Source organism: Podarcis raffonei, chromosome 4 (assembly GCF_027172205.1).
Source record: "Podarcis raffonei isolate rPodRaf1 chromosome 4, rPodRaf1.pri, whole genome shotgun sequence".
In the NCBI taxonomy this organism is placed as follows: Eukaryota; Metazoa; Chordata; class Lepidosauria; order Squamata; family Lacertidae; genus Podarcis; species Podarcis raffonei.
Genome location: NC_070605.1, coordinates 73,642,552 through 73,754,611, shown reverse-complemented (window position 1 = coordinate 73,754,611; position 112,060 = coordinate 73,642,552). Strand labels below are relative to the sequence as shown.

General features: G+C 42.8%; 3 protein-coding genes and 2 long non-coding RNA genes across 7 annotated transcripts; 1 reads left to right on the top strand and 4 right to left on the bottom strand.

Moving 5' to 3' along the window:
* Positions 1–768: 768 nt before the first annotated feature.
* Positions 769–20,064, bottom strand: TUBGCP5 (tubulin gamma complex associated protein 5). The gene is given in 24 exon segments (XM_053384092.1): positions 769–2,015; positions 2,305–2,405; positions 3,343–3,431; positions 4,183–4,308; positions 4,739–4,917; positions 6,407–6,527; positions 6,640–6,724; positions 7,166–7,348; positions 7,870–8,058; positions 9,309–9,507; positions 10,325–10,593; positions 11,472–11,587; positions 11,947–12,149; positions 12,267–12,513; positions 12,677–12,770; positions 13,668–13,757; positions 14,317–14,431; positions 15,150–15,282; positions 15,887–15,963; positions 16,963–17,059; positions 17,639–17,747; positions 17,832–17,885; positions 19,668–19,900; positions 19,903–20,064. Coding segments are annotated over 24 exon segments (3,303 nt in total). The 5' UTR covers positions 20,050–20,064; the 3' UTR covers positions 769–1,968.
* Positions 20,065–25,409: 5,345 nt separating this feature from the next.
* LOC128411738 (uncharacterized) lies at positions 25,410–28,021 on the bottom strand. Its single transcript, XR_008329899.1, has 2 exons — positions 27,810–28,021; positions 25,410–27,253 (listed from the first exon to the last, which is right to left on the bottom strand). It is a non-coding gene; the product is annotated as an uncharacterized LOC128411738 (long non-coding RNA).
* Positions 28,022–37,025: 9,004 nt separating this feature from the next.
* On the bottom strand, positions 37,026–39,525 carry LOC128411736 (uncharacterized). Its single transcript, XR_008329898.1, has 2 exons — positions 37,959–39,525; positions 37,026–37,303 (listed from the first exon to the last, which is right to left on the bottom strand). It is a non-coding gene; the product is annotated as an uncharacterized LOC128411736 (long non-coding RNA).
* A 1,623-nt stretch (positions 39,526–41,148) lies between these two features.
* Positions 41,149–72,051, top strand: CHST7 (carbohydrate sulfotransferase 7). 2 transcript variants are annotated; one of them, XM_053384099.1, is made up of 2 exons: positions 41,149–43,238; positions 71,709–72,051. In XM_053384099.1, exons 1-2 carry the CDS (start codon positions 41,738–41,740, stop codon positions 71,711–71,713), a joined length of 1,506 nt encoding a protein of 501 aa, XP_053240074.1. In that variant the 5' UTR covers positions 41,149–41,737; the 3' UTR covers positions 71,714–72,051. The 2 variants fall into 2 exon arrangements, with proteins under 2 accessions (XP_053240074.1, XP_053240073.1); XM_053384098.1 differs by lacking the exon at positions 71,709–72,051 and adding an exon at positions 54,581–56,310 and having other exon boundaries at positions 41,151–43,238.
* On the bottom strand, positions 61,086–111,106 carry SLC9A7 (solute carrier family 9 member A7). 2 transcript variants are annotated; one of them, XM_053384096.1, is made up of 17 exons: positions 110,469–111,106; positions 92,157–92,356; positions 90,780–90,857; positions 87,173–87,249; positions 86,143–86,255; positions 83,971–84,076; positions 83,576–83,722; positions 82,552–82,652; positions 80,945–81,033; positions 80,086–80,199; positions 78,088–78,199; positions 76,824–76,977; positions 71,907–71,966; positions 68,632–68,695; positions 67,612–67,694; positions 66,179–66,284; positions 61,086–62,920 (listed from the first exon to the last, which is right to left on the bottom strand). In XM_053384096.1, exons 1-17 carry the CDS (start codon positions 110,725–110,727, stop codon positions 62,678–62,680), a joined length of 2,106 nt encoding a protein of 701 aa, XP_053240071.1. In that variant the 5' UTR covers positions 110,728–111,106; the 3' UTR covers positions 61,086–62,677. The 2 variants fall into 2 exon arrangements, with proteins under 2 accessions (XP_053240071.1, XP_053240072.1); XM_053384097.1 differs by lacking the exon at positions 71,907–71,966 and having other exon boundaries at positions 110,469–111,104.
* Positions 111,107–112,060: the final 954 nt, after the last annotated feature.

Sequence of the window (112,060 nt, the reverse complement as noted above, 5' to 3'; positions counted from 1 at the left end):
ATAGTACAGTACTCTTCCCACCTCCAGACAACCTCATGCTTGTCACGGGAAGTCACCTATGCCTTGCTGCTCCTAATTATGCAGATCACATAATATTAATTCCTACCCAGACAATACTGTTACTGTCTAATAGTAAGAGAGAAATCCCCAGTACCACAAAAAATATTCAAGTGATTCAAACCACACTTCTCTCACACACACACTCATACACTTCTCACATTCAAGCCACACATACATATTTCACTCTCTCTGCCCAGGTGTATCTCTGTCACAGACCACAAATACAAACAGACCAGAAATCTTTCTCTCTGTTTGTGTGTGTTTCAACATGCATCTCTGTCTGTCTGTCTGTCTGTCTGTCTGTCTGTCTGTCTGTCTGTCTCTCTCTCTCTCTCTCTCTCTCTCCCTCCCTCTCTCTCACACACACAAATACTTGAGCATCCCCCTCCTCAAAGTTTTTTTTAAAAAAGCCTTTCCACAGGTGAAGGGCATGGTTGCCATTAAAAAAATTTTTTTTAAAGAAAATATACAAGAGCCACTGCGGGCAATCCCTGTAGCACATAAATAAAATAAACAGCACTTACTAAAGTTGGTAAAGAGTTGTGTTCTCAACTATAGTAAGAGGCACAGTGTCGATTTTTTCAATTTATTTTTTTTAGCAAGCTTGGTATTGCCTTAATAAGGAATTAACCAAAAGCTTCACACACACACCCCACAATATAAAAGGGAAACTACCGGTACCTTATAAAAGCAGCAAGTTACAACAGCCAGTTTTCAGACAGTAATATATTTATGGTCATGTGAAGGTCGAGTTACACAATCTTCTACAATCTTCATGATATATTTCCCATGAAATTCCTTCCAGAATCAAATCACTTGCTATCAGGTTTCATAAAAGGCAGTTACACTAGAAATGCATTAGCAGTATAGAGAAGGAAGTATTATCCTTACACATTATGTAAGCAGATAATGCAAACATAGTCCATCCTAATGCACCAGTAATGTTGATCGCAGTTAAGATTACAAAGCTTAAAAATGAACATTTTGAAGCTGCTAGGAATGCCAAAACAAATGTTAGAATGTTGTAATGTGCGGTAAGTTAATGGTGGCATAAAGTGCCTTACCTGTGCTATTCATTTCCATGAAAAAAACAATTCAACAAAATAGTACCATTTGCCATAGCACTACAGCTGCTGGGATTTCAGTTGCATGTGACATATTTTGAGAGCATGTGACAATTTATCTTGGGAAAAGGGAAAAGGAAGGCATCTAATGGCTCCCTGTTTGTGGAATGCTCTTCCCAGGAAGGCTCGCCTCATGCCTTCATCACATATCTTTAGGCACCAGGTGAAGATGTTTCTCTATAACCAGGCCTTTGGTTGATGAAACATTCTATGGCCTTTCATATGAGTTTGTGGGAGGGGGTTATTGGTTTGTTTTTGTTTTATTATGTATTTTGCATTCTCATTTTGCCTTATGTTGTGAACCACTCTGTGATCTTCAGATGAAGGGTGGTATGCTTATTAAATAAATAAATGTTTCTGAATAAAACATTTCTGCCACTGCATTCAGGGACAGCCTGCAAGCTATGCACAGGAGCAAAGTTCACAGAAATTCTTTAAAAATGTTTGCTATACAGTATGCATTTTGGTAACTGTTCCTCACAGAGGAAAACAAAAGAATGACCTGATCTGATTAAATATTTCCTAATATATAAAATAAATGGTATTCTGTATAAATAATTTCATTCAATGTTTTATTTACAGATGAACGTGTTGTTGTTTTTACAGTTTCAAGCACAAATATGTACATCCTAAAAATAATACTGCAGTCCTGGGATCACTCAAAATGAAAACCCTGCCACACAGTTCAAAATATACTTCATGCAATCAATCAGCATTGGATGACTACAATGTTACACAGAAGATGTTGCAGGCGTTTGAGTAGTTTTACTACATCTGCATTTTACTAACTTTGTTCCATTCCAGCCATGAGTGACAAGGCTAAAGATTCCACTGTGAACCAAAACACAAAGTGAAATATATTAATGTCTGGCATTTGCATTTTGCACTGTTTCAGGAGAGAAGAAAAATAGCATGTTGAACAAACTGGTTATGAATTACATAGATTTCTAAAGAATCCTTGTTAATACACACCAAAACCTCCCCCTATAATTATCAGCAGATAACTATGCTTTAAAATTATTAGAAACTGAAAGCGCTAAGAAAGCAGCACAATGCACTCTGCAGTAAACGCCTAATGGTATGAAAAATCATATTTTACCTTCATTTTCTAAATACTTACAATGTGGGAAGGAACCTCTGCAGACTGCTTTATTCAGTACTGTCACAAGAAACATGTGGCAGTTTTTAAAGTCAGATTCCATCTTCGTTATTGATTCCATCCTGAGAACAGGACAGAACATTTTAAGTAGACAAAAATAAAGTGGTAGTAAAAAATATAATAAAATTACTTTTGAGAACAAAAAGGGTTCCTCTTTTTGGTAGGCTATTTTCACTTCTACCTGCACCCATCATACCGCCTTCCATGCTATTCGGGGGGGGGGGCGGGTTCCCCACCTACTGGAGCTATTTTTCAGGGGCTTTTGGTGGAAATCAGCAAAAATCAAACTGGATTAAACCCAAATCATTTTGACATTAGAAGGTCCTAGCAAACATTTTTATTGTAAATGCACAGGTACCTAGCAAACGGAAGGGTTTGTTCTTGGATGTGGCCTCTATACTAGTATTTCCTCATTATTGTTCTTTACTCTAAAGGAGATGCATGGATATGCAGAAAATATATCCAGATATCAAGCTGTTTGAAATAAAAAAAAAGATATAGGGGTCTACACAACACAACTGTTGTAACCCTTTTTAAAAATAGCTTTGCATCTTCAAAAGATCAAACTAAGTCACTAGCTGAGAAACTCCTGATTTTCACACCATAAAAGCACTTCAAATAAAACTTCAGTGCATTCAATATTTCCTAGTAGCAGCAATCAAAGAAAAATTATTCAGACCATACTGATCCTGTTTGGTACTTATACCAAGTTAAGGCCAAGTTAACTTAATACTTTCTACTGTTAAGCATCTAAAAGTTATAATTTATTTTATGAATGTATGATTTACAACCTTATCTTTAAAAAGCATGCTGATTTCAAGGCAACATGTGCCCAGAGCTGATAAGATCTATCTTAAATCCATTTCATTCTTGGTCACGTGATTAGTCTCTTGCCTGTTCCACTGCATCCTAGCCAATGTTTCAAGTAAGGGATTAATGCCATTTAAAAGCCTAATGCAGTGAAATTAATACAATCCAAATTATTTTGTGTGTGCTTACTTCCAAGCTCCCAAACCAGCTTGCCAACGGTCTGCAAACATCAGTACTAGGTTCAGCACTTTCATTATAGCTTCTTTCACAAAACTAACCTGTAAATGACATTTTAAAAGTAGCAGCTGTGATCATAGTTTCATACTAAGGTTCAAGGCAGTTCCACTTCCCTAGTGCATTTTCCATTTTTTCCAGCTCTGCCAAGTGGTTCCACTGCTCTACCCAATGTAAAAGCTATCCACCCAAAACTAGCGTGGGCTGAGGGTTGTGCATGTGTCCTGTCCCCATGACTCTCTGGCAGCAAAATAGGAGGATGTAAGTGCTAACTCCTAGTCAGGCAAGGCTATGAGTTTGAGTGGTTTAGAAGGAGTAACTGCTTCCATTCAGCTTAGCACATGGCTCCACATGTTTAAGCCCTTCCCCCAGGCTTTGATCCTGACATCCACAGCAGTATTGCACTGCAGAATCATTATAGTCCTTCCTCTTCTACCTACTGATAGAGAACATATACCCTCTATCAATTTTGAATGAACGAAGCTTTCTCAACGTTTCGAAACAGTTGTTTTGAGAGCTTTTGGAAATATAATAAAGGCTCATTCAGATAAGGGTTTAAACAATTTATGCAAACAAATCAAAATATTGGGCAAATAAAATATTCTAAAGTCTCCTGGACAAACAATGAAAATGCTATTTTAAGAATGTTAAGGAGCTCTGCTAACCCTCACAATGACCCAACAGATAATTTTTTTCTATAGCAGTTATATATGATATAAAACCCCTGAATAGAGTGCAAGTGTTATAGGTATTTGGTGTAAACTAAATACACCATAGTAGTCTAACTTGATGTACCTTTTCTCTCAGCAGGCAGCGATCATGGATTGTAGAAAGGTATCTGTAATGAATTTTAATCAGCTGGTCTAAATCTTTGGCTTCTTCTACTTGATGTTGAAATTCTAAACCTGTACTATGAAGAATCTTTAGAAAAACAGATAGTGATTAAACTTTATGCTTAAATGTTGTCTTTAGCACACTTCTATGACAAATGTTTTACACCTCTAATTTTTCTCCAAGATCACAAGCTGAGCTGGCTATTAAACATTTTATGTTCTACAAAGGGCTTCTGTGTGCAGTACATGGAATTAAGAGTTCTGGCAAGAATACTGTAATACGGAAGGATCTATCACGTGTTCCAAAAGCATTGTGACTTAGTAGAATTGGGTTATTCAGCATCTGAACAGCCACTGCTATTTTAAGCATATTCCAGATATTAGCTAAAACCTAAATGAACGAAATGTACTTCTGCCATACAAAGTGAAGGTCAAACTACCTGCACATATGTCATAAGTCATCCTGGACTGTTAAGGAAAGTAGTATATTATTAATGAAATTATAATGCATCACATACTCTAGTCATGATGTAGTTATGCAGGCTGTTAACAAAATGCATTAGTTTCATCCTCAAAAGAAACATCCGATGAGTTTGTTGCTTAATGGGCTCCAATTGTGATCCAAAGTGAAGAAATGTCTCTTGTTCAAGTACAGCTCCTCCTTTGTTCTGGGGCTTTTCTGCAGCCCTGACTAGTTCTTAAAAGAGTTAAAGACAACAGAATAAGATATTACAGGAAATGGCACGACCGCAACTACAATTCTGCCATCATCAGCATCTGAACAGTTCAGGTGCCCTTAAATTCTTCAGTAGAAAAAAAAAATCTACTGATGCCAATAAACTGTTCAAACAGCAGAGGGCAGGGTTTCTTTGATGTAAAGACAACAAACATCAATCAGGACATCAATCAAATGCACAGGATCCACATTTTAGTAAAATCACTATAAACAGGGAAGAGTTAAAACCAAGTATTAAGATACATTTTTATTATAAGTAAGCTATACATTTTATAAAATCAAGAAATGCAAAAATAAAGCATTAAGCTTTATAGGATTTCATGAAGAAAAGAGGTAGGGAGTTTCCTACGGCTTGAATTTTTGTTTGAGTTGAAAAAAACCAAAGAACTTTAGTGCCCTGCCTGCTAGTTCCTATGACTATACAGAATAAACTACAGAAGGTACACAAAAAGGCAAACTTGCATAACCTAACAGAACCAGCCCTGACACTAACAGTCTGTTGAAGTAAAAATGAATGAAGGGTCTTGTGGTACGTTTTTGTAAAAAAGTGCCACAATATTCTTTTTGCACAAAGAACAATTTGGGTACCGAGTCAAGTGACAAAATTCAGTTTTTCTCAGTACAGACTATTTTTGGCAGAGCACACACAGCTCTGTATTGCAGATAAACAGCTAACCACATCTACTCCAGATCAGTTATAGTTCAAAGCAATCTGCTTGCTCTTTTTATAAACAAACAGTGAAGAATTCACAGTTGGAGAATGATTTATGTAAGCAAAATGACAACATTCACACACAAGAGAAGGGTGAAAGGAGGCTCAAGGAGATATCAGCAACTCCACAGTACACCAAGTTTTGCAGGAGTACAAAAAACTTTAGCGGAAAACCGTAAAAGTGGCAATTTCCCCACCTACCCCCCACAATAAGTCGAATGAGAAGTGAGAATGTTCAGTGGGCATGGAGTGCTCACTGACTGTTGGAGAGTGAGAATGAAATGGAGTCTTCTCAAAAAGGTCATGGCTGACATGAATCCTAAACAGGTACATGGTACACTGCAACATCTTGTGACAGCTCCCACTTGTCCTTCTGATAACCAGCCACTATCTACTTATACTTTGCCACAATACCTTCATTTCCATAATTCCTTCCCTTTACATGCTCTGGTTTGCCAGAAGCGGCTTAGTCATGCTGGCCACATGACCTGGAAGCTGTACGCCGGCTCCCTCAGCCAGTAAAGCGAGATGAGCGCTGCAACCCCAGAGTCATCCGCAACTGGACCTAACGGTCAGGGGTTCCTTTACCTTTTACATTCTTTTTTGTCCTTTGCCCTATCTTCCCAGAAAGTATTGTGCTCTTCCAGAAGCTGGAAGCAGTGTAACTACAGTTCACCAATTATTAGTGTTATAGTTTCAGTTATACAGAATAAAAGAAGTGTCCATGAATTACCTTACCATGAAATCGTAATACATCCAGACTATATTTGGCCCACTTTATTTGTAACAATAGAAGAAACACTTGGTTATAGATTTTTTGACACTCCACACTTATAACTATATCCACGGGCCAGGGGACCTAAGGAGGGAAAACATTATTGAAAACATTATTTCATTTCCCCCCCGTCTATATATTACCTTATAATTAAACCATTATTGTATTTCAGTTCTTTAATTTAAACTAGTATTACCTTGTAGCTCAATATTAAGCCATCCAAGGTATGAACAGGAAGCTTCTTCTTTGCTATATCTATATTTTCACACAATATAGACAACCTGCATACAGAAACATATACTCGTTACCACTGTTTTGCTCTGGGAGCTAGGCAACTACTAGGCAAACGAAACAAATGCAAAATCAGATAAAATCAACACAGCTACAATTACTTCCGCTGCAAACTTTGTAAAAGGATATTAGGTATCTATGCTGACAGAAATAGCTACAGTCTAAATAAGACAGACAAACCTTAATACTCTCAAACTGGGTAGAATGCAAATGCAGCAATAAAAATGTATGTCTTTTAAACAGCCTTGGCTTTTCCAAATTATGAGGGGAAAGGCTATATTTCAAGTGCTATGGTTAGCAAGATGTGCAAGGTATCATTTACTCTCCAAATACAGCCAAATAAACGCGTTTTCTTAATCTTTTCCTAGTCATACCAGGCTCTCCCCTCCCACCTAAATGTATATTGTACATATATTTTGCATGCTTATTACCTTAAACTATCCTCTGGATAACGCTGTCCAACTGCCTCTTGGAGCTGGACATTAAGGAATGGTTCGCTCTGCCATGTGTCTTTCTCTCTTATTTTATCAAAAATGGATGTATAGAAGTCATACATAGTATCACCAGCCTCAAGCAAGAAAAAGTTTCTCATGGCCTGCAAGTACTCTACCAGCCTAAGAAACAAAAACACACATTTATTCAAATTTCACTTCATCATACTTTTAATACTTCAGCTATGCTAGGAAACCTTCCAAACGTGAACCATTAAGGACACTGAGCTCAAAAAAAATTACTTTTTTATTATTATATACAAATACTAGTAAACTTCATGGCTCAGAAGACCCAACTCCTGTAGTAAGAAAGCTGCATCTTGCCTTAAACTCTATTTTCACTGTATCACTGTGCTTGCCAACATTCTTCTGTCAGAGCATTACGGTAACTTTTTCTGTCAACCATGTACCCACCCTTTCTACTGTTGAATTCTGTGATACTTTTGCCTCACTCTGCTGTCGCCCCTTTTGCAACAAGAGTGACCCAGATGCTTCCTCCATAAGAAAGACTGGGTCCCTAAGCTGAGTGAGTGAAGTAGTATCAATCACTAATGACTGGAAATCCGATCCAGGTCTCTACTACTGCCTTAAGCATATTACAAGAACTAATAAAGTCATCAGTGCATAAGTATTTTAATTCTTACCTATAATCTTTCTTCAACGTTTGCATTAAGTTTCCACAGCACTCCAGATACTGTTTGTCTATGTGAGGATAAAGACATGACCTCAATGTCAGTTCAAATGTCTGGCACGTAACTGATTCGGATGATCTATCCACGCAAACATCATCACCAGTAAGCGTCTCATGAAAACTGCCTTGTTCCAAATACAACCTACAAAATAAAATATAATAATAATAATAATAATAATAATAATAATAATAATAATACTTGACATGAAATGTCTTAAGAATCTTCTTTTAATACTAGAGCTGTTTGCGATGAGCAAAATCTGCTGTAGAAATCCCATGAAGTTCCACTCCAAAGCTGGGAGACAGTTTGCCACAGGGTTTCTAGCTCTATAGCAGGATTCTGTCTGGAATACTGTGAATTGTGAGGAGGAGAGAGACAAAATGTATTTGGCATATTTTCTAGCTTCTGTGGGCCTTGCAACTTTTACAGCAACACATGCTGGCATCTAGAAACCTGTCACCAGCACCTACTAGTACAAAATTTCGGTGTAGGATGAAACCCGCATTTGCAGATTGGGCCCTCTTACCAATCTCACAGCCCTCTGGACAGACCTTAACAATCTGTAGGTGCTACATGACCTTCTGGAACTTATCAGAATTTTCCCCTCCCCCAGTTAAAAAAACCAGCCCAATTCTAATACAGTGGTACCTTGGTTCTCGAACTTAATCCATTCCAGGAGTCCATTTGATTCCTGAAATGGTTTGACAACCAAGGCTGACTGCAGGAGCTTTCTGCACTCAATCGAAAGCCGCGGAAGCCACATCAAACGTTTGGCTTCTGAAAAAAGTTTGCAAACCGGAACACTCACTTCCGGGTTTGTGGTGTTCAGGATCCGATTTGTTCAGGAGCCAAGCTGTTCAAGAACCAAGGTACCACAGTAGTTTATTTCTATGAACAGTAATCTTTGGGTTCATGATAAGCAAAACATATCATGAAAAACAAGCTACAAGGTGCAACATTATAACTGGGCTTTGACAGATTCATATTTTTCAGGAATTTGTGACTATTTCCCCTCTTCCTCACCCCCAGACTCTCATGATTCTCTCACAAACCGGAGAACAGACACACAATCTAACCAACTCGTCCTGTACTTCCTCAGACACAGCATATCTCTAAGAGGAAACATACCTACCTAAAATCAGCAACAGGTTTTGCTGCTGTGTTTTTACACTATAGATCCTGACAACTGCTGTGGCCAGTGCCTAAGGCAATAAAGAGTAATGATGTATGGCTTCTGAAGGCTATACTGTAGTGTGACAAACCGCCTCTCAGCAACTTGGATTCCACCAGCTGCCTGAACAGCAGGAATTCCCCAATATGTGCTTGGTAGAATCTGACTTTGGACAGTGACACAGTAGGGAGAATCAATTATTTTGAATCTCTTCTATTACCTTGCAAAATTAATAGCCAGCAAGGGATCGTGGACATCATCCAGCTCTAAGTGTCTTGCTGCAATAGACTGCATCTTTATTAGACTTTGCTTGGTGGCCTGCTGTTCTGTAATGATATCTTGAACAGGTTCCTCCCCATGCCGTAGGCGTGACTGCACAGACTCCAGAAATAATGTGTACAAGCTCTTCCTCTCTGCATCTGAATAGGACAGAGATACGTACGGTAGGTTATTACTTCTCAGAAATAGCTGTTTGTTGTAAGCCACAATAAAAAAGAAAGAAAAAGAAAAAATGAACCATTTTTATCTCTCAACTGAGTTCAGAAAAAAAAATTAGGAGGTGCTTTAAGGTAGGATTCTCAAACACTGTAAACCTATTTAACACATAACACTTGCGCTCCTTATTGCTTCTAATGCTCCAGTAATGTTCAATTAAGAAACAATAGTCCATCTGTCAGAGGAGACCCGTTGGTGCATGTTTGATAGCACACTTGAGTCTTATGATTACAAACCACAGAAGTTTGACTGCGCAATGCATACTGGGATATTTTCACAAGATAAGAGTTTCACAGCAAAACAATCATGTGGTGATGGCAATTTAAACAAACATTTGCCTCCACAAAATGGAAAAGTTAGGTTTGTAAAACATCCTTTAAGGAAAAAAGAAAACGGATACCAGAAAATAGCATTTATCTTTGTATTTTACACTGTTATGATACTATTTTCTGGTCTGGCTAAAAATTAACAATAATGAAAAATCATTTAAATTCAAATATAATCTATCAGTAGTCTAATAATTGATTTTTAAGATTTTTAACAATTAAAGGAGTAAAATTCAGTGGGAAATAGAGGGACCTATATCTGAAATGCTAAATACCTACCAATATGCCAAAACTATTTTTTCATTGCTATTTCATTACTATGTGGGCTGCATTTTCACATGCAATATGAAGTGCTGCATGCCACTAAAGCCAGGAATAATAATAACATTTACACAGTAAAATAGGGTTTTATCACCTCTTGATGCAGCCTGCTGTGGAGAACCATCTGTGCATTGCAAGTTCTTCAACAACTGCATGGACTTTCCAGCCATAATGATCTGTTTTAGTACAGGTTTCAGAAAAGAGACCATGGTATGCTGTCTACTTGAGGGTGCCTGATCGCTGCCGGAACTGGCACTAGCATTGTCACTCATTTTTTCTTCATTCTCTGTCTTTTCCGACACACTATACAAAGTGTAGGTAGCATACCAGAAATCCCTATGGTTAACTGGAACATTTTTGTTTCTGCAAAGACAGACATGCGATCATTAGTTGTTCCTTAGGAAACTATAACACTTCCTAATTCTTTATATCATGACAATTATTGAAAATAGCCTGAAGCAGGTGATCAAGATAAAGAAAAACATTCAACCACAAGATTAAATATTTGGGGGGTCTTGTTAAGGTTCAGAATCCACAGAAACAGCTTTGAACTCTCAGAACGGTAATACAAACATTCTGATTGAGAAAATACTAAGTTTTTAGAACTAGGATTTACAGATCAACAGTCACAATGGATAAGGCTCTTAGATATCGCAACACATATCTGTGCCAAGGCTTTACTGAACACGTAACAGTAGTTAAATGATGTTATAAAGCACAAACTGGCCATGGCATTACAAATGTCTTAAGCAGGAACACTGAACAAAAGGAACTGCAAGCATAAGCACCTGTAGCAAACATGCCTTTGAGTTTCCTTCAACCCACATATTCATGATTTAAAAATCCCGAGCTCACTTTCTACAATTAACATTCAGTGAATAATATTCTCACAAAATTCAATACAAGGTGCATATCACAGCCCAGCTGCACTGCTACAATATTTTTCATTAAAACATTGCTTGTCATTTTATTAATTACAATCACCCAGGTTAACTCAATTGTCCTGGTCTGTCTCAGCCTTGCAGAAGATGAAGATTACAAGTCAGCTGCATTTATACATGTGGTCTCTTATCGTCAAGGGAGACGAAACCCTATGACTGTACAGGAAGCTGGTAGTTAGAAAGGAAAAAAAGTCTCTTACATGTGCACTACTGCTTTTGGGTTCAGATACTGCCATATAGGAAGTGTTCTCTGCCCTAAGAAACACCAGTATATCCAAAAGACAAGTTCATTATCCCTACCTCTGAATAATAAATTCTTTTGCTGGATCAAATAAGTTACCATGGACAATCCATTCGTCCACTGTCTGTAAATATGGCCTCACTGTTTCAACCCAGAGAGAAAACAAGAGGGATACCTGCAATGAAATTTTAAACAGGATTATTGGGTGATTTATAAATATTTCATGGATTCACGAGTAAAGCATATATAGCCTCTCCAATGTGTTTACAGTATAGAGTCAAGGAAAACGATATGCACACATAGAAAGGATTTTATCTTTTTTGCAAATGGCATACAGTGAATTTCGAATCCTAACTATCACAATCAGCTGTACAAACATTTATAGTTTTGCAGAACATATTGTTTGAGCGTAGGAAGACACTACAACTGCCACTTGTATATTAAAGCATTTATAATTTACGTCTAGTCATCAGTTGACTGATGTAATAACTTATTTTTCTCCTAAAGAAATCATGATGAACAGCTTCTACATACCGTTTGTTCAGAGGCTTCCCCAACATTATCATAGTCAAGAATTGCTTTGTACAGGGTATTGAGCAAATGAGATGCTCTTACAACATTGCGAGTGTCAGGAGGTACTTCTGCTACTCCAGTGCTAAAAACCTTATGAAGTATATTGAGCTGAGCTAATCGATGTGATAACTTATCCATGACTATGGAAAGAGTGATTGTTGCATCTGTAGAACAGAAATACAGTCATGTTTCATAATGTGTGGTTATTAGTTCACATCTTATACTTTCACAACAGATTAAGACTTACGGAAACTCTTCTACTATAATCCAAAGTATACTACCTTTGTTGATTATGCTCCTCTCAATTTCGGTAAGTTCCTCTTTGAAACTTATGAAATATTTATAGAGGGCTCTCATGAAAGCTTGATAGGTTCTAAATGGGGCTTCTGCCGATTTCTTGGGAGTAGAAATGATTCCATGTATTCCACTTTCTGAGCTGTGACCCATTATTTCATCAATAAACTTCTGCAGCCTAAATACAACTTGCCCATATGCTGCTATCCGCTCCAACATTGATCTTAATGAGTTCTGCAAAACAAATGTGGTTTCGTTTTGTCTTTAGTATTAACACACCAATATAGAAAACTCAGAGGGTAAGATATCATCTTTTGCAAGCAATCCTTCTTCCATGCGCCAACACCAGGCTTTCTTTGCACCTTGATTACTGATCTAGGCTGATCACTGAACTTACGTGGGTCAAATGAGTCACCATGATGTCATTTCTCACAGTAATCTTTCCATCATTCAGTTGAAATATAAACAGATTTTTTACGCCTGAAAGCAGCCTGTAAAAGTAAGAAGAACTGACTTAGCATGTACAAAACACAGTACAACATACAGAACAATTTTTAGGACTGCAGAAACATCATTATATATACAAAATATAGGATATATTCAAAAGGACCCCAGACAAATATTAGGTCTTACAAGTTTGACTGATTTGGACATACCTTTGGATTACATCTATGTGTTGGTGAAATGGTGGCATGGATAAGTAGTTTTGTAATAATAATAATAATAATAATAATAATAATAATAATAATAATAATAATTTATTTATACCCCGCCCATCTGGCTGGGTTTCCCCTGCCACTCTGGGTGGCTTCCAACTGAATATTAAAAACAGTACAGCATCAAACATTAAAAACTTCCCTAAAGAGGGCTGCCTTCAGATGACTTTTAAAAGTAATAGCCCACAATTAAGTTTGGGGAAATTGTGGTCATTTTCTCCATCAACTTTTCATGAAGCGGGCTCAACTTTACAGAGTACACCACAAGAAAATGATTTGCAGACTGCATTAAGAAGGTGCTTATTTTTCAAAGTTGTGTTATTAATATTGTTAATGCTTGAGGGGGGAAACAGCTTGATTTTGAGTAACACAATTTTAATTATATCTCTCACAAATAAGAGGCATGCTAAAATGAATTAAATTTACACAAGAAAGGTAGCAAGGTCTTTTAAGATAACATTTAGAATTATTGTATTTCAAGAGCAATGCAAAGCATTAAATTCCTTCTAAAGCTGCTCCTTCTAAAGCTATTGCAATACCAGAATTGTCATTAGGAGTGATGGCATTGAAGTAAAGGAATAGCATAACCACATGAGTCTGAATGTTGAGAGTATTCCATGAAAGAACATTAAACAGATTTCAAGTGGTAATTTCTTTAGTCCTGCTACTTACCAAATTGTTTCACGAATGACTTGTGTTTCAGTAACAATAATTTTCTCTTCCGGCATGTACAAGGGATCACTAGTATATAAGTGCTGCTCCCTAGAAGGAAAAATCATCATTATTTTTTTACAACCAAAATTGCTGGTAACCAATATCAAATATTATTCCTTTTATTTGCTCCTCTCCTGCAGATCCAATGTACTTAGGGAATCAAATTAATCATTTCTGCTTTATTTATTTTTTTAATGCATATGAACTACTCTGTTTCTAGCTTGAAAAGCTCTTTGAATATTTTAAATGCATCACTTCCTTTCAAGAGTTGCATGCTATGCTTAAATTGCAAACTGCATACATCATTTCTGACACCATTATGACATAAGAATAACACAGTCCCAAGACGTTTTGTAATCCTTCAGAGATATTCATGACAGTTTCAGGAATCTAAGCATTTCTTCATACATATTAAATTCCGTTTTATCATTAGTACACATATATACAAAATAACCAGAGAGGGGAGTGTAGGGCAGGAATCAACCCAATATAGCATTTCATAGCATGCAATAGCATCTGCAATAGGGTTTTTAGAAATTATCGTAAAGTAGTAGTCAGCTGATCATAAATTATATCCTCCCAACACAAAATTAACTTAACTACTTACCATACAGCCGCTAAATTGGAATGAAAATGCAAACTATGGGGAAAACGAACTCCTCTGCCAGTCCAGTATTGAGCAACTACATGTTGCTCTAGCCAGGTACGTGCATCAGGTTCACCTGCATACAAGATATTTCACTCCAGTTTCCATTTACATAGAAGAGAAAACTTTATAATGTAAATAACAAGAGCAATCCTAACATGTCTATGGGGAAGAATGCCCCACTGAGTTTAACAGGGTTTCATCTCAGGTAAGTTTAGAGGATCCTAAATCTCAGGAGCAATAAGGCAAACTGAAATAGGTGTCAATTTGAAAATTCACAAACCAGAAACAGATGTTTCCAGAAGCAGGAAAACAATTTAGACCCATGGTCACTAAGATTATTGGTTGACCAGGAAGCTGGAGTCAAAAACGGCATCTCTTCTCTACTGAGTAAGAGCCTAACAACTCTCCTACTATGAAATTGCCTGAAAACAAAATACAAGCATGTAGTGGTAAGAGCATATTAGAGGGGGAAGTGTCCAATGGTAGGCTGGACCCTACCTCATAGTGCCTTGGTGTCTAGCAACTCTCTCAAAAGGGAATTTGGCAATAGCTTAACTGAGGGCCCCTCCTACTATGGAGTTCAACCAAAGAAAGGCCACCAAACATCATGGTTTGTTACCAAAACACATACTCTAGTTTTCCTGCTTTGTGGAGTATTGAGACTTGCCAGCTCAAGTTTCAATATTAAGTATACAAACTTTCATAAAGTTCAAAGCAATTAGCCACATGACAGCAATATGCTTCACAAAAGGTAAAAACTAGCCAAATTAAGCAAGTCTTGAAGAACAAACCTTTCCATGTGACATGTGATGACTTCTTGTTTTGATCCTGATCTTCTTGGGGTGTCCTGTCCACCTGAATGCCAGAGTCTTCTCTACTCAGTGGTTCAGTATCTTCATCATCATCACTTACGTCAGACCACTCCTGTAAAACATAAGCATACAAAGTATATTTTAATTCAAGACAGGTGGGAACCTTACAATGCATTTTTACAAAATAAAATGAACATTTTGTTGGACAAGAAACAAAATCAAGTTTAGAAAATGTATTACCGTATGTCTTAACAGATAAATCAGATCCCCCTTCAACCTATTAACAATGCCTTTCTTCACAAGTTCCATCACCAAACACCCTAAAAGCATAATCACTGCCTCATTAATTTAGATTAAAAAATCTATCTAGCTCGACACTCTTCTTCCAACACTGGCCAGTCAAATGCCACAGAAAAGCTTATGAGCAGAGCATAATAATGGAATGCTCTCTCCAGAGAGGCTCAACTGCACATTTGTTGTGTGCTTTAAGTGCCAAGCAAAAAAATTCCTCTTCTCCCAGACCTTTGGCTAATTAAACAATCCATGGTCTTTTAAAGGGGGGCGGGGAGTTGTTTTTGTTTCTTACTATGTAAGTAAGTCATAATAAAAATAATAAAAAGCAGATGGATTTACAGAAGTCTTTGGTCTGCAGAAATAGTTCCCCAGTTTTCCAATGTATCCTGTGACTTTATAATGCAGCTCTATGTATTACTCACTGGTGTTTCTAAATCAGGACCATAGTCAAATTCTTCACCTTCCATCAAGTATTTCCTCCAATCAAATTCTTCTTTTTCTAGATTAAAAAAAAAGCAGGTCTGTAGTTTTGGGATATTCCTGGATCCAACATTGTCATTGAAGGCTCAAGTGACCTCTTAGACTGGTTTGCCAGCTATGGCCTGTTTTAGACAATTAGCCACTGTTCTCCATGCTCTAGTACTTCAAGGCTGGATAGTTGCAAAGCACTGTACAGGGAGCTGCCCCTGAAGATGACTCAAAAACTTCAACATCTGGTCCAAAATTCAGCAGCCATATTATTGGCTCAGGTACCATTAAGAACTCATATAATCCCTGTTTCAAAACAGCTGCATGGGTGATCAGTTTGCAGATCCAGTTCAAGGTGCTCATAATTTAGGCCTCAAATATCTTGAAGACCACTTCCTTCCCTATAGACCCACCCAGGTGTTAAGATCAGCAGAGGGGGCCTCTTTGTAGTTCCACCGCCCTCAGACATTTGGGGAGTAGCAGGACAAGAGAGGGCTTTCTCTGTATAGTCCCTAACTTATGAAATTCCCTCTTCACAGGGGTCCGCTTGGCACCTTCAGTGTGTCATTTCCAATGAAGACACTTTACCCTCGTCTTTGACACCTGATACATACACACACACACACATATATATATATATGACCCACCCTATCACATTTGATTGTAATACTTTTAAATTGATTTTAATATTGTTTGAAATTGCTGGAACCTGCCCTGGAAATTTGTAGCGAAGGACAGGTAAGAAATCAAATCAATAAATAATCCCATTTCTTCCAAGAACATGACAATTATGTAAGTAGTCTGAACTACTACAGTGCAGAGAGATATGGAAAAGCTAAATAATAGTATACATTATTTATTATACGCTATTATATTTCAATATACATGGACAATCTAATACTAATAACTCACAAAATAAAAAGGAATTGGCATGAGATTAACAATCATGTTATATAAAGGTTTCAAAAGGGATGAAATGTCCAGTTTTCCCATTTGGTTCCTGAATTATGTGTAATATATTAAAACCTACCCACTTCTTTCTCTCTTGGTTTTTCTGCATAACTGGTGTTGGAAGGAGAATCAGATAAGCACAACAGAAGAGAGAGTATGGCATAATGGACATCTGTCTTAAACGGAAGACAAACAAATAATTCAGTGGAGGAAATGTATTTGTTAATAGTTATGGAAATGAATAGACTGGACTTCTAGTACAACGATATATTTAGAAATGCAAAATAAAAGCTTCAGTTTATCACACATCTCAATACAACAGTAAAAGGATCACGATGCAGAATCACATGAAAAACAAGACACTAGGCTACATAACAGTGCATTTCAATTAGCTGAAGTCTGTATTTCATAATTATAGCTTTTAATCTGCACAAATTGGTCAGAGAAACATTACTAAAACTGGAATTTACTGCCTTCATGGTAAACCTCCAACTGTTTGAACAATTCAAGTTCTGAGTACAGATATTTAAAATACTGCTAAGCACAAAATGTTTGCTGTGTTGATAAATTAATAAGTAAATTATATATATAAGAGCTAGGATATCTATTATGAAGCAGTTAATACAGTTAAGTTAGAAGAGGAAATTAGAACTATAAGAACTCTGTAAATAAAGACTACTTGTTCTCCATGGTAAATTCCTTATTTAAAAAGAAAGAATATAACACAACTGAAATCTGTTTTCTAAACTGCATACCTTTGTTCCTTCAGTGGTTGGAAGCGGAGAATTCAGAAACTCTTCTGTTAAACTCTTCCAGCTTGCAGCTTTAACAAGGTCTGAATGAACTATCAGCTTTTCATAAATCCTGTATCAAAAAGTTCAGTGCTTATAAGTAAATCTGTCAACAGAAAACAACTAGTCCAATGTCATAAAAATAGAAATGTCTTACCCCTCTATTATTTTGTCCACTTTGTGCTGGCTGACATCAAGAAATTGATGAAACCTAAAGAAAAAATAATAAAATATCTATTGCACCACATAGTTTCATTTTTCAAAAGTTTTGGTGTGGAGTATGCAAGTAAAACTTGCAACAAAATGTTGCAGTGTGGAGGACTCCTGTTGACTATGCCAGCCAGCCCCTTTTCTAGGATACTCCATTCTGCTGCTCATTCCACCCAGATTTTTCCTTTCTCCCCACCCCTGTCACCACCAGTGATCATGCCCAGTCCTCAATAGACTTATTTTTGGGGTTCCTCCTTAGTGCTTAATTTCTAATGATTTTTTATGTCTGCTAACTTTGTGTCTTTTCATACCCCTCTCTTGTAAGTGAGTGGTGGAGTTTTAGCTACAGAAGCAATGGCGTTCACAGCCTGAATATTTTATATCTCTCAAGCATGAATTGGAAGTGAAATGCCACTATTCCTAACCATTGACCATGATGGCTGCAGTTAATAGTTGTATTCTAAGAGTGCAGGAAGCTGCCTTATAAAAAGTCAGACCCCCGCATATCCAAGTCAGTATTGTCTACAATGACCAGAAGCAACTCCTCCAGGGTTTCAGAAAGGGACATTCCCATTCTTAGTTAGAGTTGCCAGGGCTTGTAACTAGGATCTTGTGCATAAAAATCTGATGTTCTACTACTAAGCTACATTCCACTTCTAGAAGAAAAGTAAAAATTCTATACGCACTTATACAGCAGCATAGGAAGCTGCCTTATGAAGTTAGAATATTGGTCTATTTAGCTCAGTATTGTCTCAGTATTGTGGTGCATGCTCTAGTTATCTCCCGCCTCGGACTACTGCAATGCTCTCTACGTGAGGCTACCTTCGAAGGTGACCTGGAAACTACAACTAATCCAGAATGCGGCAGCTAGACTGGTGACTGGAAGTGGCTACCGAGACCATATAACACCAGACCCTCCAAGTGTCCCTATTTTCCAGGCATAGTCCTGGATTTACAGAAGCCATCCCAGTTTTTTATTTGATCCATGAAGGTTCTGCTTTTCCTTAGGACGTCCCTATTTTCATTGGAGAAACGGAGGGTATGGAGTTACGCGAGCCAAGTAGATAAGTCACTATACAACCTTTAGAAGACACTCGAAGGCAGACCCATATAGGGATGTGTTTTTTTCAACGTTTCATGTTTTATTATGTTTTTATATATGTTGCAAGTTGCCCAGAGTGGCTGGGAAAACCTAATCAGTTGGGTGGGGTAAATAATAGTTTATTATTTTATTTTATTTATTTATTATTGAATGAATGAATGAATTTATATACCGCCCTATACCCTGATGGATTGAATGAATTTATATAGCCCTCTATACCTGGAGGTGTCAGGGAGGTTCACAGAACAAAATCAAAATATAAAACCACTATACAGTGGTACCTCGGGTTACATACGCTTCAGGTTACATACGCTTCAGGTTACAGACTCCCCTAACCCAGAAATATTACCTCGGGTTAAGAACTTTGCTTCAGGATGAGAACAGAAATCATGCTCCGGCTTAGCCAGACTTGGGGGACGGTAAACCCAATGAAACCAGTGGGCCTTCTTTGAAGCGTGACTAAGCCTGGATCCCACCCATCAACCTATTCCTCTACTGCGGTCACTGGCCAGGATGGGGCTCTCTTCCACCCCCTTCCTTAACCCAAGTGGCCAATGGGAGGCCAAGGCGGAGACTTCCAACAGGTAACAGGTGAAACTGGTCGCGCGCCTCTCCCGTCTCCCGCCCCTCCCCAACCGCCGCTCTGGGCACGAGCCACGCCACGCCCCCCAGATAACGGACCTGAAGTTGGACCAGGAGAAGTTCAGCGCCGCCTGGAAGTGGGCCGCCTCTTCCTTGCTTTGCCCGCTCAGGCCGGTTACCCTCCGGATCAGCTCCCGCAACGTCACGTCTTGCTCCTGCTCGAAGCGGCTCCAGTGCGCGGGGGGTGTCGTCGCTGCTGCCGCCGCCGCCGCCGCCATCGCCAAACAGGCTTCCTGAGCGAGGCAAGAAGCTGAGAGGATTTTTTTCCGCCCTCCCCGCCTCCTATGTGGTCACCTTTCGGCGCTTCCGTTTGTTTTCGGTCGCCATCGTCCACATAAGATCTCGCGGCAAGTGCCGCGAGGTTTCCGTTCCCGATTCTCCAGGAGGAGGGAGAGGGCGAAGGAGGCTCTTTCCTCTCCATCTTCTACGCATGTGCCTTTTGCTTGCTTATTAAAACTCTGGAGGTTCTCTAGAGGGCTGCGTTTTGGCAAGCAGCTTCTTGGATGTTAATTTGCTGCTTTTGATAAAAAAAGTAAAACTTTCAATGTACCCCCGTAATGTCTGCGTCAGAAAAGCTGTATCGGGATTTGAAATCCCTATTGAAAACACAAGGACTCAACATTCGTGTAAAGCATCGTGATTTATTCTTAGTTTTTTGGCTCGAGAAGATGAAGGAATCAAATCTCACTCTTCAGTTTCTGCAGCTGCAATCCTGTGTACTTATGTAGGAAACAGTCCCATCCACGCTGTGGAATTTACTTCTGTGTAGACATGCCTAAGATTACACTGCAAAACTTTGTTTTCCAGAGTAACAGCTATTTTCAACCAACAGCTTTTTCCCATTTATATAACTATGCTGAAGCCCTTAGTCGTGTTAATATTAGTAGCAGGAATAGTTTGGTGCCTGTGGTAGAAACTAGTACTAGTTTAGTGGTGTTGCCTTAATCATTGTCAACATCCACTGGCAGAATTCGGGCTCTCAAAATTTCAGCGACTCCCTGTATATCGCTAAAATTTTTGCCCTCCCCCTGCCTTTCATGCTCCATTCTACAGCACTGTTGTGGTGCTGCCTGCAATGGGTACCCAGTGTGGCCGCACTAATCACGCTACCCAAAAACCACTTCTGCAGCTTCTAAAGAGACATTGGGATCCTTTCAATGCAGAAGACATGAGAAAGCACACCTAAAGCAGATTCTTAGGTTTGTCTTCATCCACATCCCTTTCTCTTCTGAAGCATTTATTACTTTTGCCCCACCCCCACACTCCTTTATTACTTCAGTCAATGACAGAAGAGCACCTTTCCTGAAGTGGGAGGAGAGTCTCTTCAGAGCTTGTGGGACATAGACCTTTCCCCAACAGCAGGCCTGGGTTGACAGTGTACTGGCAAAAACAATTCTAGAAAACAAAACTTATTGGCAGCCCACTTTTGCTTGGGGTCGCTAGATGTTACTGTGTTACACTCCTGAGTTTTTGTGCACCTTAATCCGGTTTTGGAAACCAGATTTTCGTTTTGACTCAAATTATATTTTTTGTCTGTGTTTTTATACTGTGTGTGATCATTTTTCAGTTCAGGTGAACTTCAAAACATGAAATGTTGCTTGCTGCACCTAGTAAGTTATATAACACTATGCTTATAGTGTACTCCTATGCATGTTCCTTCATAAGTAAATCCCACTGTGTTCAATGGGGCGTACACTCAGGAAAATATGCATAGAATTGCAGTCTTAGAGTTGTATAGATGGGATTGTAGCTAGATGGTAGTTGAATGAAAATGATATAGCTGAGACTGGAAACACTTATTCTGCCCTTTTATTCTAATCAAATACGTTTTATGCAGTAACATATTTCCAAAGGGATATTGCTGCAAGACTCAGTTCCTTTTACCTGTTGAGGATTAAGTTGAGGAATAGTGCTTTTAATCCATGTTGGGAACCAGGCCTGACCTTTACAAATGCTAATGAGCATTCTCCTTGCATAGCCTGTCACATTCATTTATATTCATTTTGCTTTCATTGCTTTTTCCAATAGAGCTTTCAAGAATGTCTTGCTTCACTGAAAGTTTCCCAAGATTACTATATTAGTACTGTTTGCATGTTTCTTGTTAAATGTAAACGGTAATAACTGGAATTTTCTTAGATAAGTATCTTTCTCTCTAATAACACTGTGTCAAAAGTGTTCTTCTCCAGACATTCCTTTTTCTTCTAGATGTCTGTTGAGCTCTATTCCAAGAGATTAAAGTTATAAATTGTGCTACAAACATAGGCTTCCTCAAAAGTTTGACTGGTAGATTAGCCCAAGTTTGCGGGGAAGCTTAAGAAGGTGGGGTGAGGTTTTGATTTCATACTAAGACCCAGCACAACAGTAAGGTGTGGTTGAACCCTTGCCATTCCCCAGCTCACAGGAAGGGAGAGGAATGTGTGCTTTTCAGGGATATTCAATAAGCACCAAGAAGTCTCAACACTTCCAGAGGCCCAGTTTTCACCTAACACTCAAGCCAAACTGGGTGCTATTGTCCTATTACAGTGGTACCTCGGGTTACATACGCTTCAGGTTACATACACTTCAGGTTACAGACTCCGCTAACCCAGAAATATTACCTCGGGTTAAGGACTTTGCTTCAGGATGAGAACAGAAATCTTACAGCGGTGGCACGGCAGCAGCAGGAGGCCCCATTAGCTAAAGTGGTGCTTAAGGTTAAGAACAGTTTCGGGTTAAGAACGGACCTCTGGAACGAATTAAGTACTTAACCCGAGGTACCACTGTACTGCACTGGTGTACAAACCCCCTTTTAGCTTGGGACCAATACATACATACCTCAGAGATATTGTGGGTTTGGTTCCAAACTCCACAATAAAGCAAATACAGTATCAAAATAAAGCAAGTCACACAGTCTTTTAGGTTTCCCAGTGTATATAAAAGTTAAGTTTATACTATACTGTAGTCTATGAAGCCAGGCCCCCTGATTACAGTCTAAGAGTGTGGTCCTACTTCTACACAGATGTTAATGCCTGAGTGGGTTAGGATGCGAGTAAAAGCCCCTTTGCTAGCAGAGGTACACTGCTGGGGAAAAGGATTCCAGAACAGCAGAGGTCCCAGCTGTGCCCTAGCACACAGATAGCTTGCCAGCAGTAAGCCCTGAAACAGAGCAGGGCACCGTAGCTTAGCACAAACTGTGCTTAATCTCAGCTATGCTTTGTTTGAAACTAGCCAACTTCATGCCATGGGTTATGAAACTGGCTTGTTTCAACAACTGTATTTAAAATTAGTTACAGTTTAGGATTTGGACATCATTGAGCTCTGGTAAATAAAAAACAAAAGCACCAGCTCCTAGTCTTCTCCGCTTAGGTTCCCCAAGGCTCACTCCCATTGTGATAAGCCATGGTTTATCACAATCATGCGGGACTACAGTTCTCACCCTCCCTGAGCACTGGCCATGGTAGCTGAAGCTGATGGGGTCTGGAGTCCATGAACATCTGAAGGGCAAAAGGTTCACTGTCTCTGGTTTATCATATGTAAAAATGCATTAGATGAATATGTATGCTGTGTTTACAATACTTGGAATGTGCAGTAATGGTATCCCTTCAAAACATGAGGCCTTCCCCCCTCACTTGGGAATCACTGTGCTAGTTAATTGAAATCAGCACAACAAAAAATCCCTTAGAGAGTTTTAATGTTGTTCTGGTGGCCAGAAGCCCCACCTAGTTTAGTTCTATTTATATCTTAAGTAGGGTCTGTTGACTGCATTTGGCATGAAGAGACTGGATACTTCCTTATTTCTGAAATCTATTGTTCACACAAGATCAAGGATTTAACTATGGAAAAGGAAAGCCAGAGATTATTTACAAGTAAAATTAAAACTAACATTGAACTCTGGTAAGGAAAGCAAATGCTTCAGAATAACAAACAGCTGTCTCTATTCCTCATCCCCAGCTGTTGGTTTCATACAACTCTGCAATAACAACATCAGAAGTTTTTCATTCTTTTCCCATATGGTACTGTCTCAAAGGATATATCTTACAGCTCACAGGGGAAGCTGCACAGCTCTAAACCCCTCAGAAACTATGAGCAGAGAAATGCTTGTGCTATTTTCTCTTTGACACGTTGCCAGTTGACAAAAAATGAATCCCGTTCAGATACTATGCAAGTGTGAAAAAATGTATTGTCTATTGCTGTGGAGACATTTTTGATGCCAAGTTGTGACAGCAGAAAATTGTATGGCAAAATGTTTTTATTCTTGCTCAGCTGTGCTTAACGTTTAGCTGGAATTTCAGAGTTCCCATCCTCAATGCACATCCATTTCTATTGAAGAAATTGTTCCAGAATAAGGGGGTGTGTGTGTATGAATAACTATTTTAAATACAGGTTTGTTAAAATAAACTCATTTTCAGACACGAGCTCTACCCAATCTTTTTTTGTGCAGAAGATAAATAAATGGGATGCCTAAGGGTGTGGTCAATACAGATCAGGTATTACCTGCCATCCAGTCCATGCTTGGCTTAGGGCAGATGAACAGAATCAAAGTTCACAATCCACCAGTGGCATCCTATCCTAGAGAGGGAGGCAGAAGGAGAAAGAGGAGAGGAGGTCCTGGTTCTGCTGACAAGGTAGTGAAATTTCCTCCTACAGCAGGCACAGGAAACCTGTGGTGCTTTGAATGTGGTTGACTCCACCTCTCATTAGCCCCAGCCTGCATGGTCAAGAATGCTGGGAGTCATAGTCCCATTTGGAGAGCCACAGGTTCCCCATCCCTGCCCTACAGTTCCAAATTCTCCCACCAAGAAGTGCCTGCTGGGAGTGAGAAGGGAAGATGAGGACCATATTCAACAAAATTTTTGTGTCACAGGAATCCATCACAAAGATTCCCGCCAGTGCAGTGTGACTTCCGAATTTGCTGCCAAGGAGTGTGGTGGAGTCTCCTTCTTTGGAGGTCTTTAAGCAGAGGCTTGACAACCATATGTTGGTGTTTCCTGCTTGGCAGGGGGTTGGACTCGATGGCCCTTGTGGTCTCTTCCAACTCTATGATTCTATGATTCCCCCTCTCCTCCGCTGCATGCCTCACACCATTCCCAAATCTGCTTTGGAGGATTGGAGGAATAGATGGCGGGAGGATAAAAGGAAGGCGGTTCCATTGCACAAGGAAAATCCTATACTGATAGCTGAAACAGTTGTGGGATTATTTCCGAATTAAAATTGGAGAAACATTTTGCTCAAGCTCCCTAAGAAATTCCAGAATAATTATTGCAGAGAGGCAACAGGCAGCCTCCTAAATGGGGTGTCCTTTGGATTGCAGAAGCCTTTACTTCTCATGGCACACAGGACATTACTGTCCCACACTCTATCCTCTGCGCAGACAATGACTTAGAATGATCTTTAATGGATTGAAAACAACAACAGCAATGGTTGATCACTGTTTATATAGTTTAAAAAGTAATACAAACATAATACAAATATAAATATAAAACGTTGCTGGCTCTTAACATTGCTGTAATACCATTGGTTACAATTAATGGTTAATGAATTGCCTGGTCCATTTAGAAAAGAGATGTTTCTGAAATTATGTCACTAGAATCCATTCAGTCTGAATGCATTTTATCACTTCATTACTCAGAGAATGAAGTTTACTTATTTTTCTAATACTTGGATCTCATTGGAAATAGCATTACTGCTAAAGCAAGTAAATGAGAGTAGTGGCATCTGGCAAGGGACAGCATGGCCGTATTTGGCTAGAATTACACAACAAAATGCAAGATTTGCAAAGGAAATACACTCATCTGTGCTGAATGTCTTGCAATTGGCACAGTTTTTATTTTTCCATTTTATCATGTAGGGAACCTCATATCAGCTGTACCACCGAGCAGGGCTTTCTCTGACTAATTTTCCAACATTGTGGTTTACAAGTGTCTCCAGAATTAAGTGAAATAACAATCAGTTCGTCTTTGTTCATAATGATCTTTGTCCATAATGCTGCAACAATAATTCGTTTATTATATTTATATATTGCTTTACACATCCAGAAACTATTTGCAATACTAAAATACATAACAAATTCAAAAAAATAACACAAACACAAAATGCCAACCATGTTCCTTCAAAGAAAAAGTCATCTGAGACAGTACAAAATACTCCCTCCATTCACACAAGACCACCAAAAGCCTGATAATCAGTGCTGTCCAAATGTCTGGGAAAATGTCTTTGCTTGGCACCAGAAATACTGTATGACGAAGACAGCACTAAGTGAACTGCATTGGGGAGACATTCCACAGTCAAGAAACTACCACAGAAAAGGCCTACTCTCTTAATTAATAAAATAATCTTGAACGATAATAATAATAAATAAAGGCAACACATTTTAAATGACCCAAGTAAAATGCCACAAAGTAGTAAGCAATATTTTAGTAGGTCCTAATGAATGTATTGCCCTACTGTGAATTTATTAATTGTTTTCCAATCACTGTAGACTATTTTCTTCACAATAGGTAACACATAGAACTCTTTTTAAAAACATAGGTTGTTATTATTTAGTTTGGGGGGCTAATTTTATCCCTGCCACTAGCATTACACTGATACAGGGTGGAATGGAGAAGAAAACCAACAATGTACACACTGTACTAGGAAACCAACAAAAGGATGAAGAAAATTATCAGAGGCAAGCGGCAAAGTCTTTTCTCTGTAGAAAACAGTTGTGGAGCTCTTATCAGAAGCCGCAGCATGTTTACTGCTTCAATGATTGCCCCCCCCCCCTTGAGCTGATTCTCTGAAATGTTCCTGAATTGTTTGCAGTAATTACACCTGAAGATTTAAAGTAATGTTCCTGGGGGGAGGGGGAGAGAGGTAAAGGGCAATTAATAAATGGCCTGTTTTATTTTCCATTTACATGGCTGAGAAAACATTCCATTAAAAATAAAGGTAGTTCTTGATTACTGTACACTTGTTTGTTTTTTGTTGTTTTTTTGAGAAGTAGAACAATCAAATAAAAATAACTCTGCATTTTTACAGTTAGATATTTTGCTAGCTACAGAGGTAGGAGACTTTCCTGTCTAGGAGCCTTTGATACTGAAGTTGTCTAGCCTTTCTGAATACGCTGCCTACTGCAGCTGCTAGAGGACAATGCTACAAATATCTTTTTGCACAATAGAATGTGTTCTATAGAGCATGAAAACCCTCTTTGACAGCTGTGATGCGCAGTGGAAAACCTGGCAACAGATTTAGTAATTTTAATATCTCAGTTGCTATGAATAATAGTGTCAATGTGAACAAAAGCCGTATAAACGGTGAGTCAACTCTTCATTCCTCCGTGAGAAGTCATTTAACTCAGTTCCACATATAACACATTAAAATGATTCTCCCCTCCACACCCACAAAAATACAGCACACTGCTAGTCCCAAGGATGGTGTGGATACAAGTTAAATTGAATCACGTGGGGCTTATTTCCAAGTAGATGTTTAGGATTGAATTTCCTGGCAGAAATGCAATGCAATACAGCTACATCCTTGCCGACTGCTGCTGCTGAGTTTCCAGTCAGATGCGTCCTGTAATAAGAACAACCTTCCTAGGCTAGAACAATGATTAGTCTAGCTTCGTATTTTGCCTTTGACAGCCGCCCGGCCTGGATGTTTCAGAGAAACTACAATACAGAAGGGAAAAGGAGATACAAAGCATATATTCTACCACTGAGCCTCATTCCTTATTGCTAATTCCTCGTTTCCAACTTAGAAGTCCCCTAAAGACAAGAACAACATTATGAATATTCTAACATTGCTGAAAATAGGAAACATGTTAAAGATTAACAGGTGTGTCAAGAGTTAGATAGATTTAGGTTTATGCTCTGGACTACAGAGAGTGTGAAAAGTGAAAAGATCGCACTGACTTGCAAATGGGTTTCTGCATCACTTGGTGTATGGACCATTTGAGCGGTTTGTAAGATGTTGGCTTGACACAGGATACAGACTAGCTGTCGGAGACAATGCTTTCCTTCTGAACTGTTAGCGCTAACCTCTTTGTAAAAAGAGCGCTCAAGGTAATAAAAAGAAAATTGCCAGTAGCTGCCTGGGAATGTGTTTCTTGCAATTTCCTTGACATCTATCTTCCCCACCCCCATCAAACAACAAAGGCTGAGTATGGCAGATACAAAGTAGGTCACTCTTAGGAACGAGCAGTGGGGGTAGGGGACTGATGCTTACCTCTGAATCAGCAGGGAGCTAAATTCTCTAGCAATGTCCTTGTGAGTTGATTTGCAGGGACAATGTCTGAATAGCTTGCCTTCTAGCATCCCAAGCATTCCAAGCATCAAACTAGGTTAAAAATAAGTTATCAGTGCATTTGGAGAACTGAATAAACACTTCATTTATCTATTACTTTCAGGTTGTTCCTATGGTCCTGGTACTCCATGTTGCCACTAGGTAAAGGGACCCCTGACCATTAGGTCCAGTCTCGGATGACTCTGGGGTTGCGGCGCTCATCTCGCTTTATTGGCCGAGGGAGCCGGCATACAGCTTCCGGGTCATGTGGCCAGCATGACTAAGTCTTTCTGGCGAACCAGAGCAGCGCACGGAAACACCGTTTACCTTCCCGCCGGAGCGGTACCTATTTATCTACTTGCACTTTGACGTGCTTTCGAACTGCTAGGTTGGCAGGAGCAGGGACAGAGCAACGGGAGCTCACCCCGTTGCGGGGATTCGAACTGCCGACCTTCTGATCGGCAAGTCCTAGGCTCTGTGGTTTAACCCACAGCGCCACCCGCATCCCCACTACACCACTACACCAGGGCTAATGTCGCCACTACACCAGGGCTAATGCCAGCATGCTCATAGGTCAACCAGAAGCACAAGTTCAACCAGAAGCACAAGTTCCTTGTGTGATGTTTGGAAATATCCTTTTAAACGTAGAACCTCCATGATCTTGCAATGTCTGAAATATAGAAATTTCCAGAGCAGCTTCCATTATTTGATGTGTGCGTGTGTGTTTGTGTATGCATGTGTTATATTTGATGGCTTGGAGTTTTGTGTACAAATTGACCTGCAGAGCAAAGGGGAACTTTGAGGGGAAGATTTTAAGAGAACATATTAAAGGTACTTTGCTGCGTGTGTTGACTCCTAAAAATAAGCTGGCTAATACTGATAAGAATTTGTGAAAATATTTGTGAAGTAAGCGTTAGATAAGGTAGTTGTATCAGACAGTATTTGAAATAAACAAAAAAAATTATTCTGAAGGTATCTGAAGAAGTGTGCATGCACACGAAAGCTCATACCAAGAACTAACTTAGTTGGTCTTTAAGGTGCTACTGGAAGGAAAAAAAATTTTTGTTTTGACTATGGCAGACCAACACGGCTACCTATCTGTATTTGAAATAAGTCCAATGTCTGAGCAGTAGGCCTTTATCTTACCAGAAGCAGAGCATCATATGCAATACCAGATATAAGGCAAGTAGGATTATTTGTTTTATTTATTGTTTCTGTAATGTATTTATATCCCACCTTTCTGCCAAGCTGGGTCAATGGGTTAGATGGTTCTACAAGCTGAGAGTGTTTAAACACTTGTCTTCGTACACAAAGGAGGAAACATAGCCCAGAGGGAGGATGGCTCTCCATCCCATTTGTCCATCACTACCATGACTTTCTCCTGTGAGGCTTAATCACCCTCACAAAAAGGTGAGGGGTTTCTCTCCAGTTCAGTGCTAGCTAACCTCTGGGAGGCCATGCCAGCGGTGGATGAGGCCACTCCAGACTCATGAACATTCATGGGAAACAGCCACGCACATCAGCTGGGAGTGGGGGTAGTGGTGGATTTATAGGTATATGAAGTGTGCAAAAAATTAGGGCACCCTGCAGCGGAGGGGCCCTCAAGTTATTAGTATACATTGTTAACTGAGAGGATACTTTTGAAACATGACTATAAACAATGAATGGCTATTGCTGAATTCTAGAATCTTAGTTTGTTGCATTGTTTCCAACCTTTATTTCTCCTACTCCCCAATTAGAATCAGTGGAGGCTGGTCCGCTAGGGTGGGGAGTCACCAGCCTGGTGCCTATGAAGGCCTTCATTGGTGCCGCTGAACAGGTTGCAAAACTCTGAGCTATCAAAAAAAGAAAAGAAGGTGAGACAATCTAGCCCATCTAGAAATAAAGTTATGAAACCTCGGAAAGCCACTACATAAACAATACTGTTCTGAGCTAGACGGAAGTATAAGGCATCTGCCTATGTTTCCTTTGCTTTTCTTATTTCCAGACAACTGGTTGTCTGTTTTTTTTCACCATCATTCAGAATTTTGTGGCCACTGAGTCCTTGTTGGACATTTTGAGGTTTCTTCCATGCCTTAGGATTGTTTTCTGAAGATTTTTGTACCCATGCAAACCTCAGGATTACCCCAAGTCTGCTGATACCTCTGTCTTTCCTTGTACATGGGGCAGTGCACTTCCAGCTACATATAGGGGATGACCTGAATTGGAAACAGAGGAAATGGTATTGCTTGTGGATCACCTCATAAAAAGGCAAGTGAATGTGGACAAGTCCTTGGGCAAAGAGCTGGTATATTTCTTTGAATGATGGCTTTTGTCTCCAAGCTACCAAAAATGGGCTGAACTGGGCTAAGATGGCAACTGTCCCTGTCACTAGATTTATTGCTCACTTTTAACATCAAGGGAACACCCATACAATTTGAGTGCTCTGCAATGAACATTTAGACAAACAAAACCTGTCTCTCCAAATGGACAGCCCCTAATATTTATTCCTAATAGCAAAAGCATAAAGGAATAGAAAAGTGAACAAAGCTATTTATTCATTTTGAGATTTTAAAAGCCAACATTATATTGCAGCAGTCATATATCTTAAGCTGTGTCTTCCAAGTAATGTGCTATCTCTGCCTAGAGTTAAATTGCTTGCTTTGGAACTGGCAGAATACAGTTCAGCCAATATGTCTGTCCTGCCATGCAGAAAATCAGGAAAGCTGTGAGCAGGGTGAATGATAGCTACATGTTATGCAAGTGATTGACACCTTGGAGTAGAGACCTAGAAATTTACTGATCCAAACGTAATAAAGGTATTTGGACTGGAAACTTATATGGCGTGTTAAAGCATACACTGATTATGAGAAAGAGTTTATTTTAGATCTAAACTGCTTTTTATTCAAACCCAGCACTTTAAAACAGAGATGAGAACTCTGTATGTCCTCTTGAAGCTTCTGGACTCCAGCTCCCATCAGCTACAACCAGCATTGCAAATGATTAGGGATTGTGGAAAATGAACCCAAACATTTGGACAGCTGCAGGTTCCTTGACCCTGACTTTGTCACCTCTGTTTGCCTCAGTTCCTCAGATCCCCTTCTTGAGAAAGTTTAAAACACAGGATCTACATCTTCTGTGAAGAGGATCAAAAAGAATTATCTGCAACCTTATGTTCCTCATTTAGCACACCTTTGACTTCCTTGTCATACAAAGGTTTTAACTGCCCCTCTAGCCAGTCTCCTATATATGTGTGTGGTGGTACTGGTATTCAGCACTATTTTTCTATAAAAAGAGGTGCCGGAACTTAACACGAATGCCTCCCTTGTTCTCTTAGAATAGCAATGGTGCCCATTTGAGAGGAGCTGGAACTGAATTCTGGTGAGTTCTGGCTGCAAAAAAAAAAAGTCCTGTGGCATTTATCTTTTTAGCAGTGGGTTTTTGCATCTGTTATCATCTTCTTGCGTGTCTTTTGCCAAAGCGTGTGTTCCTTTTTTATTCTTTGGACAAGATTTCCATTTTCTGAAGGAACATGTCTTGCCTCTAATAGCATCTTTGACTTGCCTCATTAACCATGTTGGCATATTATTCTTTGACCTATATGTCCTCAATCACATCCAAATGTGTTACAGTGGTACCTCAGTTTAAGAACTTAATTCATTCCAGAGGTCCGTTCTTAACCTGAAACTGTTCTTAACCTGAGGTACCACTTTAGCTAATGGGGCTCCCACTGATGCTGCACAATTTCTGTTCTCATCCTGAAGCAAAGTTCTTAACCTGAGGTACTATTTCTGGGTTAGCGGAGTCTGTAACCTGAAGTGTCTGTAACCTGAGGTCCCACTGTACTTGCACTTTGGCTACTGATTCACTAGGGAACCTGCAAGCATCAACTGTCTCCACATCCATGCTTCTCCCTTGCTGAATCGGGACAGGTGTTTTTAGTGCAAAAGGAAAAGGATTGTGGCAAAGACAGCTTGATATGATGCGATAACAGACACAATAGAGAGCCAGTGTGGTGTAGTGGTTAAGAGCGGTAGTCTCGTAATCTGGTGAACTGGGTTCGATTCCCCGCTCCTCCACATGCAGCTGCTGGGTGACCTTGGGCCAGTCACACTTCTCTGAAGTCTCTCAGCCCCACTCACCTCACAGAGTGTTTGTTGTGGGGGAGGAAGGGAAAGGAGAATGTTAGCCGCTTTGAGACTCCTTAGGGTAGTGATAAAGCGGGATATCAAATCCAAACTCTTCTACAATAGACTGCAAACCTCAAAGCCAAAGGCACTCACTACTGAAACACAAGTAAGAACCACCCAACTAGCCTAGGGAAAGGAATGACAGTCAAAAACAGAAAAAGTGTAGCAGAAACGATCCAGTGTTGCACATTAAATTAATGAAATTGAGGACACCACCTCCAGTATGCCTTTCCCTGTTCTTCCTACAGAATTTGTATCCAGAGATAGCCATGCCCCACTGGTTCTCTCCCTTCCACCAGACTTCCATTACGCCAACAATATCTCTAAGACCAAGCAGTGCAGCTCACCCATCTTGGCTTGGAAACACCTTCAAATGGTCTTTCTCCCCAAGTGTCTTTAGCACGTGTGTTTAACTGTCTGGTGCTTTGGCCACTCTCCGTTACTATCATATGCCCTTGCACTCAATGTACTAGGTCTAAACCTCCTCCATTTGAACCATTATAAACACTGCATTTTAGATGATGTGCGAGCTTTTCAGAAACAGAGACAAATAATAGTTTCTCATGCCACATGTCCGAATTCAAGTGTTTCGTGTCTTTCCCGTTATGGTCTGTCTTGAAGTTACCAACTGTATAGCTATCTCAGATGTGTGTTACTGGGTCAGGAAACAAGGAAAGCAAACATAAACTGGGATCACAAGGAATATCTGTGTGCATGGACTTATCCATCTCCTGCAATACCTTTGTCCAGATTTTTTTAATATAACCAGACTGTATTTTAATTATGTATTTACAACCAGAATTTATTTTAATTGTATGCTGCTCTAAGCTTCCAAATGAGAGAAAGGACATTTAAAAATACGATGAATAATAAGATCCACACTGGAGATCTGCAACAAATCTTGGAATGTAATGGCAGCTAAAGTTATATAATCTATGTAAGTTTATATTGTAGACAGGACGGAAGGGTGTCCTGCTAAGTCCAGGCTCAAATTAAGGCCAAAAAAGCTTTGTCTGCATTAGTTTTCCATTAATTTAAGTCACATAAAACACAGATTTCACATGCATTGGCTGGGGGGAGCAGGAAGGGGCTGTTACATTATAGAAGATTACAGAGGGAATTTTCCCCCCAAACTGTAGCTTACTATGCTTTCTTTTCTGTCTGGAGCTTCTGCAGAGTGAGCAACCTATCATTTGAAGATTGCAGTTTTAACTGCCTGCAGGATTAACAGTTGTAGTGTTTGTTTTGAATGAGCTGCCATAATAACTCAACAGAAGCCGTTTGTGACAATTGAAGGAAAGAGAATAGGTATGAATGGTTCCTGCTGATAAAACTGATTTCTTCGCATGCCATTCAATGCCCAGGAAGAGAAATAAGGAGAATTAAGACCTTGAGTAGGCGATGGTGGAAACATCTGGTGAGGATGTACTTTATTTTGGTCACTACTTTCAGCACCAGCAGTATTGAAAACTTTTTTAAAAACCCACAATAATAGGTTAAGATACTATTACGTGTGTGTGTGTGTGTGAAGACAAATTCATAGAGGATAAGACTATCAGTGTCTAGGTAAAGGTAAATGGACCCCTGACCATTAGGTCCAGCCGTGGACAACTCTGGGGTTGCGTCGATCTTCTTGCTTTACTGACCAAGGGAGCTGGCGTACAGCTTCCAGGTCATGTAGCCAGCATGAGTAAGCCGCTTCTGGCGAACCAGAGCAGCACACGGAAACGCTGTATACCATCCCTCTGGAGCGGTACCTATTTATCTACTTGCACTTTGACGTGCTTTCGAACTGCTAGGTTGGCAGGAGCAGGGACCGAGCAACGGGAGCTCACCCCATCACGGGGATTTGAACCGCCGACCTTATGATCAGCAAGCCCTAGGCTCTGTGGTTTCACCCACAGTGTCTACTTGCTATCAAAGGCTATGATGGCTCTATGTTCTACCTCCACAACTGGATGCAATGCGTCTCTGTATACCAATTTCTGGGAATCGTAAGTGGGGAGAATGCTGCTGTTGCATTCAAGTCCTGCTTGTGGGCTTCCCATAGGCATCGTAAGACTCGGCCACCGTGAGAACAGGATGCTGGACTGGGTAGGCCTTTGGTCTAATGCAGCAAGGCTCTACATAATGCCAACTGTGAGTGATAGAAGTGCATAGAAGTACCACAATATGAGCCTGGATCAGAGAAGACCCTGCTTGCTTGCTGCTTGCTTGCTCATTTATTTACCGTATTTTTCGTTCTATAGGGCGCACCGGCCCATAGGACGCACCTCATTTTTTGGGGGGGGGGGAATGAATAAAGAAAAATTATTCCCCCCCACCAGCCGCGGCTGCTGCCCCAAGCCTTGCAAACACTCGCCCGAAGCACGGGGAGCCCTCTGGAGGGCTCCCCGTGCTTCGGGTGACAGGCTGCCGCCCCAAGCTTTGCGCGCCCGTCGGGACCTCCCGCCGGGCACGCAAGGCTTGCGGACACTCGCCCGAAGCACGGAGAGCCCTCCGGAGGGCTCCCCGTGCTTCGGGTGACAGGCTGCCGCCCCAAGCCTCGCGCGCCCGTCGGGAACTCCCGCCGGGCGCGCGAGGCTTGCGGACACTCGCCGGGGCTGCAGGCTTGCGGATAGCTTCCTGAAGCCTGGAGAGCGAGAGGGGTCGGTGCGCACCGATGCCTCTCGCTCTCCAGGCTTCAGCATAAGCCTGCATTCGCACCATAGGACGCACACACATTTCCCCTTCATTTTTGGAGGGGAAAAAGTGCGTCCTATGGTGCGAAAAATACGGTATTTAATACACTGGGTGTTTTATTTATTTATACACCACACTCTGCAAGGTCAGTCAACAGCACGTGTCTTGCAGGAGCAGACAAGAGGTGTCATTCTGCACTCAGAAACTAGCACTACCAGGCAAAGAGACACTCAGGGACAAGTACTACCAGCCAATGAGAGGTTTCCCAGAAGCAGTGAGGTGGGGTTAGAGTAAGGTTACCAGATTTTTTTCAATGAATCCAGGGACACTTTTCAACTTCAATGGATTTTGTATGGGGACTGATATGTAAATCTGGGGGCTGTCCCTGGGAAACGGGGACACCTGGTAGCCTTAGGTTAGAGGCAAGCAGCTCAGAAGGCCAGTGGCTGGGGGATAACATCAGTGGACAGTGAACTGCAAGAGGAATCAAAGAGAATAAAAAAGTATAGGGAGAGAGCTGAGGATCTTGTTTGGTGGGGTTGTAGAATTTGTTTCCTTCTTATTCTGTCATTCCTTGAAGGAATTCATGGGGGCATATATATTTCTCCCAGTACTTTTCATCCTCACGACTACCCTGCGAGACCTTTATGGCTTAGGACTAGATTCTCCACGTACGCCTGCTTGAAGACTCTTTTCTCCAGCCTGAGGTACCCAGCAAAGGGATTATTATTTTTCTCTCCAGTGCTGGCATCATGGATGTGGAATGCTCTCCCCAACCTTATTGTTTCCCCAAGCTTTTACACTTTTATTTTCCCTTTCCCTATTACTCTGGTTTGTATTTTATTTTTTTAAATGTAGCTTTTATGGATTTACTGTTTTTCAATTTCAGTTTTAATATTTCATGGTAATATTTCATTTTAAGATGGCCTAATAATTTGACTGAAGGGCAGGATGTAAACCTTGATATTAAATAAATAAATGAGGTGGTTAAGCTGAGAGGGAGGGACTGATAAAAGCTCAGCCAATGAGTACCCTTGCTTGGTGGATATTGGAACTTGGCTGTCTCCAACCCTAGTTCTTGATGCCAGCTGCTGTACCACAGCTCACTTTTGTGGGATTTAAGCAGCTTAGCAGTGTGCAGAGAGAGAATGGCAAAGTTTCTTTGTAGAAAGTGCCTTTGTCGTTTATGTGGAGGAAGAAAGCACAAAAAACTCTCTGTGTCCTCATTGGTAGCACTCAAGATGGAAAGGGATCATGAATGCAGTCAAGAAATGAGCAAAGAAACCCAAAGCAGACTTAAGAAGATAATGACCTTGTCATTGTGGCAGAAGGTCTGCAAAAAAAACAACAACCCATGGAAGTAAGAATTGATACTTCACTTGTGACATTTGAAGCTGCCCTCTTAGTATTAGTAACCGAAGCAAATTTAACATGCTTGTAATTGGTGTTTTCCAGGTTTTCCCTTTTTGAATGGCACACCCATAGGCTACATTACAAGCTGCTCCTGAAATTCCTCAAGCTTTCAGAAGAAGTTTGCTATATAGCCTGAGCAGGTGTTGTTCAAGACAGCCCAAGCCCCTTTGAGTTGTATAGTTTGTTGGACCCTCATCCAGGGCGATGTGACTTACATAGCTTTGGGTCAAGGTGAAAATGTCTACTCTTGGTTTTGAGCTTAAGAGGCGCAGCAAGTAAAAGGATGAGACTGCTGAAAACATTAGGTTTGGGGTAATTCAGCAAAAAATGAATATATATAATTCACTTCCAGGTAAAACATTGTTACCTTTGAGACAGATGCAGAATTACCGTATTTTTTGCACCATAACACTCACTTTTTTCCTCCTAAAAAGTAAGGGGAAATGTCTGTGCGTGTTATGGAGGGAATGCTTACTGGTGGCATGCCTACGGATTTTCCTCCTCTAAAAACTATGTGTGTGTTATGGTCGGGTGTGTGTTATAGAGCGAAAAATACGGTATTTACTGAAACATTGCATTATTCATAATATATAGTGATGGGTTGTATTAAATGCTAATCCTACTCAGTGAAAACCCAGTACAGTAAACCTAATGGACAAGACTCCCAGGCCTAACTTGGGTTAATTAATTTCAGTGCATCTACTCTGACTATGACTTTGTTGGATACAGTCCACTGTCAACAGAATTATTTTTGAAATGCACAATATTTTATGCATAGAGTTAATTAAATTAAAATTAATTTCTCCTGAACCAACCGTGGAGATAAATGGATGTTTACTGGTAACTAAAACAATTTTGTCTAGACTTTGGCAGTGGTTATATATTCATTTATTTCTCAGAGGCCTGGGAATTTTAGCAGTTGCAGCCCTGCCACTCACAAGGACAAGATGTCCATAACATTTCATCTCCGCAAGTCAGGAGAAATTATTTCTAGGTCACCGCCGAAAAAGATCATAAGCACAATTTCATTTCAAAGCTCCGCTCCGCAGTTTTGGTTTTCATGCATTATAATTTCAAAACCCATAGCTGGGCATTTATTTTTTTTATTAGGACCAGCCAAAACGTCACAAAAGAAGCGACCAGGCTTTTGAATTCACCAAACGCTTCATCAGACTGGATGGTGTGATAGGAATTTTATGGTCTTAGATATATGGCAACGTTCATAACCACACGTACATAGATCAGCACAGAAAAGCCAAGCTGGAACCATTTTGATTCCTAAACTGAGCAAATGTTTTTCTGCATGGTCAAAATGGAAAAGCCTCCCCATTGTCTCTTCCTTCACAAATCCTGTCTTAATCTGTGTTTGAATAAGGGTGTGAGTCTTATCATTACAAAAGACTGCCCAGGCTCCCCAAGAAATCCAATCAAGTAACCTGCCAGACAGGAAATATACAAAGCAACAGGAGAAAACAACATGCAAATGTTCTGTTTTAGACCGCCTTATCTGAGGGGTGGGGTCTTAGGTTACACCCCTTCTGTGATGAATGCATAATGTTTCTGGGGGTGGTCTGGATCTAGAGGATGGGAATTTCAAACGACTTTATAAGCCCTTGCACAGCATTTTTGGGGGTCCTCCTCCTCTCCTGCGTGTGAGGGGAGTACCCTGTTGCAACAGATCAATAAAGATCAAGCTTACTAGCTGCTTTGCTTCTCAATATTCTCTGGTTGACCTCTGTTATTTTCTCCTACCAATAGGGAACCTATGTAAGGACTCTATATGGGCTCTTGGATACCCCATAAGGGAAAAGGGCATATTTTTATTTACAACAATGGCGAACAAAATGGTGAAAGGAGAGGAAACTGTCTTGATACCAAGGCCACAAAGTCTGCATTTAGTCAGAGTCTTGAGATAAGAGCGGAGGAGGAGATGGCAGGCTTAATTGGATTAGACTGTACTATGGGGATCTCACGCCCACAGAGACCTTCCCTTGCGCCTGCAGGGGTCTCTCCTCCCCTTCCCTCTGCTGAAATGAGGAACTGAAAGAAGCATTCTATTATAGCCAACAGAATCAGTTGCACTGTATGTTTGGTTGTGGTATGTGTGGCTCCTATGGCAGTTTCTCTGGTTTAGAAACGTGCCCCACAAACCCCAAAAGGCTGGCAACCCCCCGCTATACTAGATGCTACGCAGGTCTCAGGTTGCCGCTACACGGGACAAAGAAACCACTCACATTTACCTCTGGTCACTCCCACTTTCCGTCTCTGGCCCTGCCCATCGCTGATGGACATGTGGTCCATGGAAGGTTACTGATGCAGGAATACCACCCTCAGGCTGAAAAACACCCCCCACTCCTACAATATGGGTTCTAGATCTCAAAAATCAAAATACGAGATGCTCATATAAGCCAGGCATAGGCAAAGTCAGCCCTCCAGATGGGTTGAGACTACAATTTCCATCATCCCTGACCACTGGTCCTGTTAGCTAGGGATGATGGGAGTTGTAGTCCCAAAACATCTGGAAGGCTGACTTTGCCTATGCCTGATATAAGCGTTCACACCCTGTTGGCTATGACACAAGAATGATATTCCACACACAAAATACTTATTATTCGAGAAAATTCACAATGCATGGGAGAAACTCGCTGTACAAAAAGCCCAGAATTAACGTATGATGTTAACTGTGCATACTCTTTTCATTTATACCTCTGATAGTCTTATTGGCTGAAAAACAGTTCAAAGAACCTCCAGAGTTGTTGGGTTTCTTTAAAACTGGAATTTAAGATGCTATTAGGTACGTGTTAGCTTTTTGGTTGACCCCTTGGGATGAGGCAGATCCAAAAGGGGCAAATCCAAGGGAATAAAATCTGCTCCTAGTTTAAAGAGAGACAGACTTCTACGTGTAAAACTGTTACATGCTGCTCGCACTGAGAGGTGCTTGCCAAAAACTCCCACGGATTTCAATAGGGCCAGGATTTCATCCCACACAACCTCAAAGCAATACAATAAACATATAAAACTGTTTTTCACCCATACCAAAATAAAAACGTTCGTATTTCTAGCTCAGTCCATGCTGAAGCTTTAGAAAGCAATCGTTTCCGGATAAATACGCGACTGTTGTGCTTATTAGTTATTACGTAACGAGATCTGACTTATGCTGACATATGGGAGAACCTGCATTCTCTTCCCCAAGGCATTTAAGGGATGTGTGTGCCCATTATTCCAACTAATTAGCACTCGCACATGGCCAGAGCCCTAAGAAGTCCTGGTAGATAAGTTATGCCGGGAATTGGGCAATATGAATGTACATTATTTTTTAGTTCTCCTGGACTTCTCAGCAGACTCAATACCACTCACTGACCATGGTATTCTTCGGGATTGTCTAGAGCAATGTTTCCTAAACTTGGGTCTCCAGTTGTTTTTGGACTACAGTTCCCATGTCTTACCCATAGAGGCTCGTGGTGCGGGGCGCCAAGTTCTGGAGGGCACCAGGGAAGAGGCAGAGGCTGGATGCAGCGCCTTCTGGCATCAGCTCGCCGCCCTCGCCCACCTCTGCCATGCCACGCCAAAGCAGTGCCGCACCCAGCGCCTCCGTCTGCCATGGCCACCGCAGCACAAAGCGTCCAGCTGAGCCGGGAGGCGCCGCGTCCAGCCTCAGCCTCTTCCCCCCAAGGGAAGCTGCCCTCCAGCCACTGCCCGCCTCCTCCAACCCCGCCGGCAGCACTGTCCTCCCTAAAAAACTCTGGGAAATGGGAGGGGCGTCAGAGGGGGCTTTGCATCATGGCACTGGATATGCTTAAGATGGCCCTGTCCCTGACCACTGGTCCTGCTAGCTGGGGATGGGAGTTGTAGTCCCAAAGCAGCTGGAGACCCAAGTTTGGGAAACATAGGTCTAGGCTTTGGGCTGCTAAGATCTAGTGTTAGTTCTGTCATAACTCCGAGACCCGCCAGCTAAGACGGCTTGGGGCAAAAGACACACGCTAACTAAGGAATTAGTAATTCTGAGCCTAGATAAATTTGTTCTGAGTCTCATAACTGAAAGGAGCTCAAAATTATTCTGTATAAAAAGGCCACTCTTGCTTACCCTGAGCTGTCCTCGTTTCAGCAGCTTATTTTAGGTCAGGGAAGAGTCATTTCGTTGCTGCTATTAATAATCAATTTCGGGCCATAAATTCTTGCTGATCTACTTCAGATCACCCTGCTAGCTACCTTCTGTCCACTCATGGTTTAGACTGGTGGCATTGAAGGTACTGTTTTATGGTGGTTCCGGTCCTTCCTACAGGTCAGATTTCTGTAGGAGTTGCTGGAGAACTCCTGCTTGATGCCTTTCACATCTCTCAGCATTTTCCTATTGTCAACTATGCTTCTCAACAGCCACAGGAAACTGTTGTGGAGGCTGCCAAAATATTTTGAGCTTTTTGTCATCACTAGGCAGACATCATGGTGAATCTCCCAATCTCTCTCTGTCTCTCTCTCTTTCACACACACACACACACACACACACACACTTCCATCTCAAACTAGGGACACTGGAGGTTTTGAACAGATTAGAGCAAGTAATAGGATAAATGTGACCAAACAAACTGAAACTTAATCCAGACAAGACAGAGGTACTCCTGGTCAGCAGAACACTGCAAAGGAAACATCTCATTGGTGTTTTTGCTCTTTGGGATGTACGGTATATATGTGAGTGTAGATCACAAGAGTAACCTGCATTTTGGGGCATTCCCTGGCACTGTGTCACGGCAAATTCCTACATTGCAAAACTTACCACTGCACCGCTGTCCATACAAAGTAGGAGGTCACCTTCAGAGAGTGTGAGGAGCCCAAAGTCACAACCACTGGCTCTTACCTGTTATGATTTTATATTGTTTTTAAACAACGGAATCTGCATTGAGCATTCCTTATGGGGCGGAAGGGAGGTTGAATGAATGAATGAGCACAACATGGGAGGAGACTGTGGCGACCATTCTCTCCAGGCGCTGCTCTAGGCACTTCCCTCCTTTTTCTGTTTTGTTTTGAATGGGCATATGGAGCCACAAAGGGAAAACGTGCGTACAAAATGTCAAAATCGCTCCTGCTGCTTTCCACTGCAGAGGTACCGCGACGGCTGACAGTTATTTTGCAAAAAAAATGTAGACGGGAGCCTCAATGTTAAATCACGAGGACTAGTTAAGGGCTCCGCCATTGAGTCTTCGAGTCCTCAGGAAGTGTCAACACTCACCCCGACCCTACGCGCCTTTGTCTAGGATCAAGTTTGGAAGCGCGCAGGCTTAGCAGCCTGCAGGTTCTCGGGAGCGAAAGCGCACATGCGCTCGGGAGGAAGAGTGTTTGGGCACCGACCCGCTTCCAGACCGACCCCATCAGTCTGGGCTCAGAGCGGCGGCGGGATCGACTTGAAAGCAAGGCTGGCTGCCGCTTTCTCCTCACACTCGCCGGCGTGTGGGCGTGTTTCTGGGCCGCCGCCTCCTTCGCTTTCCTCCGCCTCTCCAAGTTTGTGGCTGTTTTTCAAACAGGCAGCAGCCTCCTCGCTCGAGTCCCGCCTCAGCAGCAAGCGGCGGCGGCAGCGCCCTGGGTTGTTCCCCTCAGGCGCGGCCGGAGAGCGCCATGAAGAGCCGGCGGCGCTGGAGGTGGCGCTGGGAGCACCGCGGCTTCGCGCTGGGCTTGGCGCTCTACACGCTGCTGCTCCTGCTGCTGGTGTCTTACATGCTGGACTACGGCGCCAGGAGAGGGCGCGCGGGAAAGGAGCAGCAGCCGCCGCCGCCGCCCCACCGCTGCCCCGACCTCGAGGAGGCGCTCGGGGACTGGGCGTGGGAAGGGCAGCCGCCGCCGGCACCGCCGCCGGGAGAAGCCGCCGCTCCGCCCGCGAAGAAGAACGAGTCTGAGGACTCCGACGAAGCCGGCCCGGGGAGCCGGGCGGGCGGGAAGCGCCACATCTACTTGCACGCCACCTGGCGCACGGGCTCGTCGTTCCTGGGCGAGCTGTTCAACCAGCACCCGGACGTCTTCTACCTGTACGAGCCCATGTGGCACATGTGGCAGGCGCTGTACCCGGGCGACGCGCTGAGCCTGCAGGGCGCGCTGCGAGACATGGTGCGCTCGCTCTTCCGATGCGACTTCTCGGTCCTGCGCCTTTACGCCGCGCCGCCGGGGCCCCGAGACCCGCTGGCGCCCTTGTTGCCCGGCGGCGGCGGCTTCAACCTCAGCACGGCCAGCATCTTCGGCTGGAGGACCAACAAGGTGATCTGCTCCGCGCCGCTGTGCCCCGCGGCGCCCCGGGCCCGCTCCGACGTGGGCCTGGTGGACGGCGCCGCTTGCGAGCGCAGCTGCCCTCCGCGGGCGCTGCGGGACTTGGAGGCCGAGTGCCGAAAGTACCCCGTGATGGTGATCAAGGACGTGAGGCTGCTGGAGTTGGGCGCGCTGCTGCCGCTGCTGCGCGACCCGGAGCTGGACCTGCGCGTGGTGCAGCTCTTCCGCGACCCGCGCGCCGTCCACAACTCGCGCCTCAAGGCCAAGCAGGCGCTGCTGCGGGAGAGCATCCAGGTGCTGCGGAGCCGCCACCGCGCCGCCGAGCCCCGGGGACTCCCCCGCCGCCACCCTCTGCTGCCCCCCTTCGCCGGCGGCGCCGCGCCGGCTCTGGCCGGGGTCCACCCTCGCCAGCAGCACCGCGCCGAGTTCTTCCTGGGCGGCGCCCTCGAGGTGATCTGCCAGGCCTGGCTGCGCGACCTGCTCTTCTCCCGCCGCGCGCCGGCCTGGCTGCGCGCGCGCTACACGCAGCTGCGCTACGAGGACCTGGTGCTGGAGCCGCGCGCCCAGCTGCGCCGGCTGCTGCGCTTCGCCGACCTGCCGTCGCCGCCCGCGCTCGAGGACTTCGTGCTCAACATGACGCGCGGCGCCGCCTACTCCTCCGAGCGCCCCTTCCTCATCTCCGCCCGCGACGCGCGCGAAGCCATCCACGCCTGGCGGGAGCGCCTCAGCCGCGAGCAGGTGCGCGAGGTGGAGGCGGCCTGCTGGGAGCCCATGCGCCTGCTCGCCTACCCGCTCAGCGGCCAGGAGGACGGCGACCGGCAGGAGGCCTCCAGGGGGCGCCCCAGCCCTCCTCATCCAGGTAGCCTCCGACCCACCTCCGGTCCCTTTGACCCTCCCTTGGGCATCTTTCTCCCCAAGGGGCGAAGAGAGTGAGGCGGTTTGCTACTTGAGATTGTGGTTCTCTAGCAGGCAGGCATTAAGGCCTCAGGAGAATTGCCAGGGGGAAAGGATAGCTGCCCCTGTTGGGCCATGGGGCATAGGTGCCAACTCCCAGGGGACCTGGGTGCCCAAGCACCCACAAAATACCCCATGAAGGGGCCGGGCACCCACAAATTTCAGTGCCAGGGCCATGCACGCTGCATGTCACCCACGGTCACTGGCGCTCCTGGCATGGGGAGAGGGGTGTGTGATCTAGGGCGACCTGTGTGGTCCAGATTTTCATTGCTGATGTCTGGATTTGGTCCCATCTACTTAAGGAAGAGTGTTAATCCCACTCTGCAGAAAAAGGGAGGAACTGTGCCACTCCAAACATTTGTCTAAGTGCAGGAATATCGCCTTTCCTGTTAAAACTCTGTAACAGTAGTGTGCATCCAGGCCTCTTTACCTGCAGTAAGGTTCACTAAAAGGATTGGCATTGGTAGACTCTTAAAATGGATGAAATGCACAGCACTACCCTGGATCTCTGCTTTTTGTGAGCTGCCTTGTTCTTTTTCCGTTCGCACCAGAAGTTAAGTCCACTGAACACAGTTCCACTTAGGCTGCAAGGAAATTATACTGGCTATTAGGCAAGTCACGTGACCTGAGAGATAATTGGGCGGTGCTGTGCACCAGCCATTCATCACAGGTGGTCGCACCAGGAGCAGCCAATGTGATGTACGCCATACGTTGGATTTGCTGCTCTGTAACATGCTGGCTTTATTTCTTGTTTAAAGTATTTCCATACCATCGTTCAATAAAACTGATCTGAGAGCACCATTAAAATGTCACAGCAACACACAACAAAACAGTTGGAAGATGAAACATGACCATCAGCAAAATCTAAAAATGTATAGAGTTTAAGAGCCTGAGAATGAAAAGGGTGGGTTTTTAAAAACCTGATTCATGAAAGAAAGCAGTGCTGGTACCAGGCAAGCCTCCCTGTTGAGGCAATTCCACAGATGTGTGCAAAACATCACCTCTCTTTTTGGTTTGCAGCTGCTTTGCCACCAGCAAAGATGGAACAGAGAGGGAGCAGGAGAAAGAGAGAGAGATGAGCTAAAGGTATGGGTAGGATGGTTCAGTTAACTGGGTCGCAAGCTTTTTAAGGTTTTAAAAGTCAGGCTTTGAAATGAGCTTGGATGCAAACGAATGCAGCTCTATTGATGGTGGTGACACAAGATTCACATACACTTGCCAGAATTATATTCTGTAGTAAACGAAGCTTCAAGTCTGTCTTTAAAAGCCGACCCACATATAATTCATTTTACAGTAATCCAGGCAGAATTATATGCAAATCAGCATTCATTAGTGAGGGGGAAGCACTTTGCACCTACACAAAGGGGGAGACTGTTTATTATTGTATATACGTGTCAGAACTAACTGGGCAATCCTAGCCATGCCTACTCAGAAGCAAGTTGAGTTTTCCCAGGTAAATGGAGTTGGGATTACATCCTTAACTCTCAGACATGCCGCCCCAAGCCCAATCCTTATGCACGTTCACTTAGAAGTAAATACTCATCATTAGGATGCAGACTGAGCACAGTAAATGAGAAGATTGGGAGGAGCACAATATGCTCCTCAGTCTAATAGTTAAGGCAGAGGTTTGAGAAGAAAGATCAAAGGTTGTTTTAAGAGAAAAGGGCTTGTGTCCATAGCTCCATAACTGATTAGTGCAGTGTCTGAAACTAGTTCATGCTGTGCAGGGAAGTAAGTCCCACGGGTTTCAATGTGACTCATAAGTGTTCATGCATCATATTGCAGGCTGAATTCACTTGGGGAGGGGGGAATGCAGACCACACTTTGAAGTTTTGAGAACAATACAGCAAAAAGCAAACTAACGCGTATCTGTTTCCGAAAAGTTGAAAGCCATACTGCTGGATTGGTTGGTGCAACTGAGTAGGAGAGAAACAGTGTAAAGAAAAAGTCTATAAAAGGCAGATACGCTGATCCTATTGAAATGAGTAGTAAAGCTCACACTGAACTGATTGTTCCTTTTGGAAACAAATTTATGCTGCTGGTGACATTTGTAATGTGAAACTGGTGTTTTCACCTGTGACACTTTTTTCTACCCATTGGTGTAGGTGGTATAGCATAAGACAGTATAAAACTGTGTAGGTTATGAAACAGTCAGATAAGGGACAGGGAAACTTTTGCTTGTGTAGACCCTCAGTTAACATTTGGTTACATTGAGGTTTGGAAGGAACTTGGCAGTTAATAAAACATCTGTGGGATTTATGTTTTTGGTTATTGTTTTTTTAAAATAATTAGTTTCTTTGGAAAAGTAAAGATTGTAGGAGTTTCGTTTGTTTAATAGAGTCTTACCTAGTATGAATTTGTCAGAGAGAGCATATATTTTAATGTATAATTAAGTAAACTGCTTAGAGACGTTGGTGATTGGGTGGTATATAAGCCCCATTAAATAAATAAATATAAGTAAGTAACATCATATTGAATGAATTGTAAAGACTACTGAGAAACAGAGTATCAGTGAAGCTGGTGGCCATGATTCATTTCCTTCAGAATAGGCTTGCTTTCAGGGGATCCATGGACCCTCAAGGGGAAAGAGCTAACTTCCCCAGCTTCCTGACTGATGCAGAGATTTGCATCCTATTGCTACAACAACATCCTCTCAGATTTTAAATGCTGGCTGGCATACAAACAAATCCATATGCTTCCTAACAGTTTCAAATTAACCTTGGCAAGCTTGGTGAGAAAGCTTTTCCATTTGTGTAACTATTGCAGGCTAAAATTTGAATTGATGCCGTTTTTCTGGGTAAAACCCTAGGGTTTTTTGGGGGGACATTCTAATAAACCTGCAGAGGGTATTTAAGGTTACAAACCCATTTTATATAGCTGCTACTTTGCTACAGAAATGAGACCAGGAACCTCAAATAAGGGATTACCCCGGATCAAGAATCAGCCAATGCATTAAAATTGCTGGGAAGAAAAATAGCTGAGAAATCACTATTGCCACCATTGTAGAAGGAAGCTTTGGAACCTGACTGTAGTTTTTTATTATTATGGTATAGTATGTTACACTACAGAGAACATCACTAGATCCAGTTATGACTTTTGACGATCCAATTCTGCGCATGCTTATTTAGAAATCTGCAGTTACATGCGCACGTAGAAGTGAGCCACGTTAAACTCAGTGGGACTTGGTGATTAAACATGCCTAGGGTCAGCTCACCCGTCTCTTGATCTCTGTGGAGTTTGTCTCCGAGCTGGTGTACTGAGGCAGGATTGCAGTTAAGGGCTGCAAATTTCACAGTGCAATCCTCGATCAACATCTACTCGGAAGAAAGACCTCATCAAATTGAGTATCACGGATTCCCAGTAAGGTGTGTGTATAGGATTGCAACGTTAGTCAAGTTAGGCTAAAATCATAAACACAGCTGAAGAGCATCTCATATGATGAACTAAAAATCCTATAATTCACTGACAGATAGATAGATAGATAGATAGATAGATAGATAGATGATAGATAGATAGATAGATAGATAGATAGATAGATAGATAGATAGATGATAGATAGATAGATAGATAGATGATAGATAGATAGATGATAGATATAGATAGATAGATAGATAGATGATAGATAGATAGATAGATAGATAGATGATAGATAGATAGATAGATAGATAGATGATAGATAGATAGATAGATAGATAGATAGATAGATAGATAGATATAGACATCCTCGTCACAAATGCAGGCATTGTGGGTGAGGAATCTGTGTTGCCCCAGATGATGTTGGGACGACAGCTCCCACAATAAAACCTGAACATGGCCCTTGCTGGCTGGATCTGATGGGGCTTTTAATGAATAAATTAAAGTCCAACAGCATCTGGCATGCCAGGTACAAGAGTCTTAACAACAGCTGGAGGACCCCCCCCCCGGCCCTCACTTTGACAGATAGTAGAAGCATTAAGAAGGATAGAAACATCCCTATTATTTTTCACTTCGGTATGATATGAGAAGGGCAGGGCAGTATCTTTCCATCTTATAAATCGTTATAACATATTTGAAGCTGCTTCTGTTCTCCCTCATACAAAGCTCTTCTAGCTACTACCAGAGTGAGGAGAGGAGGATGAGGAGGAGGATAATTTTGCCCTTCAGGCAACATCTGCTTGAACACTTGCATATAGATGATCAGTAGCATTCTGGCTTCCTTCCTTCCTTTACTTTAATCTGATCCTGCTACAGTGTCACGCTTTCTGAAAACACTGGTGTGTAACTTAAGTTCCTCCAAAGAAGGCATCTGTGTTTGCCGTGGTATGGCAGCGAGAAGACATTTATTTATTTCATTGCAGTGGTGGTCAGACAAGTTGTTTATATCACCCGTAGCCATTTAATGTAATGCAAAAGGCTATGCTTGAAAGATGGGAGTTGCCATTCATAGTGGGAAACTTCCCTTTCCTTTCTTGGGTAGTATAATTATATTTTGGATCTCAGTCTTTCAATGTGTTTCCTGCAAGGCAAGCATATAATATATCTAGAATGATTGGGTATTAGTGATAGCCACTTTTTTTTCTGCAGAAGGAAGATTTCTACAAAATAATAATGAGAAGCTGGTGTATAAAGTGGCAATTATGCAAAGCACATTAAGGAGGGTTTTTTTTGGGGGGGGAGAAGCAATTACTGAAGAGGGATTATGGCAAGTAGCTGAAAGGGCCCTATTTACATGCTTGAAACAATAAATGCACTGTAAATCATTCAAGTGATAATTTTGGGGCTCTGAGAAAAGAGAAAGCTTTGCAGGGTTGTCACAATACAGCTATGTCCAAGCCAACAATGTTCCTGCCTTGGAATTTGCTAGGTTTCTTTTTTAATTGAAAAACAAAACACCCATAAACATAGAATGTTTCACATGCGGTCTCTACATTGGCATTAAAAAATCCCCGAGAAACTCAATTTCTTCATTTGCTAACAACAAATGAATGGTCCCAGTTTTTCCACATAAAGGCATTTTGCCATCAAGATTTTTTTGTTTATTTGCAGTATGCATTGTTTGGAGAGCAAACTCCTTTTGTTTTGTTTTTGGGAAGTGCCCAGAATGGTGGTGGTGTGGTGCCAAGAGACTATTGGGAGGTGGCCTACTGTGATGTGAGGGGCTAAGAATACATTTGCAGCTAGAACTTCTAATGACCCCAGAGCTTAAGCAAAAGCAGTCCCTTTGCAAGAGTGGGAAGTACAGAGTTTTAAGAACAGCTGCAGGAAAAAACCATAAAATCCCAGGGGCGTGACCCACAAAGCATGTATTTAAGGGTTGAGAGACAAAGGAGATTGCGCCATATAAATTGGGATTCAGGACACAAGCATCAACACCCCTGAGTCTTGAAACTATAGATTAGTGCCAAGAATCGGGCATATTTAGCTGCTTAGGCAGAAATTTGGCTCAACATGTTTCCATTGCCTCAAATGTCTTGAAATAATCACCAGGAAAAGCTTTCTGAAACCAAGAGAAATAAAATATTACTCCTCTTAAGGCAGACCCGTACAGAGAGATGGAGCAGCAGCAGCTGTCAGCAGAATGTGCTGCTTCCTACATTTTTGCTTCAGGTAATTGCTGTGATAACAATAATGATGAAAGATCTTAAACACAGGTGAGGCAGCTGCATGAAAAGAATCTCAAAAGCATATTAGCACATCCGCCTCTCATATGTGGGTGTAGTCCTACCAATATTAAAGGGAAAGGTAAAGGTACCCCTGCCTGTACGGGCCAGTCTTGACAGACTCTTGGGTTGTGCGCTCATCTCACTCTAGAGGCCAGGAGCCAGCGCTGTCCGCAGACACTTCCGGGTCACGTGGCCAGCGTGACGAAGCTGCTCTGGCGAACCGGCACCAGAGCAGCACACGGAAACGTCGTTTACCTTCCCGCTATAAAGTGGTACCTATTTATCTACTTGCACTTAAGGGTGCTTTCGAACTGCTAGGTGGGCAGGAGCTGGGACCGAACAACGGGAATATTACTCTTGTGCAAATGGTAATGTCAGGATGAGAGTGATTGAATCAGAGAGGTAAAATCTAGAAACAGATCTGTTCCTGTTCAACTTCAGATGATGTTACTGCATCCTGGACAGGGCTTGCTCACATAACCACCTTAGATCCGTAGGGCTGTCCTCAAAACATCCTAACTGTTTGAATGTACCTTTTGGTTTCCAGGGTTGAGCTTAATGTAGCTGTTCAGTCTTACTGGCCTTATTACTTATTAAATTCTGAGAAGTGGCTGGTGCGTTTCATAACAGTAAACAAAACAGGATGCTGTAATTTGGCACTGCATTACTAAAAGAATAATGCTTGCCCCAGTCTGTATATGAAAGCAAAGTTGTGTGCATGTTCTTCATATAGATGTTTGTCTGGATCTGCATGCTCCCCCTAACAACGTCACAGTATTGAACTGATTGGATGCACTTTTTGATGTGCCCAAGCATGCAGTTATGCAGAGAAAGTGACCTACTGCTAGTCATTATTCTGAAAGAGTCATATACTCATAAAGAGGGGGGTTAATAATGGTAATAGGTCTTTCCCATTAGTTTATTCCTTAATGTCCATTAATATTCTTTCCATTAAGTCTTTTAGTCACTGTAATGTAGTGCCATGTTTTCATTCTCCACTCCTTAAAGTAATGAGTGTTCTTAACATTTTCAATACTGCTCATGCTTTTGACTTGGCAATGTAATGATATTTCCCATATATCACCTTAAGCCATTTGGCTGCTGCCCATAGGCTACTTCACTTGATGATAGTTATCAATAACCTTAAAAAAAGAGAATATTATGTAGGCTCATGCTTAAACCTCTGCTGATGAAATAAATGAGACTTGGAAGTGCTTTAAGGTTTGCAGGATGGTCCCTGTTGGTCTTTTATAGATAAACTCCTCTCCCCGCTGCTCTGCTGCAGTAGCTGTCAGTGCTGCCGAACTTAAGAATGATGACAGATTAGTCCAACTAGGCTATTTCCTCTTCAGGCATTAATGTGGGTCAGCCTGTGCCCCTTGACACTCATGCAAATCCTTTGCCTTTAAAGGGTTTAACTAGGTGTAACTGAGCTGGATGGAGGAGGAGGAGGAAATCCCTTATCCAACACAAACATACACACAGAGGGAAAAATAATTAAACTCCTGGTGGCTAAGAAGAGCAAAATCTTAACCACCGTGCACACAAATTTACTAATGTTAAACAGCGTAAGTAAAGAGGCAAAGAGCATTCCTAGAGCTTCCCTTTTACTTAGCAGCTCAGCGGAGAAAGACTTAAGAGAGCAGAGTTGGGTTGGTTGGTCAGACTAGGACCTGGGAGATCAGGGTTCAAATCTCCGCTCAGCCAGTCATTGCCTCTCAGGATTGTGCGGAAAGGAGGGGGTGGGAATACCCATCTTGAACTCTGAGGGGGGAAAGGTGGGGTCTCAATAACTAAGAGTCCGCTTGTTCACAGTGCAACAGTCAGGAAGCATAGCAGGCTCTCTATCTCTGCTTTCAATTTTTAATTGTCCCACTTTAGAATTTGCTAGGCAGATGTGTTCATTAGGGGCTCTGCATTGGCTTTGTGGAAAGGAAAGCTAATGGGAAGAAAGTGCTTTCCTTATTGCAAACCATTGAAGTGGATTAATGCCCTCCAGCCCCGCAACACAAATTTTCAGCCACTTGATTATTGTGGAATTAGCTTAAGCACAGAGTGCAAAATGCCTTACAGCACAATCCTAACTATGCCTACTCAGGAATTCCTATTGAATTCAATAGGGCTTGCTGGCAGGTAGGCGGAATTAGGATTGTAAAACTTAAAACTGCAACCCTATACTCATTTACCTGAAAGTAAGCCCCACCTGACTTAAATGTAGGCTTTTATGATTGTGCGGTTAGGCTCTCGAAACACCAAACATATGATGAGCAAAATAAAATGAATAAATCAGATTTACTTAAATGCATGGTGGTTTAAATTCTGGTTTTTCATACAATCAGCTTCTGGATAATAATAATAATAATAATAAAGACTGAGAACAGGTGATAGTGAAAGGTGTGTGTGTGTGTATTTTAAGGAGGTGGGAATCAGTGCCACAGGAGCAAAAAACTGTAAAACTATATCTACCTTGAAATCACGAAGAAGAATAAAACCAAAACTTAAAATCCTTACTTATATTGCCAGAGCGCTCAAACGTTAATGTTTACCTTTCCTCCTATCATATAATTGCATGTGTGCTTTGGATAGTTCCTTGGCTGGTTTGGTGTGTCTGAAAGAAATTTCAAGCTGTGTCTTGTGCCCCTGGTTTCACAACAGGTCAGCCTGATTAACCTCATACTGTTGAGAGTGTCTAGCAAGGTATTTAGCGCCAGGAAACCACTGAAGTGTTAAGCTCTGACGGTGACCTATATTCACCCAGTCCCTGAGCAAGGCTGAGCATACCTTTCATCTGTTTCCTAGCTGAAAATAAATTGTCCAATCCTTTGGTTTCTGTGCACTGAATAAAAATACAGAATTTACATGTATGAGCAGAGGGCTATCTTCCGCCAATAAGAATTCAATACCAAGCAGATATCTAAGTTGGTTAATTTCCACAGGGTGTGTGTGCAGTATAGGCTTTAACATCCCTCTTCAGCAAGAGCACAGAGGCTGCATTTGTCCCACAGTGCTTGGCTTTTAAATTTATTTACATCCTCCCTTTAAGATCACGGGTTACACATCACCAAACACAGAGGACGAAAGATGATATAGCTTTGCACGAATTTGCATATGCTGATATATATATAGGCAGAAATGCAAATTTGGAAATCATTTCCATAATGCAAACAGGAATTCAGTGCATTTCACTGCAGTGGGGAAGACTGTGATGAGACACACGTGTTCCTGCTCAGTCTGATGTCAAGATGCTAACCATTGATGGGCAGTCCCAAAGGTCCTGGCTGCTGCTGCTGCTGCTGCTGCTGATGTTGTATCTTTAAAACTAGACAGGCTGTGTGGCTCTGACCTCCAATGGAAAGGAATGGCCAGGGAGGCTGCTGGCCATTGCCCTCTAGCATCGACTGCCTGAGATAGAGCAAAAGGGTCATACCTCAGTTCCAGAACGTCTGCCTGGCATGCAGAAGGCCCAGGTTCAATGCCTGGTATTTTCAGGTAGGGCTGAGAGACATTCCCAGCCTGAAGCCCAGGAGAGCTGCTGACAGACAGTGCAGGCAATGCTAGGTGGTCTGATTCAGTATAAAGCAGCTTCCTCTCTTTCTCACACTGCCTAAGGGTAGGGCTGGCCCAGCAGCTCAACAAGAAAAGTTATGGAAATGGTTCTTTCCCTTCTCCTTTTCGTCTCTGCATTCTTGCTGATTCTGCTGCTTTTGGAGAACTTAGATAAACTCACTCCTTACTGGAAGCTGCCAGAGCTAGCTGCACAGTGTGCAAAATTAATGTGGAAAAGTAGCCAAATGGACTGCCATAACATGAATTTTTAAAAGCTTTCTCTCTTTAATATAGTATATGACCTGGGGGAAAAGAAAATGAGGAGGGTTTACCTGTAACAACGCATTTAAAGAAGTCCATTGTGCCTCAGTAACCATAAACAAGAATCAGCTGTGTTTTGTCCAATATGGTTTCCATTTGAAATAACCTTACCAAACTAAGACGTTCCCTTCTTTCCTATGGATCAAACATCTTTGATAAAAATAAATATTTAAGTCTTTGGTGTTTGCTCAGCTTAATTCAATCTTCCTCAGTTCTTATTTTCGCAGTATCATCTTTCATGAAACGTAAGTCTAAGAAAAGTGTTACATTATCTGAACTAGCTTTGATGCTGGTTTCTCAGATAAAAAAGATAAGTTTGTTCAGGCTCTGTTTAACTCGGTGGTTGTGGTGGGAAATAGGTGAGCATGAGGTCATGAACATATGTATGATTTCACACAGGCAAACTCCTTGGTACCCCGACCTACCGTTAATTTTAATCTAAGCCTTCCCAGGGCCCTTTAATATTGCAATGAGAAGGCAAACAACTTTATTCTAAACAGTTTATGAGAATAGAAAAGATAATAGCTGGCAAAACCTAGGGTGGGGGAAAAAATCATTATTGGAAATAATTGTTTCTCTTGTTGAGCATTACTGTTTGATAAGTTATACAGTGGTACCTCAGGTTACAGATGCTTCAGGTTACAGACTCCGCTAACCCAGAAATAGTACCTCGGGTTAAGAACTTTACCTCAGGATGAGAACAGAAATCTTGCGGCGGCAGCAGGAGGCCTCGTTAGCTAAAGTGGTACCTCAGGTTAAGAACAGTTTCAGGTTAAGAACGGACCTCGAGAACGAATTAAGTTCTTAACCCGAGGTACCACTCTATTGATAATCTGATCATAGCTGTCTGCTTTGGGGAGTGATTTCACCTAAACCCAGTCTTGTACTAAAGCAGCAGTAGGGAGCTTTGAGTCTGCCCACCAGGCCTCTTAATCTCACCCCATCGCTCTTCCTAAGCCACCCTGCTTCCTGTTTCCTAACAATCTCTTCCGCCATGCCTTCAAAGTACTACCACTGCATTTCTTCTCTGTGCAATAACCTCCCGATGCCTCCCACCCCACAGTGAGGACACAAATGGAGTTGGGAGATACAGGGAGAGATTTTCCCCCCTTGTATGGCCAGCTTCTGCCTTTTCTTAAGTGCAGAGCAAGGGGGACGCCAAGGTGTGTGGGTGTTTGGCCCCATCCGCCACTGGTATGCAACCCATGAACAACCCCACTGTCACACAAGGGAATTGTGAGGGGTGGAGGCAAGGTTTTCCACCCCTCTTCTGGAGACAATACCTGACAAGCAATAGCACCTCATAAGTGATTCTTAGCTGACTGCAACTATATAAGGACTGACAAGTAGATTAAGTCTTTGCTAGTGTACAGCGTACGCACATTGAAATGAATTACCATGCCCAACTTAGGTCCATTAATTTCACTGGTTCTGCTCTAAGTAGAACTTACTAAATTGTAGTAACTCTGCCTATATTGTTGTCTGCTGCTATATTGTTGCCTTAAACCAATAAAAAAACAACAAAAATAGTTTTGCTGATGTTATTTAGCCCTGGTAGGCATTAGTTAAAGATGGAAAACCCATTTGCCTGTTGGGATATAATACAGGTTAGGCTCGGGAGAATGTAAGGAATTGAGTAGGTATGTGCTTGCACCGGTTTATTTAAAATTTATGCACTTTGTTGCTGAAGTTATCTTCTAACGCAAGTATTGGGGTTGTTTTTTTCTCAACTCCTCAGGCTAACTGGCCAGCGGTTGCCCCATGACAGAGGACATGGAAGAGCAGCTGTGTATTCCACGGACACTGGAAACTTCAGTGAAATGCAGCTTCTACTGTAGGTTCTGCCTGGCAGAATGAATACTGGCTAGCTTTAACGAAATGGACGTTATTGTGATGAGGACCTCCATACGGAAGGTTACATGGTGCAATATGAATAATTGTAGCCCTCCATTCGTGGAGTGCCTCAACTTCTTTCTTTCGTCTGCCCGTGTGTTGCCGATCGTAAGTGCTACTGTTTCCTCCAAGAGACCTTTTTTATTTTATTTTTTAACTGTCAGTACTTGGACTACTGTTTACCACGTGAAGTTAAAATACAAACAAGTGGTGTTTTGCTTAGGGTCTCTGGTACTGTTTTTAGAATTCTAAGTGTCCTGATCATTTCATAGAGGGAAAACTTTAGCTCAGTGGGTTGGATTCAGGTTTATTCATGTTTAGCGCAAACCTCTGAAATCAGTGTAACATGTTTGTCATGGGTGACCAACTTAGACCTTTCATTAGATCTACTTCAAGCATGATGAGTAAGCCTAAATCCAATCAAGTATATAGACCAACTTGGGTCTTCAGTTGTTGTTGTTGGACTACAGCTCCCATCATCCCTAGCTCGCAGGATCAGTGGTCAGGGATGATGGGAACTGTAGTCCAACAACAACTGAAGACCCACGTTTGGGAAACCCTGTTCTAGACTGAGGTTGACACTCAAGAGTCCTGCCTAGAGAAGGTATATGATAGACTGTTGAAATAAGGTAGTAGCTTTCGACCTATTCAGATGTGGAGGCCAATGTATCTACCACTCATTTTTTCTGACTCTCATGCTCTTTTTATTTGACTGTCTCATTTTGTTAAAAAGGTTTAACATAAAAAATGGGGCTGGTCACCCAGGAAGTGAAGATTGCCAGTGATCTGAAGAAACTACACACACATGCATTGTTTCATGCAGGCTATATATAAGATACAGGAACTTAATTTATTTTGAGAACAAAATATTAGGCTGTGATCGAACTGCCAAAACACACAATATTCCCCGACATGCTTATTTTTAACTTTAAGAAACATTAGAGGAACTTTGGGTGGTAGGAACTGAAACATTGTGGTGATTGTTCCTGGGCTGCGTGCCTATGATAGAATGCTATTACTACAAGTAATTGGAGATGAGAGATGTAGGTTGTGTTTGAACTGACCCATAAGTGAACTTTATAAATAGACTTCCAAGTTAGAGGGCCAACATTCTAATCCAATATTGAGAGACCTTTTTGTTTGAAGCATATATTTAGTGCTTGATTTGTGCAAACACAGGTATGCTGCTCAGAATATTAAGTACAGCTTTCTTCAGAAGATTAGTTTGCAGTATACTAACTTTGCCTCTCTGACTGTTCCGTTCTCGCCAAGGACCTTGGTTTGGGGTTGTAAGGTGCAAAAAGTAGTTTTTAATATGGAGGCGTAGAAGTGGGCATCTTTTCTCACTTTACTCAGCTTCATTCTAGAAGTGTTTTGAGCCAACTTGTACAAAACAGAGTCAGGATCAGGCCGCAGTAGATGTATGGCATCCACAACCTCATGACTAGCCTTTTCACTTTATTCACAACACTGTTTAAAAAGAGTGGTAACTACCAACCTTTTAACAGAGCAATATATACCTCTGTTATGGGAGAAGAATAGAATTGTAGAGCTGGAAGAGACCACAAGGGTCCTGCTGCAATGCAGGAATCTTGCACAATGTGGAGGCAAAATGAATTAGGATTTGGACTGGATAAAGGATAGCTTTAGCTGTGCGTCCTGCATATTTACACTTGCAGCTGTTCTTTATGGAAAGCACCACTTTGTTCAACAGAGCTTACTTCAAAGTAAGTGTGTTTACGATTGCAGCCATAGACTTGTACCATGTAAGGGTGCAACAGATATTAAGCAAACCCGTATTTCAAACCCATACATGGGGAATCTTAATCTATTTGACAGATCGGCTCAAGTGGTGCTTGTTCTCCAACTGGGAGCGCCTCATTTATAGCACATGCCACATATTACAACAACATAGTTTAGTTCCGTCTTACATTATAATGAGTTTTGAATGTGCTTTCAGTGCACATTAGCTTCTGACTTAAAACCAATGAGGGATAGTTCATGTGGCCCTCACCAGTAAAGCCTTGTTTGAATAGGAGTAAAACATATAAAGACAGATAAACATTCATTTAAGAACATGGCATTTAATTCTCTCTGCTAGAGTTAGGAGGACAGGGAAGGAAGGAAGGAAACTGGAGGCAATGAAGAACCTAAGGCTACAACACCATGTGGAGTTTCCGTTTCACTCAGCTGTAACTGTGGCCGTGTGGTGTTGCATGAGCCTTAGGACCATGGGAAGCCAAGTTTGAGGAAGGGTCATGGCCAAGTTGGAAGAGCATCTGCTTTGCACGCAGAAAGTCCCACATTCAGTCCAAGACAGACAAACCCTGGAGAGCAGCTGCCACTCAGTGTAGACAATACTGAACTAGATGGGGCAGAGGGCAGACTCCATATAAGACAAAATCCCTGTTCATCAGTACAACTTGCTGGGTAATCTACCTCACAGAGTTGTTGGGAGGGGTGGAAATTGGATGGGGAGAACCCAGAGCTGCCTGGCGCTAAGGGAGGGAAACAGTGCAAATACTTTGTGATTTTCTGCTAGTGTACGTAACATTGCAGGGACGTGGGTGGCGCTGTGGGTTAAACCACAGAGCCTAGGACTTGCCGATCAGAAGGTCGGTGGTTCGACTCCCCACGATGGGGTGAGCTCCCATTGCTCAGTGCCTGCTCCTGCCAACCTAGCAGTTCGAAAGCACGTCAAAGTGCAAGTAGATCAATAGGTACCGCTCTGGCGGGAAGGTAAACGGCGTTTCCGTGTGCTGCTCTGGTTCGCCAGAAGCGGCTTAGTCATGCTGGCCACATGACCCGGAAGCTGTATGCCGGCTCCCTCGGCCAATAAAGCAAGATGAGCGCCGCAACACCAGAGTCGGTCACGACTGGACCTAATGGTCAGGGGTCCCTTTACCTTTTTATGTAACATTGCATGCATTTCTTCACCCTCCCATGCTGCATCAGTAGCTACTAGAGGGTGGGGAGGGGAACTAACACCGCATGCCACAACATATGCATTTCCATTAATACACGGTACAGGGTATCGGAAGGGGAACTTGACGCAAGGTTGTTATTTGGTGCAGTAGCTGCACTTTGATTAGAGCGTCCAGTTTGGCCCTTATAGGCAGTGCTGCTAAATAAGCCAGTAGCAACACAATAACTTTTCCAAGGCGCTTACGGCTTCTAAAAATGCAAACGAACCTCTCACTGCACTATCTCACCGATGAACAAATTGCATGGGAACTCTTCTTTCACGTTCAAATATACGAAAAAAGGGTTCGTATATGGGGCTTTCTACACAGAGCACATTACAGGCAAGGCTTGGCTGGATGGGGAGAAACCGAGTTTGCGGGAAACCATTCAGATCTGAAAAAAAGCAGGCCAAGTGTTGTTGTTGTCCCCCCTCCCCCTTGAACACCTGATAGATGATTAAAAAGACACTTTGCAAAAGTCAAACTGCACATTAACAGAGCAGCTTTGTGACTACAGCCGTACCTTGGAATCTCCTGCAGCCAATCAGAAGCCACGAAGCCCCATCAGACGTTCAGGTTCCACAAGAACGTTTGCAAACCGGAATAATCACTTCTGGGTTTGCGGCGCTTGGGAGCCAAAACATCCGAGTTCCAGTGCGTTCGGGATCCGAGGTACGACTGTATTTACATGCAATGCAGTAAGTAAACTAGCTTTGGAACTGGCTTACTTGTTTTCTCCCCACTGCAACCAATTAGAAAGACAATCATAAAAAAATAAGCCAAAGAAAAACCAAAAAAGGAAAGAAAAACCACAGACCACCACCATCTTCTGCCTTGCCAGGACAAGCATGATAGGACTCTGAATTTGATGGTTCCTCTGCCTTTTCATTCTTCCACCCTCAACCCCTTTGGATTGCTCTGCCCATATTTCTGTAGGTAAATAGCACAGTGTAGTTTAAAGGGTCCATTTTTGTGAATTCTTGAACCACTTGATCTCTGGATTACCTTAAAAGAGGAACTGCGCGTTTCAGACTTGCACTATCACATGCAGGGAAACTCAACTTGTATTAAGACCCTTGTCTTGTTTGAAAGCAATGTTATGTGGCACAAAATGTACACTGAAATAGAATAAGCACGAATAAAGGGCTTGTACAGGGCTCTTGCCGTCAAATACGACACTTCTTGCCGCTAGCCTTGTAAGACATGACTGCTTTCTGTCTGTGGAGGCGTTTTGCTGCTATAGTCATAAAAATGTTTACAAGAGATAATTGGTTCAATTCCTGGCTTTCAGTGAACGTGCATCTTAGCATAAAGAACACAAGAGTGTATACGGGGGAGAGAGAGGAGAAAAACTACTTTAAAACTCATAGAATCAGAGTTGGAAGGGACCCCCCCCCCGAAGGTCATTTAGTCCAAACCCCTGCAATGCAGGAATCTCAGCTAAAGTATCCACGACAGATGGCCATCCAACCTCTGCTTAAAAACCTCCAAGGAAGGAGAGTCCACCTCCCCCCAAGCGAGACAGTTCCACTGTCGATCAGTTCTTACTGTCAGAAAGTTTTTACTGATGTTTAGTCGGAATCTCCTTTCTTGTAACTTGAAGCCAGTTACCCTCCAGAGCAGGAGAAAACAAGCTGGTTCCCTCCTTCCATGTGACAGCCCTTGAGGTATTTGAAGATGGCTATCATAATCTCATCTGTCTCTTCTTTTCCAGGCTAAACATAACGCAGCTCCTTCAGTCTTTCCTCATAAGGCCTGGTTTCCAGACCCTTGATCATTTTGGTTGCCCTCCTCTGCGCACGTTCTAGCTTGTCAACATCCTTCTTAAATTGTGGCTGCTAACTTTCTTGTAAGCACATGCCAAACCTAAAGTACATGAGATAGTGGGTTTTAAGGCTCGCTACAGCACATAGGGACACTGGTGGTGCTGTGGGTTAAACCACAGAGCCTAGGGCTTGCCGATCAGAAGGTTGGCGGTTTGAATCCCCGCGACGGGGTAAGCTCCCATTGCTTGGTCCCAACTCCTGCCCATCTAGCAGTTTGAAAGCATGAAGTGCAAGTAGATAAATAGGTACAGTGGTACCTCTGGTTACATACTTAATTCGTTCCGGAGGTCCGTTCTTAACCTGTTTAACAGTTTCGGGTTAAGAGCGGACCTCCAGAACAGATTAAGTTCTTAACCCGAGGTACCACTGGACAACAGACCAATATAGATGCCATTTTTGAAAGAAAATTGAATACTTTACTGGCTATGCACATGCATATATGACAGAAACCTACTTCCAGTTTTGCAAAACCATTCAATTTATTTTTATCAAACAGCTGAAGCTACAGGGAAAGAGAAAACATGCACTTAAAATCCGCAGCTTCAGAACCCCCGCTGGGGGCTACATAAAATGAACTGGAGGCCTTCAGGTTTCACACCTCTACTGTTAAAAAACAAACAAAACCAAAGCTGCTTTTTCAAATGAAAGGTATTAACTCATCTTAAAATCAGCACACGTTTAGGTGGGCACTGATTTCCATGACACCTGAGTTCCACATAGGATTGTGGCTAAAGTGTACAGCAGTTGCTGCAGCTGTTCACAGCTGGCAAGAGGGCTGCTGCCACAAACACAGTAATTGCTGAAGACCCATCACCAAGTTCTCACACCTTTTTCTCCATGTGCGACGATGGCCAGACTATGCACTAAAAGGGGTATAGCAGCCTCAAATATCAGCTCTTAAAAGAGTAACTGCACTTAAATGCATTTCTTGGGCAACTTTATCTTACTGAAACTTACAGTGAAATCCTAGGCATGTCTACTCAGACGTAACCAATGAGACTTGCTACCAGCTAATTGCGTTTAGGATTGCAGCGTTAAGTAACTTGAGATACGAAAACTAAGGAAAGGCTAGTTTTAAGGGCAAAGCAGTGCTATTTATGCAATAATGCTATTAAAAAAACCCCAACCCCTTTCCCCTTGTTCTGTAGGAACATCTGTTGCTTCAGCTTGTGGCTCATGGACCTGCTTTGAGAAAAGCACTGTGTTATTATTGGATCATTTTTTAAAGAGTGTTTGGGAAGGACCACATCCTTCTAAGGGTGAGAGACACATGCCATCACAGAAGGGATAAATGACATCTGGTTTTAAAGGTGTTTTTTATGCACTGACTTGGATCTGAGCCCCACTGAAGTCAGCAAAACTTGTCTTGAGTAAACATGCATCTCACCAGGCTACACTAGTTCACAGGGTGTAAATGAAAGCCTGAATGTACTGTAGTCCAGATTTCTTGTATGAACAGGTAGTGCCATTGATAGAAACGGAATAGCTTTCTTTAAAAACACCATGACGATCAACCTTCTTATCTGGAAATGAGTGTGCATAATCACAACAGAGAAGCAGAAGAGTTACAGACTTTTTATTACATAGACTGGGTTCAAATTTCATTTCTGCTTCACAAGCAGACTAAAAGAAAACAGCAAGTAAAAAATTGTCCTCATGGTAAGAAGAAAAGAACGAACATTTTCTTAAATTTTCCTAAGCATTTTTCTTATGTTTCAATTACCAGGGTAGTCAGTTAAAAAACAAAACAGCCTACCCATTAAGAGTCGAAACATTACATTATTATTTTTTAAAAACCTGTTTTAAGCTTCTTTTGAGGGAAGCAGCAAGGAACCACCTAATTGTGTCATGGGTGCCACTCATTCACAATTAGGACTGCCTGTGTTCTATTTGCAAATAAGCATCTCTGTGCCTTAAGCAAAGTCTTCCCTTTTCAGATTACAACATGATTTCTTTTTTACAGAAAAGGCACTGCACTGTTTTTAATAGATCAGGCTCATAGTGCAATATGCCACTAACACACACACACACACGCACATGAACGAATGGACTTCTAACAGAGAAAGAGAAACACTTTTTGTTCTGATGCAAGCATCACATGAAGAGCTTTCACTTATGGCAGGCTCATTCATCCTCCTTGGTTAAGAGAATCGTAGCTTAAATCCAGACACCATACAGCAAGGATGGAGCATCTGTGAGCTTGCAACACCTATCGCCCCTGACCACTGGCCATAATGTTTGGGGTTGATGGGCCCTGGAGGACAGGAACCCAAAACAGATTCCATCAATACTTCTGAATGTATAAGCTGCATTGCATTCATTCAACACTGTCTTCATAGTTAGAGGAATCTCACCACTGGTTGACTGATGCTTTCCTCCAAGTAAAGTCCAGGAGTTTATAGAACTAAGAGTTAAATTTTAAAAATTAGGTGGTGAACAGATCGGACTTTTTGCTTGTAATACAGCCAGAGGACTCTTAACAGAAATTCTCAATAAGAGATTAAGAGAAATGCACAGACTGCTTCTTTCCCCTTTTAGACACAGAATAATTTAATAGCAAACTTTACTTGCAAGGACGATTATAATTTTTTTCTTTCTTTTTAAATATCCCTTGAAATGTCACGGAGCTTTGTTTTTCAACAAGTCTCAGGAAATAAAACAACATTTGTGGGTGTGGTCACAACATAAAACATACACCTTTGCACCTACATTTCTTCAAGTATAAGTCAAACATTGCACCCTCTCTCAGTTATGACCGACCTCAACATCTCCTGCGCTTTCCAGGCTGAAAAGCTTTTAGTGGTTCTCAATTAGTTTAAATCACCATTACCATTAATTGCCTCTTCTCACGAGGTGTGGCTCAGTAGAACAAGGCTCTTAAAACGTGCTACTTTTCATTTCAAGTATTCTTTTTAACAATAACCTGACCACTTTTTCACTTGTCAGGTATCTTCTAGACATTTGCCGGCATCTTGAAAGAAATTAAAGAGAAGAGATGGGGGGGGGCAAGGGCATCTTCAGACCTTAATAAAACCACTTGGACAACAGGCATGAATTCAGTTTGATAAGCCTCTCTGCCAGCTCCGAGGCCTGCAGGCATCTTTGATCTTTGGGTGTTGGGGGTCTATTGCTGCATTTTTACCAAGCCAGTCATCATGCATCCAGTGGAAACACGAGCCTGGTGCCTCTGCTCATCACCTCAGGCGCTTCTGTTCCCAGATCACGTTCCAGGGCCTCCTCTGAGCTGCTTTTTGTCTTCCTGCCATCAAGGCTGGTAACAGCAGCATGTGAACCCGAGGACCCGTTAGCAGTTATTGTCGTGTCCCCGTACGTCAGCGTCAGGTCGCTATCATTAAGGATAAAGTCAGAGTCTTCGTCTCTAAGCTGCTCTTGGTTCTGCAGAAGAAAAACCACACAGATTTCCCAGTGTAAGTCGGTGCAAGTTACTAAAAAGCAAAACCAAAAATGCTGCGCACTTAAGACAAACAAGTTTGTGACTGAAATCTTGAGCACAACACACCAGTTATAAGCAATCAGCTGCATTCTTTTAGAAGTATCTTCACATTCAATAGCTCTAGAAAGAAGCGGTTTTAATGCAAAGATATTGGGGGGAGAGGGGTCACATGTGTCAGCCAGAAAGCTATAGACTGCCCATTTATCCTTTACTCTCATGCCTGCCACTGGTATGTAGAGTCTGACAACTTATCAACAATCTGATAATGCAGAGTGCATCCAGCTTTGCTGAATTGTAGAGTTGGAAGGGACCCTAAGGATCATCTAGTTCAACCCCCTATAATGCAGGAATACGCAGCTATCCCGTACAGGGATCAAACCTGCAGCCTTGGCGTTGATCAGCACCATGCTCTTAATAGCTAGCAAAGCCCAGTTTAAAATCAGCTGAAGCCAGAGCTCTTTGTCAACAGTGACAAACATGTCGGCAGCTCCAGCCTCTTTCCACACCTCAGGGCTTTCCCATGTTATCGAGTTTAAATGAAATTGTTTCTAGTGCCCACGCCAGAGTTTCTGACAGTGAGATGAAAGGGATCTAATGGCGTATAGAGCAAAGAGAAGGAGGAACCATTTGCAAAGGTAGCTTGCAGACTAGTGGCGCCAATGCAGTTCCAGGTAAAAAAAGGAGGCAAGTTAGGAGATAAGTGGTTTCCTGAACAATTCTTTCCTTTTCCGAAGAGAGATTTGGGGAGACTTTCACACATTTTGGCTTGCCAGATAAAATATTCCTCCCCCTGCATGCTATCGCCAGGGGTTCTCCTGACTGCCCCCCAGAGCCAATTTTTTTTTGGGGGGGGGAGGAGAGGGGGGGAAGTGCCACTGCACAAAGAGAAGTCCTAGTCCTTCTGCTGATGGGGCAGTTGCATTTTCCTGGACTAGACTAGATGATCCTCAGGGTCCCTTTCCAACTCCAAAACTCTATGAACACATGGTTCCTCCCCAGCAGGAGTACTTTGCAATAAACAGGACTTTACCTCAACCCATGTTCTTCACCAAACATTCACTTTGCTAAGTTTGGTTTATCCTAGAGCAAGCTATAAAACTGCAGCCAAGTGGGACAGAAATACCACTTACAAAAAACACACCCCCAGCTATCACCAATACACCATAACTGAGAGCGTTGCTCAGGATTATGCTGTCTTGAGTCGGAAGGGACAAGCGAATACTTCAGATGGAGCTCAAGTAATCTGAAACATTCTTTTGAAAGAGGCCAAAACATGGATCCCTGGGGACTTGAAAATCTTCCAAAAATAACCCTAAAACGGCCTCTCGATTCCTTACTTCTCAAGTGAGTTTAAGATATGCTATCTGCAAGAATGTGTTTGGGTTCAACTTTTACTCATCCTGTTAAATATATATTTAAATATATCCCCCCCCCCCCAGGATGGAGGCATTCCTGAAACTGGGCATGCTACAGTAGCCGCATGGACATTTTCCTTTATATTTTCATATGTTAACTCCTCAGGGTAAGCCCTCGGTGAAAGAGAAGTGTTTTAGCAGAACTGACACTTCAATGAAATCTTAATCTTCCTCATTAAAGAAGAAAAGCAGGGGCTGCAGTGCAAGTCAATATTATAGGAATCCCACAGCTAACGAAGGATTGAAAACCTGTGCCATTTTTGGGACTAATGAAATCGACTCATGCAACTCAGTTCCCAGTCTGTGGAACGCAGTCCAAGCTAAATACTACCTGTGCAATTTAAAGCTTGTGCAGAGTTTCCCCCAGCTTCCTGTTAGTTTTGTGCATGTACACAAACAAACCTCAGCACGAGACCACAGATTTTGGCTGGCCTTGGTAGCCAGCAATTTTTGGCTGCTATCTTCTCCTCTCCCCCAAGCCTCTCGCTTTGCATTCAGATCTGCAGGTGATCAGAATCCACCTTGCTGCTTGGGAAAGCTTTCAAAAGCACAGTTACAAAGGAGTTCGCCATGCCTTGAAGGCTTTCCAAGGCAGCAAGAAAGATTCTCATTGCTTTCAAGTGCCTTCAAATCCCGGCTGCCTCCCACCCACCGAAACATACCAGAGGACGGGTGGGAGGGGAAGAATCTGCCTCACTTGCCCTTCACAGAGCAAGTAGAGTCTCCTTCCCCAACTCTTGAGTTCTCAGCAAACTTTGAACCTCGCCTAGAACAGCTCACCAGTTAAGTCGCTTTTTAAAAGCTAAACACATAGCCATGGGTATGCTACATGGCTGAATCCCGATCACAAATATTTACACCGATTGTCTCTCAAATCCAACTGAGGACCTTAAAAACACCAAGACCACCTACACAGGGATGTTGTGGAACTCCTAAAGAGTTAACAGAGTTGTTGTCACTGTGCAAATTGCACAGAGCATCTGCTGAAAATGGTCCACTCTTAATAAGGAGGTGCCACAGAGGACCCAACTGTCAGGGCTGGAGTCGGGTGCAGGTCAGCAATAAAACAATAAAGCAACTGAGGCCTGTGCAGTTGACTCTTCATTCAAGGGAATGTCTCAGAAACGCTTTCCAGGAGATTTTGCCCCAATGAAGCAGTTCTAAGGACCAAAGGCTTTCTAACACTCCTTCCCCAGGAGCCTAAGGCTTTGCCTTCTTCCTCTCATTCTTCTGCCCTCATCATTCCTCTCAGTGTTCTGGGAGACCGGGGAGTGGGGAGCTGGTTGCAACAGGAGGGGGAGACTCCCCGTTTTCTTCCACAGCCTCTTGACCCCCCTCCTCTCCAGCCTCTTCCCGCTCACTAAACCCTGTGGCCTCTCCCGTTCCCGAGACCTCCCCCCTTCCTGTCTGCTCCTTCTCCCTCTGACCACTTGTCCCACCACCAGTCCCCTAGGTCTGAGCCTTCCTCCCTTGGGGCTGCCTCCCACCACTCCTCTTCATCCAGCCAGTCTTATGACGCCAGCATTCTGAATGGTTTCCATATCCACCCAAAAGAATGGAAATCCATGTTCTGATATCCTCTAAAAACCTACTGCACCCAGGTGTTCCTACGGTCACAAATATACCAACAGCAACATCTCATATAGCATTTATCGGAATGTATCAGAATACATGTTGCTTCTACTGCATTTCAGAAATGGAGGAGCACTGCAGTGTGCACCCAAGTTTTTTTTACTGTAGCTAAAGAAAACACTTTTGTTAACCGAACAGGGAAAACACACTGACCTCATAAACCTGGGGAGTCGTTAAGCAACGCGCTATCAAGCCGCACCAACTTGGAAGAGTCGTAACGAGCGGAGGGCCACTGTGTGTGAGAATGGGCTTGAGGTAACTTTTAATGCGTTGTTAAGGAAAAGAAACACGCTTAAGTAAAAACGATTAAAAAAAAATACTTCTACCCCGACTCATCACGGCCATATTCATTTTTTTAAATTGCTTTTGTAAACAAGTTTTTTTTAATTAAAGTTTTCTTGGTTTACAAAGGTAGCGCAATGTCTCTTTTTTCAAGTTACATTTTCCATAGGTCAGTTTCATTTGTTGAGACGTTAGGAAGAAAAGGGGGGAGAGGTGGAGGGGGAAAGGCGAGTTGGGTTGGGGTCAGGAGGCGATGTTTCTAATTTGCTTAATGTATGTGTGGGGTTTTGTGTCAGCGTTGTTTGTGTGGGTTCTCTGCTATTCGCTTGTGTTCCTTTGGTGGTAAGAGACATTGGGGTTGGCCTAGGGTGTGCTTGCTTGTTTGTGATTGGCTGTGGTGAACTTTGTTTTTGTGTGTGAGTGGGGTGGGTGGGTGTTTTTGAATTAGGTTAGCTATATTGATTCATATGCTGTTGGTGGATTCTTGTCGTTGTCTTGTTGGGCTGTGTATGTGATAAAAGGGAGCCATACCGGGGTGAAGCTATTTTCTTCTATTTGTCCCCATGTCGCATGCCATTATTTCAAAGCTGCCTGATCAGGGGGCTTAGAGTCAGCTGGCGTGTTCATGTAGAAAAAGCTGGACATGGCACCTGGGCCACAGCTTTTCCTCGCCACTGCTGCAACACACAGATCAGGGTGCCGGGTTGTGCAACGCTAGTCTGTTCCTGGCATTGGCTAGCATCAACCTCACCCTTCATATGCCCTGAAGAACGAGACAATGTGTCATACTCTGCGTTGCGACACTGGCTTCATGAAGCCATCAAAGGAAGGCTATTTCCAGATTTCGTTCCACATGTGAAGATGATCGTGTGACTGGGGAAGGTTAGGGAGAGAGGTAAAGGGTAAAAAGGTTGGGATCGGGAAAGCCACCTGGCTCTTCTGGTTACCCAAATTCTTCCTGGCTGACTGGCCTTCTGGGAAGTAATCTTTTTCTTGATGCTGGGCTCTGGCAACTTACCCCCTCCCTCCATTTCTTGGAGTTTCCTATTGCTGGGAACTGCTGCTGATTAGGCCATTTGTGAGTTAAGTGGTGCCTTCGTTTCATGGAATCATTGCGTTGGAAGGTACCCTGTGGGTCATCTAGTCCCAACTCAGCGCCACCCTCTAACCAACTGAGCTATTTGCCCATTGCTCTTGCTGGAGCACTCTCATCCTAGCTGTCCACTCTCATCCTAGAGACCAGCTATAAAGAGCCAGTGGCGACCTCTTGTTCTAAGCGCTTTCTAACAGCTCGAAAAGGATACTTGTGGTCAAAGCTGTACCACAGCCTGAAGATCCAAACACTTTCCTGTTTTGTCCGGTTCCTTCTTTCGGCATCTGGACCCTCCTGTCAAGAAGAAGAAGACCAGTTTTATATATAGAAATACAGAGAGGTGAACCCTTTGGCACAGCAGTTCTTGAGCTTCGCTGAGCAATTGCCAGTGAGTCAAGCAAGAACAGCTTCACCCCCAAGTGAAGATGGTAGTCTTCACTTTTGTTTGGCATGGAAAATGGAAGAGATGGTGACCATGGCCATATGGACCTATGCAAAGGAGGAACAGATATAGGACGTTTCTCTACTGGGCATTAGCTCTGTCCCTTATGCTCTCCTTCATGCTATGCTACCAAGCCTACACATGTCCCCGATCACATGTTATATGCCAACCTGCATTGTAACATATGTACCTAGAAGTGTGATATTTGTTATCTGCCTTGGGCCCGGAATCATGGTGCTCCAGGAGGATATTGCACTGCATTTTAACTATCAAGGGGGAAATTAGCAAAAAGATTACTGAGCATATTTTGAATGCAATAGAACTCTGTTTATTGTGATGATGAATAGAATGATGGAATGGACAAAAGCACCAGAATTGTTACAGAGAGGAATCCTTTAGCTCGATTTGCCTAAATCTGAAAGCCATACCTCCCCATTTGGTCTAGGCTTGCCCCTAATTGACCTGAGCATTGTTTCGTTTTCTTAAATACCCCCCAGGGTTGTCCAAAATCCTAGCAGTAGAAAAACCCCAAAGACTCCGCATCCTTTTTGCTGCTTTTGAATCTCTTCTATATAAGCATTTGCTATGCCCCTTTAGTAACCAAGAAGAAACTGGTTTGAATGAGCTCAGGTTTCCAGTAATTGCAACTTTTGCTCTGGTTTTCACGTGATAAAAGAAAGTAATAAGAGACCTTATGGACTTTGGGCTCTTGCATGCAATTAGCACTTGTGATTTGTCGAAGTACGATTCCAGCATCTCATTAACCTATGGAGAAAGGTAGCTACTCACTCCTTGAAGGACTTGAAAGCTGTCGTTAGTGGGTGGTGGGTCTTGATCTGGATCAACTCCAACTCTGCCAAAGAACAAAACGAAACAACATCAAGGGGAAGATGCAGAATACTGTGTGCTTAGGTGAACTTGAAATGCCCTTTAAACTGGGCTTGGCGCCATTGTAAAAGGGTGGCTGAACACTTTGTTTGCGGTGCAAGAAGTTTCAGAAAGATTATTGTAATCTACAGGATTCTATGCAGCCACTGTCAGGATAAGCCCCATCACACCAACTACTGCAAGTTGAACACTGCTGCCAGACTTCAAAACTCTGGGCAAGGAACCACTTTATAAAGCTGCAGCAGCATTTTATTTTGGAGAGAGAGAATGCCGATTGTCATGTCCAGTAGCTTGGAACATCACATCAGCTTGTTTTCCTTATATGATGTAATAGGTAGATTACAATTCCTCTGTTATGTTATGATGGGTTCACGACATATTTATTTTCTTATATTTATATCACATGTTTCTTCTGACATAAAACCATATCTATATCTATATATCTTTCTATCTCCCAGGTAGTCACCCATTCAGGTACTGACCAGACCCAGATCTGCTTAGTTTCAGCAAGATGTACTTAAGCTTCATCTGCCTTCTTTTTTTTTTGCCAGGGAGACAATGGGACATCATTATAAAATCAGGGTTTCCCAAACTTGGGTCTTCAGCTGTTTTTGGACTGCAACTCCCATCATCCCTAGCTAGCAGGGCAAGTGGTCAGGGATGATGGGAATTGTAGCCCCAAAACAGCTGGTTTGCGACAGTTTTGAAGGTTCAGATACTTTGGGTGAAAGGAGCCGGAGGGCAGAAGCAGAGAGTTAAGATCCCGTTGCTTAGAAACCCAAGAAGAGATCAGTTCGCAGAAGGTTACAAGAGAGCAGACCACGAGGAAGTTGTTTTTCAAAACAGCACACATTTTTAAAGCGTGGAAAGACAAAGCCATCAGTGACCAAGCAGAACACAGCAAATCCAAGTATAGGGCAATTATGGTGTCAGTTCCCCTGCTGGATAATGTTAAATCAACCACATGTCCCAGAAAGACAGAATAGGAACAGTTACAGTTCTTGATTTCTCCAGTTGAAGGTTCTCAAGCGGCAGGACCAAAAGAGAGTAGTTTTTTATATATAGAATACAAAGAGGTTAACCCTTTGGCACAGCAGTTCTTGAGCTTCGCTGAGCAATTGCCAGTGAGTCAAGCAAGAACATCTTCACCCCCTGCAAGTCCCAACTGAAGATGGTAGTCTTCACTTTCGTTTTCTTTAGTACTGTCAGTACTTGTCCATAGAGGACTGGATGCTCCCATACTGCATTTGAGGGAAAGAAGCAAGGGTACGCACTTGTTAAAATCACTATGGCAAGCTCCTCGTGTTGATGCTTTTTTTAGCGTACCCAATAGAGTAAAATCCCTTCAAACAACAGTTTGTATTTCCAAAAAGAAAAGGGGAAAGAAGCCCTCACTTTTGCACATGGTCACATCTCCAATTTCCCCCCTATTTCCCACAATTCTTTTGTTGCCTGAAAAAGTATCTTCTCAACTTACTTTCACATCCCTTTCCATTACGCAACTGCTATTTCTTGGAGGCACACAACTACCTTGTTACAACAGCTTCGCCGGCTACCAGTCTGTTTCTGCGGATAACTCAAAGTACTGATAAGGAACTACAAAGCCCTTCAAGACTTGGGACTAGTCTACTTGGTTATAAATATGGTCATCTCCCCACATCAGCCTGTCCAGGTTTTCAAGTGTTCGAGAGAAACCCCTCTTCCTGTCCCACCAAAGCTTGATGCAAACTTGGTGGATGCCAAATAAAGGTGCTTCTTGGTGTGGCAGCTTCCAAACTCTAGAACTGCTTCCCAAGCAAAACCTATCTAACCCCTTTTCAGATGACCTTCCGCTCACAAAAATCTGCTTTGGAAGGTTGAGGAAATCTTCAGAACAGCAGAGGAGGGCAGCAGAAGAGAAGCAGGGATTAGTAAAAATCACTTTATCTTATTCTTACAGCAGGAACCTCCACCTTCCACAAAAGGAAGGAGATTCTCCATTCATGGAAGGGGAACGCTGCAAACAAACACCTTTTACTTTTAGGTGCCTGGAAGTCCTTAATTAAATGCAAATTTAAATAACAATTCCCTCCCTATGTTTGTCCTTTGAAAATGGAAGTGGGTATTGCATCACATACCAGTTAAATCCCCCCTAACTAGATCTTCCAAAAACTTTTACAGTACAATCTTATGCACAGACTCCTCAGTGCGTAATGATTCAGGGCTGCGATACCTCAAAGACTGCCTCTCCTCATATGAACTGACCCAGACCCTGCAGTCATCATCTGAGGCCCTTCTTCATGTGCCTCCTCCAAGAGGTCCAGAGGGTGGCAACATGAGAACAGGCCTTTCCTGTGGTGGCTCCCCATTCGTGGAATGCTCTCCCCAGGGAGGCTCATCTGGCACCTTTGTTACATATCTTTAGGCACCATGCAAAAACATTCCTCATCTCCCTGGCCTTGGCTAATTAAACAACCTATGGCCTTTTAAGCTGGTGGGGGGTATTGTTTTTGTTTGGTACCATGTTATGATAATATTAATAATGATGACGATGATAATCATCATCATCATCATCATCATCATCATCGCCTTTTGTGTTCAATTTTAAGTAAAAAAACAAAACAAGCTGGTTGCACCCCAGTATAACGTTCATACAAAAAAGTCTCTTAATGCAAATATTTGCATTTGCTTAGAACTGATGTTCCGGAAGGATGTTATTAGGACAGTTACTAGGTAGTCAACCATTATGAGCATCTTTTGTGTACACTGTGCTTAAGAAACAAATGTCAATTTTCCAGATCAGACTGGCTTGCTTTAATACGCTATAATGAAGGATGAAATTCTTGGTGCTTCTCAAGAACAGCACAGCAAAAGCTCAGGTATTAATTCAGAAAGTTCTAATTTAGCCAAAGTACACGCCACGATTTCTATCTGAATTGCAAGACTTCCCTACAATGCATGTTTACATTCTAAATCTTTGCACTCCTTTTAACTTATAGGTTAAGAGACTGTAGATAACAGCTACTGCATTCTTTCAACCCACATGAAGCAAGGTTTGCGGAAAATCCAGGAATCCTGCAGCATTAAGAGGCAAGACATGCAATAGCAGACAGAGAGTGCATACACCTTAGGTTAGAAAGATGAAGAAAGCCAAGCGTCAGGTAAAGCTCATTACCAATGGAACTATTATTTGTCACCTGAAGTACAGCCAGCGGCTTTCATTCATCTCTTCCACCGATGGAACATGTTCGCCAACTCTAGTACAGCACAAGAATGGAATTTATTTAATTATAGATTTTTACCCTGCTTTCCACCCCACCCCTCCCAAAGTTTCTTAGGGCAGCTTTATGCACACACCCAACCATAATACTAAAATGTTTAAAAAAACAAAAAAACACCTCAATAAAAGAAGAGAAACGCTAATGTAATACCAATTCCATCATTCTTGCAGAAATAATAAATGTTTTAGGCATACGCAGCAGGCAACACTCCAGGGTGCAACAACAAATATGCGCGCTCTCTCTCTCTCGCTTGTTGCCACTCAAACAAGCCCCTCCCTAGGGCCTCAGCAAATTTGCAAACACAAACATAAAAAATACAAGTGTTATACACTTAAAAGGAAAGCCAGAAAATAAGGACAATGCAGCAAACCAGACGCCTATGGCTGCAATTCCTATATTCTACAGCAGGCATAGGCAAACTCCATCCCTCCAGATGTTTAGGACTACAATTCCCATCATCCCTGACCACTGGTCCTGTTAGATAGGGGTGATGGGAATTGTAGTCCCAAACATCTGGAGGGCCGGAGTTTGCCTATGCCTGTTCTACAGTCTTCTTAGGTTCCTCTTCACTCAAGCCCTCTGCTTGTAACTCCTTCCCTCCTGACTCTTCTCTCAGTGCTTCTCTGCCAATTTATGGGGAACACAATCTTCTCCTTCCACCCCCTCCTTATTTTCCTGGTTGCAATCTCCTTTCTTGACTCCTGGGCGTTCTCCGTCAGTTCTCTCAAATGCCCTTTGCTTCTTCCCCGTCCCCATTTTGTCTCTCCCATTCACCTCAAGGTCCTCTTTCTCAGGTTTTGGCTCCCTTCCTGTGCTTGTAAACCCCAACTCTGATTTTCCAGTTTAACTTCCCCGCTCCTGCTCAGTACTGCCACGTGACCATAACTTAATGGCAAAACAAGGTGGGGGAAAACAAACCACAAAGAAAACCCAATATATACAGACATGTGCCCTAACCTTCCTGCTGGTTAAACTGACACATTCAGAAACTAACGCTTCCTGGGGAAGAAAATTCAGCTAGATGGCTGAAGATTCTAAGAATGTTCTGATAAGCAGAACTAGATTCTGATCTAGCTGAACTAGATCTTCTTACATGCTAGGATCCCCATGCACATTATGGATGGACTAGATTTAGATGTGAACTGTTATGGCACAGACAGACTGTGGCAGCCAGGTCATATAGTTTCAAATGATGGTGTAAACTCAAACACAATAGGAGTTTCTTAGTAAATGATAACTAATAAGGACTCGAGAGTATAGCAGTGTCATCAGCAAAGACAAGAAAGGGTGCAACTGCCCTTCTATCGCATTCCTTGACCCCAAAGTGTCCTAATTGTATATTGTGCTGCAGCTCCCCTGACCTCTTATACATGAAGGGAACTATTTGGCTCACACAAAAATGCAGAGGAGAGACTGAAACCCTTGTGTTCATGGGACTTGGATTCAGTTAGTTGCACAAGCAGAAGCTTGGCATGTGCAATTGCCTCAAAACAGCAAAATGAACCAAGGCAAAACTTGGTTTAGAACAACTTGCCAGCTTCCCCCTCCAAGGGCTCAGCGCTCCAGTCTCCAGCGGCCTTCAGAGAAACAGTGCCCATGGCCAAGGAGCATATTCATAGAGAATCATAGAACTGTAGTCCAACCCCTGCAATGCAGAAGTCTTTTGCCCTATGTGGGGCTCCAGAGATTAAGGGTCTCATGCGCTACTCATTGGGCTGTTTTTGGAGTTCCCCAGCCTCTATGGGATTTTTTTTTCTCTTTTAAAAAACTGTACTTCTGCAAACCTTGGAGTTTCCTCAACATTACTGATACACCCTCCATGTGTGTATGTGTGGTGCTGTTTTGACTACATAAGCAATGGAATTCACAGTGTAAACATTGAAAATGGAGGAAATTACAGACACTTCAAATGTATCCATTTCGTTTCCATACCCCAATATGTCCCCCCACCCTCTAAAAAGACCAAACATATAATAGATGTTTAAGGCAACTGCTTGTTTCCAAAAGCAATCGTTTTAAAAATGAAAGTTCATTTTCGTTAGGTCATAATGAACACCAGAATTTAGCTGCAGTTTAGTTTAATTTCTTCTGAGAACTACCAGGAAAACTAGCTTAGTCAGCTGTTTTCTGCAGAAGAAAACGCTGCCAGCGGTTTTTTGGTTTCCTGGCTCAAGCCCCTTCTCTCTGAAGATGGGTGAACTGCAAAAGGTTTTGAAGACAACCGGATTTTAAGCTCTCCTATTCAGACATTACTTAAAATGTAACTGCACTCACTGCATACAGACTAGTGGGTCACAACAGACAGTTATAACCTCGTTACAGATAGCCATGTCACAATAGCCGCTTGATGTCATGCATTTATTTAGAAGCTGGGATAGTTCAGTCGGTAAAGCATGAGATTCTTAATCTCAGGGTCGTGGGTTTGAGCCCCATGTTGGGCAAAAGCTTCCTGCATCGCAGGGGGTTTGGACTAGATGACTTTCCTGGTCCTTTCCAACTTTACCATTCTAAGTCCCCCAGAGTTCCAACTGCTAAGTGTGGGTAGGACTGTAGCAGTGCATTGGCACTATGTCTCATGGGAGTGCTATCTGTAGTTTCCACATTTGTTCTTGCTAGTTTGAAACAGACACTGCACCTTCAGCCAGACATAATTCTTCCAGCAAACATTACAGTACCCCAGAGTTGGGGAACCTGCGTCTCTCCAGATGATGTTGCTGTCCAACTCCCATCAGTCTCAGCCAGCACACCCAATGGTCAGGGATGATAAGAGTTTAGTCCAACAGCATCTAAAGGGGTACAGGTTGCGTACCTCTGCAGCAAACTGCCAGACATGCGAAGTCAAGACCAACCTTCCAATTCCTACTGCGCAGAGTCCTGAGCATCTAATCCTCAGCTATCAGCCACTATCCCATTCTCTTGCAATGTACAGAGAGACATTTTCTGCAGCAGGATCTCGATGAACAACCAACTTGCTTTCGCATGGTATTCTAAGATTGCACATGACTGCCATCTCCTGGACTGAAGGTTTCATCTCATGCAGCCTCATCTGCACTTTGCAGGAAAGCATGGCTGTTTAAAAGTGGTATGATAATGCAGATGGGGGCTTGCAATTATTTTTTCTGCAGCTCTAAGGTCAAATTTAGCACAGGTTAGCAGACCTAATCAAAAGGAAGATATGTTACACTGAACTGCATCTAGAGTTCCAGAATGCTCGCCCAATATTGAAGTACATTCCCTTGCCTGTGGCACAAACGAAAGGACTGTGACACTTGTTTCCAGGAAGGGTACCAATATTAAGTTTGAAATCAGTGGCCCAGCCTCTCACTCCTTCAATTCAGCACAGCGATCAATCCTGACTTAAATATTTCCTATTCAGCATGCTAGGAGCAAATACAGCAACAAATAAGTGTCAGACCTGGTAAACCAGTCAATGTCAAAAAAGCCAACCTAGCACTCTCAAGGAAGAGCTCACATTCCAGTTTCCTACAGCATGGACAGACACATCCATATCTGTAACTGCAAAGCTAAGCCGTTTTTTCCACTAAGTGTTTTTTGTTTTTTCTTCTTCCCCTCCAGATGGGTGCTTGGGCACAACCTGGTGCATAACTAATGGTGAACTTGTAAGAGAGCCAGGAAACATTCAAAAACATTGCTGGGTTAGGCAAAGGAGTGAGGGAAGGACAGATGTGCAACAGAGGAAATGGCACTTTTGCAACATCTTTGTTTATGATACACTGGCAAGAATACAGAAAACCGAACAGTTCTATTTAGATAGCAGTAGGCTTGTAGGAGAGCCAGTGTGGTGTAGTGGTTAAGAGCGGTAGACTTGTAATCTGGTGAAACGGGTTCGCGTCCCCACTCCTCCACATGCAGCTGCTGAGTGACCTTGGGCTAGTCACACTTCTCTGAAGTCTCTCAGCCCCACTCACCTCACAGAGTGTTTGTTGTGGGGGAGGAAGGGAAAGGAGAATTTAGCCGCTTTGAGACTCCTTCGAGTAGTGATAAAGCGGGATATCAAATCCAGACTCTTCTTGTTATGAAAAGTCATAACTCACAGTACAGAACCAGAGTCCTCTTCTTGTCAATGGGCTTCCACAACCCCTATTAACCTCATTGGAAACTTACGAAAATGGGAAATTACTAGATGACAAATTAAGATCAAACAAGATCACAAGAAGTACACTACAAACTACAAGCAAATTTGCCAATTCCCCAGCATCTGACTACATATTGCTCCCACGCCAGAAGCTGTATGTCAGGAAAGTACAAAGCCTATAAATAATTAACTTGCAATAGAAGAGTAAAACAGACTCCGCCCCTTGTACAAATGTTCTGCTTGTATGTATCACCTTACAGAAACGTATCTGAACTGTGCCAGGCAAACAGGAAATAAATGTGTTGCTCTACTGATTGCAGAGGAAGGTTCTTAAATGCCCCACACCCCTTGCAGGATATATGAGCTTCTCATGTTACTTGATAGGCACCAGCATCCCACAAGTTATAACAGAGGATAGGGTTCTGCTATTTAACTGTGGCCACTTATTGTGAGCTACCACGATCTTGGTAACCTAACCCTGCAAAAACCCCACACAGACCTCAAACATGACTAGGTATTAAGAAGCAAGCAAAATGCTCAACCCCTGAATGAACAGCAAGATTTTGCTGTTATGCAATTCTGTTATAAGCAGTTATTCTCCTATGATGCAAAGCCAAACGTCGAATGCATACGGCACTGATTTTGTACTTATCAAGCGGTTCGCGTTATTTCCTTGTTATTTAAAAAATGTAAACGTGACGCTGAAAAAGGTACGAGTTTAGATTCAACATGGGCACCTTATATTTAGCCATGAGAGCATGGGCGTTGTGCCTCCGCCAATGATCCAAACAGTGAAGAAGACAATGAGGAGTGTGGTGGAGAACATCATCTGATGAGAATAAGTTGCGGTGTCTCGTATGGCTAGAGCAAATGCCATGGCTCCTCGAAGTCCTGTAGATAAACAAGTGAGAGGGATGTAAAACCTGACAATACAAGAGCTGTTTTGTATTATACTTCCCCCTCAAACATAGAGTTGGAATGCTAAGGTGTTTTCGTCCCAAGTCATATAGACTTGGGGGGTGCAGTAAACATAAGAAGCACATCTAGCCCAGTATGAATCACATGGACCAGCCGTCTCTCTCTCCAGGACTTCGTCAAGCAGAGAGACTTAGCTGCAGACGCTGGGACATTCTGCAAGCAACACAGATATTCTACCGCTGAACTATGGCCCTTCCCCAAGAGGATATGTCTCTTCAGCTAAGTGTTAAGGGCTGTTGGCATTCCATTCCAAAAATAAGCTGTCAGTTCCCTATTAAGATGCCCTAAAATATGCTCTCTGAGTAACTAATTATGTTATGCAAAGGAAGCAGGTTTCTGCTCAAGTCTCTTGAGAGAGGTTGTTAATCAGTGAAGCAACAAGACATGTGCAACTTAGTCTGCTTCCAGCTTTTTGCAGAGTTTGGAAACCTCGACAAAGAGCAGTTGATACAACATCACAAGAGCCACAGGGTAGGGAAACTCAAAACCCGCCCTCCCCATCCTGAGCCACTATAAGGCATTTATTTCTTTTTATTATTTTAGATATCCATCCAAGGTGGCAAGCAGCATTACAACTGTATTCAAGGCCTGCTCTGGCTCCCGCCCCCCCTTCAAACCTTTCTGCCCCTACAGCACTTCTCAAGAAGTGGGGGGTATAAATAAATCTGATGGACTTTACATGAAACACTGAAGTTATTTCTTGAAAAAATAGTCACCCTTTGTGAAGTTTGGTGTGTGTGTGTGTGTGTGTGTGTGAGTGTGTGTGTGAGAGAGAGAGAGAGAGAGAGAGAGAGAGAGAGAGAGAAGAGGAGGCCCTTGAGGGGCATGCTAGGTAGGAGGAGACAAGCCCAAATCAATAAAAATCAATAAAAATACACAGCAAACTGAGGTTCTCTCCCCCCCAAAAAATCCTGCCCCCCTCCCACAAAAACCCTGGCTATATATCTGTGATACCTGTATCTACAGATGGGAACTTTGTGTTGTTGATGAGATAAGATTACAAGCTTGATCTTATCATCTTACCTGAAAACATCAGCATGTGCTGGAAATTCCAGCTGATCTTGTGCCTTCTGCCCAGATTCAAGAAGAATGAAAGAGGGTAGATGTGTGCAGCTCGTCCCAGGAAAACAGCTATCTAACAGCACCTTTTGGTTAAGGATCCAATATTGTTATCTACGCCACACTATGATCAGGTAATTTCTTTAAACTTAAGTGTTCTCTTCCAACCCAGGAACCATTTTTCCTGTTCTTTCGAAACCTGCTGTTATGTGGCTCCGAACAGGTAAAGCCAGTATCTCTATACTGTAACTATTGCTCCCTTACAGCTGTTTTTGTGTGTGTTTTTTTAAGAAAGGGGGGGGGGAGGCAGCCCTTGCTTAACAACCCTCCAGTACAGAGAATCCTGTTTGCTGCTATTCTGTTTGAGGCACCCTAAAGAAAGAGTTAAGAGTGCACTTAACTCCCACGTGGCTTTCCCTCACTGCTGAGTCAAACACACTCAAGTGAAAGTCTGTGTCACGTCGTTCTTAACCTGAGGTACCACTTTAGCTAATGGGGCCTGCCGCACCGCCGCACAATTTCTGTTCTCATCCTGAGGTAAAGTTCTTAACCCGAGGTACTACTTCTGGGTTAGCGGAGTTTGTAACCCGAGGTGTTTGTAACCTGAGGTACCACTGTATTAGCATTGCATTCATACTGAACAGAGTCTGTGTCACATTAGCATTCATATGAGGGGTAGAATCGCTCACTCCTACAGGGCAAAATTTCTCATGTGGGCACTTTCCTCCTCTTAAACCTTCACACAGGCTTTTGAGTTGTTCCGTAAGGCCAAACAAACGGTGCTTAGAGGAGATAAAACGGAAGAGGAAGAACTGGATTGGTCTCTTCAAAAACAAGGAAAATTCTTGCTCATCCCGGATAGCTCAGTTAAGAGTGTGGTGCTGATAACGCCAAGGTTGCAGGTTTGATTCCCGTATGAGACAGCTGCTTTGCAGGGTCCCTTCTTCCAACTCTGCAATTCTATGATTCTTACTCATGAACTGTGCACATATGTGTGAACCGTACCAGGATCCTCTTCACTCCTTACCTTTGGAAGCTGCCTTATAGTGAGTCAGGCCCATTGCTCCATATAGTCCCAGCACGGCCTACAGTGGCTAGTTATAGCTCACCAGGATTTTAGACGTGGTTCTCTCCCAGTTCGTACCTGGAGAGGCCAGGGACTGAACTTGAGACCGCTTGCCCGTTTCACACACAGCACATGGATAAAGCTGCTTTCCATTTCTTAAGAATGCCAGCAAAAACAAACAAGAGCCTTGGCCGTTTGCTCAGGGAAAATGCAGTATGTTAGGATATTCCACTGTTATTAACATTCATTGTACAACTTAAAGGATTTTAAGTTATCATCGTACTGAGACGGTTTTTTGGAAAAAAAGCCTAACATAAGGTTTCCACATAATATTCTTGTAACGTTATAACACAGGGGCCAACAGAGAAGTCTCAGGTGTGCCACCAAATCAGTGGAAGGTTGGGTGGAAAGTACTGTCAAGAGGAATTAGGTTGCAGTTACCTCAGAGAGCAGAGCTTCGGGTTACAAGGAAGACATGGTTTCTGTGTATGTGTTTGTTCCTCAAGTGCAGCGAGAACTGGCTAATGGGAGGGTCTTACCTCTTCCCTCACCTTCCCATTTTCCTCTGTAAATGTCTAATTCTTACTTGTTATTTGCACCTCAGGATCCCTGGCTCTAAGCCCCAGAAGTCAGCCTAGTTGAGAGAGCGGTATTCTTACCATGGCATTTGCAGGAAAGTACTACTAGACACACAAGGTGCTAAAGGCCTGTTTTCTCCCTATAGGTGCACAGGTACCTGTTGGAGGAAACAAGACTTCCCCCTTTCTCATCCAGTTTTAGTTCCTTTAGCTCAGCTGCTGCAAAGATCCGCCCCCTCCCCTTTCAAGACTGGCTTCTCAGAAGTGCAACACCGCCGAGAAACATGTTATAATGCAGAAGAACCCAATAAAGGATACGAAAGCTCCAATGATGAAAATGGGGCTGAATATATGCTTCTGGAAAGTGAAGAGTGCTAAGCCCATATAAGAAAATATGAAGTTCTCAGCCAGGAAGTGCAGCACTTCAAAGAGCTGGAAAGGAAGTTAGGGAAGGGAGAAAAAACATGAAGTCTGCCAACTGAATTCAACGCAATATACATGTCTTATCAAGAGGAACACTTGCTTTTCAGAGCAGCCTATTCTGAACAAACCATCTAAAGCAGCATGCACAACATACATTGTAAAGCACATTTCACCCTCTTTGCCATAAAAGCATGGAAATGGTAGTTTGCTGAGGGTGCTGGGAATTGCAGCTTGGCACTAAACTACAGTTCCCAATTAAATACCAAAGGGGCATGCATGCAGATAGCTGTGGGCACACCTTGGGTTTTTTTAAAAAAACAATTTCTCTGCCCAAGAAATGTGCGAAAGCACAGAGACAGGCAACTGTAAATTTGCTTGTGTAGTTTTCTGGTTTGGGAGCAAATCTAAGGTACTAAAAGATTTTAAAGAAGAAGAAGCCACCACCAAGCTTTTAATGCACTCTTATTAGCATGGTGAAAAAGCAATGAAAGCAACTACCGTAATTTCTCGACACACACTTTTCATATTACTGTCCAAAATACTTTCTCTAGATTATACTAATCAGACTTGCAAGTGCAGGAGTACATAAGACCCTCCCAATTGTGCATTTCACCTAATCAAGCATTCATCAACTGTGAGATTAACCATTTCTACCAGGTATCAGCAGCCTTCATTCAAAATGAATGAAGAGGGGCATGCCTTATTATATATATATATAGAGAGAGAAAGCAAAACTAAGAAGACATTCTTTCACCTGCTTGGTTCGGCTTCTTGATTCAACAGACAGATTATTGTACGTATAGTGAGCTTGTGTGATTCCACAGAACAGGACAGATACCACGCCTGCCAAGAGAAACAGAACAAGAAGCAGCATTAGGTTAAATGCAGACATCATCTCTTTTCTGCCTTAGTATTCATATCAATCTTCTTTAAATCCTGAAGCATTACATTCTGATATATACTTGCTATCTTTGTGGGTTATCTTTTCCAGTGAGCCTGCCCTGTGTTCCAATGAGAAGTAACGGGGCTTAAATCTGCATCAACGCTTTGCCGTCTGTACTGGAAAGGTAGTCCCATAATTCCATGGGTGCAGGGACCAGGTTCTGTTAATTTTTAGGTGAGGAAAATCATTCTGCACTCTTTCAAAGGCAGGCAGGCAGATATATACTCCATGATTCAGTCCTGTTGCCAGGAACAAATCCCAGGGTTGTGCCTCATATTTCTTAAGGGTTTGCAAGATTAAAAGATTAATCTCTCTTGGGTGTGTTTATATGGAGAGATCAACCCAAAATGGGCTTGGCATGAACTTTATTAGCACTGGCCAAGAACTGGATGGCCAGCAAATCAGCTATTTATATTGGAGAAATGCGAGTAAAACCTGGAAGGCTCGGTTGGTTAGAGCATGGTCCGGAGAATGCCAAGGTTGCAGGTTTGATCCCTGTATGGGACTGCTGCATATTCCTGCATTGCAGGGGTTGGACTAGATGGTCCTCAGGGTCCCTTCCAAATCTACAATTCTATGAAAACACAAGTCTGTTTTCTGCTAGGCTTTCTGCTCCTTTCAACAACAATGAACACAAGGCATCCACTCCCTTGGCTCCTCTTAAGGTTTATGTGTTGTGAATCTCTCTGCTATAAAGGCAATGAGAATAAAATCTACAGCTGGGAATCCAAAAAGCTGTGGTATTGCTCTTTGCCACCCAGTGTTTTGTGAAAAGGAGGCCCCTGACTCCATACAACATTGCAATCCTTTTTTAAACTGATGGGGGGTATCAAAAGCAGACTGAAGAACAGATCCCCATGCCATACCACAAAGTCAAAAATCCACTGGATCCAAACCCGGTGTAGACCTATAAAAATCCTATATTAAATAAAAATAAATAAAGAGCACTCCAACCACCCAGTCATCTGTTGACATTGCAGCAATGAAGTCTTCACATTGCAAAATACATTAGAAAAGCCATTTGTGAAAAAAGAAGATCTGCAAAGAGGACATGTAACAGCTCCGGTCATTAAAAGGAGTTCCATGTCCAGTAAAAGCGCACGACTTCTACAAGGAGATATATGTCAGGACATCTACAATGTGAAGGCAATCTAGTTTCAAGGGCCAAAAGATACAGTACTAACTATCATATGTTCATCACTCGTTTCCATGTTACATTTTGCCAAATAGATTCCACCAGAAATGAGATTCATATTATGCATTTATATTATGCATATTATGCAACTTCGTAACATCAGCATAAGTGTAATTTGAAAGGTGACAACATGGGTACCCAATATGTTCCCAATAATACCAATTACTGTATAAGCACAAAATCTATTCCTTCCAGAGCCTGTTAATATATCAAAATATCTTACCTGTAAAGCCACAAGCTTCAGCCAGCAAGAATGTACTCCAAGACATCAGAAAAAAGAGTGCAGTCTCCAGTAAGGGGAAGCAATGCAGTTTTGTGAACTTTGTCACGTGATTATTGTGTTAAGGAATCGCAAAATTCACAGCATTAGATATTTTCTGCAGCTATTAGAACTCTTCCCAAGAGTTGAATGTGATGAGTTAGTACTCATGTGACAGTACTGTAGCTCCAGATGTAGACCACAGGTTCTCCCTGACCTGACCAAGTTATAAACATGTATAAAGTCAGAGCTGGGTATTCACCTAAGCTGGGCGTAAGGAACCTTTGGCTCTCTCCAAATGTTGCTACATGATACTACAACTCGTATCATCCCTGGTCCCTGGCTGTGCTTGCTGGGGATCCTGCAAGTTATAGTTCAGCAACAAATGGAAGGCCAATGGTTCCCCACACCTGATCTAGGCAGCAGCCAAATTCTGATCACATCAATTTGGCTTCCTTGTCTCCCTCTAGGGCAGTGATGGCCAAACTTTGCCCTCCAGCTGTTTTGGGACTACAATTCCCATCATCCCTGACCACTGGTCCTTTTAGCTAGGGATGATGGGAGTTCTAGTCCCAAAACAGCTGGAGGGCCAAGTTTGGCCATCACTGCTCTACTAGGGAGTCTCTGCTTGTCAACCTTCCTGGCTTCCGATCTCACGGCTGTCTTGCTTCACAGTTTGCCTGCTTGCCTTTCCCCCCCATCCCTATTCCAGCATTCTTAGGATGGGAGACTTCGCCTGCAGATGACTACTGTACTTCCAAACTGATCTACCTGTAAAACAAAGTTGTCTATATTTCAGTGCAGTTTTCTAGTAAAGTGGTTTTTTTTTTTAATGGCATGACGCTCTCTATGATTCTACAGTCAGAAGACCTGAAGATTGTAGCAGATAAGAGGAAATGCTGCTTTCACCAGAGAATGAAGTCAAAAGTGAGTGGGCATCTGCAAAGAAAACACACACACAAAAACTGGGAGCATTCAACAGAAAAAGGATATCAGAGCTGTCACAACTCCTGTCACTACTCCCATCATGAACGAGCCGCTAAAGATTCCAAGGAAAACACCAACAGATTTAAAAAAGGCAGCTGCATCAAAAGCATGGATGTTTCCTCCCGTAGGCTGATATGCTACAATAGAACTGCAACAGAGGGGACAAGAAGCAGCAATGAGCAAAATATTTATCCCACATAATTCTTCCTCCTTTAGTTATCTTAGGAGCTGCATCTTTCCCATCTATCATCCCAACCACACGCAAATGATCTCAAGGCAAATGCAAAAACAGCAGTCTTTCCAAATCTGATTTACAAGACTATCAGGAATTGGTTCATTTTGTATTAATGGTCTTTCACATAACACATCAAAAACTCTTGATTTTTTTTTACTTACGAAGATAGTACAATAGCAACAGCATCGTTCAGAACGCTCTCTCCAAACAGCAGTGCATAGAGGTCAACATCAGCATGAAGTTCGTTAAAAATTGCCAGTACAGTGACTACAATTGGGAAAAGAGAAGAGCAAGGCACTAAAAATTGGTCTTATTGTATATGTGATTTTGAGCAGGAAAGAAACAGCTCTCTGCTGACTTCGTATGCAGTGAATGTTATCAAGCTATAACAGAACCATGAAACCAAAGGTGGCAGGTTGGCAGGTTGGCAGTTGGTGAAAGGTCTAATCAGTACTTTTTTAAAAAAAAAAAGAGGCCCCAGTATTTTTATCTTGCTGTAGGTGCTGCGAATGTCAGCACAAAATGGCTGCTATGGGCAGCAGAAAAGGAAGTGATAGCACTCAATTACTCATGAGTAGTGACGTGAGGTGAGAATATTCTCTGCTAGAAAATTCTCCGGAGAATATTCTCCACAAACTGTAAATTCTGAGTCGTCCACAAAGCTGCTTTAAATGTACACATCTCATTAATTGAAAATATTCGAGAATATTCTCCAAAAGATTATTCTCAAGAATTTAACATCACTACTCATGAGTACAGTCACACACACAAAAGTACCAGGTCTCCTAAATATCTATCCAAGGTCTAGTTCCTACATTCATTTTGCATGTGCTCAAGTTATCACAAGGCAACTCAGTACCTTGTCAGTTCCCACATGGGGAACATTTAGTCAGGAAACGACCTCATGTGGAGACATCTGGCATTATCTCACTGAGTACATGGTAAACACTTACTGTTGCCACAAGGGGGTACTGCCTCTGCAATAGTGCACCTTTCCTCTGCCCCAGATTTAAAATGTGCATAGCCATGTTGGCTCATTGCAGGGGGGGACGGGACACCCCAAAAACTACACTAAGGCCTTATTAAAGGTAAAGGGACCCCTGATCATTCGGTCCAGTCGTGGCCGACTCTGGGGTTGTGGCACTCATCTCGCTTTATTGGCCGAGGGAGCCGGTGTACAGCTTCCAGGTAATGTGGCGAGCATGACTAAGCCGCTTCTGGCGAACCAGAGCAGCACACGGAAAGACCATTTACCTTCCCGCCGGAGGAGTACCTATTTATCTACTTGCACTTTGACATGCTTTCAAACTGCTAGGTTGGCAGGAGCAGGGACCGAGCAACGGGAGCTCACCCCGTCGCGGGGATTCAAACCACCGACCTTCTGATCGGCAAGTCCTAGGCTCTGTGGTTTAACCCACAGCACCACCCGTGTCCCAAGGCCTTATTAGGACCAACCAAAAAGCCACGAACAAACGTTTGAGTTCTCCAGAATTCGTCACAAAGTTCTGTGTTAAACCCAACGGCATGGTAGGGGGTGATGGTAATGGGGGAGGGGACAAGACAAGATAGCATTGCCCCCTCCCCAAAGTCTGCAATTTTGTCTTACAATGGAATGTAGGCATTGCAGCAGGCATAATTCGATGCACAATGCACCCTAGAAGATTGGCACAAATATGAGGGGGAAAGATAATGTTGCTGCTTCTTTTTTCCCCCCTCCAATCCTCTCCCGCAGCCCATAAGAAGCCCCAGAACAAGTGTCAGAGGAGGCCATGACGAGGTTATTTATAAATTGCCTCAGTTTCCACAAAGGGCCATGAATGCCACTGGCTCTTCCTGCATAGGTCTCCTCATGCTTGTCTGACAGTGTGGAAAGAATCCATACAAGCAGATTCCCACATTGTTAGGGATACAGAAGAGGTCCCCCTCCACCCAGGTCTATACAAACTATGGTTGGGGAGAGATAAGGAAATACTTGTATCGCTACCTCTGCAGGACTGTTTTTGGCAGACAGCCACACTGCAAAACTCCTTGTGCATTTTTCATTTTTCTTAGCCATTTTACCCCATCTTTAAGGCTCCCAGACAGGAAATTTATACTGCATTTAAAAATAATAATGCCATCAACCACACTTCTCCTATAGATTTTTGTAATGTTTATACTTTAATCTTCCAATTCTTACCCCTTATAGAAGGGGAAAAGACATTTCTGTGACACGGGGAAAGATCAGACATAATTGCCTAACACTATTTCTTCTCATCCTATAAACAACAACAGTAAAAAGGAAAAAAGGTGTCATAAAAAAACCAATGATTTTTTAAAACTGAAGTCTATACCTGGATCAGTAGCAGATATAATGGCTCCAAAAAGGAGACAATCTGTGTAGTAAAACTTATCAGAGAGCTGCCCCACAAGCTTCATTAGTTTTACAACACCGTACATAAGATTCCTAGGAGGAAAAAGAAATAAGAATTCAGTGAAGCATTTAAACCAGATTGTTCTAGATTATATTTATTTTTTAAATGTACAATATTTTAATTTATCGTTTTTAAAAATTACCTGCCCTTCATCATGACAAATTTTAGAATAAAATATTAAAATAAGTTTAAAAATACATTGCTGTCAAGAGAATAGTGTGAGTTTCTCTTTGAACTGACTTTATTACTGATGACAAACACGCAACCACAGCTGTCAACCATCCCTTATTTGGCGGGAAACTCCCTTATCCCAGCGCCGTGTCCCGCTGCTGTCCCTTATTGATGATGTCCCTTAAATTTCCCGGGTTTCATGCTCGCCCGGCTCGGGAGGGAAGCAGCAGCTCGGGGTCCTCCATCGCGCGAGAGAGCGCGTGCTGGCGCTATCGTCCTGGCGCGAGGAGTTCCATCTGCCCTTCCCCGCCCGGGGGGGAGGGAGAGAGACTCTTGCCCACGAGCCCGGAGGCGGCAGCGGTGGTGGCAGCTGAGGAGGCGGCCTGAGGGAGGAGGAAGAGGAGGGGATGGGAAGGGACACAGAAGGGCGGCGCTTCAGCAGCCGCGGCGGCGCCACAACCGCCTCATGCTGGATTGACAGCATCTGTCAATCCTACCAATGTATGCAACTCTTTACAACAGCAAAATCCCTTATTTTGGCTGCTGATCCCTTATTTTCGAGGCTGCTGGTCCCCTATTTTCAAATCTGTAAGTTGACAGCTATGCACGCAACGCAGTGTATGCATGATTATTTGAGAGGTAAGAGATTACAGCATCTCTATGTGTCCAACATATTCTCACTGATCTTGCTGGACGAGCTAAGGCACAACAATGGGTGATAAAGAGACGCCAAAATTATATCCCACAAGACTAAAGGGTATCTCAAAACTCAACTTACCCAATGATGAAACAAGAGACTGCAGTTCCTAGGAAAGCATAAACCAGAATAGACCCCAAGTTTCTGAAGAAGTGCCTCTGTAGAGGGGGGAAATGGGTTAGGCGCAGCCATATAGAAGCAATGCTTTTGTAACTCCAAAGAATGCAACACTCTCAGTGCTCTAGTTAAGTCACATTCTATTCTGAGAACAGAAAAATTCCAACTCTACTGTGTGATCCTTCTGAAATATAGGGAACATTTCAAAAAACTAAGCTGATCAGATCTTCTGAGGAGACCCTGCTCATTGTTCCACAACAAGCAGTTTGTTACTTGGTGACAATGAATAATTGGGCTTTCTTGATAATAGCACCCACTCTATGGAACGCTCTCCTTTGAGCAATTCACGAGGCAAAGTCAGTAACGATCCTTAAACGCCTCTTAACAATTTTCTTTCCTGTACTGTTTAATTTTATTTATGAGATACAGCTGCATTTTCTTTTTATCTCATTTTTAGGAAAATTCACTGGATGTTGTGTTTTTATTGTGAGCAGCTCAGAGATTTTTGTTACAGCAAGTCGCATAATTTTTTACTAAATAAATATCGGGGAGATTGTTATTAGTCTTGTCCGAGTCATATTTTGATTCCCAATACTTTGGGACTGCCTGGTATAAATGGCTCAGGCTGGCCATCAAATCAAGGCTCAAAAGCCCAGTGCCTTAGGGAATCATGCACAGAACCCCAGAGAGAGGTGTGGAAGAGACAAGCAAGTAGTGAAGCTGTGCCATTCTGTACAGTGTGGATTTACAAAGGCGTTGTTTAAAAGCCTTGAGTTTGAGCAAGAGCAGGAAGAAGTTTGGTGGAGAACTTCTTCGTTGCTCCATCAGACAACTCTCCAGACAGGCTCCATCTAGCCGAAGCAGTGCTTTGAAAAGCTTCCTCAGCAAGAGACCACTCTTAGAGGAAGCTTAATGCTTCTCTCCTAGCGTTCCAGGAAACACTTTACAGGCTCTTCAGCTCTTGCAGGGAAAGAGGGGTACCCGCAGCTCAACTTGGAAAGGGTAGCCCCTATGTGATTAGAGGTTGCTGCAACACTCCCTCAGCTAATAACCTAAGCAATACCCAGTGGGTTGATGGTTAAAGCCCACATGGAGCCATCTACTGCGGATCAGGCCTACCACTTCAGCAAGTTGGACAAACACAATAGAGTAGCTGTCGCCATCCCCTAGGCTAAACAGCACGTTTGGTTTTTAAGTATGTGGGTGCATGGGAAAGAGATTTAATTGGGGTACCCAGTGAAACTCTGCCAGATTCCCATCTCTAACCACCCAATGAGCCTGGAGGGCTAGCATATTACCTCTCAGGGACTTGGCTAAGAGGGCAGAGGTTATTAATAAGGGCAAGATTAATCATGGCTCCCTCCAGCTCACAGGTTTATTTAACCAAGAAGTCAATAAGCGTAAGCAATGCAAAGAATCACAGTCAAATAAATAAAAGGAACAAAAAGGTTGCTTTTTTCAGGTGCATGTTTCAGTGGATAATAAACAATCCATAACAAAAGGCAGCAGTTTTTGAGGACATCATCTAAGTCCCTCTAAGCCAGCCTTTCTCAACCTGTGGGTCCCCAGATGTTGTTGAACTACAACTCCCATCACCCCTATCTAGCAAGGCCAGAGCTCAGGGATGATGGGAGTTGTAGTCCAACAACATCTGGGGACCCACAGGTTGAGAACCACTGCCTAAGCCTTCTGAGCAGAAGAAGATGTAGCATGTACTCCAGGGAGCATGGTTTCTGCTAACTACAGACTGAGAATTCCTAAGAAAAAGATTTGGTTGAGAGCAAGTGTGTGAAAGTGAGATCCATGCTATGAAACTGACTAGAGGAAATAACTTTGTTTAGCAATGGTTCCATCACAAAGGATGTTAAGGAGACCCAGTGCTGGGCTTCGGTGAAGCAAAAAGCAACATAGACATATACCTTGGATATGGGAGGCAGTTAGCCCCATTCAGCATAAGATATAATTGCTGTAATTCAGTGAGCTACATTCCTAATTCTCCATGAAACTACTCAACTGAGCGAAAGGGGATTTGAATGAAGGTCTACCTGGCTCAAATTCACCAGAGCAAATCCATAAGAATGCCTTGGTGCAACAGAACAAGAAACCTATTCCTTCAACTCCTCTCACACCCTGCTTGGCTTGTAATGTGTCGCCCACAGCCAATTTCCAACATGAACTAAATGCAGCCATTAAGGCTTCAGCAACCATTAACTATAGTGAGCTCTCAAAACAATCAGCAACTTAGTGCATCTGTTGTTGTTGTTGTTGTTTAGTCTTACAGTACCGTAAATGCTTGAGAAGCTTGCTTACCTGAACACAGATTGTTGGCACAAAGAGACAATGGAGTGTGCCTCTGCGGGTGAAATCAAACCACTGCATTAGCAGCACAGAAGTGACCTCCCTGGGGAGCAAGCCTGAGAAGTGTGTGTGGAGGTCCTGGGCTGCCCAGACAACAAGAACCCCCTCTTGGCTTCTCTGATGTGGTCCAAAGGAAATCAGAGCGATACATTTGGCACCAGCTTAGCTGTGGGAGTTGCTGGGAGGAGGCATACAAGGCGCCACCCATCCATCTTAGGAACTCCACTCTGGATTTGTGTAGGGTTTACTCCTTAGCATCTAGTTCTCCCAAAGGTATCCCACAAGGCAGCTGAGGTTTAGGAGCAGAGTTTTCCTTCTCTTGGATGAGCTACCTTCCCAGGTTAATGAGTCCCATCTGCTCATGTTATTTCTTAAGGGGGAAACAAAGATCATAGGAGTATGTGGATTGTTAGAAAATCAGGTTGTACCCTTCTGGGTTGTGTGTATAATTTACTGACATGGTTTGGGATACCAACCCATGCCCTGATGTCATTAACAGGGGCCCTTCTCATAGTGCCCCTACTAGCAAAGCTATGGTGTGTGGCAGCAAGAGAAAGTGTCTTTAATAGTGGCCCCTCATCTATGGAATATCATCCTCAGATAGGTCTGTCTGGTGCATTTTTTGGTGCACAACCCTACAGGCCTATCAGTTAGAGACAGAGCTTTATGCCAAAGGCTGAACAGAGAGTATTATGCAAACTACGCGGCATAGAACAGGCATGTCCAACTTTCAAGAGACTGAGATCTACTCCCACTATAAAAAAACTGGCGGTGATCTACCAAAGTTGAGCTTTTTTTTAGGGAGCCAAAGTTCTTGAGCTTTCGGGGGGGGGGCAAGATCTACCATGGACACACTGTGATCTACCAGCAGATCACGATCTACCTGTTGGACATCCCTGGCATAGAACAAAGGCTCCCTGCAAGCAGCCTTCCTCCATGCAACCCAACAAACTTCAAAAATCTCTTGGGGGGACCTATAGGAACAACCTACAGCACAGAATGAAAATCTACAGTTCAGCATTTGTGGAGGAAGAATAGATGGTCTGCTGCTGCAGGAATGGTCTTGCTTGAATGGTCCACTGGATTCAAGCCAGTAGGAGTTAGTTAACTCTGCCTCAAAATACGGCAGATTTTAACAGCTGAGTATTCTACTCTCGGGACCAAAGTCCACACTGGCAGAGCAATATTGTTCAGAAAATGTTTCAAGATTTACCTTTTTCAAACTATAGCCAGCATGGAAAATAATGGGAGGCAGGAGGATGTTGAAAAACACTTCTGGATCAAATGTTACCTTTAAAGAAAACACAGAAAAAACAGCTGTAAGGCAATGTTTCCAGGTGACTATCCTCAAAACATCTGCAGTCTGCCTATAGATTTCCTATGCTGATCTCTCGCCATTATATTAAACCAATCATTTCCTAGAGATCAGGGAACACAGGTTCATTCCAATAAGCTATAAACATGCTCAGTTTCCTGCAGAGAGGTTTTTCTTTTTCTTTTTAAGTGTTCCATGGTCTAGGGTTCATTCAGACAACCATCACTCTCGTGACATTTATTTGTTTGTTCGTTTTCTAACCAGGATTATATTTGGCACATAATAAAGTGGTCATATAGGTGTTCCAGAAGAGGCAAAGATACTAGCTTGGTTGCCCTTCACAGACCTTCAAAGCAGTCTTTCCCAACCTTAGGTCCTCGGATGTTGTCAGACTACAACTCCAACCAACACTGGTCATAATAAGACATGCTAGTTGAGGATGTGGCAAGTTTTGAGGGACCTAAGGACGCGGGTGGCGCTGTGGGTTAAAGCCTCAGCGCCTAGGACTTGCCGATCGAAAGGTCGGCGGTTCAAATCCCCGCTGCGGGGTGCGCTCCTGTTGCTCGGTCCCAGCGCCTGCCAACCTAGCAGTTCGAAAGCACCTCTGGGTGCAAGTAGATAAATAGGGACCGCTTACTAGCGGGAAGGTAAACGGCGTTCCGTGTGCTGCGCTGGCTCGCCAGATGCAGCTTGTCACGCTGGCCACGTGACCCGGAAGTGTCTGCGGACAGCGCTGGCCCCCGGCCTATAGAGTGAGATGGGCGCACAACCCCAGAGTCTGTCAAGACTGACCCGTATGGGCAGGGGTACCTTTACCTTTTAAGGATGTGAAGGGCTGCTTTAAAATCAGGAGGCTGAACAAAAAAAGAAAATTTAGGTTCTAAGGAATTGAACTGAGTAAGTAACCTTGGGCAACAAGACATTCTGCTCCACACTGCACTGAGACCAGCAACCTACTTTACAGGACCAGGGTGAGGAAGAATGGGGAATGTTTATTCTGGATAGTCCAGTGTCAATGGTTTGATGTTTCTCAGAACTACCAAACTGTCTTGGAGGAACCAGTAAGCATAAGTTCTTAAATGCTAAGGGTAAGGGAATCCAGATGAATGGATCTCCTTACCACATCTGAACAACATTGCAAAGTACAGAACCTTACAATGAAAGCATCACATATTATCACACGTACTGAGATCTGAAAGAGACTTGTGAAAACAGGCCAGCACAAAAATAAATGCATTCATAAACAGCCACAGTTAACAAAAAGGTAGCTCTCACTTTTCGCAACATGTCATTCTGTTCCACATTGTGTATTTTTCCAGGACTTATTTCTCCTTTTAAGGTATATTCAAAGAATTTCCCACTGATATTGACCAACAAAGTTGTATAAGCCCGGTCCTCCTGGGAACAGCTTAACGGTTTATCACGACCACTGGTGGGAGGTATGCCATATCTCAAGATCACTCCAACAATGAGCCCTGAAAGAGAAGATGTTACGTCTTGAGTTTTATATCCTATCAGGCATATACAGATGTCAACAGGTTATTGTTGATTTAAGAACTGACCATGTTTTTTAAAGATGGACACATGACTGATTATGTAGCTAATGCAAAGGTACAATGTGTGCTTGGCACACTGTAAGAACACTTAGCTTTAATATTAAACATGCACAAAGAAAAAGAAGTAGGCAATTGAGTATGAGTACATTGTTCTTCTAAAGGGACTTTTATATTACATCAGACCTGTGGCCCAACTAGAGAAGTATTCTCTGTACCGATGCTTTGGGGGGGGTGTTAAAAAATGAGGTGCGATAACTCATATCTGCTGCGGGTGGCAGCACAAAATGGCTGCCAATGGCAGTTAAAAGAAAAAGAAAAAGGTGATGTACTTCACGTTGGTGAGTACTATGACAACAAAAGCACTGAGAACACCTCAGGCTTATAGGACCTACTTTGATTTTTACTAGAACCACTGAAATCCATCAAATGGGAGTCGGATGCAAAGTGGCAGCTTAGAAGTCAGAACCAGTTACCTACTGAACACCAGCATGGCCTAATTCTAGAAGTACAAATTTATTACAGATCAGAGATTATAATGCTTTCATTTAGCAGGGAGGGAGAGCAGAACCTTCTTGTTGTCAAACAAGCAGGAGTGAGAAACTCCTGTCATCCCACAGGAAGTCAGCTAGCAATCTATCAGTATAGCCCAAACCCACCTCTGCCCACCTAACATTTAGAAGAATTGTAGAGTTGGAAGGGACCATGAGGGCAGTCTAGTCCAACCCCCTGCAATGCAGGAATCTATTGCCCAACGTGGAACTCGAACTCACAACTCTGAGATTAAGAGTCTCATCCTCTACTGACTGATTTAAATAGCTGTTTGGAAAGGTACACTGACACACATTCACAAAGCTGTCTGTCTGTCTCTCTCTCTCTCTCTCTCTCTCACACACACACACACACAATTGTCTCCTGAGGTGAGGTGTCTCATCCAGGGTCACACCAGGACCATACCTGCTTAATTTCAGATACTGTATGCTGCATCCTTGGATGCTCCCAGACTATTTATGGCATCAGAACAATGACATATAATAAAATGAAGCTAGCCATCAAGTAAGATTGTCCACCCCACAAAAAAGGGTACATCATGCAACAAAAACAAGCCTAAATATAAGTATGGGCCTCTTATTTATTTCACTAAAAGATACCTTAAGAAAAATGAGCCATCTGCTGGAGGTATCACAGGTGCAAAGCGAGGAAGATAGAAATAGCAAAGGAGGAACATAGCACATAAAAACAATCAGATCATCAAGAAGAAGTAATAAGTCACAGCAACTCTGAAACATGATCACCAGCCCTCTTATTTTGTGTTACTGAATAAAAACCCAAATAATCTGACTTATGGAAGTGTGACTCACTAGCGACAGTCTATACACCACAACGAGCTATTTAAAACACATTTGGAGAAGTAGGGTTGTTTGATTTTCCTAAGCTTCTCTTATTCTTCCACCTACTCCAATAGCCACTGACGCAACATGCCACCAGTCCAGTCTCAAACTTACTTTAGTTCAGTTCTAAAGAACTACTGCAAACAGAGCAGGATTCAGTACTAACCAAGAGATGAGTGTGTTCTGCCTACTTGGGCTAATGGATTTGTCCTTTGATAAGGTATCTCCAACAACAAAGGAAAAGTTTTCAGTGAATGTTTCAAGATTAAAGCAGAAGGCGCCTGCTGAACTTCTACTGGCAGAATATTCCTCAGGACTGGGCTGAAGACACCAAAAGCTCGGGTTTTTTGCTGCTGTCAGACAAGTCTTGCCAACTCGGGGTAGAGGAAACTAAAATACAAATGAATGCGTAGTCTGGTGTGTTTGTACTTGCTACACAATACAGTTACACACAAATAGAAACGTCACAAGTACGGTACATCCTTGCCCATTTCTTAAACTTTGACTATTTTCAAAGTGCCTACAATGAATTTTGTTATTCTGAGCATGACATACCTGGTCTGATCAGACAGTAAACAACCTCACTGTATTTGCATGTTAACGTTGACTCTTGAGATGGCGAGTCCCTCTCGCCACAGAAAATTTAGCATCTAGAACGTGTTACATGACACATTACAAATAACCAAGCGAAAAAGCTACCAACATGAGTTTGACCAAACTGCGGGAGGCAGTGGAAGACAGGAATGCCTGGAGTGCTCTGATCCATGGGGTCACAAAGAGTCGGACATGACTAAACAACAAGAAGAAGCCTAACAAGATACACACACACACACACACACGATTCAAAGGCCTACTGCAAAGGGCATGCATCTTCCCTGCAACTTAAAAATTAATTCTGAATACATAGCAAAAACCAAAATGCCACACGCAAAAATAAAATAAGATCCAATGCACATTGCGGCTAAATTAAGGATTGCTGAAGGCAAGTGTTGTGCAATCTTGCTCCACTTTCTAGCTAAACTGCTAACACAAATTAACAGCAAGCATAAATCCAGGAAAGCTCTGCCTCTAAAAATAATCAAGCACACAGCCTAATAATTAGGTAATAGCTTATACAGACACTAAGCTGGAACACAAGTTATACTTTCAAAGGGGAGACTGAGCCACGGATGCACAATTTCAAGTTTGGGGATCGCTTGTGGCTCCAGAAGCATCGCTAGTATGTTGAAATCAAGCATCTCAGCAGTGTGAGAAATGCTGTTCTAGTCCTTACTATGACCAAGATTAAGTATGCTTGAAGCACAGGTGTTGAGGCAAAAAACAGATGTCACATGGAAGTGCAACAATGTGTTTTGCTTCTAAACCCATCCCACGATGCAGGGGCTGGTGCCTATTTTAAAAATATTTGTGGTTGGCCGTGCCAGAATCCTTGGCCATGTCAGCCAGCTGCAAAGATAATTCAGTGAGAGGAAATTTTGTTTCTTCCTCCTTTATACAACACAGCCGGTTTGTTCAAGTTCATGACTCACCTGTTTAGCCGGCCTTCGCTGTACCCACACACATTTTCAAATGGGGAGAGGAGAAGAAAGGAGAGACAAGGACAACTGGATAGTGAAACATGCAAGTGATTAATCAAACTGTCTTATATCCCGTTTGCAAAATCGTTTAAGTACATGGGTGAGAATGAACAAAGGACTCTTGTTCCATTCAAAAAGAAGCAAAGGATTGTGACTGACAGAGCATCTACACAACAAATCATGGCTTTCTCCAAAGTTACCTACCTAAGAAGCTGCCTTATACTGTGTCAGCCCCACTGGTCCATTCAGCTCAGTACTGTCTCTACTGACCAGCAATGGCTCTGCAGGGTTTTGGATAAGGGTCTCTCCCAGTCCTACCTGGAGATGCCAGGGATTGAACCAACCTGGGTTGAGCAGATGCTCCACCACTGGGCTATGTGAAATGCATAATTAACCAAGAAATGTCAAGCTCTCAAGCCATCACACAGGACTAAAAATTCCTTGGGTAAAAGAAGCTGTTGTAATCATTGGTGTAGGTTTGTGGGGCAAATAGTGTCTTGTGGTATCACACTTCTCTTCCACTAGTATGGAAGAGAAAAGGACTTTAGCAATAGGCAAAAGTCCTGTTATTATATAAAAACAGCAGGTTCCCCATAACCACCAGTAGATTCCCAATGACCATCTCAACGTCTTCTTGAGGTGTTCAGCACAATAAGCTGATGTTCACTGGTAAGTGTTTGCAGAACTGTTAACCTATTTCTCAACTTCAATAAAATACTTAGATAGGACTTCAGTTCTCTCCTGATGGCAGTAGACTACAACTTCCATCATCTCTGACCATTGGCTGTGCTGACTAGGGTACTGAGAGTTCAGTAACATCCAAAGGGCAACACATTTGGCTACCGCTGAAGCACGGAATCATTAGCACTACACCATTGGCAGTATTCACATGCCTGTGAGTGGGCAGAAGCTCAACTCACATGACACACGAATGGGTATGTTTACTGGTGTTGGTGCCTGTGCCATTCCACGAATCTTTGAATTGATCAGAGGTCTTCCATGGAGCACGGGGAAATTTACATAGCTCCCTGTCCACATGTCTAATTACAAGAACCTTATTATGTACGTGAGGTGGTGACTGACCAAAGCTCAACCAGAAAGTTTCAAAGCTGAGCAGAGATTTGAACCCATGTTTCCCTGGTCCAAGCCATCCACTACAAAGGCCTTGTGCCATTTCTCCTTTGCAACATGTAGTCATTTTTCAACCTATCATTGTAGAAAAAAAAGAGAAAATGATGAATGTGAAGCAAAAAACAAGCTTGAGGAAAATAGAAGCAATGTCTTTTAATAGGGAGTTAACACACAATCGGAACGTCACAAGACTTAGTGGCGGCAATGGTGGGAGAAAAGAAGACATTCCACTTTTCAGATTTTGCAGAGTTGTAGTTACTCAAGAAAAGCTGTTTGCTAGAGATAAGGATTCTGCTTTATCTCCAAGCTTTCAACTTTGGCACATGAAAAGGCTCTAGAATCTTTTGACTGAAACAGCAGGCTCCCCCACAGACCGCCACCTTCCCAAGTAAAGTGAGCAAAGAGTGAGTAATTGGAACAGAATGGATGAGGACAGCAAGAAGGAAGGACCCTGCTCTCTCCATCACATGTTCAACATTCAATGCCAGTAGGGCTATACTGATGTGTGAATCCAGGGTCTATTTTGGTGTATGACTCAGGCAATCATGCCATTGCTATGGCACAAACAGATCAGCACCACAATCCCCTGAAGTGCTGCCAACTACTTCAAGCTGCGTACATGCAGCAGCTTAAAGTGGATTCAGTGCATCTCATGTGGTCCACAAGATGTTGTCCTCATCCAAGTGGCAGCCTGCCCCCCCCCAATCCCCGGCCATTTAATTCAGATTTTCCAACTAATAATAATAATCTACCATAAAACCACATGCTACCCAGCTGAAATTGTACTTTAAGCTTCATGATTGTGTAGGGCTTCCTCTGGTCCTCATCCAACCATTAAAAAACTTCTAACTTAAACTTCCTTTATTTCAAATAACCAACTCTTGAAACAGGAGCTTTTAGAATTGGAGAACTTGTTTAAGTAGTCTAATATTAGCAGCTCTACTTCGGAAAGTCCCTTTCCTCATGTGTACAAGCAATGAGGGGGAGGGATCATTTTAAAAAAAGAACCACCTTTCCCATAGTGCCTCAGAAAATTGTTTCTAGAATTTGCATAATTAAGATGGCACGTGTGGGGGATGCTGCACTAAATGAAAGCAAAAAATTCCATCTTCCTAGATGTCTCTCTGATCCATATTTTATGAAGTAAGACATTGTTTACTATAATACCACCAGTACCAGTGCCACATTTTGAGTCTGGAAGCCAACGGATCATAATAATATGTCAACATGAGGTATGAATTCATGTCAGATTTGGTCTGCTATAGCAGAAGAAGCTCATTTCCGTTCCCTTGACAAAATATCTAAAAGAGCATCAGGCATCATTGTTGAGCAGAACATTTATATTTTCCTTGATTTCTGCCTGCCAGTATATCTCTCAATCACACAAAAGATATAACAGTATGGAAACTTTTGTCCAGATGTCCTAAACTAGCTTACCCAATAGGAAATATGCAAGGGACCACTGACCTGTATTTAATAGGCTCTACCAAATTGCATCTATATGTATGCAGACATAACATAACCTAAATCTGTCACCACCATTGCATAAATGGAGCTTGTTCTCCCAAGAGAGTGTGTCAGTCACTTACAAGGCACTTCCAGCATTATAATCATAGTTAAAATAATGCTATTTTAACAGTAGGTGCTCTGTGGATGTAGTTGAAAATAGTAAGCAATCTTAACTCAAACCAAAACAATGTGTTATATGAAATTAGTCTAGTTACGTTACTGGTCTGGGCCAGGGTCCTATTATAATAGCAATTTGCTTTACTGGTTTCTAACGTGGCATCTGTTTTTTATGGTGCTGCTTCATTGTTTTTCTGTTGTATGATTGAATACTGCATAGAGATTTTAAAATATTAAGCGGCTCAGACATGCTTCAAATAAATAAAACAAATAGCAACAGATGCACATTTGCTAATACTCTGCTCCAAAAAATTATCCCTATACAGGCTGAAATAATAATGAAAGCACAACACCGAGGAGGTAGCCATACATAGATCCCCGAGGAGCGTATTGCATGAGTGACAGGCCATCGCAGAGACAGTTCTGTCCCTTGTAGCTGCCAATCTGACAGAACTCATCAGTGGAACTGAGGACAGGGCCTGAGATGCCAATGTTACAGCTGAGGCAGTGCTTTAGACTAACAGCACCTTAAAGTGGTCCAGGACCCATATAACTGATGTAGAAAAACTATAATGTTGTTGTAATGCCTAGCTCCTAGCAAATGTTCTAGCTGCCACATTGCGCTCCAATTAAAGTGTCCAAACAGTCTTCAAGGGCAGGCCCGCACAGGGTACACTTCAGTAATCTAGTCAGGATGTCACCAAAGCATGCACCGCTGAAGCAAGATAACACCACAGTTGCACTTTCGGCCACTGACATTATCTGCAGCTCCACAGATGGCACCAAGTCCAGGAGCACTCCCTCAAAACGGCATGCTTAGTACAACCACACCCAGGACCAGAATCTAATTCCCCTTTAAGGCCATTTAAGTATGGTGGTCATCCCCCCGGAACTGGTAGCAGTGAATTCTGCAAGTTCTCACTGAATGAAAGAGCACTTTTGCCCTTGCCGGTTAAGGCCATACAATGGCTTAAGATTCTGAACTTGACAGAGAGGAAAGACAAAGGGAAGTCGCTCTAGCCACTCTTTTGCACATTGCTTGCAAACTGTTAGTCGCCAGGCTGGAAAAAACGAAGAAGTCTTCAGATGAACCCAAGATACTCGAACCTCTTGATGCTTTTTTTGACAGTTACCATCCATACACAGTACAGTGGTACCTCGGGTTACAAACACCTCGGGTTACAAACACTTTGGGTTACAGACTCCGCTAACCCAGAAGTAGAACCTCGGCTTAAAAACTTTACCTCAGAATGAGAACAGAAATTGCGCACTGGTGGCACAGCGGCAGCAGGAGGCCCCATTAGCTAAAGTTAAGGTTAAGAACGGTTTCAGGTTAAGAATGGACCTCCGGAACGAATTAAGTTCGTAACCAGAGGTACCACTGTATTAAAAAAAAAAAGATGGCTTCATAAAGGCCAGTTACCATCTTACTGTCACTGTACACGGAGTTGTTTTCAGTATTTTCAAGCCTTTTCCTGTGCCAGTCTCCAAAATGGGGAAAATGTTGTTGTTCTAGTAACGCTAAGAGACAGAAATAGCAACTCTGTACACACAACTGTTACTATATGCTTCCATCTGGCTAACACAGACTGAAAAAGGAGGAATAATAACTAGTATTTCTTTCTTAACTGCTTATACACATCGTAGCTTCAATCTGTACCACGTATTAGGATTCATAACTGTTTCATAACATATTCTGCTTTGTGCAGACCTTATTTATGTTGCATTTCACACAGTTCCTAGGAAACCAGCCAGAATCTATTTGTAGCTTTTACATGTGTCATCTAAATGGCAAAAATCAGTGGAAATGGGGGTGGGGATATAATACTATGCACACCCTAACACTGAATTGGCTTTCCTCTCCTTGGAAATTTAAAAAACAACAACTCCAAAATGCACCAAAATTATTCCTTATTGTATCAAATGGTTTCCAAGATCATCATCAACACTTTATGCCTATACGCACACTCCCAAGATATTGCCAATGAAAATGCCCAACAAGACAATTTGCCCTTTCATTAGCACCAGAGTCCATCATTCCTACTTGCACTTCATCCTTCACAGATGCTCTTCACATCAATGGAAGCTTTCTTCCCCTAGACGGCCAAATGGAACCAATGAAAAGCAGCCATTCAGAGCAGCACTCTAGAGATGTTTCCTGTACTAGCACTCTTAAAATAGCCAGTGCTCTGGCTGGGCTGGGGTGGGAATGTAAACGCCATAATTTCACTGGTAATAAGATGCCAGTTACTTCTGCATTTAAGTGGTCTCTTCTTCCTGCCTTTACCTACCGTTCCCAACCATTCATCAAAGGTTTCTGACAGGTGATTGTTGCAATCCAATAGCTGCAAAAGTTTTGGTCGATCTGTCACAAACCGATTCCAAAAGAAAGACAGGACTGCTTGGTGACATGCTGCAGTCAGTGTTAGAAACTGAGATATTTAAGCTAGGCATCAAATGGCTCCTTAAACCAGGATTACAGTCGCCAAAATGGAATGCCTATGCCTAGTTGCCATTTTGGGCCAGACGGCTCGAAAGTCGTATTTTTCAATTCGTCTTTTTGGTTCCTGAAATTCATTCTGATTGTGCAGATAAAATACAACGGGTAGAATTCTACAGGACGTGTTGCTAGTGTGTGAAAACAGTCAGGATCCAAGGATCTCCAGGCATGCACCTCCAGATGGTGGAGACGTTACGTGTCATCCTGGCACCTGGCCATCTTCACTTGGTCGCAAGTGGCCGACAGCCAGGTGCAAAATACGCCTGGTGAAATTCAAACACTGGCTACGGCGTATATTTCAGTACTCCGGGAGTCTAGCAACGTCTAGAAAAGCCACAGGTTTCCCATCCTTGGCCAAGCTTAAATGTCCTCCTGCCGATTTCCAGTTATGCCAGTCTCTAGGTCGGATCTCTGACTTTGCGTATGCCAACACCATACTCCATGTCCCAAGCTGCTGCTGAAACTCCCCCAGGCTTTGAATGCTGATGACACATTTCTCAAGAAAAAGAAGTTGCACAAGTCTATACTCCAGCTAAATGGAGACATGGGCTAGATGATTTGGCAACCGGTGAAGAATTCCCCATCCTGCACCTGCCTCAAACATGCAAAGCAGCAGTAGCAGGGTGTGGGTGGAAGAATCTGCAGCATTGTATAGGCAGTGAGCTCTTAAGCTTCCTGCCATCCACCTATTTTCCCTTGCCGACTCCTCCCATCGAACCACTTACCCCCAAATCTGATTGCAGGACTGGATTTTCTAGACAAATAAGGAAACATATCCTGGAAAGAAAGGTAATGTTGCAGAGGAAAGCCAGGTGGTAGAAGAATGGTTAACCACTCTTTCTTCCACCTTTCCTCCCTCTCTCTCTCTCTCTCTCTCTCTCTCTCTCTCTCTCGCAGGTGCCTACCTGTCCCTATTATGCAAGTTAGAGGACTGGGAATCCTGCCTTTTGCACTGAGTGTCTAATTCTATTCCATGTCCTTAGATCAGGATACTGTATTACATTCAGACTATATACACATTACAAATATATTCATAGCAAAGTAATTGCCAGCAGAGACATATACTGCTAGAAGCTTGATGTTCCAGCAACATTTCAGAATAGCTACTTACCTTTCCCAACCCCCCCAAAAATTCTTTCCTAAAAAAAAGATCCAGGAAAAGTGACAGCCCGGCATAACCTTCAGCTGTCAAGTGATTGGCCAGTCCAAGCCCAGATGCACTCTGCTGGCGACATCATATCCCTCCGGATAATTGACAGAAAAGCCTGTTCACGGACACAAGACGACGTCTTTGTTGCTGTTCAATATGGCATGTTTTCCTTCAAAATATTCTTATTTTATAAGACCCAAGTATAAAATAAGAATATTGAGGCAGGCGAAAAAAATACAATATTGGCGAAAAGATTCACACTTACCTAACCCTTATATGAAGCGTGCAAGCTTCTGTGCATTGGTCTATTGTGGGTGTGATATCGCCAGCAAAGTGCATACTGAGGACCTGCAGCGAAAAGAGAAATGGAAGCGAATCAGTTCAAGTAAGTGTTGTGCCGATAGGCCTGTCAGAACAAACTATGGGAAGCAGGCAGGCAGCTATATTGACTCAACAGGCATACACATGTGCTAAATCATCCTTGGAAATCATGCCAAGCAGCACAGCTTTGCAGGGAACCACTGTTTTTAGAAAACCTATACGCTACCTTTCAAGACAAAATTCAAGACACAATTCAGTGGAGCAATACCGGCAAGATATATAAACCTAAAACTGCACAACATTAAAATTAGCAGTAGTTAAACCTAATAAATACCGTAATAATAATGTGGTGTTCTGTAGTTTATATACCACCGTTCATCACAAGATCTTAGGGCGGTTCACAGGAAAAAAGTACAAGGTAAAAGCACAAATAAATAGTGAAAGAAAATCAACAAAACAATAAACCCCCTCCCACAAACACATTTAAAAGGCTGTGGAATATTAATCAGCCAAAGGCAGTTTGATTCCCCCCCCCCCAGAAGTTTACAGAATATGTTCAAGTAGGGGCTACACAAAATTATTATTATTATTGGCAGCCCTATTCAGGGAAGTTTTTAAAGGCTGATGTTTTACTGCGCTTTTAATACTTTGTTGAGAGCCGCCCAGGGTGGCATGTAAATATCATCATCATCTCCTCCTCACTAGGAGAGAATTCCACAAGCATGAAACCATTATGGAAAAGGCTTATTCTCTGTGCCCACCAATGCCGGATTCATAAGCAGGGTCTTCCAAGGCCAATCCCGCGCGCTGTATAGCATTTGTGCACACTAAACAAAATCTGCACAAAAAGGGAATAATCTAAAGCTCCCACACACACACCAGGCACACTCCATTCATACACAGGTATAGCTTTACATGCTGTGGCAGACAACCCACTTGAAAGGGGCTCAAAAAACAGAATAACTGTCAGGCCTCGGGGAACTGGATCCCTCCTGCAGTGGCAGTAAATTAGCAGATCAAATGAAAGGAGCGTTCTTACCAGATAGTTTCTTTAATAATCACAGCGAGAGACAAAGGAATGCCTATCTCTCTAGAAATGGCGTTGCTCCCAGTAAAGGTCCACCCCCTCCGTCCTCATTAATCTACGTCATAGGTAGGCAAACTAAGGCCCGGGGGCTGGATCAGGCCCAACTGCCTTCTAAATCCGGCCCGCGGACAGCGTGTTTTTACATGAGTAGAATGTGTCCTTTTATTTAAAATGCATCTCTGGGTTATTTGTGGGGCATAGGAATTCATTCATTATTATTTCTTCAAAATATAGTCCGGCCCTCCACAAGGTCTGAGGGACAGTGGACCAGCACCTGCTGAAAAAGTTTGCTGACCCCTGATCTACGCCACCCCTACGTCAGTAATCTGAGCTTGTTGCCACTGCGCTTTCTGTTCTATCACTGTCAGGAGTCAGCTAAAAAACACTTTGAGGTTTTTAAACTGCTTTGAGAGGGGTGTTCCATTTTGCTTTTACAATCAAGCGTTGTATAAATTTTATGAAATCCAAAATAAATAAGCTAGGAAGTTTCCTAGGCAAAAAGGTTTGGACAAAACTGAACCTGCTATTGGAATAGTCTTCCCTTGTCCCTCAAACGTAGACATTTCATCAGCTTCTCAGGATCCAGTTACCCATAAAAGTTTTAAATGCACCCATGCACCAGCATCAAATATCTAGTGACAAGAGACAAACAAGAACGGGAAGATATTCAGACCAATTGTTTTTGTCTTCCATTTATCTTAAACCACAAGAAGCCAACTTCTAATATCCATTCTACCCTCCTGACAATCATTCAGGAACCATATTTTGTCACATCAACTGATCAGCTTAAAAGCGGTTTGACTTCATAATAGAGTTGGAACCACAGTAGAGAATTCAAGGAGAAATGTATTCTAGAACAAAATGCCTTTTAAAAAATAATAATAAATGATATTTATCTAACTATATTTTCAATTTTTTTCAAACTTGTAATATTTATCCCGTCTTCCTTAATGGCAACACTATAAGGAATTTCTGCCACACTTTGACAAAATTTTGTGGTGATGCTGGGGACCAGACTTACCCCCTAGCAGATCATTTTTGCCTTAAACCACGCTAATTCATACAGGTAACATTAAAATAATAATAAATGCAGTTTCTGATAAAGTGTGAAGGAGTGCAACATTAAAGCATACCTTCACAAGAAACCAAAACTGCTTTTTCATTGCGATCATTTCCTCATGAGGATCTAAAGTTCTTGGAAATTGGTGCCACATATCTAATATAGAGTTCTCAGAACTGGCACAGAACTTTAGTTCCTCGTTCTAGGCAATGCTAATTTTGTAGTTATCTCAATTACAAAAGCGTAGGAAAGGATTTTAACACTGCAACTGTGTTAACAAAAATCAAACTGCCAAGCAAAATAGTTTAAGAACTGATGACTATTTAAGGTTGCCATGGCAATGCTGCTAAAGATGAAAACTTCAAATTATTTTGTAGGATTGCACTGCAAAACAGGTTTACACAAAAAGAAGACATACTGTGTTCAACGGGGCCCACTGGATCAACATCTTCCTCAAGCTGTCCACTACAACCCTAAGGTCGTGCTCCAACAGTTCAGACCCTCATGAGTGTATGTGTGAAATTAAGATTTATTTTGCCCCAATGTGCAATCTGTTTACCACAGTGACCAACCAGAGGCCTATGTAAAGTCAACAAGCAGGGACCTCAATTGCAACAGTTCCCTTCCACTACTGATCCTCAGGTACCAAGGGTGGGGTTTTATTGATGCAGCATCATAAAAAGGCTCAAAGGAACCCAGCAAATGGGCTGGCAGGGTCACAATGGTCATTTTGCATGGGGCAGAGATTTCAGCACCATGATCAACTCAAAATACATATTTAAAAAAAGAATAGAAACAAGATGTCTTATAGGCCAGCTCCATGTGTATTCCAGCATCTCAAGAATCTCAGGGTTCATTTTAAAAAAGAATGAAGAAATGTAGATTGAATTCTAGCCTTTATAAGCTGTACAGATAGGCTTGAAAGCATGTGAGCAGTGCTTAAGGCTTCCTCCCAGGTAAGTCAGGTTAGGGACGGAAGCCTTACTGTGTTTATTTTTATTTGTTCTTACACTTTATGTGAGGGGTCGGCAAGGTTTTTGTGGCTTGGGCTGGTTCACGGTCCCGCAGAAGTCACAGTCGGCCAGAGTGCACGCACACATGTGCAAACGCTATTTCCAGCGCTCCTTCCAGCACGGAGGAGGCGTGGGCAGCTTCCCATTGGCTGCAGGAGCTTCCTGCAGCCAATGGGAAGCCGGACAGAGTAGCGGAAGGCAGTCCCCGCTCTGCTCTGCGCCAGTTTAGCATGGCGCACGGGAGCTGACCAAGCGGGTGGCAGGGGTCCATGGGCCGGTTAAACAACCCCCATGGGCTGCTTGTGGCCCATGGGCCTTAGGCTGCTGACCCCTGCGTTATGTTAATGTTGTTTTTACAGCACATTGTAAAGCCACTTTGAAACACTTCTGTGGAAAACAACAACAAATGTAACACATAAAATATAATAAATAAAATAACTGATATTCAGAGGGGTGCAGCCTCTGACCCTGGAGGTAGTACACAGCCATCATGATTGGTAGACACTGATAGCTTTCACCTCCTTGAGTCTAAGCCCCTTTAAAAATTGGTCAGGTTGGTGGTAATCATCACAGTGTCTTGAGCTAACAGATTCCATAGTTTACCTACCAGCTGTGTGAAAAAGTACTTCTTTTCATCCATCCTTATTCTCCCACCATTCAGGTTCGTTGCGTTTTAAATAATAAACTCTGGACTCACATGGAAGTAAAAGCAAAATGACCACATGAGACAAGTTACTCTTGTCCCATTTCATAAACAACCCCCTTCCCAAACACATGTTTCCTTTACCTACAATGATGAATACTCTTTCATGCGTAAGTTACACCTGCAATGGGAAATGAGCATGAAACAGCTTTAACAGCAGTTACTAAATGTGATTACCAAAAGAAATAGGGAAAAAAACCTGAGTGTTTAATTAATTTACTTTAAAATTTCTTTCAAGTAAGTCTGGAGATCCCCTTTTCTCCTCTCACACAGTGATTGGGCAATTTAAACATGACGCAGAAAGAACTAACAGTATTCCAAAACTGGCTTGACATATTCTATGTTCCACACAGAAGGCTAGATTTTCTAGCGCAGTGCTGAAATAACAGGGCCAATGGGTTGTCTTCAGTATTGCTTTTCTGTGCTTTTTGGAAGTAGAGTTAAGTCCCTGAAATGCAAATAAAGAGCGGCTGAGAGACTGCTTACAACTAAACACCAGCAATAAATGTTATATGGCTGTAAAGATGACTGACTTAGTGCTAAAGTCTTCCTGTCTAAATCATAACAATGGTTTAGCCATTGCTTAAATGCTACAAACAACATTACTGCCAAAGTTTTACCAAAAATAAATAGTCAAGTATTTACTACCTTGTTTTATACAAGACTGGAGCAATATGAAAGATTAGATAAATACTATACAATGCTAGTTAACGGCGAAATCCTATACGTGTGTACTCAGAAATAAGTCCCACTCAATTCAATGGGCTTACTCTCAAGTAAGCTAATACAGGACTTCAGCCTAGATGTGCAAGTTTTTTAATACCCAAATTGGTAAGTCTTCCTCACCAGCATTCATTCTCCCTTGCTTTTTCGCTGTGTCTTACACTTCAATTTTGTCCCCTACTTATAGATGGCGCCAGCTCTCTTTTCTTTCAAACCCCCCCCCAAAGCCCAACTTTGCCACATAAGTCTCATCTTGCAGATACCATCTTATCAGGAGGGTCCATTCCATGTGATGTCAAAAATCAAGCTTTTAGCGTGTAGGAACCTACACATGTGTTACATACCGGACAGGCGTATCTCTGCTGTCTTTTTGGCATCAAGAGACCTTATAAGTGGAGATTTCTATCTCTGTCAGTATCTACACTGGACTTGAAATTGCTTTTATATGCAATAGCTTTTTTTCCCTTTTATTTTACGTGTGCTATGGTTTCATATGAGTTTTTAATGTACTGCAATGTTGCTTCCAAAATGCTTCATAAGAAAGAATTCATAAATTAACCAAGCCTCTAGATTAATCCCTTAATTCCTATTTTTAAAACTGAACAGAGCTTAAGTGTGTATAATTGCACCAGCTCACTTTCCTCTATCCTTCTGCTGTCTTCTTCACTGTCAATTCAGTTTGGAAGCAACTCAGGGAAAGGTTCTGTGTTTTTGCTTATGTAACTTTACAGTACTATGTGCACTCTGTGAAACAAAACAGACCTTTGCGTCTTAAAATTTTCTTTAAAAAAAAAAGCCTGCCATTTATCTCAAAATATACAGTTTAGCAGGCAAGAAACACTATGTTATATTTATTGATGGACACACGCAAAAAAAGATTCTTGAGATTTTAAGTACATAGAACCTACCAACATATGTTATACTTCCTATAATGGTCTGTTTTGTATACCATGCATTTAGCTTCAAGAATTGAGGAAAAAACCATTCTATATAAATATAGAAATCAACATAAAACCTATTATTGAGACAAATGTCCCATGGTGAGAGTGTATCATATCATCCACATCCAGGTCAAGTATGTGGATGTTTCTTATGTATACCCATAACATATTTTGTATGGTCTGGAAAATGCTGCAAATGCAAGCTGTTACGCTAAGAATGAAATCCTATACATGCTTTCCTTAGAGCAATTCCTATTAAACTCAGTGAGGTTTACTTCTGCGTAGACATGCACAAGATTGCAGAACACAGGAAACATTTGCATATCTTTACTGCCAAGTGTTCAGGGTGTTAAAAAAAAGAAAAAAGACTTAAACAACAACCACGGCAAAGCACTGCAGCAGGGAACAAATGACTAAGAAGATTGTCAGAGGTTGAGAAACCTCAGCAGAGAAAATCCCATTGCTTTTCAACTGCTTTAACTTTTAAGGATTTGTTGAACAGTTATTGTGGAGGAAACAGTTGCTTTTTGCCCAGTGCAAACATTCATGGGCACTTCCTTACCAGAATAAACATCTGCACCATGGAATGTTGAGCAGACATTATGCCCTTTTAGATTTCATTTTTTACCAGCAAAGAAGAACCAAATACAGTAATCAAACCCAGAGTTTGAGAATCAACACACTTCTGCCTATGATCAAAATCTGAACACTTAAGAATTGCTATGATATTGAAGATGCAAAAGGAAAATAGCACAAGGTTATATATATGTCAGTGTAGGTACACATGCAGTCCTCTGCACCAGTCATTAATCAAATCTGGTGGCTACTGAGCTGATCACAATTCCCCAGTTCTGTGCCACATCAGATAGTAGGAACAAATGTATGGTACTTTTACTTTGATCTTCCACCACCAAAACCTTTCAAAGGGCAAGCTTTTCTCATTTAATTACAGTACTTAGCAAAAAAAACAAAGAACAAGTTCTCTGTGCAGCTTACAGAAAAGTTAAGACCATACCAATGTCCAAATTAAACACAAACATAACATCTAACAGACTAAAGCATAGCAGCAGAATGAAACCCAAGTAAATACAACAACAGGGAACAATATAGTGCAAGAGATATAAAAATCAGATCTAAAGTCAGGGATCATGGCATCTGTGCATTGCAACTTTGAACCATTTTAGAAATCTGATATAAAAGAAGCAGCGAATGGAACAGCTCCAAACCAGTATTTACTTAATTTCATCACATGACCACACACAGGGATTTAAGGTGCATTGGGTAACCTTTCCTGGTGCAGAGTTTCAGCACAATCAGGAGGGAGCCAGCAAGCATCAAGGGCCAAAGATTAAAAAAACAAAAAACACAAAGCTAGCAGGCAGCCAAGCTTCCAGCTAAGGAGCATGAATGTTTAAAGATGTGTCTAGTCTTCCTGTACAGAGTCCAAGATAACAACAACAACAACAAAATTATGCCCAGTTTATTCCCAGTAAAAAAATAAGGGAATCCAAAAGGGTAATCCAAAAGTAGCACATGACAGAATCTTCCTGTCAAGACTACAATTGAAATGTTTACCGTACAGTAATTTAACTTCTGCACCACCATGCACATTACCAGTTCAATTAGCGAGCAGCATTCAAATAAGGCCTGAAGGTTTCCTCAGGGGACATTTCAGCATGTCATAATAATGTATTTCCATTAAGGGAAGCGACACGAAAACATAGTTTACATCTCTATTTTTTTCCATTATGTAAAAAGCAACTGACATTTGGCCTCTGTCCCACTCCCTATGACCCTAAACATGCCTGCAAACCACCATCGTAAGAGGCAAATTATGTAATATGCATTTCAGAAGGGCCTTTTGCATATGCAAAAGCCCTCTCTGAAATGCACATTACATAATTTGCCTCTTACGATAGTGGTATATATGGTGGTGATGGTGGTGGTGTGTATAGAGAGAGAAAACAGATGATGCCCAAAGCAATTTGACCTTCTGTTCCCCCATTAGCTTGGAAACGCTGAATCAGGAAACAGCAGAGGCCTGGCTAATGGCACACATTTCGAGGGATGCTCATACTTCTTCAAGGAGGTGCAGGTTTGACTTGAGAAGAGGCTCACACATGTGCATCTGCATTTATCCAGACCCTGGGCCTTGAGAAAACGATACCAGCAAGACACCACAAAACAACCAGATATCTGAAGGCACTGAAGAAAAAGACAGGAGGAATGGAGTCGCATCCACCAGGCAAAGAAGCGATGGGGCGGGGGCGGGGTTCCAAGCAACCGGAACAAATGCCTCCTCGCCCGTCTAATACCCCACCATGTACCCCCCACCCTGACCTCCATAGAGCATCCTTTTGCCATAGGCACAGTCGCTGTTCCCGCCCCTTTGGAATCTAATGCAAATTCTCCTCCTCCCGCCTCCACAGCCAAGGGCAGGTGGAATTAGCAAATCGCCTTGACATTCATGGCGCTTCTACAAATAAATAAGGTTTCGATGGAGGGGCGGGGGAGACACACACAAACGCGCGCGCAACGTATAGAAGAGTTTTGTGTCACCCTATATGAATGCGAGAAAAAGGAAGGCGAGGAACGGAAGGACCCCTGCAAGACACACACTAACGCACACACTCCCTCTTCTGCTTACAGGATTTGAGGCAAGTGTGCTAACAAGCCTTTGTTCACGGCAGGCGCTTGCATCAAAGGCGATCTCTATCGCTCGCGCGCACACACCCATCTCTTTCCCCATCCCTGTCCTTTTCCTCCTTCCAGAAAGCACAGAGAGAGAGAGCGCGCCACCCCCAGCCTCACCGTAGATCATGGCCAGGCCGGTCTCGTGGAGGAAGCGGACGCGGCGGTGCTTGAAGAGCCAGATGGTGAGGATGGTGAGCGTGAGCAGCAGGATGAATGTCAGGAGGCTCACGCTGTCCTGCCGATGGCTCTCCTCGGCTTCTTTCTCCGTGGCGATCTCCTCCAGGGCGCTGCTGCTCCGCTCCCCGGAGCACGGCCCGGGGATTCGAAGCAGCAGCAGCAGCAGCGAAAGGAGCAGGAGCGGAGGAGGGCGCGTCATGCTGCCGGTGGTGCTGGGGCCGCCGCCGCCGCCGGTGTTTCTCTCTTTCCCCGGCCCGCAGCAGCTGCGCACCGAGCCGCCCGCAGCCTCTGCAATGCCTGGCCAGCCTCTTACGCTCGCTCAGCCTGTGGCCGCCAAGCCAGGAGCAGCTTCATCCCCAGTGGCGCGCGCGCCGCCGCCGACAGACTCCGCCTCTGCGCGGGTCCTCTCCGCCAGGCAGGCCCCGGCAGGCAAAGTTTGCCGGCTGCTGTAGTCCTCGCTGCGTTGCTGCTACTGCTCCGTCTCTCGCCGCTGCCGTCGCCGCCCCGCCTCTTTTAAGGCCTGCCACGCTCCCAGCTGCGCGGCGGCGGCGCCACCTCCTTGCGCTCCCGCACTGAGGCGGGATTTGCGCCGGCAGCGCAACCAGGCGGGAGAACGGCCATACCATTTCAGGCAATATATATATTTCCCGGGGGAATATCGTGTCCGAATGCTCCCCCGCGTCTGGTGCCTTGGAAAGGTCTACTGCTGACTGCTGTTGTTGTGTTTAATTGGGCGACTGTTAAAAAAGCATATTCGACAGTGTAAAGCGCCCCCCCCGCCACTTCCTGAAGTGGTGGAGGCCATGCTACCGCCTCCTTCCGCAGCCAGGGTACACCACAAGCTGAGTAGAGAAAGCTCAAAGTCCCTTGAGTTGCCAGAGGGTGGGCATCCAGTTCTTGTCGATGCTGCTCTCTCAGAAATTGCAAGCCTAGAAGTGAAAAGGGAGCTTAGTGGGAAGCTTGGGGTTTGGGGCTGCCGCAACGCCTGTTCCATTCTCAGTGTCCCTCCAGCAAAAAAACAAGAGAGCCTTTGTGGTGTTGTGGTGACAGTCTTGGACTAGTACCTGGGAGACCAGGGTTCAGATCTTCACACAGCCATGAAGCCCGCCGGGTGAGGATTAAATGTGGAAGTGGAGAAGAACCATGTAGGCCACCTTGAGCTCCTTGGAGATAAGGTGGAATATAAATGCAATCAATAAATTAAAACTAAGTTGCTGTCCAGGGGTTTTTTTCAGCCAGAACTCGCTGGAACACGGTTCTGGCACCTCTCAGGTGGGTGCCCTTGCCATTATAAGAGAACAATGGAGGCGTTCATGGTGAGTTCTGGCACCTCTTTTTCTAGAAAAATAGCAATGTGTATGCTGATACAGAAACACTAGGCATTCTTACCTGGAATGCACCCATTGAGTACTTTCCAAGTAAGCCTAGGTAGGATTATGCTTCAGGAGCTGGTGTGGAGTAATGTTTGCACATAGGTAAGATTCCAGATCAAATTCCACCGCAACTATTGTCTCACAAAGTCAGTCAGCTTG

Bases quoted from the DNA above. Each gene is read 5' to 3' on its own strand.
- SLC9A7 (XM_053384096.1), bottom strand. From the start codon at position 110,727: ATGACGCGCCCTCCTCCGCTCCTGCTCCTTTCGCTGCTGCTGCTGCTG. The intron at 83,723-83,970 runs GTAAGTAAAAAA...CCTCTGTTGCAG, and splicing joins GTTGCTATTGTACTATCTTC to TTCTATTGTAGCATATCAGC. The intron at 67,695-68,631 runs GTGAGTAGCTAC...TCTTCTTGACAG, and splicing joins GCTTTCAAGTCCTTCAAGGA to GAGGGTCCAGATGCCGAAAG.
- CHST7 (XM_053384099.1), top strand. From the start codon at position 41,738: ATGAAGAGCCGGCGGCGCTGGAGGTGGCGCTGGGAGCACCGCGGCTTC.